The sequence below is a fragment of the Vulpes vulpes genome, chromosome 13 (assembly GCF_048418805.1).
Source record: "Vulpes vulpes isolate BD-2025 chromosome 13, VulVul3, whole genome shotgun sequence".
In the NCBI taxonomy this organism is placed as follows: domain Eukaryota; kingdom Metazoa; phylum Chordata; class Mammalia; order Carnivora; family Canidae; genus Vulpes; species Vulpes vulpes.
In genome coordinates, this window is record NC_132792.1 from 139,628,500 (window position 1) to 139,750,395 (window position 121,896).

A 121,896-nucleotide genomic window follows, 5' to 3' on the forward strand; every position below is an offset into this window, starting at 1 on the left:
CCTTTTCACCTTATGTTAGCCAGATATACACGCATGTACACACATTACCCACCGTCTGTACTTGCTGGGCTCCAGATGCTGCCTTTAGCCGTTTCCAAAAAGCATAATCCATTGAAGAATGAGTATTCTCTCCTCCGGGAGGAGATGCTAAAGAATGTGCCGGAGAGATGTTGCTAAAACCAGCTTCTTTACCTCACACACTTCTATCTTATTGTAAAGAAAGAAAAATTCTGCAGATTCCCGCTCAGTTAAAATTGGGGGAGAAACACTCCAATCACAAGCCTACTTTGCCAATAAAATATTGCAACCTTTATTTAAAATAAAACACAAGTTGGCAAGCCTTGTGAGACAACAGGCAGACAGCATTCCCCTTTCAAGGGCCTCGTTTATTTACATCAAGTTTAACACTGTTAGCAGTTCACAGTCAGACAACAGGGTGAGAGAATTAAATTAGAAAAACAAAACACCTGAAAATATATTACAAGAACAAATACCTGACAACACTGGTAGTGTGACCCATGATTGATGTGTTTTCAGTTAAATCCCATATTGTCTCACTGTGTCCCCTCCTCAGTGCACACCAGGCCTCACCCCGTGTGCACCCACCATGCATACACCTGCAGAGCGTGACCTTTGGTATAAATGTTAAACAAGTTTTAAAGAGTCATATGTTTTAGGGCAAAGTTCTGTCAGCCACCATGAAATGTTCCAACTTGTTTTTGTCAAGCGAGCATAAAACTGGGTTTCTCCACTGATAGTCATTACAGAATCGGATTGCAAAGAGGAAGAGTGTGGGGTCCACCCAGGGGACCGGGGGTTCTGAGGATGCATAAACAGCTCAATCAGCCTGTTCATGGCAAACACACCAAACCAGGGCACAGCTTCTATTCACCACAGGGAAAGATCTGGGTAACTCCTCTTTCACCTACTCCTCTCCTTTCTTAGCACGACAACGGTGTATGTACAAGACGTGGACATAACACATACCCTCTCTACAGATCTGAGATCTGAAGGTTTTCAAACATATGCCCTAAAGAACTCTAAGATGAGTACCTCATTGTCCTTTCTAGTTTCTGAATACTAATTTCTCTGAAGAACAATCACCCTAAATCAAGGTGATTTCTCAAGATCTCAGAAAATTTCTCTCATAACGGAATCCCAAGAACAGTGGCCACAGTGAAAAACGGCTTGTCAAAATGGAGGCAGGCTGGCTTACCTGGCCTTCAGCTACCAGAAACATCTCAGTCTCTTGGCATTCTTGCCACTTTCAACACATGGTATGGTACCTCTGAATTGTAAAGAACAGTATCTGGGATTCACCAGTGAGGACACTAAAGCACTACAGGATCCTGCAATATCTTCTGAATCAAGAATAAATTTATTTGGCATACCTGTGTTACTGTTGTGTTACACAACTGATGAAAACTATCCCTACATGTGAAAATTTTACTAACTAGAAGTCCTATTCTCCAGTTCAAGTGTATGGTGCTTAATTACATGATTTAAAATTCCTATTCTGATAAAATTTTCTAATTCCTTTCTTAAAGCCTGCTAGCACTGGACAATTCACCTCCACCATGTCCTAAAGAATTGACCAGAATGCTCCCAGACCTCAAGTCCTGCATTTATAGCTCAGTAGTCTGGAGTGACGTGCAGGACCCAGAAACTTGCTCCTTTGAGTAAAACAACCAAGAATTTCACAGAACAGACACAGAGGGCACATATGGGGCATGATCTGAGGACAAAGTGGCCTAAGCTTTTGACTTAAAGGAGACGGCCCTTCCTTGAGATGATGTGCAGGTTAGATCAGTTCACATGCCATCTGTGCCCATGGGCTGCTCCAGGGCCATGCTACTGTGTTCAGTATGTGTACTCAACAGTGGGAAAGTTAAAGGATGTAATTCTTCTAAGAGAGGTAAACAATTTCAAATTCGTAATTGTACACAGGAGCAAAGAAATGCTCTTGGAAGGAGGGAAGGGCCAGTTAGAACAGCCTTCCCCCAGCTCACCAATCAGGATGGAGAAAAGTGCAGTCTGTCACACACCGTGTGTGTGGGGAACATCTCAAGCAGGGATTCTCACCGACCAGGGCTTTGAGCCACCGCCACCCACCTACCAGTTCTAGCTCACTCATCATGCAACATCAACCCAGCTTACAAGTCTCTCCTCTGCAACACACACAAAACCCATCTCTGAAGGCACAATCCTCTGAATGACCTAGAATCAAGATGACCTGCTTTAGCCTCCTCACTCAGGGAGAAGCATGCAATCTTCTTACCCTGATTATCACAGGGTGGAGCCTCCCCTAATGTCCTGTCCTATGGATCTAGGATACTGAGTTAGAAATGAAGGAAATATCATCTTATATATGTGTTATCTCAAGAGGAAATGTACACCTCTGGTATGGCATGAGAAACAGCAGCCCCAGAGCAGAAAGTCCTCTTTTTGGACATTGCAGTAAACTTCACATAAGACAGACTTGGAGCCAAGACAGTCATCTGGGTAGATGCTCTGCACAGGAGGCCCATTCCACAGCCCTGAAATCCACCCACGCTTTCCAGTAATACAGGAGGACAGGGAATAGCAGTGAAGTTCTGGCTGGAACAGAGCAGGTAACAGCAATCACTGTTACTGGAGGCACTTGCCAGAAAAAAACCCAAAAAAACAAAAAACAAACCTTGCATTTTTTAAAATTCTGGTAGTTGGAAAACTGGAACTCTCTCCAAAAGATTTAACTATCCTAACTGTTAAAGAGTGGGACAAGCTTTCGAACCAGCCCAAGGCTTCTCCTCTCTGACTAGCAGGGCTATGGCCAGCAAACGGTTTTCTGGGTTGTCAGGCAGAACGTACAGGCATCTGTGGGGCTACCTTTGCCTGCCTTTGTCAGAAGGGCATAAGGTGGAGCTGCCTTTCCTTCTCTTTCCGGCTCCCACACATCCCAATCCAAAGCAGACATTTACAAAAGAACTGAGCTTGACAGAAGCTGAGGCAGAGATATAGACAGCTGGAGGTCTATTAATTCATAAGAAGAAACTTCCATCCAGAGACCCATCTACATAAGAAAACTGGTTGTAATAAATGCTTAGGAAACAGAGATGGATCCCAAACCAAGGTAAAACAAGTTAATGCCAAGCGAGATAAAACCCAAAAATCGTTATGAACAAAAACACAGACAACCCTGTCAGCTCAATGTGATTTCCTGTGGAAGCATAGCCAGACAGTAACAATGACAACAAGAGCTAAAACTGGAAGGGAGAGGTCAGAATGCAGTGTAGCTATAACTCAAAAGTGGCCACCAATGCAATTTACTCTGGGGTATTTTATAATCTAATAGGCAAATTGTGTTTAGCTACTCATTTTAGGAAAAACACGCACATACAGATGATGAATGTCAAGCTCATTTCTAACGGGAGGAAATTTTAGAAAACTAATTCCCAAAGTGCACTGGTTGTATGGCCATCCAATCCCACCTGTCCCCTCCCCACCCAAAAAATCCCAACGAAACCACGCTGGACATCGGTTAAAAAGACACTGTCAACATTAACAGGTAAGAGTCTGCTCCCACCATGTTAGGATGCTAAATGGCTGAACAAGTTGTGGACAAGTGTTCAAGGCTAAGTAGAGGGCTTTAATTCTTCCTGAGTCAAGGTCCCTGGAAGAGCTTCTTTATTCTGGAGTACATATTAGTATTTTTTAATGATCATAATTAAACCAGAAAGTTGGTCCGTAGTTTTCTGAAGTTATTCGGCGCTGAGCTACAATTTTAGCAAAACACTTAACTATACCTGCACATATTCATTTAGCAGTTTCATATTTACAAATGTGGTAAGTCACGGGGGTGATTAGTCAATCAGCATCTAACTGTCTGATCTTCTAAACAGACATTAATAATACAACCTTACAGTTAAATTACATTTGATACTTTCCTCAAAGTGCTTTCATATACATTACCTCATAGCCATTAAAATGATATGAAATAAAGTCATTTTGTTTTTAAGAAAAAGGAATGTAGGACTAGGGTTTTTTAAAACTTAACTTGATATTTCTTTATACAAAGTACAGACCACTGCTGTGTTGCTGAGGTCTGTCCAAAGGAATAACCCCATACATTTTTTTTTTTTTTTATATCACTGAGCTCTACTGAATGCCTGCTTTGCTAGTGTTGCCATTACTCAACATTCAAGGCCCTCGAGGTCAGAGCGCCAGGAGTGTGTGTGTGCTTTAGAAAGTGTGCGGCACTGTGCAGGCTGATTGTCTATCTGAGCCACTTTTTTTTTTTTTTTTTTTTTTGGGCAGTGTCTCACAAGGCAGCAGTAAGGGCAGAAAGACCCCACAACCAGAAAGTCAAGGGACCTGACCTTAGCCTTGACTCTGCCACTAATTAAGATAATGGGCAGGTAACTTCACCATCCTCTCTTCCAATTTCTGAAGCTATGAAGAAAGGGGTTGGGGTACCAATGGTGTTCCGGCAGTGCTGGATGTCTAAAACACTTGGAGGAATTCTTGGAAAATACACTTGCTGAGACTTCACCCCACTGGGAATTCTGATCTGGGATGAGCCAACACATCAGACTTTGTTAAATTCCAGAGATTCTGTTGCACATCCCTGGCTAAGACTCACTAGACTAAGTGTTAATAATAGTAGTAGCACTGAACATGTATGGAGTGCTCATTATGTGCCAGGCACTCGAGCTAAGAATCTAATATACATTATCTCATTTAATCCTTACAACAACCCTGAGGTAGTTACTATTATCATCCCTGTTTTCCAATGTGGAAACTAAGGCTCAGGAAGGTTAAATGACTTGCCTTCTAGACTGGCTTCAGAGTCTCAACTCTTAGTCACCAGCTATACTGTATCCTTTGAAACTCAAAAGCTCCATGACTTTAGTTAACACGGGCTATGCCTTAGCAAAGTCAGCATCTTTTATTAACTGGGCACTATCTTACCAGCCAATTTTCAACTGAATTGTAAGAAAATTCTAATTTAAACCCCAAAATGCAACTGGGAAAGGATCTCTACTCTAATGATATCAATGAACAGAGGTCATTTGGAAAAACACTAAATTTCTTAGGGCCAATCTTTTTTAAGGCTATTATCTCTGAAAATCACAATGGAAGTCTGTAGGAAAATAGACATGCTTTAATTTTACACAAAGCCTTTTATGAAAATACTTCATGTAAAGCACAATCAAGATGTATTTTACACAAAACACTGCATTTTAAGGTAAGAAATAGAAGCTGAAATCATATTACCTGTACATGAAAGGACTCAAGCTGAGACAGCCCACTGTAGGCATATATAACCACTTTAGAAAGTTGTCAACAACTCGTAGAAGGGCTTTTGCTCCTGCTTTGCTTTTAAACTAGCCAGGTCATGCTTTTAATCTTGAGCAGTTTTCTCTGCTGTGAACTCAAACTTTTAAATTTATATAAGGTTACTTTAAAAATCTGGTCTTTTTCAATTAGAAAAAGGAGCAATCTAAATGATACTTTTATAGTGAGTTGACAGTGCCTCTTTCACCTGAACCCTGAGCCTTCAATACTGAAGTCACACAGTTCAAGCATCACGTGGACAGGCTGTGCTACAATAGTTAATGCTGCTCTGGACAGTGTTGAACAAAAGCAATTTATTTCATAACTTAGTGAGCACCTACTGTAGGCAAGACAGAGAGCCAGGTGCTGCCCCTGAGTGAGACACAGTCCCCACCCTCAAAACTGTTCTGCGGTGAGAGAACCAGGGAGCTTACATACACTCAGTAGTGTTCCTCCAAGGCTTATTTTCAGAGCTCTCAAGGAAAGATCCCTTGCTTTAAAAAAAAAAAAAAAAAAATCCCCTGAAAAAAACAACAATTATAATTAATCCCTCAAATTGCATCCCACAATGACGGATAAACTTAAAAAGCAGCATAATATTCTAAAGTTTTAGCTGTCCCTGCCCACCCTTAAAAGGCAAATTGCTAAAACAATTTCAAGTTTATGGAAATGACTGATGAAGGGGAGTGGCAAAGAAGGAGGTTGGGAGGACCATGGGCCGACATCCTGGTTAAAGGGAAGTCTGGTCTTCTTGACCGACCACTCAGGGAAGGTCAGCCAGATTGCTCACTGCCTGTGCTGCATCCTGTAGGTAACCTACAGTCAGGGCTCACCCAAGCCCTGCCAAGCCCAGGACTGTCTCTTCCCTTCTCATCCTCCTCCTGGCCTGCACCTCCTCTGGAGCAGCCACAGCAAGAATCAAGGTTTCCTTTCTTTCTAATGAAAACTCAGTTTCCTCCTCAAAGAGGACAAACTCTGTCCAAAACATAGTTTTGCCTCCTCAGTATTCTAGCCCCGTTAGCATCATCTCAGCAGTTCCACATTTCCATTATCTGCTACTGAGCAAAGAAGAGAATGAAAACCATTGAACGTAACAACGCTGCAGTGAAGTGGCTCTCAAAGGGATAGCTATACACTTATTTGCAAAACACCCTGGAGAAGATGTAGCATTACCTTCCTTTAACAGATTAAGAGATGGGGCTGTGGCTTGACAGTGGAACGATAACAGAGGCAGGAAGAAAACTCACAGGTCACCAGTGTTCAACTCCTATCTTCCTAAGTTAATATTCGTTTGGGAGGAAAAAATAATGTATTTATTCTTTTGTATCAGGTTCTCCTTGGGCAGGTGAGGGGTGGTGGTCATAAAGCTTTAAAAAGAGAATGAAATATTAAGATTAGACCTGATATCAAGAATATTATCTAACTGCCTAGGTTCAGTTCAATATGATCCTAATTAGCTTCCATAACTATAACTAAATAGGAGAAGGCCTAGTTTTCAAAGGCAAAACATATTTGGGGGTTAAGTCATTATGTTTCTAGGGTTTAATCAGTGTTTCCTTGAAATGACCTGCCCCTTCGATTATGCATTCTTCAAAGAGAGGTGAAGTGACAAAATAAATATCAAAGAGTATTCCCAGTATTTACAGACAAGCACAACCATGAGGGGGAAGGGGCTATGTGAAGGGAGAAGAGTAGGTGGGAGTAATTGGGGGCAATTCATCTGAAATTCACGGAAAGTGAAAGAATATTTCTCCTCCTCCCTACCTAGCCTGGGTCTAAGGTGATGAGGGAGGTGAAAAGTACAGAGAAATGGCCATTGGGACCAAATCAGCTTCTCAAGAACACTTAAAGTCACAGACCTCTGGAGCTGGCCAATGGATTCCAAAAAGAGACCTCCTTCCCTGGCATGTTAGCCGATAAAGAGATGCAGAGCTGCTTAATTCCTTGGCCAGTATGTCGGTTTGCAGGGGCACGGCATCAGAAAAGGATTCCCAAGAGAGCCTGTACGTGACCGCTGTTTTCCATATCGACATTGATTAATGCCCTGAATACTGCCAGATATAAAGGAAGATGGCCCGCCCAGCAGAGAGCAGAGAGGAACCACAAAGGAGACCCCTATGCCTACAATTTATAGATGGGCACCAGCGAGCTAAAAACCAATCCCAGTCCACTAGGAAATAACCTATGAGGGGGAGAAATGACTTCTGCTTATCAGTGGAGATGTGAGGAGGAAGTTTCAATCTCCCTGACTACTTCCTAGCATTCTTTACTTCCTGCACCAATTAACATGCCCATGGTAAAAAGGACAGGAGCATGTCCTCGCAGGCTGACCTGCAGCTTCGACTATGGCGGTGAGCTCTGGAGAAACAGCTGCTTTCAATGGCCTCAAAGGAAAGGTCCCCCTCGGTAACATTCCCAGCTTTCCCTTCTTCACTCCCACCCGATTCATTAGGTGAGGTGGCACGTGACCACCGCCAGTACCTCCTGGAGCCCCAAGACAGTCCCCTTCTTGGGGCGCGGAGTGAGCACCCCGGCCAGTCCACAGTCTGCACACAGGCCTGCAGCCTGGCCCAGAGCAGCCCTGTTTACCCACCACACGTCATCCCACGTAAGAACGGATTGGACTGGGTTCTCTGTGACCTGGCAGACACATGTTCCCTGATGTTCCAGGGCAGCTTCCAATCCTGTCCACCACTGCTCTGCCCCCATTTCATTTCCCTGTCCTATGTGTTTTGCTTTTTGTTATTTTTGAGATGAACCTGTAAACGTGAGAACTCAGAGATCTGAGGTACTTCACATAAACACACTCAAGTATCAGTCTTTCATTTTTTGAAAACAAGAACACAGGAAAACAAGCCCCTTTCCCTCTCCCCTCAGAAATGTGAGCATCTTCCCCTGAGGCTCACAGTGGCTACCTCTGCACCACGTCACTGATTTCCTGGACACATGACAATAAGTTATTAAGGACAGGGTTTGCCCCGGACACCCCGGCAGCAGCTGAAGACACCTGCAGCTCCTGCAGGCTGAGTTCCAGTTTGCTCACAGCCTCTCGGAAGGCAAATTTGTTGCGAGTTTGAGGGATGCAGTCCACATAGCCTGAGCAGTAGTCGAGTAGCTGGTGTCCCGTGTCCACCAGCTGGCTGTTGGGCACAGGTTCCGTGATTGCACTGGACAGTAGGTCAGCACATTCCAGCAGGGCCTCTTTGCTGATTTTGTCTGCTGAGATTTTCTCAGCCACCTGTTTGGTTTTTCTCAGAGCCACTTTAGTACCTGCTGTGCCATTAGCCATTTTGGCTGGTGAGATGGAAGATGTGGGCAGAGGCACTTGAGGTGGAGGCATCACTGGCCTCCCAGCTTTCCCACCGATGGGCACTGCCCCCGGAGCTGCCTTCTTCCCTCCTTCCTGTGTTTCTGGCGTGGGCTGTCCTGCAGTCGGGGCAGTGGGCTCTTCCGTGGAGTCTGAGCACATGGACGGATGCTGCAGTAGTCTCATCACTGGGGGTGGGGGTGGGGCACACTTTGGTTTTACCCGTCGGGGTCGGTCCTTGTCTCCAGAGGATGTGACCTGATGCTCAGATAAGAGTTTGAATTTATTGCCCTGAGAGTCTGTGCCAATGAGCTGCACGTCAGCTGGAGTGTGCTTCAGAGTGGGTGAAATAAGGACTGGCACTTTGTGGTTGTGAGTGGTTGGGAGGGCTGCTGCAGCCTTGGCCGGAGAAGACCAGCCTGTCTGCTCGCCATCCTCTGGGACTCCAGCCATGCCAAGTCGTGCTCCACCATTCCTCTCCTTGCTCTTTGGGGCAGCTGCCACTCCAGCCACCCCCACCGCTGGAGAGTCCTTCTCTGTAATGGCTGGGTCCCCAGAGGGGGTTCTGAGAGGAAGAGCCGTGGCTCCTCTGGGCAAAAGTTTGGCTTTTGGTCTCTCCCTGCTTGGAGCAGCACCTTCCTCTGATTTTTTTGGAAGCATATCATTGGCCCTGTCCACATTCTCTTCTGGCTGAGAAGAGGTGGACACTGTCCTTTCCAGCTGGAGTTTGGACCTCTGGCAGTTCCTGGGAAGGGTCATTGCCATCCTATCCTGCTCTGGAAGCCCTGAGGACATGGAAGATGTAGAGTTTGACCTTGGAAAAGGCTTGGAAGTGTCATCACTGGCTGTGGGTTTACCCGCTCGTAAGCCCAGTGTCTTTTTGATTAAACGTGGTGTAAAGAAGCCTGTAATGCCAGACCACCCACCCCCAGCAGTGCCACTGCCCCCACCCCCGCCACCATCGTCATTACAGAGGTTCCTCTGTGCAAAGCTCCCCCCATAGCACTTGGGTGGCACCAGATTCGCCTCTTGCTGGGCAGGAGTGAAAGAGAACCCATCAGCATGCTGTAGAGAAGCAACAGATGAGAAGTTACCCGTGAGTTCATATTTCTTGTGGGGTTGATTCTCCATTTCTCGGAAGGAACTGCTGCGTTTAGGGGGTGTGGGAGCATTTCTCTTTTTCATGAAGGAGCTGAAGAAGCCTCCCTTCCTATCCCTGGTGAAGCATGTCTCTTTGGCATCTTCCAAGAGGCTGCTGGGTGACTTGTCTCTTTGTTTTCGAGGCAGTGCTGGGGACCCACTAGGGGCCTGTGCACCTCTAATGAACCCTGATAAGAAATGGCCAATCAGTAACGTTAAAGACAGTGATTCCATTACACTTGAGTAACTATGGTTAACTATAAGAGTTTTGTTAGTATCTCTTAAATGTCAGGACTCAGAAGAAATTAATAAATATGTTATCATTTTACACCGATGAGTGTTCCAAATACAACATGTGATATAACTGGGAAGAAACAACGTGCTGGCTTTCACCTTGGCTATTGTCTATTCTCTAAAAGCTACAGCACACCCTGACCTCATCTATCAGGCTCAATGAAGCAGTTTTTCCCAGAAACTGTCAAGAGATAACTGTCTGAGATTGGAGAGTTGAGGAAACAGGGCGAGAGGCCAAGTAGTAGAACGGACAGAAGAGATCAGGACTAATGACGCTGGCATCCCAGAACCAAGGACAAGAGCAGGAGCTGGTTTAATGCTGGCCATTCTCTCCTTGGGGAAGACGGACAGCAAAGTGGAAATAAAGGATCAAACCCCAAGGTTCTGGAAACAGTTTAATTCTACCCGCCTAGTGACCCATACCTGGTGCTGAACTGGAAGCAGAATTTTCTGTGGTGTCCTGTGCCCCTTCGATATTCTCCTTGTTCTCCACCTGCTTCTTCAGCGTCCGGGTCTTGGAAGGAAGTATTGGCAGTCGGGGCAGGTATGGAACAACAGATGAGGAGGAGGCAGCTCTCCCAAGTTCCTCAGCTACCTCTGTGAGGAAGATAAAAGGACTGATGAAAAACAATTTCAGGACACAGAAAAGGTTTTATTTTCAGAAAAAGTATACAACAGGAAAAAAAAACTGGAGAAAAGAGTACTAAAATATACAATGGAATCACAGAGTATGTACTCTTTTATGTCTGGCTTCTCTTGCTCAACATTGTGACTGTGGATTCATTCACATTGTTGCATGTGGCAGGGGCTTTCTCTCATGGTATATTGTTCAAAAGTGTGAATATACCAAAATTAATCCATTCCTCTTTTGATGGATACTTAGGTTGTTTTTAGTTTTTGGCTATTGTGAATATGCTGCTAGGAACACCCTGCTACGTGTCTTTTGCTTCAGAATTGTGTGATTGTCTGCTGGGTATATACCTAGGAGCAGGACTGGTGGGTTATAGGGTGCACATAATTCAGCTTTGTTGGATTGTGCCAAACGGTCTCCCAAAATGGCTGGGCCAATCTATACTCCCATTAGCATTGTATAGTAGTTTTGGTTACTCTGCATGCTTGCCAGAGTTTGATATTATCAGGGGTTTTTTTGTTCAATTTTAATTTGAGCCATTCTGGTGTCAGTCTCTATGGCATCTCATTGTTCTATTTTGGATTTCTCTGATGATGAGTAATGTTCAGCATGGTTTCATGTGCTTCCATATCATTTGGATATCCTTGTTTACTGAGTCCTTATTCAAAGGCTGACCAAAGCAGACAGATTTCTGGAGTTATTTTTATTTTTAGATTGTACCTTATACCAAGAAGGAGGGTAGATGCATTTCATTTCATTCAAATGAAGCAAATGAGGCTCCTGAAAAAGTGCTCACCCTTTTGAACATGGCTATGCATTTTGTGGCTTCTACTGGGGCAAAGACATACTTTGCTACTCATTCCTGAACAAAAATTAAATGGAATCAATGAAATTGTGAAATATTGTGTTTATTTTACATTTTTTGGCAACTATTTAAAAAAATCGACTCCTCCACAAGAATGGATATACAGTATATAACCCAAGCACTGTCAGTGAGATTCCTTTCCTACGCTGCTATGTACAGCAGCTGGCAGACACAGACGTAAGCTATAAAGATATGACCTCAAGGATGCTAGTAACTGTGCCCCGTGCCTCTTGGAATATTCTGAGGATGAGATCAATGTCGAAGCAAAAGTGAAGTGATACTGGGTGGGAGTGGCTGTGGGAAGTAGGAAGGCCCAGAGCCCCTTGAGTCTGTGGCTTCTACTGACTCTGAAGTTCACACCATCCCTCCTTTCCCATGGTTTGGTTATGAGCCAATAAATCCTCCTTTTATTGCTTTCGAAAACTTGAGTTAGATTTCTTCCACTCACAACTAATAAATACATCTTTTTAAGGTAGGAACTGTGTCTTATCCCTATGTCTTCAGTATAGTGCTTGCCAAAGATTAAATGCTTAATAAAATTTGGGTTAAATAATTTTAAATTTCTTGCTTAACAATTCTGAATTGCAATTACCTTTAAAAACTGATAATGGCTGATTTTCTAAAAGGACAGAACATTTTTGAAAGAAGCAGAAATATTTAAGCAAGGATTCAACAGAAGTTAAAAGGTGACACAGAAGCATCAGAGAAGTGGAGCCTGTGACTTGTATCATTCCAGCTCTGCTGTGGTAAAGCACAGAGGGGCCGAGACAGGCAGCTGCTCAAACTGGCCCAAAGGTTGATGTGCAGAAGTTTCAGCTAAGCAAAGGACAAGGAAGAAAATACTTTTCATTCAACTTCAGTGTTATACTTTTCCCTTCTTATCTGAAATGATACATTGCTAACAAAAGATGACAAAATTCAACTTGCCTGATTTCCTTTTCTCATATTTTAAAACCTGAACTTAAGTAGTAAGCTCTGTGTTCAATTATGAAGGAGAAATTTGAACAAATATGTGTGAAATTCTGGAGCTATACCAAAGAATCTAATAATAAGCACAAATAACTAAGAATTCGATGTTTTTAACTCTCTAAGAATAGCCTGTCTATATAACAAGTTTACTGTCTGACTTCTGCATGTAATTGTAGAGGCACTGTCATGCCTACGTGCGCCTATAAATTTGTTTTTCAGATACGAAAAGGCTTCTCACTGTTCATAGCTTAACATGCTCATTTTAAACTATTTTCCATGTCAATATATTTAAGAATATCATTTTAAATATTCCATTATATGAACATAATTAGATTCTTAAATTGTTCTTAATTTTTTAATATTAAAAACTACATGCTGATGTAACATCTTTGTAGCTAAATCTTTATTCATACTCTTATTTCAAGATCTATTTCTAGAAATGAAATTTCTGGATATTGCCTTAATGACTTGATTCTGTCTTTGTAGGTATGGTTCAGGGAGGTGGAATAATCTTCATACTCATTTTTTCTTCCCTTCCATATATGGTAAGTGTTGGTGGTTAAAGAACTACCAAACTTCTTCTCTTTATGAAGAGACTGAATTTCTAATTAAAATACAATTTCAATATTAGAAATGAGCAGAGACATAGAGACATTTAAAAATAGCAAAAAAAAAAAAAAAGAAAGAAAGAAAAAGCAAAGCGAGAATAAAGGCCAAGAATTAATTCAATATCCCGAAACAGAGTCACAAACTAGAAGAATCTACTGTTTTTGAAATATTACCACCCCTAACACCACCCAGAACTGGCCACCAGCTGTAAACTACCAGATTCCCACCTTCAGAAATGCTGGAGTCATGAAACATGGTTTCAAAAGCCTGATGTGTTTCAGCAAAAGATGGCCTGTCAGCAGGGCTCCACTTCCAGCCTATGTAACAAAAGAAGAAAATACTGAAAGCTCCTTTCAAAAATTAAATATCCAATGGCACACCTGCAAGCGAGTCCCAAGCATCATGATGGATGCTACTGAAGGAGAGGTACAGCATGTTCACAATGACAGTGAGGCAGATGCTTCTCAGTTCCAGACTTAAAACTGTGATAAACCCACTTCCTAGGGCTGGTCCTTCTATGTAGCCTCAGCTTCTATTTTCTCTACTACGGGGATAAAGAGGGGTGGGGAGATGCTTTATAAAATGGAAAGTTGGGGCGCCTGGGTGGCTCAGCAGTTTGGTGCCTGCCTTTGGCCCAGAGCATGATCCTGGAGTCCCAGGATTGAGTCCCACATCAAGCTCCCTACATGGAGTCTGCTTCTCCCTCTGCCTATGTCTCTGCCTCTGTGTCTCTCGTGAATAAATAAATAAAATCTAAAATAAATAAAATAAAATAAAATGGAAAGTTTTTTTCTACTAGAAAAATGAAAGAAGTAGAACCTGTATTCAAACTCATTCTAACCTTATAATCAGCTAAGTATAATCAGAAGTATAACAGGATATCAGAAAGGAGGAAGTTAGAGTTCACTTTGACAAAAACAGGACGGTAAGGAAAATAACAAGACATATGCTTCAACACAATGCAATCTAATTCACCACTAACCTTCTAGCTTTCTCATCTGTTAAGAAGTCAGATGCTTTTGTTTATTCAAAGTGGTTACTTTCAGGTACTCTCCAGTCTTTAGCAATCATTTTTATCTAGTTGAAAGCAGCCATCTCCAAACCCAGTTTCTTATTAACCTATTAGAATATGCGAGTGGTTTGGGGAAACCACTTATATGCAATATATGGGCCATGGACAACTGTTATTAGAATTCCAATTAAGACTCAATGGTAAAAAAAAATAAAAAAAAAAATAAGACTCAACGGTTTATTATATATGCCAACTGGCTGATCAATGACCCTTTTTTAAAGATTTTATTTATTTATGAGAGAGAGAGAGCACGCACATGAGTACGGGGAGAGGGGTAGAGGGAGAGGGAGAAGCAGATCCCCCACTGAGCAGGAAGCCCTATTCAGGCTCGATCCCAGAATCCTGAGGTCATGACCTGCACTGAAGGCAGCCTGAGCCACCCAAACACACCTGACCAACACTTTATGTGTCATGAGATTGGATTCAATCTAACACTGAGAGGAAAACTGTTTTCTTATTTTGTTAATCACCCTGAATCACTGACTTAACCCTTCAAAATTAAAATACAAAAAAACTCAAAAAACAAAAACAACAACAACAAAAAAACCACTTACATGCTCTCATAAGTTCATAAACCTTAGGGGGGCATCCTTCAGGTTGTTCCATTCGATATCCTTTTTCCAGTAGATCATACACCTGAGACAGGTCAATACCCGGATATGGTGACATTCCATATGTAGCAATTTCCCACAACAGTACCCCGAAAGCTGCATAAGGGATTTAAAAAAAAGAAAAGTTGAATGTTTCTTCTCTGATCTTTTATTTTATACCATTAGGTAACTTTTCTTTCAAATTTTGGATAACATTCACACTGTTACAACATTAGTATACTCTTCTAATTCTTATAGCTGAACTTGTCCTTCTAAGGTATCTGCCAGAAGAATGCTTCAGGCATAACCTCAAGACAGTTTTCTATAAATTTGCCAATTTTTTTTAAAGATTTTTTTTTTTAATCTGAGACAGCAAGTGCATGAGAGCACACACTCACACCAGTGGGGGCAATGGGAGGAAGGGGTGGGGAACAGAGGGAGAGGATGGTTGAATCCCAAGCAGACTGCCCACTGAGCATGGAGCCCAACACAGGGCTTAATCCCATATCACAAGATACCAAGATCACACCCCAAGCCAAAACCAAGAGTCTGATGCTCAATTGACTGAGCTACCCAGGCACCCCATAAATTCCCCAATTTTTATTTGGATTTCCTTTACTGTAGTGAGGGAGAATAAATTATGACCATAGAAAGTCTGGGACATAACCCAACTACTCTTAGAACAATCTATGATCTATTTAATGAATTCCAGTTTTTACATCAGCAAATATTAAAGGAGTCAAAAAGAAATAAACTAATTTAAAATAAAAAAAAAAACATCACACTAGTGGTGCCAGGATGGTTCAGTTGGTTAAGCATCTGCCTTTGGCCCAGATCATGATCCTGGGGTCCTGGGATTGAGGCCTGTATCAGATTCCCTGCTCAGTGGGGAATCTGCTTCTCCCTCTCCCTCTGTGCTCTCCCTCTCTCAAATAAATAAAATCTTTGAAAAAAGAAAAAAAAAAAACAAAGAAAAAAATCACACTAGAAAAGGAAATTTGCTTGACTTTGTCACACATTATTTCTGAGTTTAAGATTTCTGGTAAAAAGTGACTCAGCATCTTACAACTATTTCTGTTGGTCTACAACCCAAATTTCTTTTTTTTTAATTCAGAGGCAGAGAGAGAGAGAGAGAGAGAGAGAGAGAGAGAGAGAGAGGCAGGCAGAGAGGTAGAGACACAGGCAGAGCGAGAAGCAGGGTCCATGCAGGGAGCCCGATGTGGGACTTGATCCCGGGTCTCCAGGATCACACGCCAGGCTGTAGGCGGCGCTAAACCGCTGCGCCACCGGGGCTGCCCCCAAATTTCTATAGACTTGTTCAGTCCATGAGCCCCTGCTAAATCTGCTTTTCATGACAACAGAAACAAGATGAGTTAGTTACAAGGACAAAGTCTAAATGCAATTCCATCATGCTTTCCTTGAAAAGAAGAGGCTACTCTGTGTCACAGTACTCTGGAAACGAGCAATAAAACCTAATATGGAAAACAGGAAGCTTTGCAAAGAGAGGATCAATAAAATTCCAATGCAATCCAAGATCTAGACTGTGAGCCCTTTGAAAGTGGGGACTTTTTTTTTCCACTTTCTTCTTTACACTACTTTCTATGCTAAGTGACTAACACAATGCCTGGCAGATAGTAGGTATTAATAAATTTTTGCTGAATGACTGATAAAGGATGGAGGATAAAGGCAGAGTTTACTGATCACACAAATGAGAAGCTCTAAAGAACTAAAAACATTTATTAAAAACATAAAATGTCAGACAAAGAAAAAGTCCCTTCCAACCTTACCCCAGACGTCAGATTTAATTGAGAAGGTATTGTAGGCAAGACTCTCTGGTGCTGTCCATTTAATAGGAAATTTGGCTCCAGCATGAGCAGTATACGTGTCTCCAGTCATCAATCTACTTAAGCCAAAGTCAGCCACTTTTACCACATGGTTTTCTCCCACTAGGCAGTTACGGGCTGCAAGATCTCTGTGGAAAAGAGAACCCTAATGTGATTCATTCAGATGGTGAGAAAACGACCATGAATGCTCTATTCTTGGTCCTTTGTGCTACAAGTAGAGTTGGTAAGTCCATGCTGACAGATATAGTATTATTTTATGATAACTGCTAACATGGTAAAAAGCCACGAATTATATATCACTTGTAAAATAGTCACCAACAGACAGTTATCTGATACTAGAATAAAAAAGACTTCAGAAAATGGGTTCCTATTTATAAGTACACTGGGACAGGTTGCAGAGGTGAGCAAAAGACGCTTTTCTACAGGGGTTTACTTTAACTTCTTTAATAAGACAGAAAGCTATTGTTAAAATTAAGCCATTAGATGGAGAAAAAGACTCTTGGATATGGCCCAACAAAATAAAAAGCATTCTGTTCTGAGAATTAGCAAAAGCCCCTCATTAATACTTTCACCAGAATACAGCAGATTTATAAGTTGGAAATGGCATCATAGTGGGCAGGTCCTGTGAAAGAGAAAATTGCTTTTCTGAGTCATCTGGAAATTTCCGGGAAGGCTCTCACATTCTTTTCTGTATTTGCACATCAAGCAAGGTTGCTTCATGGTTAGTCATAGGCAATAATCAGGCTTTACGAACCTATGGATGAAATTCTTCTTCTCTAGATATTCCATTGCAGAAGAGATCTGTGTGGCCATGTACAGCAGGACAACTGCAGTCACTTCTTCTCGGCTGCATTCGCGGAGATAATCAAGCAAGTTGCCGTATGGCATGTACTCAGTCACAATGTAAAACGGTGGCTCCAAAGTACACACACCTGATAGTTGAAGAAGAGAGCTTGTTTTATTAGTATATATCCAAAAACTCCCAACCACTTCAATAAGAATAACAGACACATTTTATTTTTTTTTTAATTTTTATTTATTTATGATAGTCACACAGAGAGAGAGAGAGAGAGAGAGAGAGGCAGAGACATAGGCAGAGGGAGAAGCAGGCTCCATGCACCGGGAGCCCGACGTGGGATTCGATCCCAGGTCTCCAGGATCGCGCCCTGGGCCAAAGGCAAGCGCCAAACCACTGCGCCACCCAGGGATCCCATAACAGACACATTTTAAAGTCTAGCTCAGCAGTAATCTTTTCCCTTCTTGCTACCACATTCCCTGAAAATAACACAGCAAAGTTAAGAAAAACGTGGTTTGGTAAGGGAGTCTTGTCTTCTTTGACATCATTCTTTGGAAATCATATGCATCTGAGTATGTGCCTGTTTGGGCAAAAGCATTAATTCCATAAGGGGTCTAGAAAACTGAACTGTCTTGAGTTCTATATGTGCCTGTGATTCCCATCCTCACCAGCACACTAACAATGTTTATCGAAAAGTAACAGCAATTGTATGTATGTTGAAGACTGTGTGAGCCTACCCTGTATCATCCTTTGTAAAAAGACTGTTTTCACAGTCAAGGATTTCAATGATACATGGCAAATTCCTTGTAAAAAATCAACAAGAAACTCTTTCCTTTGGGATAGTTTTGGCTCAATGTGAATACCCAAGGAAACTGGCCCTCCTTTATAAAGGGCAAGGGGTTCAGTCAACACTTTCTTTGTGACCTGAACAGGTGAGAAGCCATTGTATCACAGCACAGCACTTTCTGCTGAGCAAGGTAAACCAGTGTGGTCACAATTTTTATCCGCTTCTTTTCAACTGTTCTTTCTTTAATGTCGTTTTATTTTGTAAAAATATTTTGCGACAGTATTTGGTTTGGTATAATTCTGAGTGATTCTGAACTTGAATTGGGGCAGTTACCACAAGCTGGGCAGTTTTATTTATTGTAATCAATCCAGGCCACTGTTTCCCAGGCAATTTTTATTAAAAGTTTTTTTTTTTTTTAAGATTTTACTTATTTATTCATGAGAGACACAAGAGAGAGAGGCACAGACACAAGCAGAGGGAGAAACAGGCTCCATGCAGGGAGCCTGATGCAGGACTCGATCCTGGGTCTCCAGAATCACACCCTGGGCTGAAGGTGGTGCTAAACTGCTGAGCCACCTCATTAAAAGTTTTAAAAATTAATTTATGTATGTTTGTATATAATCTTAACACCAAACATGGGGCTCAAACTCGAGATGCCAAGGTCAAAAGTTACATGCTCTACTGACTAAGCCAGCCAGGTGTACCATTCTAGGGCAATTTTTGAACACAGAGCCTGCTGATTAAAATAACCACCATTTGCTGAAGTATATTTGTACTTGGAGCTTCCACCATGATGATTCGGAAGCAGCATCTGGAGATGACAGGGCCAGGGAATGCACTTATTGTTCAGGCAAGCTTCCTTACCTAAGAGTTGGACCAGATTAGGATGCTTGATTTCCTTCATCACTGCAGCTTCCTTCAAGAACTCCTCCACTTCCATGGTGTCTTCCTGGAAAGGGGGGGGGGGGAATTAGAGAAAAACAATAAACAAACAAAACAGAAGAGGGACAAACCCCCATTTTAATCATTTGAGTCAATTCACAATCCTAATATTACAGCTTTAAATGGGGCTATCTTTTGAATATTTTAGCAGATTAAGGCAACTTTATCAGAACCTAATAATATGCCCCAGAGACATTCAATTAAGAAAGAAAACATCCCTAAATTTACCCAATTGGAAAATGGAGTGAAAATTAGCAGGGCAAGCAAAATTCAGCCATCATATCCCATCACAAGTGAGGCCTGGGAGAGCTGGATGGATTACTCAGTTCTGAGAGTTTACTTCCCTAGATAGCTCAGCCTTCAAAAGAGGAGACAGAAGAGTTAGCTATTCACACATCTGTCTTCCTGACAAATTCCTTAAGGAGCAATACACATTTGCAAAGCCATGCATATTGTCTCACACTCAAAATATGCTTAAACGCTTGCTGACCAGAACTGATTACTACTCAAAGCCAAAGAGCAGCCCCTTACCCATGATATGCCAGAGCTATGGAGGCACATGGGAGATGTTCAGAGAATGGAAGGACAACTCTGTCATTAGCTACTAGGATACTTAAAGATGACAGCAGTATCAGGAAGATTTCTGTGACTACTAGCAACAAGAAGAAGGGATCTAATCTTAAAGAGACGGGGAGAGTATGAGACAGCTCAAGGACAGGAGAGAGAACCCATGATTCTTGAACACTGCATGAACAATTCCGTCCAGCAGGGGTCATTCTCAAAATAGTTTCTTTTGCTTTTCTAACTTATAATCTGCTCCTAACCTTCCACTAAGACCTACATCAGCAGCCTTCAGAAACATATCTTCCCCACATGTGGGTTTCACAGAGTTGCAGTGAATAATCTGCCCCTGCACTGTCAGCTTTGGCACTAAGGTTTATCACCAATTTGCTGATGTGCTTGGCATCAGTGGGTGGAAAGTGTTCCAAAGTTAAAGAAGGACACACTCATATTTCCAAGTGATTCAGCACAAAAAGAAAAAAAAAAAAAAAAAAAGCCTGGAAACTGTAATTCTCAGCAACTCACCTTCAATGTTTTCACAGCAACCGTAAGGCTGTATTTCTTCCAGACGCCAACATAAACTTCTCCATACTGACCACCCCCAAGTTTGTGCTTCATGGTAATATCTGTTCGTTCCATTTCCCACTTGTCATGGATAGGGGACACACCATAAACTGTGGGCTTATTACACTTGGGTGCTGGGTAATGTAATGTTGTCACCAGCCCATCAGCCACCGTGGAGTGATGGTGCACGAGCTCTGCCAGGGTGCTAAAGCGGCTCTCGGCAGTGACATACACCTGGTGAGAAAGGCAGGAGAGATGCTAAAGCAACTTGAAAAGTCAGAAAAACCTTTTTCAAAGGCCATTATTTCACTGGTCTGAAGATATGAAGATAGGAAGTTATCTTATGGAGGTAAATATAAGAATTAAATGATGAGGAGAGGGGTGCCTGGGTGGCTCAGTGGTTAAGTGTCTGCCTGTGGCTCAGGTCACCATCCCAGGGTCCTGGGATCAAGTCCTACATCCGGTTCCCCAGAGGGAACCTGCTTCTCCTTCTGCCTAGTTTTCTGCCTCTCTCTGTGTCTCTCATGAATAAATAAAATCTTTTTAAAATAAATAAGTAAGTAAGTAAGTGAGAAGGGGAAACACAGAACTTCAGTTTAGTCCTCTTTATATGACTCTTTCCAGACTTCCTAAAGAAGTTCCAGTCTCGGGGGAAAAGCTTCCAAGCTATCATTCTGGATCACCAAGATCACTGGTCTTCAAATACTTTGAAGCAACAAGACTGTGAAACCCAAATACATAAGACAGAGATACAGATCCTAAAGTAGGCAAAGGGAGTGACTTGGCGCCTCTGAAAGGCCATGAAATCCCACCTTAGAATCTTGCATAGAACATAACTTGAGAACCACTAGTTTCCATTTTTTCGGTAGTAAGAAAGTATTGAAGGATCTTATAATTTTTACTTAATTAGGATGTGCTTTTGAGTAGCTAGGCCATTTTTTAAAAAGCCACAGTTTTATTTCAGAGTTGTTAACAAAATAGTATTTAATTTATGACAACTAATTAAAGTATAAAAGATGAGCAGTCTCTGAACCCCATCTCCCAAGGGAGCTAGCTTGCTTATTGTTTCTTAAGAAATCTGTGTGTACACAGAAGAATATGTAACACATGCAGAATTGATCACTTTTACAAGGTGAACTCACCCACATAAACCTCTCCCACATCAAAAATTATAAATAGCTAAGCTATTCACTACTTCAGATAACCACTCTGCTGACTTCTAACACCTTAGATTAGCTTTGCCTGCTTCTGACTTAAACAAATGGAATCATATAATACACACGTTGTGCCTGCTTTCCTCCAACTTTTATTTACTGTGATATAATTCACATACCATAATATCCACCATTTTCAAGCATACAATTCAGTGGCTTTAATACATCCACAAAGTTGTCCAACCATCACCACTATGTAACTCTAGAACATTGCCATCAGCCTACAAAGAAACTCCAAATCATCAGCAGCCATTTCCACTCCCCTCACACCCATCCCCTGACAATCACGAATCCCTTTCAGTCAGCTTTACATGTGTGAGACTCACCTACAACATAGGTCAACACACTTTTCTGCAGAGGGCCAGAGAGGAAATATTTTAGGCTCGTGGCCATAGTGCCTCTGTCATAACTACTCAAAAAAGCTGCTCTAAGAATGAGAAAGCAACCATAGATAATACATAAATGGGTGTGGCTATGTTCAAAAACATTTTATTTATAAAAACAGGCAACTGGGTGGGCCACAGATTTTCCTCAGACCATACAGCAGTACCACATTCATTTTTTTGTTGCTGTATGAGATTCTATTTTATGAATATACCATAATTTATTAATTCATTCTGTTGTTAGATAAGTATTTCTAGTTTGGGGCTATTACAAATAATGCGACTATGAACATTCTGTACATGTCTTCTGTACACATATGCACTCATTTCTCTCGGGTATATAATGAGAAATAGAGCTGCTAAGTCTCTCCTGCATTATCACTTATCTGATTCTATGTGGTTTCATCAAAAGACAATATGTCTGTAGGGTAATGCAAAAGAGAAAGAGAATTAATAATTATTTCCTACTATTGTACCAGCCATTATGTCTTAAGGAAATTATTTCATTTAATCCACAGGACGAGCCAAAAAAGAGGATGATGGCAGCCCGGGTGGCTCAGCGGTTTAGTGCCGCCTTCAGTCTAGGGCGTGATCCTGGAGACCCAGGATCGAGTCCCACGCCAGGCTCCCTGCATGGAGCCTGCTTCTCCCTCTGCCTCTCTCTCTCTCTCTCTGCCTCTGTGTGCGCGTCTCTCATGAATAAATAAAATCTTTAAAAAAATAGGATGAGAAATTGGAAGCTTATGTAAGGACACAAAGTTAGTAAATATAAATGGTGGAGTTACACAGCAAAGCAGGTCTGCTTGCTCCAAAGTCTGTGCTTTCCCCTACTATGCATATCACATAGATGGAAAAAAAAGAACAAATGATTTAATATAAATTTACTGTTGAATAGAACTGACATAAATCTATGCTTCACAATGTATAAAGCAAAACAGCTCCATTCTAACACAACCACTCTACAATGGTTAGTCTTTCCAACATGTACATTGCTAAATGTGTGATTAATCTACTTATATTAACATACATGAATGATCAATCCCAGTCTCAGAAACCAAAATTCTTACTCTGTGAACTTTCTGGTAGAGATTATAATTCTCATAGAGCCAAGGCTTAATTTATCAATTCTGTACAACATATTGGATGTACCTGCATATATCTATGTGCTGATGATGACTAGAACAGCTACCTTAATCAGAAGTTTCCTTCATTCAAATCTATCATTAAACTATTAATGTAATACTGTTTTTAATTTCCATTACCATATTTTTCAAAAGAGCAATCTTTCACATGCCAAACAGCCCAAACTTTACATCAGTGATTATTTCGTTTCATGTCTGACATAAAAACAATATTCTTTAGTCATTCTGAGTATTTTTTCTAAAGAACAGCCAGTCCACACCTAGAGGAGGTGCTGGCCAGTCTTACCTTGCCATCTGTGGTGGTATTGATCCTGTAGTGATACACACGCCCCTCATACCTGAGCGAGATTGACAGCTGCCCGGGGCTGCTCTCACTTTCTCGCACCAGGAAACTGCCATTGATTAGACTGCTGAGCAGATACTCTGCTGCACTGCGCGACACAGGTCCATGGTACCAGGAATGTTTTTCCAAGCTGTTCACTGGGGTGATGTAGTTGCTTGGCACCCAACCTTGTCCATTCTTGGAGCGAACTTCACTCCATTCCCCATTCTGGTTGTAACCAAGGACTCGTAACTTTTCACCTAGCCATAAAGTCATCAGAAAAGAGATATTAAGGGCTTTATCTCAAACAGCAGCCTACTGTCAAACTCAGACCTCAGTGAAAAACAATCAGTAACTTTCATGCCAACATTTAAAAAAAAAAGAAAAGAAAACAAACTTGGCTGCTCATCCTATCCTGACTGATTTCTTTAGCTTGTAAGCTTAAACAAAAGCAGCATAGTCAGAAATAACCTTCTGGCATTTACTAACAGTTTTTACACCAACTAAAAAAATGTCATTAGGAAACTCCACATGTGGCATAGTACAATGGCATACAAAGAAAGAAAGGTTATGGACCCATAACAACAGAGAACACACTGATAGTTGCCAGAGGGGAGAGGGTTGCCAGAGGGCAACCGGCAAAGGGGTGAAGGGGACTGAGAATCCCTTTAGAGAATGAATAAATCATCAGGATAAAATATACAGCATAGGAAACAGTCAATGGTATTGTAATATACTGCAATACAGCATCGCATGGTGACAGACGGTAGCCACACTTGTGGTAAGCACAGCATAATATATAGAGTAAATCACTGTATTATATACCTGAAAGTAATGTAATATCGTATGTCAACTATATATACTTCGGTTAAAAAAAAAAAGACAGAAAGGTTATTCTGGAAAAGTAGAGAGTCTTATCCCTCAAAAAATTTTTCTTTTTTTCTCATAACTGTTTGTCAAGGAATGTATCTTATTTATGGTTCAATGTTAGTAACAATCAAGGATTAGGGATAGTGAAATAAGAAGTTACTTCTAAATTTCAGTTAGCACCATGGCAACAAAATCATCTACGTAAAAAACAAACAAACAAAAAAAGAAAAAAGAAAATAGAAGCACAACCACAGGGCTTTCAGCAATGTTTTCAGTAAGAAAACTGCTTGGGGGGCAGGCAGTTAGAACTCCCAAAGCACATTCCAGGACTCAAGTTTTAACAGTTATAATTTCCCAACTTCCCTCCCATTCCCCATGAATATGAGTCAGTCCTATTCATTCCTCTAAAATTAGTGTGTGGGAAGGGAAGCTGACACTGAAGCTGGAACCCAAGACAAGTTACTCAGAACGTCTTTGCTTGTTATCAACGTCAATGTCCTTGACTTCTCTATTAAAGTTATGAATGTCAACTTTAAACTCCTAATAGACATTTTGCCCCTAAACCTGCAGCTCAAACAAAACAGGAAAGATGAAAGACATACCATTAGTAATAACTAATAATCTAAAGAAATATTATAAGGCCTTAGGCTCTGATCTCTGAGAGATGCAAGCCTTCCTTCAGAGTTCACACCTACGTCCCTGTATCTGCAGAAGAAAAGCAAACCCATTACAAGCACATGGTCCACTAGTTATCAGGCAAAGGCCACTGAGGAAAAGCTCAAAATCATTATTCTGTCAGTCATCGAACTTTTCCAGCAGTCCACAGAAATGTTTACCATAGGATAACTTTATCAGCTCCCACTGTCTCACTATTGACACCTGGATATGAGACGTTTAATGACAAAAACATAGGAGTATTTATTTATAAAACATACATATGTACAGCTGGATAGATAGGAATATGTGTGGTATGGTTGTGGAAATACACCAGTGTGCAGATAAATACACTTCCCTGCAGAGGGAAAAAAAACAAAACTCAGTGCTACCAGAAAAGCTAAATAAAACTTGTTCCTCTAGAGCTTTCTCTACTGTACCACAAGAACTAGAAAAAGTAAAGATCAAGTATATCACTATTGCTTCCTTATAAATAACTGGTAATGGCGGGTCAAAAACCCTAGGTTTTTGTTTTCCTCATTTTTGGAAGTTAGGAGGAGAATTTTCTATTCTGGAAATTTTGAGTCCCATGGGAATTGACTAGTGGAGATGTATACATTGGTCCTACTGACATAGAAATGCTGGGAGAACTCTGTTTTTTAATTCAAGCAAAAAGCAATCTTCAAAGAAGGAACTAAAATAAGTATCCTTATTTTTCAAATATATTTTCTTATCCTTTAAAATAAAATAGCGTTAGTATGACACCATTTTATATCAAAGAAAAAAAAGGGTAGAAAAATCTGGCATTTCGTGGGTTTTAAGACAAACCTCTGTTCGCCAGGAGAGAACAAGAATCCTAGCCCTTGAGCTGCACACTAACAGTTGCCATAACTGGTAACTGAGGCATCAACAGACTTTCTTTATCGATGTTTCCTTGGTAACTGAGTTATCCTGGAAAAAAGTGACATGAAAAGTGTATCTAGGAAAGAATGTTCTGAGTCACTGCTTCACAAAGTTCTCCACTGAAGTATCAGTAAAGGTAAAAGAATGTGTTGTAGCCCAAAGAGACTACTGCAGAGTATAAAATTCTTTGAAGACTTTTGTTTTATCCTAGAACTTTGTGTAAAATTTTCCCTTGATGCATAACACACACACACACACAATCACACTATCATCACTATCCCTCCCCCAAAAAATTGCCCAAAGCCTTCAAGTAACTTGACATTAGGAAATCACACACATTACTTTTTCTGTACCTTTGAAACTTCCCGGCACAGGTACATGTATGTGCCTCACACCTACTCCGGGACACATCTACACCCCAGTTTGAGTTAAGAGTTTCTGATTTTGATTAATGTGGCTGGTTTTAAAAAAACAGATGCATATAAAAATTTTATTAAAGGATAACATTCCCTGAAGGGAGGCCTGTCTTAATTTGGTGTATTCACTCCCATTTAATACCTCATTCTGAACCTTACAAATAAAAGGTATGTGTTTGACAAATTATTTAAATTATGATTTCATTTGGGCAGCTCCGGTGGCTCAGCGGTTTAGCACTGCCTTTGGCCCGGGGCCTGATTCTGGAAACCCGAGATCGAGTCCCACGTCGGGCTCCCTGCATGGAGCCTGCTTCTCCCCTCTGCCTGTGTTTCTGCCTCCCTCTCTCTCTCTCTGTGTCTCTCATTTTTTTTTAATTTTTTTTTAATTTTTTTTTTATTTATGACAGTCACAGAGAGAGAGAGAGAGGCAGAGACACAGGCAGAGGGAGAAGCAGGCTCCATGCACCGGGAGCCCGATGTGGGATTCGATCCCGGGTCTCCAGGATTGCGCCCTGGGCCAAAGGCAGGCGCCAAACCGCTGCGCCACCCAGGGATCCCTGTGTCTCTCATTAATAAAATTTTTTTTTTAATTATGATTTCATTTAAGTTAAATTATAATTATCCTGAAGAGGCACCTGTGGCTCAGTCAGTTAAGCATCTGCCTTTGGCTCAGGTCATGATCCCAGAGTCCTGGGATCAAGACCCAAGAGTCCGAGCTCCCTGCTCAGGAGGGAGTCTGTTTCTCCCCTTGCCCCTCCCCGTCCCTTCATGCTCTGTCTCTCTCACATATATTTAAATAAAATCTTTTTTAAAAATTATCCTGAAATAGGGACACCTGGGTGGCTCAACAGTTGGGCATCTGCCTTCAGCTCAGGGTGTTATTCCGGGATCCAGGACTGGGGTCCACATCGGGCTCCCTTCGGGGGGCCAGCTTCTCCCCCTGCCACAGGCCTGTGTCTGTCTCTGTCTCTCTCTCTCTGTGTCTCTCATGAATAAATAAATCTTTAAATAAAAAATTATCCTGAAATATATTTTTTCCCAGTAGGAGGCTTTCATAGTTTCAAAAGAACAAACTTACTCAGATTAGCAATCCAATTCAAGGACATAATGAGAATGCCCCATGCTTCTTTCTTTCATTCATTCTTTTTAAAGTAATCTCTACAACCCAATGTGCGGCTCAAACTCATAACCCCAAGAGGCACAGACCTCTTTCTCATACAAGTTCCACATTTTCTATCTCTTTGTTCAAGAAACTAATAATGGATTATTTTACTTGGTCATGTTCTTAGAGCTTCCTTTTAAAATAATAAAATAATAGAAAATAAGAAAAATAATAAATATAATAAACTACTACCCTCTTGACATCATTACTACTAGAAATCGTTCCTATTACTCCATTCACTAAGCCATATAAACACAAATGAGAGATTTGTCTTGGCCAGTGCTACTCAAAGCAGGTCCACAACAAGACATGACACTTGTGCTGGAATATGTAATCACTGGACTACTTTCTTCTTGTTGAAGGTCTTGCTAAAAAAGGAATGAAAAAAAGAAAGAGAAAGAAAGAAGAAAGAAAGAAAGAAAGAAAGAAAGAAAGAAAGAAAGAAAGAAAGAAAAGAAAAGAAAAGAAAAAGAGAGAAAAAGAAAGAAAGAAAGAAAGAAAGAAAGAAAGAAAAGAAAAGAAAAGAAAAGAAAAGAAAAGAAAAGAAAAGAAAAGAAAAGAAAAGAAAAGAAAAGAAAAGAAAAAGTCAGCTGAACTAAGTGGGTATACTTAGTGATGTAGTTGGTTTACATACTGGGAACAAGTTCTTTATCTTAACAATGAGAACTGGTAATGAACTATTCTCAGACAGGAAGTCAGCCACAGACAACACTTTGAATAGCACCAGGCACTGGCAACATGACTCATCTCAGCCACAGCTCAATTAGAAGAGATGTACATAGTAAATCTTACCGTCACATAAGATGAATGCTGGCATATTACATGTAGAAGTGAATTCTGAGAATGAGAAAATTATATATATATATACATATATAGACAATATACATATACATACAATTATGTGTATTTATATGTGTTGTGTGTGTGGTGTGGCTGACCAGTATATATATATTATATATATATAATACACACACACCATGTGGCACTTTTTTTAAAGTACTTTATCTCCTCTTACCCTTAATAAGCCGTATAAAGAAGACAAACTAACATTATCCCATACATAGGTATTTTTAAAAAACAAAAACAAAATAAAACAAAAATAATGAACCCTGAAGTATCTGGGCAAAATCACCTAAAATCTCACCTTTAGTGATGCTGAGTGTGTTATCACCACTTGCTACAAAATCATAAAGTGCAACAAAGAGATTAGGGTCACTCTCAGTGGCTCCAAGTAAGTTCTCCTTGGAGCTCCACCTGATGGCTTCGTTCAGTGCCTGGGGTTCAACATCACAACCATAGGGGCGGTGCAAGGCTTCTGAAAGACATAAAAAGAGAAAGGAATTCACAGTAAGTTCAGCAGTTAAAAATTCATTTGAATTCAGTACATACATAGTATTGTAGCTGCTGGCTTGCATATACTGATGGCTCCAGGGTGGAAAAGAACTATATAATATGGAGTCATGAAGAATAAGCAAGTAGCTCTGTCTCCTAAGCATGAGAGAAATCTATTTGTTGAAAATGTGACAAGACAAAGAAAAGATCACAAAATGAGCATTTAGTTGTGATTTATATGCATTCACCAAAATAAGAAATAAACAGAAAAAGCAGTTTCCTCAAAATGGAAAAAAAAATGTCAAAAGAAATAGCAATTCATTTTATAAAACATATAGGCTATTTTGTGGTGGTGGTGGTGGTGGTTTTATAAGTCCTCCCACACTACCCTTCTTCCCTCTCTCCACATAAAACAAACTGTGGAAAAGATAACAGACTTTAAGAAATATGTTTGCATAAATTTAGATCCTCTATTTACATATAGAAAAATTATATAAATAGTGCTTCCAGAAAAAAACAAAAATACAAAAATAATATGTTAACATAAAAATGTTTTGGTTTAATACAAATATTCTTGGCACTCCAAAATACCTTTGTATTATGTCTATAACAGCTTCCAATTGTTAATTGTTTTAAAAGTTTTTACCTTATTTTCTTTTCCTAGGTGGTACATTTTCCTAAGTATCTTAATTGAGAGCTCATTGAAGGCTCTAGAAAATATCACCAACAATAGCCATTTGAGTGACTACCATGTGTAATGGTTGAAGCCTTGTAAAAGACCTGGTTTTTTCCTCAGGCTTTATGGGTTCCTAAATTTAGTCACATTACACAAACAGGTCATCCCTATAAAGATCACCTGCTTCTCATAGCCCAGGTCACTTGCACAAAAAATACACTATGCCTTCAGTAATGATTTTCTCAATAACAGGAACTTTATAGCGGCTATCTGCCACCATCCAACTACTTATTGTGATATAACAACACTTTTCTAATCGTGTCTCTCTCTCCTTCTCCCTCTACTCATTTTTTAACTTAAAATTGACTTTATTATATTTGAAGGAGAAAACCCCTTGAATCTGGGTTTTATTTCTTTTCAAACCCACGCCCTCCTCTCCATCTCTACTGCCAATGCCTCAGATCAGATCCCCACCATCTCTCACCTGGACTACTGCCTCCAGTCTTGTCTCCCTCAAAGCCATCCTCCACACAGCTGGCAAAGTGATCTATTTAAAACAAAAATTTGACCATGTCACTCTTCTTAAGATCCTTCAACAGTTCACCACCAAGCTAAAATCTCTTTAATGGCCTTTAAGGTCTTTTATGATCAGTTCTCTACCTAACTTCTCCAGCATTACCTTTTCCCACTCCACATCTCAAATTCTAAACTTTAACACATACCATGACACTTCCTGCTTCTTTGTGTCTTTGTTCAGGTGACCTGGCTACCTGCAATGTGATCTCATCCCACCCTTCTTTTGACTGGCTCACTTCTACGCATTTTATAACATTCAGTTCCAATGTAACCTCATCTGGGAAACCTCACCTGCTCCCCGCTCCCTGTGTTCTCCAAAGCATTACAATTGCTGCATTTGTACCCTCTATCTTCATCTTTACAATATCCTCTATTGATGTTTATTTCCCAAACCTTACAATGTACTCCTTGGCATATGAACTGTATCTTTTTCCTAGCAAGAATACATAATATGTATTCAATACATGCTGACTGAATGAATGACCAAATTATACAAAAATATAAGTAATGGGAAATAATGAGATGCATTTTAATCTTAAAACAGCATTAACTGGGGATCCCTGGGTGGCTCAGCAGTTTGGCACCTGCCTTTGGCCGGAGACGTGATCCTGGAGACCCAGGATCGAGTCCCACATCAGGCTCCCTGCATGGAGCCCGCTTCTCCCTGTGTGTCTCTCATGAATAAATAAAATCATCAATCAATCAATCAATCAATCAAACAGCATTAACCAATGTTTTAAAAATGGCTTCATGACGGTCTACAGAAATTTCTGTAGTAGGTTAGATGTGTAATTTTCCTAACAGTTTTAGAGTTTACTTCATCACATTTCTTGCTCCTCTTAAAAGGAATTTATTTTTACAATTTCAGAATTAAATTTTGTTCACATTAATAATACTATGACATGTCTGAAGGTATGCCCAGATGTCCTAAAAAGTTAAGGTGAATTAGATATATTGCTCCTTGTTTAAACAGAGTTAACCAATTAGGATTACCAAATAAACAAAATACCATATAATGTGAAATATTATGTGATTATGTTTTTCTTTATTCTAATGAGAAAGTATCCACTCTAGCAGAATTTCCATGGAGCTACAAAATTCCAATCCTTTATTAAAATGAAAAGAACTGCCAAAGAGTATAGAGAATATTTGTAATATTTATTAGGTTCTATACTGAGTATCACATGTTCCTCACTAATAAGTGTTTCTTTCCAGTGATGATGCTAACATTATGACATTTTGTGATTATTACTCTGTTTAATGATTATCAAACAGTTCAAGTACATTTTCTTCCTTTGGGATAGACGTCCCCCTTGTTTGAAGGGTAACAAGAACTTTTGTATTATCAGTGACCAAGTTAGTTCTTGCCTCAGCAGCACATATAGTAAAACTGTAGTGTCAGTGACCAAGTTAGAAATAATAATTAAGCAGACATTGAAGGCAACTCTTAAATCCTAGCAGACCAAAACCAGCAAATACCAGACAATTATACCTTACTTTGTGAAACCCAATATAGAACACTTAAGGTTTACAAAACCAATAATTTTAGTGAACATCTACCATATGTCATCCAGACCTTCAGAATATAAAGATCATAAATCATTAATAACACTACTTGAACTTACTACAAGAAACCACTCTCCGTTCTTTCCCCCAAATCTCCTTCACCGACAGAATTCCCTAACTCAGTTAATGGCAATTCCCTCTTTTTAGCTGCTCAGGCCAAAAACCTTGAAGTTTGAATACAAACTTCTAGCTATTAAATGAATAAATTCTGGGTATCTAACATATAGCACAGTGATTATATTACTACTGTATTATATACTTGAAAGTTATTATATTACTCTTGAGAGCAAATATTAAGTGTTCTCACCACAAAAAAAGAAATAATTATGTGATGTGATGCAGGCGTTTACTAATGCTGTGGTGGTAATCATCATGCAATATGTAAGTATCAAATCAACCACACTGTACATCTTAAACTTACACAATGCTTTATGTCAATTATACCAATAAAGCCAGCCGGGATGGAGCAGGGAGCAGGGGAAGGGAGGGGGCAGATGAAAAACCTCAGAATCACTCAGGACTCCTTTTTTTTGCTTTCACATGCCACAATTAATCCATAAGGAAATCCTATTGGCACTACCTTCAAATATATACCCAGAATCTAATCCATTTCTAACCCCCTCCACCACCACCACCCAATTATCACCCTCATCTCTGTACTGAGTTTCACCACGCTCCTGATTTCCATACTTCTATCCTTCCTTATTCTCTATTCTTAACACACCAACCTTATTCTCTATTCTTTTATTTATTCATGAGAGGCACACAGAGAGAAAGAGGCAGAGGGAGAAGCAGGCTCCATGCAGGGAGCCCGATGTGGGACTCGATCCTGGGTCTCCAAGATCCCCGCTCCGGGCTGAAGGCGGCACTAAACTGTTGGGCACCAGGGCTGCCCACCAGCCAGTTTTTAAAGCGTAAGTCAGATTGTGTTACTCTTCTGCTCCAAACTCTTTGGTGACTCCCTACCTTAGAGTAAAAGGGCAAAAGTCTTACAAAAGCCTGCAAGGCTCTTCACAACTTGTCTTGCCTTTACTTGTCTGTGCTCTTCCCCTAGATTACCTCATTCTGGACACTGGCCTCCCTGCTACTACTTGATTGAACAAGGCAGGTATACTTCTGTCTAAGACATTTACGTGATACTTCACTCAAATGTGAACCCGCTTGGTACAGCATTCTCTGACTATCCTATTTTAAAATACAGCTATTCCTGACAACACTCCCACATCCCCCCATGTCTCCTTCCCTATTTCTCTCCATAGCTCTTATCACAAACAATATAATTTACTTATTATTACATTCATGTATTACTATCTCTCTCCCTCCAACTAAAATATCAATTTTATAAGGACAAGGATTTTTGTCTGCTTTATTCACTGATAAATTCCAAGCACCCAGAACAGTGCATATATATATGAGAATCTCTCAAAAAACATTTGTTAAATAAATGAATTGTGTACTGTTACACTCACATGCTGTACCGCTGTAAGACGACAGAATAAAAAACAAAACTCTAGATCAGAAAAGGTTTCAGAGAAAGCACTTAAATTTTGATGAGCAGGAATTGTGCACTGACGACAGAGTGACAGGCTGTCAACGTGCAAGGACATGTCTACAATATGCAATTCATCTGTACTGGAGACAAGCTCCATCAAGTTCAGAGGAGGTTTGCTAAAAGCAAGTTCAGCTTCTTAAAAACCACATTATTTGAAAAAAGGCGAAAAGCACAATTTGATGTAAACTTTATTTTTTCTAAAGATTTTATTTATCTGACAGAAAAATAGAGCCAGAGAACACAAGCAGGGGGAATGGCAGAAGGAGAGGGAGAAGTACACACCCCAACCCCAACAGGGAGCCTGATGTGGGATTCAATCTCAAGACCCTGAAATCATGACCTGAACCGAAGGCAGACGCTTAACCACTGAGCCACCCAGGCACCCCTTGGTAAACTTTAAAAGATGTATATAGGCCAAATAATACTGTACATTTCTCAAATATACAAAATAACAAATACAGGATAAAAGTAATTTACGAGGCCAAAGTACTAAAAGAACCATGACTTGGAAAATAATATTTTCATTCCCCACTCCCCTTCTTTTCGGTCACGTCAAAGATCTTATTTCCTTCCTTTCTTCTTTTTTCCCACTCATGCTTTTGTTCTCATAGAACTAAGGGTCAATTTCCTGCACAATCTGTCTGCACAGGATATCCACTTAAACACCATCCTATCCGCTAGCACCAAACAAAAGGGAAAATGTTTCAAAGACAAAAAACATCCTAACATTTTCCTGAGGCCAAGTATGAACATGTACTGAATCATAAAGAGTTAAAGAACTAAATGCAAGAAAACAAGCTAAGGAATAAAAGCAAAAAGGGGGGTGGGCTATCGGAAGAGCAAGTAAATGTCACAGTGTTACCCAGTAGGTCTACTTTATGCCACTTTCCTCATCGGCCTAAAACAGGCACATCTGGATGATTCAGATGTACTTTGCTCAAATGCAAGTGTGAAGGCTGGGAATGGCTTTTTTTTTTTTTTTTTTTTAAACAATGTGAGGTGACTACTATGTATTGGGTACTTTAGTGGGTTAATCTTTCATTAATCGCTGTTATTGAGGTAGATCATGGGCTTCAGATAAGACAACAGAAGACTCAATTTTCACTTATGCAATACAGAACCCAGGTAGCAAAAATACGACTATTAAGTAATTTTATTACTTTTTTCCAATAGACTTGTAGAAGACAATAAAAATAAGGCAAAACAAAGCAGTTTGTACAAAGCAAGTGACCAGGATTAAACAAGTTAAAAATCCAGAATAAGACTCAAATTCAGAGATAATTCCTAAATTTAATTTTTAATTTTATTAAAAACCATTGTCACCAACTAGTTGTTCAAAAACTTTTATCAGTTTAATTAGAAATTTGTCAGGTAAGGAACTGGAGAAATAAATATAAAAAATTTTCAGTTAAGGCATTTATTTCCAAGCATTCTAAAAACCTTATCTTGCCAGAATTCTACTTTATCTGATTGCACATTCTCTAAGAAGCTACTACTTTTTAATACTTCTTTTAAGAACTATGTAAGGTGGTTGGATAAATCATTCAACAGTTCTCAATATAGCTTAACTCTTCATATCAGGCCATATACATCTTAATATCACAAAATATTACATATTATTCATTTATTCTTTCTTTCAGTAAGTACTTACTGAGATCCTACTATGAAATACCAGAAAAAAAGCACATAAAACATCACCAGCCAACAATGAAGACAGTAACAGTAGCTGAGAAAACTTTTTTGAAATCTCCACTCACACTTGATTACTGTGATTCTCTCTCCTTCCCCAACCTATCACTTTTGAACCATACCTGTCAAGTTGGGTACAGCAGTTTCTGAGGCTTCATTACTACACAGGCAGCAAAGTGACGATGTGTCCTGATCCCTGCCATAACTATTGGGTGGAAGCAGGACTGTTCCAAGGACCATTCCTCTGCCTTGAAGCACAAAAGTTAAACTGTTCTATGTAGAGGAAGTCTTAGAATTCCACTCCCTGACAAGCAATACCACATGCATGTGGCATTTATTCATGTACTCAGTGGCCAGAGGAAACCAATAGGAGGTTAAGAATTTACAAGTCCCAAAGTGGGTGGAGAGTAACCTACAGGAAAATGTCTAGTAATCAGCAAAGACTGAGTCAGAACGGTTCTTCAGAAGAACCTTTGGGAACGTTTTCAAAAAACAAGTAAAATAAAAACCAACACACATAAGAGTAACAAATAATAAAAATACATAGGGATCAATATATATACATGGGATTTTGTTCCTAAATGGATGATGAAGTAAGCCTGTAGAGAAAAATTCCCTTGGAGAAAACCTGTTTACAATAAAATACCAAATATGCTTTTAAAAGAGGAAACGCCCTAAGGAGACTCATCTTTTGCATCACTTAAATTAGCTCAAGTAACCACAAATCCAAAGTCAAAGAAATAGTTACAATCTGATTCATGAGCACAGAAGCCAGGCAATAAATGCCTTCCACTAACATTTTGGCTCTACAGCTTAATATGGTTTAAAATATGGCATGACTGTGACAACATGGATAGACCTAGAGGGTATCATACTAAGTGAAATAAGTCAGACTGAGAAAGACAAATACCACATGATTTCACTTAAATGTGGGATCTAAAAAACAAAACAAACAAAAAGCAGAAACAGACCCATAAATACAGAGAACTGATGGTTGTCATAGGAGAGAAGGGTAGGGAGATGAGCAAAATGGGTGAAGAGGAGTGGGCAACACAGGTTTCCAGTTGTGGAATAAATAAGTCACAGGGATGAAAAGGTACAGTATAGAGAATACAATCAATGGGATTACGATAGCACTGTGTAGTGGCAGATGATAACTACACTTGTGGGGAGAACAGCATAACATATGTACTTGTCAAATCACTGTTGTACATCTGAAACTGATGCAACATTAGTGTGTCAATTATACTTCAATTTAAAAAATAAATAAAATTGTAGGGGCACCTGGCTGTCTCCATTGAGAAAGCATGTGACTTTTTTTTTTTTTTAAAGATGTATTTATCCATTGGAGAGAGAATGAGAAATAGAGAGCAGGAGCAGGAGGGGCAGAGGGAGAAGGTATCTCAAGCAGACTCCATATTGAGCAGGGAGCTGGACGCAGGGAGCTGAAACCAAGAGTTTGACGCTTAACTGACTGTACCACCCAGACGCCCCAAAAGAGCATGTGATTCTTGGTCTTGGGGTGGTGAGTTTGAGCCCACATTGGATATAGAGATCACTTAAATAAACTTCTAAAAAATTAAAATAAATAAAATTTAAAAAATAAATAGCATGACAGTGTTGAAAACTTCTAAATGTTAAAACTTTTAAAAGCAAAAGCCGGTCCATTTCTGTTAGGAAGGACGTTGGGTTTGAGGAGAATAACTACCATGACTTCAAGTGTTTTGACGAAACCTCAGATGCGAGGCCTTCTGGCCAAACATCTGTGATTTCATATTGTTGGAGCCTTCGCTCTATCCCTGGGTTTTGCAGCATTCTATAAGTTTGCTGTGGCCGAACCAAGAAAGAAGGCATATGCAGATTTCTACAGAAATTATGATTCCATGAAAGATTTTGAGGAGATGAAGAAGGCTGGTATCTGGGCAGCCCCGGTGGCCTAGCGGTTTGGCACCGCCTTCAGCCCGGGGTGTGGTCCTAGAGACCTGGGATCGAGTCCCACATTGGGCCCCCTGCATGGAGCCTGCTTCTCCCTCTGCCTGTGTCTCTGTCATTCTCTCTGTGTCGGTCATAAATAAATAAAAAATCTTAAAAAAAAAAAAAAAAAGAAGGCTGGCATCTTTCTTTCAGAGTGCAAAATGAATGTGGAATATAAAGAATTTCTTTGGGTTGTGTTCCATTGAAGTTTGTCACTGACTGTCCTGTGTTCCTGAACTATGAAACACAAACACTGGGTTATGGAATAGTTTTTCTGTTAGTAAACAACTAAAAATTTTTTTTAAAAAAGCAAAAGCCAAATCTTTAATATATAGGAACAAAGTTAAATAAATGTAAAAATCTGAAAATGAGAGTACTTTATTGAGAATTAAACTAGTAAAATTTGCAAATAATACATTATTTAGTGATATAATCTATAAAAATAACACAAGAATGTTTCTAATTGTACAGTTAAGAACACTCATGGATCAATATTTAACAAGCACTGGGACACCTGGGTAGCTCAGCAGTTGAGTATCTACTTTCAGCTCAGGGCATGATCCCAGGGTCCTGGGCCCCGCAGGGAGCCTGTTTCTCCCTCTGCCTATGTCTCTGTCTCTGTGTCTCTCATGAATGAATAAATAAATAAAATCTTTTTTTAAAATTTAATAAGTACCTACTATGTACCAGCCACTGTGCTAGGTTTCAGGCCGATAAAGGAAACAGAGAAAAAGTATAATATACAAGGACTTCCACAGAGTTGAAACAAAACTATAACGTAACCTTAGAGAAAGAATGTCTCTGACATAGATAATTAACCACTTAAAAATATAAAGCTTATACTTTCAATGAAATTAACCTTTATAAGTCAGTATTGTTAACATCAATAAAGCAAGAGTTAAATGACTAATAGTTATGTCACTTAATGACTCAATGTTTCAAATACCAGGTTAAATTTCTCCTTCCCTCAGTAATCTAAAAAAAAATAAGGAAAAGGAGCTGCATAATCCATATTCTATACAAATCTATATTCCATATCATATAATTTACTATTTAGTCAGTAAATCTGCTCTTCAAATTACCAATAGTTACAACTCAGAAAGCTAGAAAAACTTGGTTGAAAAAAAAAAAAGCTAGAAAAATTAAGACAGGACAAAAGTATAGTATAAAGAAAATGAATACTTTTGTGATTCTATGCTGCTTTTACCTATCTAACCAACTGAATAGCTTTTAAACATTTTAAAGAAAAAATGAAAAAGAATGCATGCAAAAATAATAACCAAAAAATGATATATGAAACCCAAGATTAAACTCAACAAAACTATTAGACATGTTCTCATTTTTAAAATTCTCTGTTTTCAGTTTATAAAAGTGACACATGATTATAGAAAATTTGGGAACTATATATAAATAGACAACAACACATACCCATTTCTACAGCTCCACTTGTTAAATTATTAAAATAATATTGATACCTTTGCATTTGGCCCTTTTAATCTGCATGTTTCATTCATTCAGCCAATATTTCTTGAGTGGTTACTATTTGCAAAGCACTTCACTAGGCAGGAAATATCAGGGGTTAGGCAAGAAATAAAGTCCGTAAGAAATGAAGATAGTGGGGTTAGGCAAGAAATAAAGTCCATAAGAAATGAAGATAGTGGGGGAGGAATTTCACTACTTTAAAGAAGGTGATGATGGGTGCCTAGGTGGCTCAGTTGGTTAAGTGCCTGCTTTTGGCTCAGGTCATAACCCTAGCACGCTAGGCTACCTGCTCATGGGGGAGTCTGCTTCTCCCTCTCCTTCTGTTCCTCCTCCAGCTCATGCGCGCATGTGCATGCTCTCTCATAAATAAAATCTTAAAAAAAAGAAAAAAAAAAAAAGAAGGTGACACTTAAGCAAATGCCAAAAACAAAAGAATCTAAGCAGGGATAATGCAGCCAGTGCAAAATCCTGAAAGCAGGAAAAAACCTACTTGCTATGCGGAAGAAATGAAAAGTGTGGCTGTAATTGAGAAAGTCAGAAGAAGAGCATGAAAAGAAGTTAGTAAGATAGAAGCAGCCATATGGCCAGATCAAACACATAAGGATTCTTTTCCAAGGACAATGGAAATCCTATGAATAGTTTCAAGCATGGAGGTCATATATTCTGTCTCCCATTTTATAAAAGACCACTCTGGCTACCGGGTTAAAAAAAATGGATTTGATAAGAAACAAAATTAGAGATAGGCAAATATGTAGCAGTTCAGGAATGGGCTCCAGTTGGCTTGGATGGTGTCATGAAGACAAAGTAGAAGAACTTAAAAATCCAAATTCCAAAATGGAATTGATAGGCTTTACATATTACTTGGATATAAGAAGAGACAGGGTAAAACTAAAGAATGGCTGCCAAGTCACAGGCTTGAGCAAATGGGCAGATGGCCATGTAAATTACTCAAAAGCAATAACAGTATAAATCAAAAGTTCCACTAGACAAGTAAATTTGAGGGAGATAATTAAACACCATGATATATAATTTTGAACCTCAGAGAAGATCCTGGGCTACAGACATCAAAGTATAGATGATATCTAAAACCATGAATCTAGGAGCATCTGGGCGGTTCAGTAGTTGAGTATCTGCCTTTGGCTCAGGGTATGATCCCAGGGTCCTGGGATTGAGCCTGGGATTGAGTCCTGCATCAGACTCCCAGCAGGGAGCCTGCTTCTTCCTCTGCCTATGTCTCTCTCATGAATAAATATATAAAATCTTAAAAAATAAAACCATTAATTTAGGTGAGATCATTTAGGAAGAGACAGACGTGCAGGATCATGCTTATAGGGGAACAATGATTTGAATACTGTGGATTTCTCACTTGAAACCATAAAGGTTAGAAAGAAGTGAAAAAACATTATTATCTTAAGTGCTTAGAGAAAAACTGTCAATTCAAAATTCTTTGTCCACAGAAAATATCCTTTAGAAATGAAGATAAAATAAAGACATTTTCATTTGAAGGGAGGAACGTGCTGCCAGTAGACCTGCTTTAAAAGTATTCAATTCAGACACAATGGAAATTATACCAGAAGTAAATTTTGGGTCATTAGAAATAAAGAAAGAAAAATAAAGATGGTAAATAGACTATTCTTCTCTTTAAGTTCTTAATATAGGATGGTTGGAAGCATACAGTGTAGCATCATCTGTAGGGACCTTTCAATGCATGTAGATATAATATATGACAATTATAACATAGGGAAAAGAAAAATCTATATGATGGTAAGGTTCCCATATTTCACTTGAGGCAGCAAAATATGGATTCAAAGTAGTGTGAAAAGTTCAATATGTATATTAAAATCCCTACAGCAACCACAGGAAAAACCACAGAGATATGGTCAGAAGCAACAGATAAGTGAATATGGAGTACTAAAAAGGCATGTTAATAATCCAAGAGAAAACAGGAAAGGGGAAAGAAATAACAAAAAAATAAAATACAGACCTAAAACCAAACATCAATGACTAACGTTAAATGAAAATGGTCAAAATATAATTATAAGGTGGTTTATCATAATAGATATGTATATTCCAACTAGAGGCTATCTAAAAGAAACTCACTTCAAATACAAACATAGAAGCAGGTTAAAAATAAAAGGATGAAAATATGTGTCCACACAAAAACCTGTATATGAACCTTCACAGAATTATTCATCACAGCCAAAAGTGGAAACAACCAAAATATTACTGAATGGATAAATAAAACGGAAATACTAATATATAACATACATGAACCTTGAAAACACATGCCAAGTAAAAGAAGCCAGTCAAAATGAACACATGTTGTGTGATTCCATTTAGATGAAAGGTGTAGAACCGGTAAATCCAGATACAAAAAGTAAATTAGTGGTAGCCGAGGGTCAGGATGTGGGGAGGAATATGGAATGATTGCCAATGGCTAGGGGGTTTCTTTTTGGGGTGATGAAAATATTCTAAGAGTATATTGTATTGATGATTGAAGAACTCTGAATATACTAAAACCACTGAATCATACACTTTATTTTGATCCATTTAATTTTTTAAAAAAAGGAAAGAAATCATGACCAAAAAGATAGTAGTTAACCCCCATCCCACCCCCAAAGCTCTAACCAGTCACATAAGCATCACCCACTTTCCACTAGGTGCCTGGCATTCAGCTGGTGGCACACTCTGCCCCACTGGACCGACCTGAAAGCACTGGGGCAACAGGTGCCAGTATTCACACTCAGCAGGTTAGTCAAATCAGACAAACTGGTGGGCTAAAATTCAGAAGTTCTCTCCAGGTTTTCTGCCCATCGGCTGAGCACATACAAACTATCGTAAGCCTATAAAATTTAAGGGAGATGGGAAGGGTATAAAAGCAGGAAGTTGGTGGGAGAAAAGAAACTACAGGTCACTCAAGCTTTCTCCTTGGCTAGTGCCTCTGGATATAGACTTTGAGAGACCAGGAGAGGTAAGCTCCAGATTGCTTGCTTGCTTGAAGATTTTATTTATTTATTCATGAGAGACGGGGGGGGGGGGGGGGGGGGGGGGGCGCAGACACACGGGCAGAAGGAGAAGCAGGCTCCTGTGGAACTCAATCCCAGTACCCTGGGATCACAAACTGAGCCACAGGCAGGCACTCAACTGCTAAGCCACCGAGGCATCCCTGGGCTCCAGATTTCTTATAGAAGAAAAAAATCCTTTAAGAAGGAGCTAAGACATGCCATGCAAAATAATTCTTCCTACAGAGGGCACAGGAGACAGGGCAGCTGACTCTCCCATCTAGGAGACAGGAGAGCGGTGAAGAAGTTCTTATAGTACCATGAAGTAAGACAAAAGGCAGGGGGAGAATATTGAGGTTCTGGCCAAATATGAGACTGGTACACACACAGTTAAAGATTAAAAAGCCATCAGGCACTCTCAAAGCCGAATCCTGCCTGCAAACACTGGCTATATAGAGTGCTGCAGAAGATTCTTGCTGTGAACCAAGTCAAGTTAGTTGCCTGGCTAGAGGTGGTGGGGAGGGATAAATGTTTTTATTTTCAAAGGGATGAGGTAGGAAGAGCAGCCATGATTAGTAAAAAGAGACCTGCACGAAGCAGAAAATATTTAGAGAGTATTTTATTTTATTTTATTTTTAAATTTTTATTTATTTACTATAGTCACAGAGAGAGAGAGAGAGAGAGAGAGAGAGGCAGAGACACAGGCAGAGGGAGAAGCAGGCTCCATGCACTGGGAGCCCCATGTGGGATTCGATCCCGGTCTCCGGGATCGCGCCCTGGGCCAAAGGCAGGCGCCAAACTGTTGCGCCACCCAGGGATCCCTAGAGAGCATTTTAATATGTATTTTCATATATATATTTAAAGTTAAGAGAAAACTAATTCAAGCCATGCCCTGTGCAAAAAAAAAGGGGGAGGAGTGAAAAAGACAATTTTTTGGAAAGATTTTATTTATTCATGAGAGACACAGAGAGAGACAGAGACATAGGCAGAGGGAGAAGCAGGCTCCCTGCCAGGAGCCTGATGCAGGACTCCATCCAGGACCCTGGGATCATGCCCTGAGCCGAAGGCAGATCCTCAACCACTGAGCCACTCAGGCATCTCATAAAAGACAAATTTAAAATGAGACCTCTGTCTGGTGCTCGTCTCATCTATCACAGCTTGTTACTTTTATTTTGGAAGAGGAGATATAAAAGTTTCTTTCCATCACTCAGAGGGCAAGTGTAGCCACTTATAAAAGCAGAATGACAGGGACAGACTAGGAGAGTCAGAGGTGAAAAGGAAGAGCAGGAAAGGAATTTTCAAAAATAAAATTAAGGTGACTGTTCCAGAAGGGTGCGGTGAAGGGGACATGGTGGACCAAAGTCTGTTAGTCAAATAATGTTTCAACTTTTAAATTATTCTCTATTCTGTTTTGTTGGGTGTTTTGTTTGTTCAAGTCTAAGATCTTTGTTAACAAGCACCAACAGGAAATATAGGATCCTTTCCCTCCTCTGGCCTGCCTCCACCGAAGCCACCACAATCGCCTGGTTGGCTGGATGCTAGAAGAGTCCTGTGTGTGTGTGGACCCAGGATGAAGGGCAGCCTCCTCCTCTGATGGCTGGGCTTGTGAACAGTGCAGTATCTTTTGGCTTTCCACATCTCTAAAATGTTTTACAACCTTACTAACACTGAATGAAGCTAGGGTTTCTCTGTTCAGTCATTGATTATTTCCACTTCTGAAACATACTGTAAGTTTATGAGCAAGATGTCTGCATGGTTGGGCTTTCCACTGGAAGAGGAACATTTTAAAGCCAGCATTTTGGACTGGTAGTCAAAGGCTACCACCTCATCCTGCAGCCGCTTCTCCTGGCACGTCCAGCACAACACGTGGCTCCCAACACAGAACTACTTGCCTGGAGGAGCTGCTTGTCTTGGGAGAGCAGCCACAGCTGGCCTGAGTCCTACACTTTAAATGGGTTAATTTTATATGTCAATTTATATCTCCATAAAGCATTAAAAACGTTATGCTGTGTGGAAAAGGCCAGATTTAAAGTCTACATATTGCATGATTCCTTTCACATGAAATACCCACAAGAACATGTGTATAGAGACAGAAAGCAAAATGAGTGGTTACCTGGGATGGGTAGGAATGCCAACTGACTATAAAATAGCACAGGAACTTTTTGGGTGATGGAAATGCTCTAAAACTAGACTATGGTGAGAGTTACACAACTATGTATATTGTTACAAATCACTGAATTGTACATCTTTTAAAACTTAAATTTTATGAAATGTAAACTATAGCTCAATAAAGCAGTTTTTTTTTAAAGCACAAAAGGCAATAAACAAAAAGCAAATTCAGACTTTTGTTCTCTGAAAGATATCATTAGGACAATCAAAAGATAAGCTATAGACAGGAGAAAATATTTGCAAATTTTATATCTGGCAAAGGATATATATCCAGAAGATATCAAGAACTCTCAAACTCAGTAGTATGAAAACAAACCACCCAATTTAAAAATGGACAAAGATGGGGATCCCTGGGTGGCTCAGCGGTTTAGCGCCTGCCTTCGGCACAGGGCATGATCCTGGAGTCCTGGGATGGAGCCTGCTTCTCCCTCTGCCTGTGTCTCTGCCTCTCTCTATGTATCTCTCATGAATAAATAAATAAGATCTTAAAAAAAAATGGACAAAACTCTCTGCACCAAAATTAATACAAGAATGACCAATAAGATACTCAACATCAGCAACCATTAAAGAAATGCAAATTAAAACCACAATGAGATACCACTATACATGTATTAGAGTGATGAACCTAAAAATACTAAGAATACCAAGTGCTTACTACAGATGCAAACCAACTGGAACTCTCATAAATTGGTGGGTGGAATGCCATATAGTATAGCCACTCTAGAAAGCAATTTGGCAATTTCTTATAAAACGTCACTTATAGGATCCAGCAATACCACTATTGCAAGTAAGTGTCCTGGAGAAATGAAAACTTCCATTTAAGCAAATACCTGTACATGAATGCTTATGGCAGCTCTATTCCCAACTGTCTCTAACTGGAAATAATCTAAGTGTTCTTCAGTGGATGGATGAACAAACTGTAGTATATCCATACAATGGAATACTACTCAGCAATAACAAAGGAATGAATTACCGATACACACAATAACCCGAACGGACCTCAAAGGCATTATGCTGAGCTTCCCAAAGAAGCCGTTATTGAAAACATATATTTCCCAAAAGACAAAACCATTGTGGTTCCCAGGGGTCAGGAGTAGGGAAGGTGTAACTAAAAAAGTGAGCACAATGGGCTTCTGGGAGAAATGATGACTATTCTGTATCCTGACAGTGGTGGGGGTTACACAAATCTATGCATGGGCTAAAATTCATAGAACTGCATATGCCCAAAAGAGCTGATTTTACTGTATGTTAGTTTAAAAAATAAAAAATGTTAAAGTTTAGGATCCAGTACTAAGCCCTAAGGAACATCTACATTAGGGGAGCAAAGAGAAAGAAGTCAGCAAAGGAGATTAAGAATAGTTGGCAAGGAAGGAAGAGAAAACACCTAAGGCTGAGAAGGGGGGTCTGTATGTGGAAGGAGGGAAGGATCGACAGCATTAACTACAGCTGACGTGTTAATAAATGAGTATATAAGCGTATTCATTGCTTTTGTAAACTATGTATCAAGAACTTTCCCATATTCTTAAAAATCTTCAAAAGCCTTCTTTCTAATGGTTATATATATTTCATCTTGCAGAGGTACCACCACTTCTAATAACACTTATGCGTACCAAATTACAAATCACCTAGTAATAACACTTATGTGCACTTTGTGTCCCTCCCAATTCTTCTCTGATTAACATGATCTCAGAACAAATTTTCAAGTCAAAGGACACTTTCTAGACTCATGATACATACTTCCAAACCACTTTCCAAAAAGTTTTACCATTTTATACTCAGTGACATATAAATGTTTACTTCATCGTCTCTATGTATCTTTTTTATAATTTCAAAAGCAAACAACAGTAACTTGTTTAAATTCACAATTCACTTTCCATTTCTTTTGCTAACTACATAGCAATTTATTCCTCATGACATAAAGCATTTTCTCATTGCTTTTGCTGTTTGTGTTTCCTACTTTGTAAGTTGTTAGAGGCACATACAGTAAATCAATATCAACAAATGGGAAATATAACCTCCAGTGGCACTCTTACTTCTAGATATGACAAAAAGTTCTGATCCTTCTCTATGTAGGCCCTCGATTTCAAACACCTCACAACTGGAGCTGTCATTTTTATAACAGCATGTATTCTTGGAGTGAATGGCCATCTCAGATGAACTATCCCCACAACAGACCACCTATCCCTTTTTCCTACCAGCATGAAACAGCATTATAGAATCCAATGCACAGAAAAGTACTTCTAAGACAGGGGTCTTTCAGTTAACATTTTGGGATCAAACAGTAGACCTTAAAATATATTCAATTCCATTATTATTGAGATGCAGAAACAAAGCTAGTGTCAGAACCAGATGGTCTCAAGGATGGCAGCTGCCATAGTCCTGCCTGCTATTAACCCTCGCTACTCAACCTCCCAACACAGCAGCTATTAAGTCTAAGAAAGCAGAGCACCAATTCCATATCATCTACTTCACTCTTCGTTTTCACCTCCTTACCTTTCTCCTTTGTGAACTCAAGGCTTTAGGAACAAAAACTGGTCTCTCATTACAAAAAACAATCTCAATGTTAAGGTTTTTTAGACTTTTTTTTTTTTTAATCAAAGGACTCAGGCTCTGTATTAAGCAGCCCTTGCTCTGCCATTCAAAAGGTGAGGTGTCAAGTTGAAGAAATTATTTACAATATCTGAGTGTACAATTTTCATTTGTAAAACAGGAAGGAAATGGTAAGTACTTTTTATGGAATCCTTAAATGAGATTAAGCATATAAAATGCTTAGGGGAAAATCTGACACCATTACTTAAAACTTTAATTCTTTCAGTAGTCTAAAAGGGGTGCCTTCCTACCTGGAAAATACATCTATTAAAAGATAAGAATAAATGTGTTGGGCTCAAGTTAGAAGATCTGCATGGATAACAAGAAGTCTGAAGTACAGAAATAAAAATAAGCAACTCTAAATTTTTGCAAAAGTAACTCTCTTTAGATCAGTTAGGAATAGTAGTTATAATCTCCCTAGCTCTCATACAATCTCACATTTGAGTATTATCACAAAAAGTCACAAAAATCAAAATGCTATTTTAATCAGGACCATGCTTACCCTCCTCGTCTATTCAAATCCTGTATAATCTTTCAAAGTGTAGCTAAAGTTCCTAGATTCTCCCTGAACTCGACCTCTCTGACCATTTCTGATTAAGTAATCTTTGCCTTTGCCTAGAACAGCAACTGTCACACCACATTGGGACATCTTCTATAGTGTATTTACTATAATTTATTGCTTCCTTTTTTGTGTGTCTCTTTCCCTCCAATAAGATTAAGTTTCTACATGTATAGAACCATTATGTTTCTCTACCCAATGAAACCCAGCAAAGCGCTTTACTAATAAATGACTGGTAAAAAGGATTAACTCATTCAAAAAATTCAGTGTGAGACTTCTTGTAACAAAAATAAAACCTATTTAGCAGCATCTTTTCCCTTTCTCTACACTAGCATTTCCCAAACTTTATTTTCATTTACCACTACTCTAAGGACTAAAATTACATTTAACTTAATAATTCAACTTAATTCAATTTCTCCCCATAACACAAAGTATAAAAACTAAAAGGATAAGATTTTGCAAGGTAGCACTGAGCTTTGGAGGGTCACAAACCACAGTAAATACCTAAGTTATTATCACCCCTGTTGAGAACGCATGCTCTATACTTAACCAAATCCTCTAAACAGGACTCATTTGTTCCTGTTAGAGTAGGAGCTTTCTCTAATTACAAAACCATAGATGTCAACATACTTTGGACTCAAAGTTTTCCGTTACAGAGGAAGGAAGAGCACCTTTTTCTAAGCAGGGGTTAAAAACATGAACAGGGCAGCCCGGGTGGCTCAGCAGTTTAACACCACCTTCAGTCCCGGGTGTGGTCCTGGAGTCCTGGGATCGAGTCCCGCATCGGGCTTCCTGCATGGGGCCTGCTTCTCCCTCTGCCTGTGTCTCTGACTCTCTCTTTCTGTCTCTCATGAATAAATAAATAAAATCTTTAAAAAAAAAACAAAAAACAAAAAACCGGCAACCCTGGTGGCACAGAGGTTTAGTGCCACCTGCAGCCCAGGGCGTGATCCTGGAGACCCGGGATCAAGTCCCACATCAGGCTCCCTGCATGAAGCCTGCTTCTCCCTCTGCCTGTGTCTCTGCCTCTCTGTCTCTGTGTGTGTGTGTGTGTGTGTGTCTCTCATGAATAATTAAATAAAATCTTAAAAAAAAAAAAAAACCCATGAACACACACACACAATATAAACCAAGGCAGAGAAAAGGCTTTGAGTATTTTAAGTTTTACAAGACCAGACCAAGACACGTTGGAACCTCGGTAGGCTAATAATTAGTACATCTTCAAAACAACATTCTTTAAATATGTGTTCAACATTTACTTAGCAAGAAGCCTGAAATTTGTGCTAAGGGAGAAGGGAAAACAGAAAGGAAGAAGTGGTCCTGAATAATTCATCTCTGGCCCTAAACTCAGGAGTCCCTGACTCAGCAAAAGACCCTGCGACTAACCAGAATTACCCACCTCAGCAGGCACTTTCCCATGCCCATTGGTGGTCTCAGGCTCTAGCCCAAACAGTTTAGGAAAATATTCCCCAATACCACAGATAATACTCCTTATGAGAGGATTTTTAGAAGACAATTTCTTCTCCCTGTTACACTTCCAGAGAACCTTTAGAAATCGACACTGGAGAGGAGCCCAGCTGGCCCATTCCTTAATCCAGTTCAGTGATTTTGCTGCATGAGAAACGTGGCCTGATTAAAAGAGAAGCTTGGAAATATATGTACGTCTTAGTCAAGTAATGTGAGATATTTGTGAGGCAAATGACAGACAACCTTGACATCCAAACAAAAGAATTCAGACTGTATTGGGATACAATAGGTTATCACTGTAGACTCTTGAGAAGTAGTAACACACTGTGCTATTTAGAGAAGACTGCTTTAGGACACCTGAGTGGTTCAGTCAGTCAGCCTTCTGGTTCTTGATTTCAGGGTCCTGACTTCAAGCCCTGCATTGGGCTTCACGCTGGGCATGGAGCCTATTGTGGGGGGTGGGGGAAGGAAAATCTGGGGCGCCTAGGTGGCTCAGTCAGTTAAAACATCCAACTCTTGGTTTCAGCTCAGGTCATGATCTCATGGGATTGAACCCAATGTCAGGCTCTGTACTCAGCGAGGAGTCTGCCTGAAGATGCTCTCCCTCTGCCCCTCCCCCCACACACACACACATGCACTGTCTCTCTCTCTAAAGCAAAAAAATACATCTTTAAAAAAAATAAAGAAGACTGGTCTATAATGCTTCTAATGGACCCCCTGCAGATAGAACAATTATCTAAAAGTTTGCTGCAGAAAACTAAGCAGGGATGATAAGGGCCTGTTTGTGAAATGGACAATGATAGATTTAAGAAATCTCTTGAAGAAGGGAGTAACAGAGGATATAGAAAAGGAAACTAATAAATCTCTCTCTAGTTTGGAACAAAAGGAATATAAAGTAACATCCAGATTTCAAAGACAGAGTTATAAGACTAGAATATAAATGAAGTATATCCCAATGGACATTAAGAGTTGTCAACACGGTTCAACATTTTATACAAAAGACAAAGGAAAGTAGTAGTATTCCATCAAGACATTTTTTTATCAACTAAAAAAGTGGCAATAATCACAAAGTTTTGTATTCAGTTGACAAAATACTCTAATTCAAAATCACTTATTTCTGGATGGTACTAGATAACAGAAACATCTATCCTCATTTTTCTTTCCTTCTTCCATGCATCCTCTCTAGGTGAAATCATTCACATCCATTACTTTTATTTATAAACTCGAGGCTATCAGCTCCTGTATTAGTTTTCTGTGGTTGCTATTAACAAACTGCCACAAATTGTTTGACTTAAAAAACAGAAACACATTCACTCAGAATTCTGGAGGCCAGAAGTCAGAAACTGGTATCACTGGGACAAAATGAAGGTGCTGACAAGGCATCAGCTCCCTTTAAAGGCTCTAGGGGAGAATCCATCGCTTGCCTCTTCTAGTTCATGGTTGCTACCAGCATCCCTTGGCTTGTGGCCACATCACTCCAATCTTTAAGACCAGCATCTTCAGATCTTTCTGCTCCACTGTCACATCATCATCTCCTCTGCATGTGAAACCTCCCTCTGTCTCCCTCTTATAGAGATACTGATTACATTTAGGGCTCATTTGGATAATGCAAGATAATCTCTCCATCTATAAAGACATCTCCCCTCCCCACTTTTTTGCAATGTAACATTTACAGATTCCACGGATCAGGGCATGGGTATCTTTTGGGAGGGCACTCTTCAGCCTATCACAGCTCTCAAATCTCACCAACCCCAAATCACTCTCTTGACCAACTGACTCCTATAGCCTATGGCTAAGTATACTTAGATATCCTAAAAGAACCAAAAACCCATTTTGTTCCTACTTCTGCGTTTTCAGCTTAGCATGTGTGCATGCATGTGTGTTCTGGTTGTTGTTAATGGCATACCCATTCACCCAGGTATCCAATCCAGAAACCTCATCATCATTCTAGAATCCTCTTTCTTCCCTAATTCCCTCCAACACTATTATCCTATGGACTCCAGCTCCCAAATCTCTCAAATCTGTGTACTCTACTCCCTTACCACTGTCCTCATTTATGCCCTATTTCCTTGCCTGCATGGCTATAACATTCATCTACTGATCTTCTTGACTTTAGTTTCATTCTGCTCCAATGTAATATCCACATTGCCTCTAAACTGCTATTTTGAAAGGGCAAGACCACTTCGAGTTACGTTCCTACTTAAAACCTTTAAGAGTTTGAGGGGTGCCTGGGTGGCATAGTTAGTTGAGCATCAGACTCTTGGTTTCGGCTCAGGTCATGATCTCAAAGTCCTAAGATCGAGTCCCCTGTCAGGCTCCATGGCAGAGTCTGCTTGAGTTTCTCTCTCCCTCTGCCCCTCTTCACCTCTGCTCATGCGTATGTGCATCCTCTCTCCAATAAAAAAAAAAAAATCTTTGGGACGCCTGGGTGGTTCAGTGGTTGAGCATCTATCTACCTTTGGCTCAAATCATGATCCCAGGGTCCTGGGATCAAGTCCCACATCCAGCTCCCTGCAGGGAGTCTGCTTCTCCCTCTGCCTATGTCTCTGCCTCTCTGTGTTTTCTCTCTCATGAATAAACAAATAAAATCTTAAAAAAAATAATAAATCTTGGGGGATCTCTGGGTGGTGCAGCAGTTTGGCGCCTGCCTTTGGCCCAGGGCGCGATCCTGGAGACCCGGGATCGAATCCCACGTCGGGCTCCCGGTGCATGGAGCCTGCTTCTCCCTCTGCCTATGTCTCTGCCTCTCTCTCTCTCTGTGTGACTATCATAAATAAATAAAAATTTTAAAAAATAAATAAATCTTTAAACACACACACACACCTTTAAAGGTTTGGGCTCTCTACCGCACAGAGTTAAATTCCAAATTCCTCAGCATGGCATGAGAAAGATCTGCCATGATCCGGCACTTAACCTTTCCAGCCTCTCCTACCTCTCCTCTCACCAGTCTTTCTTGTATCTTATGTTCATCCATGCACAGCTCTACCAAAAGTTCTCTGAATATGTCCATTTGTTCAATCTACAAATTCTTTCCTTCTACATTCTCCCTTTCCAGTTACCTAGTGAACTCACTGAACACAACTCATATTTCTTCTCTTCGGTTTTTCAAAGTATTTTCCCTCACACCTAAAATAAAGTTTCTAACTCTACACTGCATCACAGTCACACAGATTTTTCTAATTATTTGTTATTAGTTATTATTAGTTATTATTCTATTAGTTATTTGGGGAGGAAACCCTGCACAGCACAGAAAAATACACAGTACTATTATTTACAATGTGTGACTCCAGCTTCACCCTATGTATGGATAGGGATTACATTTTACACTTACCTGTCTTCCTAGAACATGTATTCAATAAATATTTGTTGACATGCCACGCCACTTTTTCTTAATTATAGAAACAATACCTGCCCGTTTTTAGAAACTAAAAGAAAAATGAAGGGGGTGGAGTAAAAAATAAATAAAAATAAAAGAAAGATGAAGACAATTAACAGCACCCATGAGGGGCACATGAATGGCCCAGTGGTTGAACATCTGCCTTCGGCTCAGGTCATGATCCCGGGGTCCTGGGATAGAGTCCTGCATCAGGCTCCTCAAGGGGAACCTGCTTCTCCCTCAGCCTATGTCTCTGCCTTTCTATGTCTCTCATGATTAAATAACTTCTTTTAAAAATAAATAAAATCAGCCATGATCTCATTACCCAGAAATAATTACTGATAACATTTGCCATACATTTTAATCCAGTCTTTTCCTTATCTTGTTCTTCAAGATGTTTCCTAATACATACTCTTAGGGCAATTTTAGCCTTAAGGCTAAAATTAAAACATAACCTACCAATTCCTGTAATTTAAGATTTGGAACTTGGCAAAAGAAGGAACTCAGTGCATAGATTTGTTTGGGAAATGAGCAAATTTGATTTATTTCATTTAGATTTCTGTTCTAGTTATTCAGATCCCTAAGATTCAAGATCTATAGAAGTGATATGGTTTCAAGGAATTTCAAAGCAAACTCCATCACTAGGTAGCTATTTTTTATACATTTATAAAACATAAACAATTTAAATTTTCAAGGATGAACAAAATGTAAAATAAAACACAAGATATAATCCACTCCTGAAGTATTTTACCCATTTTGTGGCCAAAACACCAACTACCCAAAAGTATAAACAGTCCTTACATGTTGTCAAAATGCAAAGTTTTCAAAGTGTTTCAGAGATTTATTCTAATGAGCTTATAATTTTAGTTTTAAGTGGCATACTTAATTATGCACTGGTCTTTATGAAAGAGAAGTTGAAGGCTCCCTAGATCTTGCATTTCCTCACAAAGCTGAATCAGAAGTGTAGCTTTCAATTCAACTCTCAAGGAAACAAAGGACTTGTTATAATTTATTATATTTGAGATGCTGAGTAAGCCACATTTTCCCCATCTGCATTTTCCTTGTGTTTCTTATTAGAAGATAGGGTCTTTTCACACAGCTAGAGACAAAATCTATAAATTGGTCCTAATTGTAGTTCTTCAACGGGGTCTGAAGCCAAAACTCTTCCTAACAGGAAGTGTTATCCTGCCTTGTGTAGTTCCACCTGCAGACGTCATTCTTGAAAGAGGATCTTGTATGAAGAGAGTGATATAATGTGGGAATTAGGAATCCTTGTGTCCTAAGAGTATCTCTTCAATATTATCTCCCTAATAGCATCTACTTCTCGTCATTTCTCACATCATCATTTTCCTCTTTCTGAAGGCATAGTCGTCTTGAGATAATATTAGGATATATGCATTTGGGAGTCACCGAGCCACAGTCAGATCAGACTATAAAAAAATAAAAAATAAAAAAAAATAAAAAGATCAGACTATAAACAGCTGTTTGCATTCAACAATATGATCATTAATTTTTCTCTGTATTAATCACTTTATCTTGCACATAGTAGGCCCTCAAGTATTTTTAAATTAATGTGCACAAATGTCTACCATCACGAAGTTTTCTTTTCATTTATTTATTTATTCATTCGTTCATTCATTCATTCATGACAGACTCAGAGAGAGAGAGAGAGGCAGAGACACAGGCAGAGGGAGAAGCAGGCTGCATGCAGGGAGCCTGACGTGGGTTTCGATCCTGGGTCTCCAGGACCACATCCTGGGCCAAAGGCAGCGCTAAACCGCTGGGCCACCGGGGCTGCCCACGAAGTTTTCATGCAAATTAAAAGTGACTCAAAGCAATCCTAGTCCTCTACAGTAGGATTGTAATGACAGCTACCATTTATGCAGTACATACATACCAAGCACTTTACACGCCTTTTTTTTTTTAAAGATTTTATTTATTCATTCATGAGAGACACAGAGAGAGAGAGAGAGAGAGAGGCAGAGACAGGCAGAGGGAGAAGCAGTCTCCCTGCAGGGAGTCCGACATGGGACTCGATCCCAGGACCCAGGATCACACCCTGAGCCAAAGGCAGACACTCAACCACTGAGCCACCTGCACTTTACACACTTTAATTGATGTATTATAATTTATAATATCATTACCTACAGCTCTGAAAGACAAGCATTATTATCACCAACATATAAATTCTCAGAAATGTTAGGTAACTTATTCAAGTTCCAGAGGTGGTGAAGCCAGTGTACAAAATCCTTGCACTTGTCTAACTCCAAACCCCATGCTCCTTTCACAATTTCAGGATGCCTCCTTCATTCAATAGAGAGTGATATAAAAACTGGAATACCTGGAGAAGGTATCTTTCCCTGGAGAAGAATTTCAGAACAGCCAGACTCCCCAAGTGAATTGACTTTGATTCCTCTTTCCATATTTAAGAATGACATTTAAGAATCACACCAGAGAGTAATAAGAATGATAAACACAAAAAAAATAAAAATAAAAATAAAAAAATAAAAAAAAAGAATGATAAACACATGCTTACCATCTAGTCCATTCTATCACAGAAAACTGGACATCTCTGCCATTTATTCCTGGCAGAATAATCACAAATTTTTCCAGAATTAATGCATAATGACTCAGGGAAGAGTTCTAAATATTTGTTATAGGTCATGCCAGAATCCCAAATGCAACAAAAACAGAACCTCTTCTCTCAGGAACTGAACAACTTTCACCTCTTCTTTGAACAATCTTATTTAGACCAAAATAGAATAGATGGTGTCTTTTCTTTTGATTTGTCCTCAAAGACAGGAAGAGCCGAACAAAAGTCTTCCCTTAATGTATGGCTCATCTCACAACACACACAAAATATGTGTATGTGGGTATTCATTAGGAAATAATTCTTATAGTTCTTAAGGTTCTCTAACCTTATCCTTTAGGACACCTGTCACTGACCTGCAGAGAACTTAGTAACTTAACAATCCTTTCATATAATGCTTAAAAAAAAATAAATAAAAATTAAAACACTGGTTTTTCCTGTATCAGATCCGTGGAGCTAATCTTCTAATATGTCTGAAGAGATGTCTATGTGCATATACTACACTCCCTATACTTGGCTCCTGGCTGCAAGCTATTTCCTGCTGAGCTCAGGTATTTCCAATTGCCTTAACTAAGAAACAAAGACCTTATTCATGACCCTTATTTCAGCAGCTACTAGTTGTCCAAAGCAACAGAATCCTCCCTATAGTATGAGCATTAGAGCTAAGAAGAAAAACACCATCATTCAGCAAAATTCTTTGGGGTTAATGCTTATATTAATATATACTTTTTGTTCAAATAATCTATAAAAAAAACATGCTCAGAATTCAATCCCTGTGATTTCATTGCAAACTATCTCCAGCTTAAAACAAGACTACCATTAAAATTACAAAATTATTGAAAAATTTTAATACACCTTTGTTAATAAAGCTCTCCATTTAAGTTACTTTTATTTGGGTATCTGTCAGCATCAAACTGTGAATCCCTAGTACTCTAAGTACTACAAATACTGTGTATTCACATGACTATGAACAATTACTCACAGTAAAGCTATTATCACTGGCTTCCTTTATCATGCGAGGTAAAAACCATAGGGCAGCAGAAAACTCTGCATTAACATTAATACAACTACCCAAAGTCTTCCCAGACCACTAGTGCAAATATTAGGTGAGAGCTACAGAGACCTTAAGAAAGAAAGAAAATGAATACTTTAGAGGTATCTAAAGATAAAAATACAGAATCCTTAAGAGCAGGAGCCAGCGAAGTTTCTTCACCAAGATAGCTGGGCCCAGGGCAGCCTGGGTGGCTCAGCAGTTTAGTGCTGCCTTCGGCTCAGGGCCTGATCCTGGAGACTCGGGATCAAGTCCCAAGTCAGGCTACCTGCATGGAGTCTGCTTCTCCCTCTGCCTGTGTCTCTGCGTGTGTGTGTGTGTGTGTGTGTGTCTCATGAATAAATAAAATCTTAAAAAAAAAAAAAAAAGAAAAGATAGCTGGGCCCAGGTCAAGAAAGGAGTGGCTTTGTGTATTCAAACTATCGCAAAAAGTATGACTAATTTCCATTCTCCTTTTCAGTTTTGCTAGATTTCCACTGATTCTATCCTGATGATAGAAGGGCAGAATATGGTGCTCAATAACATCTACAGGACAGACCAAGAAAGAATGTAAATTAGACATCAAAATTCTTCCTAAACGGTAAGCAAGATTGTGAGGAAAAGGAATAAGAGATAGGTATAATAATAAGAGGCAGGGAGTGGGAGGTTGGGGGAAGCAACATTATACTAACGCCATAGGAACAAAACTTAAAGTCTGGATTTTTGAGCACCATACCATCTAGTAGGGAATAGAAGACAGGAACAGAAAATTAGAATCTAACAGTTTTTGAGTACTTGCTTATATAAGCCAGGGAATTCATCTATATTATCACTAATTCTCCTCTTAACACTGATATGATAGAAAGATACTATTATCCCATTTCTCAGATGAATGGCTATGTGCTATAACGTACAATTTTGTGAGGTTTTTTTTAAAGATTTATTTATTTATTGAGAAAAAGAATACATACATGCATGCTTGTAAGCAAGGGAAGGGGCAAAGGAAAAGGGAGAGAAAATCTCAAGAAGAGCTCAGTCTCACAACCTTGAAATGATGACCTGAGCCAAAATCAAGAGTTGGACACTTAACCACTAGAGCCACCCAGGCACCCCTACAGAGAGACAATTTGGAATAAGTTCTGAAATTCTGCCTCTAGCACTTATGAACCTTGAAACTATGGGTAATTAATAACTAAAAATAAATTCACCCTATTATCAGCAAGGCACAAAAGAACCGTAAGAGTCTTGCAAAAGCATATGTGCCTTATTAAACATCCTCCTATGCCAGGGATCACTTGCCTTGTGCTGCCAAAGCCAAAATGTTTTAAAGGTCCCCATAATTGCCTGAGTATTTGGCTTTCTGCACTCATGAAGTGAAACTGACCTCTGATCTACCGCTAGAAATGGGTGAGTAAAATAAAGCCTCTTCCATGACTGGGGCACAGAGGGTAGAGAACAATTTTAAGAAAAGATAAAGCCAGACAAAGATATCACAAGAAAAAAAATACAGACCAATATCCCTTATAAACACAGATGCAAACTAAAATCCTCAATAAATCACTAGGAAACCAAATCCAGGAGTATATTAAAAGAAATATTCACCATGCCATGTGGGATATATCCCAGGAATACAAGGTTGGTTCAACACACAAAACTCAATCAATGTAATACATTAATCTAATAAAATAAAGGAAAAAAAGTATATGATTTCTCAATATAACTCCTTATTATGTGGGGAAAAAAAATTTTTAAGCATGCATACCTGATTTAGATATGTAATTTCTAGGCTTTTTAAAGAGATGTTTAAAAGGGATGCTTTGCAGAACTCTTCCTAATTGTGTTTAACAAAAATATATAATAATATCATCTCTCAATTACTGAGTACCTAATACATGAAATTTGATTAACCACAACCACCCTGCAAGGCAGCCGTTCCAGGGAGTATGAACAGGCAGGCAATACACAGTAGTTAAGCACAAACTCTGCAGCCAGTCTCTGGGTGTGAATCCTAGTTGTACCACTTACTGTGTGACCTTCACCAAGTTAACCTATCTGTGCCTCAGTTTCTTCATCCAAAATATATAAAAGTACTATTTCTCTAAAAATGAGATAAAAATTAAATACTGATTGTATGTAAGGACCATAAAACAGTGTCTGATATGAACAGCTATATAAAATGTTAGTGAAGATAAAATAGAAGAAATATACACCAAAACCTATCTTCAAACCTTAACAATAAAGTTTATGCCTTTTCTAATTAACAGACTGCATGGGATGCTTGGACGAAAACTGATTTCAATTTAATGCAGATAATATGCACACTCTAATTACAGATAGTCACTTTAATCTGGAATCCTTAGAATTTTATATAAAAGAACAATTAATTTTCCAGTTCACAGAGAGGATCTATGTTAACCCCTTCCTTCATCACAAGATAAGGCATGGTAAAACAGTCACAGAGCACATACAGATTAACACATCTTGCTGGTGAAGGAGTGGTAAGCAGTCCTAGAAAAGACCTGGCTCAAATATACTGATGGTAGCTTCATAAATTACCAGTAACAGATGTTTATAATGGAATTTCTGGTGCAGGTGATATCTTGATTTTCTGACCATGAATTTAAGACTAATCTGTCTTAGAAAGAGCTAGAAAACAGAGGGAACTGTGCCTATCCCTTCTAACTTTTCTGTTTGTGGTTGCTTTTATCACAGATTATCATTACCCTATAGCCTTCCTGAAAATCTGATTAAAAGCTGTAGGTAGCTACACTTTTTATATTTGTCTAACACAGAATAACATAGAACTATATTAATCTCTTAAGTAATCTGGATTGATGTAATGTGTTTAAATGTAGGCTTCTCTGGGCAGCCCGGGTGGCTCAGTGGTTTAAGCACCTGCCTTTGGCACAGGGTGTGATCCTGGAGTCTGGGGATCAAGTCCCACGTCGGGCTCCCTGCATGGAGCCTTCTTCTCCCTCTGCCTGTGTCTCTGCCTCTGTCTCTGCCTTTCTCTCTCCTCTTTGTCTATCATGAATAAATAAAAAAAATCTTAAAAAAAAAAATGTAGGCTTCTCTGAAGTTGCTTGTATTGATAAAAAATCTTTTCTTATACTCTACCTCCTGCACTGCTCCCATGTATCAAAACATTACTTAAATAGAATATGAGGCTTTGAAAAATCTATCAGTATATATCTAATTACCATATCAGTATATATCTAACTGGTACAAATCTAATTATCAAATTCTCATAGTAACTATCAGGTAAAGAACTTAACCAAGATTATACAGATTTGCTCCAATTTCCTTCATCTTCTCCATATTCTATATTTTATGATAAAAATTCATCTTTGAAAGATAATACTGAGACACGGGTCAGTATTTTGAAAATACTTAGATACAGGGCACCTCAATGGCTCAGTCACTTAAGTGTCCGACTCTTAATTTCAGCTCTGATCTTGATCTCAGGGTCATGAGATCAAGCCCTGTTAGGATTCTCTCTCTCCCTCTACCCCCGCCCCCACACATACTTTCTCTCAAGAAATAAACAAAAATTAAAAAACAAAGTACTTAAATACATTTTTATTTTATTTTTTTAAAATATGTTATTTATTTATTTATTCATAGAGACAGAGAGAGAGAGAGAGAGAGAGAGAGAGAGAGGGAGAGACACAGGCAGAGGGAGAAGCAGGCTCTATGCAGGGAGCCTGACGTGGGACTTGATCCCGGGTCTCCAGGATCACACCTCGGGCTGCAGGCGGCACTAAACCGCTGCGCCACTGGAGCTGCCCTTAAATACATTTTTAAAAAGATTTTATTTATTCATGAGAGACACAGAGAGAGAGAGAGGCAGAGAGACAGGCAGAGGGAGAAGCAAGTTTCATGCTGGAAGCCTGATGTGGGACTCGATCCCAGGACTCTGGGATCACATCTTGAGCTGAAGGCAGATGCTCAACCACCGAGCCACCCAGGCGTCCCTAAGTACATTTTTAATAAGAAAAATTCTCACCTTATATGATAACTTACAATTTTAATGTAATCATTCAATCCAGGGTTTCTCAACCACAACACTACTGACATTTGGACCCGATAAATCTTTGTTTTGGGGAGCTGTCCTATGCATTGTAGAATATTTAGCAGCATCCCTGGTCTCTATCCACTAAACATCAGGAGCAGCCTATCCCCAGTTGTGACAACCAAAAATGTCTCCAAGGGTCATCTAAAGTCTCTTGGAAGGCAGCTTGAGAACTATTGATTTTATCTTTATGATATACAAAGCTTTGACAAAAGTAATAATTGAGTGGTATACAAACCCAAGTTTTCAGACTTTGAAGACAAGGCTCCCTCCTCTACAACACATCTGCTTCCCTTCATATGGTCCTAACTCATAAGCCACAGTAAAGAAAACATGTGAAAGTGTGATACTACTCCATACAAACATGTACAACTGAAATAAACTCAAAACATTTTTACAACAGGTGATGCATTCTCATCCCTCTCTACCTTCTCAACTACTGGTGGCTTCCCACTGAACTGATTTTCACAACCCGCAACTGGAAAACTAATGTCCAAGGCATTAAAGTGAGCCAATATGTTGTATTAGTGTTCTAATGTGTTTTACAAAGTTTTTCAACATTAAGAGACAGTGTAATAAGGTGTTCTAATTAATCCAAGTCATACCTAGATGATTGAATCTTCTCAGGTTTTGTTGCTTTGTCAACAAAAACCCAAACTGAATGATTCCCTAAGAGTGGGTTCTGCAACTTATACATACACAAGAATTACCTGAAGGACCTGTTGGAAAACGCAGATTACAGGACATCACTCTCAGTTTCTGACTCAGTTGGCCTAGAGTGGGACCCAAAAATAGGCATTTCCAATCTCACCCAGAAGCAATATTGATGCTAATGTTCTACAAATCAAACTTCCAAACCATAGCCCAGAACTTTCTTAGAAATGGGGATAAGGAGATAGGTGAAATAGGGTAAAGAGGATTAAGAATACACTTATTATGATGAGCATCGAGTAATATTCATAACTGTTGAAATCACTGTGTTGTACACCTGAAACTAATTTAACACTATGTGTTAATTATACTGGAATTAAAAAAAAAAAAAGAAATGGGGATAATGAGTCATAAACAGAATATTTTATAAAGAGGAAGATTATGATAATCTACATAACCCACCCCATATTAAGAGTTAATATACTTTAAGATTTATTTATTTTAGAGAGAGAGCAGGGGGAGAAGTAGAAGGAGAGAGAATCTTAACAGGGCTCAATCTCATGATCCTGAGCTAAAACCAAGAATGGATCACTTAACCAACTGAGGGACCCAGGGGCCCCAAGAGTTAATATATTTTTAAATACGTATTTCAAGACTTAAAATTAAATGAATCATGCATATATATATATATATATATATATGTATATATATGTGTTTGATAAATTTGATAAATAATGAATATTTATCATGTGCCACACTGTTTGGGATAACATGCTAAGTCAGTATTTCCCAAAGTGAGTTCCATAAAAGTAGGTTAAGTAGTTGTCGTAGGCCAAGTATTTCCATAGTTAAATAAGATTAGGAACTGTTAAATAAAAGTAGTTCTATAACAAAATCTAACTTCTTAGAGCCAATAATATACTCATGCTCATAGTAGCCCTTCAAAAAGCAGCTACATCATATAGCATATCCCAGATGTCTTTTCACTGAGCATTTCAAAACCCTAGCATTCTAGAGAATGCACTCTAAGATGTGGAGGGAAAGAAAGGTTTAGATACAGCTATGTGTCAAGCACTTCATGTACATCAATTAAAATTTTCTAATTTTCATAAAAATCCTGTCAGGTAAATAATATGTCCAAGATCACAAGGTGATTTACAGAGTAACCCACATTTAATACCCAGCTGATGGTCTATCTCCAAAGTCCTGTGACACTATCTTTTAATAAGAAAATAAGTAATGGGAACAAAGAAACATTACTTACGGAGGATATATAAAGGCCAAACAAAAATGGGTAGAGACATTAAGAAAACACACAAAACAACAACAGGCAAAACTCTTTACTGAAGAGGTTATATGAATAACAAATAGGCATATGAAAAGATGCTGAACTGTAGCCATTAAGGAAAAGCAAATTAAAACCACGAAACAACACTATGTGCCTATTAAAATAGATAATATAAAAAACACTGACAGTTATCAAGTGCTGATGAGGATGCTGACCAACTAGAACTCTCATACTTTGCCAGGAAGAACATAAAATGATATAGCCACTCTGGAAAACAGTTTGGCAGTTTCCCATTAAGTAAAACATATATTTACCACATGACCCAGCAATCCCACTGGTGGGTATTTATTTACCCCAGAGAAATGAGAACTTATATTCACAAAAACCCATACAGAAATGTTTATGGCAGAGGTGCCTGGGTGGCTCAGTCAGTTGGGCATCTATCTGCCTTCGGCTTGGGTCATGATCCTGGGATCATGGGATCAAGCCCTGCACTGGGCTGGGCTCCCTGCTCAGTGGAGAGCCAGCTTCTCCCTCTCCCTCTGCTGCTACTCCTCCTGCTTGTGCTCTGTCAAAAAAATAAATAAAATCTTAAAAAAAAAAAAAAAAGAAATGTTTATAGCAGAGCTGTTTATAACTGCCCTAAACTGCAAACAACCTAAATGTCCTTCTATAATAGGTGAGTGGTACATCCACACAATGGAACACAAGCAGCAATAAAAAAGGAATGAATGGAACTATTGACCCACACAGCAACTTAGATGAGTCTCAAAGATAGTATGCTGAATTTCCAATAGAAGCCAGTGTCAAGACATTACATGCTGCATGGTTCTTTTTAAGTGACATTCTGGAAAAGACAAAACTATAGTGACAGAGAACAGATCAGCAGTTGCCAGAATTACGAGGTGGTGAGAAGATGAGACTACAGAGGGAATGCACAACAAAGTTTTTTTGGGATGATGTAATTGCTCTGCTGACTGTGGGGTTAAACAAATCTACAGAGGTTAAAATTCATAGAACTATACAAACAAAAAGTCAATTTCATCACGTAATTTTAAAAATAGAGAAAAAAGGCAAAAAATAGGTTAAAGCACATTTCACACCAGTTACATGAGAAAAATCAAAACCATGTCATAAATACCACATGCGCAAAATACTATAATTTAGCAATACCTACAGATGAGAATTTGCGACTTAGGAACTTAAAATTTCCATACCTATTTTTAGATATAAATATCCTTCTCTTCAGAATCGTGACAGAAGTTTAGAGGAAAGATCCTTCCTAAACACATGAAATTTGTGGAATTTAGCATTCCAAGATCTTTGCATCTTAGCAGAGACACATCATTGCTTAGGTTGTTATGGCAAAAGATAATGAAATATCTGAGGGATGAAAGGAATGTGCCAATCCTCTTTCCCTCGTGGAATTCCCAAAGTCAATGTAGCTGGCACCTGGTACAATGACTTCAATGCAAGCTCAGAGCTGACATTCCTAGGGAGGGACTCTCAAATAAACCTAGATCATTCCTAAAGATCTACAATACAATCCTCTGTAATCCAAGCAGTCAGCTGTTTGAGACTATAGAAGTATGTAACAACTGCTTTTACACACACACACACACACACACACACACACATTTTCTGTGCATGGAATGTTTATGAATGTGTCTGTGCACCCAGAAAGTGGTACACCAATCCATAGGAAATACTGAAATGCCAACTCTGAATAATTAATACATTGATTATTGAAATATTTATTAAACATCCACTTTGTACCAAGCACATTAACAAGCACTGGGAGGCTCAGTAGCTGAACTCTTGCCTTTGGCTCAGGTCACAATCCTGGCATCCTGGGATCAAGTCCTGCATCAGGCTTCCTGCAGAGCCTGCTTTTCCCTTTGCCTATATATATCTGCTTCTCTATGTCTCTCATGAATAAATAAGCAAAATCTTAAAAAAAAAAAAAAAAGTACCAGCAATATATCAACAAAGTGGAAAGATGAAATCTGGCTCTCGCATATCACCTCCAGGCAAGTCTTCTGTGTCAACCATCTGAAGCAGGTAAAGTGAATGAACATCAAGACATTCCAAGTAAAGTACGATTAATAATAAACTGGATAATATATTTTATAAACTGGGGTCGGGGGGGGGGGGACAACACCATAGTGTAGCTCAAGGGTTTGAGTGGGTGGAGGGGGCATGTGCATGAAATGAAGTGCTAAGAAAATTAAAGTAGGAAAGTAAGCAAGGACCAGATCTTAAAGAACCTTGAATGCCACACCAAGAAATTCTGATTTGTTGGCAGTAAAAAGTCATTAAAGAGCTGTAACAATTTCAAGAGTTTTTCTTTCAAACAGGTGATTTGAATTTTCTGTATTATGGAGGAAGAGAAAAATGGTTAAATCAAGGAAATAAAAAACACACAATACACACTAGGTCTGAGATAACAGTATTTCTCTAGCTCCAATAAAATAATATATTCACATACTAACTCTTTTCCCAAGGAATTAAAACAATGAACATCCTGCATAGTATTAACAATTGGCATCTGTATTAAACATTACTATTTACAAAGCATTTTAAATATACATTGTTAATATTCACTTTCATAACATTAAAGACTGATGACATATATTAATTGAAAAATTGCCCTTGTTCTAATATTTAAATTATATATAAATAAGAAGATGTGATCAATGTACTTGTTGGCTGAAAACAGCTGGAATTAGTTCTCTAAGGCTTAACAACACATTTTTCCAGCCCTAATTCCACTCCCTTAGTTTAGGCCACCTTCATTCCTCAACTGGCTTCCTACAATGGTCTCCTCACTGGTCTCTCAGATTCTGGTTTCTCTAACAACATTCCACTATGCATAAACAGCCAAGAGGATTTTTTTTTTTCCTTGAGCACAAAAAAATCTGATCACATCACTACTCTGTTTAAAACATTCCAATGACTTCCCTACTGCATTCAAGTTAAAGTCTAATCTCTCACATGGCATAAAAGGCTCTTTTTCAGTGATCAAGGCCTTACTCTCCAGCTCATTGTCTCTCTCTCTCTCTCTCTCTCTCTCTTTTTTTTTTTTTTTAAGATTTTATTTATTTGTTCATGAGAGACACAGGGAGAGAGGCAAAGACATAGGCAGAGGGAGACTCCAGGATCACGCCCTGGGCCAAAGGCAGGCACTCAACTGCTGAGCCCCCAGGCATCCTGGCCTATTCTCTTTTTGATAAACACCTGGCCTCTTATCCTATGCTTTGGACGTACTCAATTCTCTAGTTTCCCACTCAATTCTCTAGTTTCCCAAACTCTTTCTTATTTTGGCAAATATTATTCCCTCAGCCCCAAATATTTTCTGCCTATTGTCCCCACTGCCACTCTGCCTAACTCCTACTGCTTCAGACCTCAGATATCTACTTCTACTAAACAGTATCCACATATAGAAGAAAAAAATATCTCTTTAAAAGATGCACAAAATTAAAAATAAAGATGCACAAAATAAGTTAGATTATTGTTCCCAATTTTTCAGTTCCTCACTGTTACAGAATTATACATGCATACATTTGGCCAAAATACTTTGCTGTTACCTACCAGCAGAATGGGCAAAGTGTATTTCCCTTCCCCACTGATGTTGGGCTTAGTCATGTGACTTTCTCTGCCTGACAGTGTGGATGGTGTGCCAATTTTGAACTGGGGCTTTAACAGGCTCCATATATGTTTTTATCTCACCCTTCTTGTGCTCCCACTATTTCCAGGAGATGACTGTGAGACACACAGAGCAGACCTGTGAGCGTGCAGCCAAATGTAGCTGGACGTAGGCAAGCTCAACTGGGATCAACCAAATCCCAGCTGACCCAGAGACTCAAGAGGGGGGAAAAAAAGAAAGAAAGAAAAAAATGCTGTTTTAAGCTACTGAGATTCAGATAATCTATTACTCCATTACATAGCATTTCTGCAGCAATGGCTCATAATACAGCATTTCCAATAAAATTTTACTTTTAATTATGAAAATATATTCTTATATTGTCTTGGTTATGTACTAAGTTAAAATCCTAAATCAATCATAAACATTTTTAAACAGAGATACTAAAAAGAAAATCTAATTTCAATTTATATACCTATCTTAGTTGCAGAGAATTATGATGTGGTATTTGGGTAGTCAAAATACATTAGGGTAAACTTCTATGAGAGAAGTGGAATAGAAATATAAATCCACAGGAAAAAAAGAGTAACTTACAACTTTCAGCTATTAAAAAGAGAGCCTGTCCATCTAATTTGTAAAATGGATTACAGAAATGATGAGTCACTAAAGTATTTAGATTCCTAGATGCATTTTTTAAATGAGGTCATTTGTAACACACCAAAAATTACATAATCTGCAATTATTTAAACTTATGATGAAAGTCGTTTCTGGGGATCCCTGGGTGGCGCAGTGGTTTGGCGCTTGCCTTTGGCCCAGGGCGCGATCCTGGAGACCCGGGATCGAATCCCACATCGGGCTCCCGGTGCATGGAGCCTGCTTCTCCCTCTGCCTATGTCTCTGCCTCTCTCTCTCTCTCTCTCTGTGACTATCATAAATAAATAAAAATTAAAAAAAAATTAAAAAAAAAAAAATGAAAGTCGTTTCTGTTATCATCCAAAAAACATGTGCAAGAGAGTAGATAGCTATCTTCTTTCTCTTGGTGTACAGTTCTATAAATTTTAATATACACAAAAATTTATGTAGTCAATATCTGTTTGTAGAAGATACAGGACAATCATCCCCCTCATGATGTCCCTTCACAGTCACATCCTCTTCTCACCTAGTTTTTTTTTTTTTTTTAAGATTTTATTTATTTACTCATGAGAGACACAGAGAGAGAGAGAGAAAGAAAGAGAGAGAGAGAGAGGCAGAGACACAGGCAGAGGGAGAAGCAGGCCCAATGCAGGGAGCCCAATGTGGGACTCGATCCCGGGTCTCCAGGATCACGCCCTGGGCGGAAGGTGGTGCTAAACCACTGAGCTACCAGGGTTGCCCTCACCTAGATCTTTTAGAAGTTCTTTTAGGAAATATGTGAACAATAAAGTTTGAAGAACACTGCTACACAACACTAACTAGCATGACTTAGTAGCTCAGTTACAGAGGCTTCAAATTTTTTAGCCAAATTCGTTTGTTCACTAGTATCAATACAGAATATCCAATAATAATATATTCAAGTCAATCAATCTTGAGTTGATTAATATACTCATTAATAGTCCACTGCAGTCAAGATTTAAAGTTTCTCCACAATACTCATAGAGAATGATACAGACTATTTTCATCTGGAAACTAGTCTTATCTTTAACTAGATCTGCTTGTATATACTGGACAGTATTAAAAGATCTCTGAGGGACAGCCTGGGTGGCTCAGCGGTTTAGCGCCGCCTTCAGCCCAGGGCCTGATCCTGGAGACCCAGGATCGAGTCCCGCGTCAGGCTTCCTGCATGGAGCCTGTTTATCCCTCTGGCCTATGTCTCTGCCTTTCTTTCTCTCTCTCTCTCTCTGTGTCTCTCATGAATAAATAAATAAAATCTTAAAAAAAAATTTTTAAAAAAATATCTGAGTTAGAATTATCTTCCATTTCTGCTTGACTTAATTTTACAGAAGTTGAGACTTAGATAAATATCACTTCTAAAGAGCAAATGAAAAAAAAATTAAAAAAAAAATAAATAAATAAAATAAATAAATAAAGAGCAAATGAAAATCATAGAAGTATAATATAAACAAGAATAAACTCTTTTGCACACAGGGTTTCAACCAGTCTTTCTCAAAACATCAAGCATACCACCACTAGTAGAGACATCAAAAGTTAAAACCAAGCAGGAGCTCCTGGGTGGCTCAGTCAGTTAAGCACTGGACTCTTGATTTTGGCTCAGGTCAAGCTCTCAGTCCTAAGATTGAGTCCCATGCCTTGGGCATCACGCTCAGCGTTGAGTCTGTGTGGGATTCTCTCTCTCCCTGCCCCTCCCCCTCCTGCATGCTTGCTCACTCTCTGTGTCACCCACTCTCAAACTAAATAAATAAAACTAAATAAAATCTTTTTTAAAAAGTCAAAACCAAAGGACTTCAAACAATTAAGAAAACTATAAGCAGATGAAGTCAAATATACGACATACCTTAAAGTAGTTCTTACTGAATTACTTAAGAACACTTTTTCATTTTTTAGATTTTATTTATATACATAAATATATATGTGTCTCTCATGAGAGACACAAAGAGAGAGGCAGAGACACAGGCAGAGGGAGAACCAGGCTCCTAGAGGGGAGCCTGATGCAGGACTCGATCCCAGGACCCTAGGATCATACCCTGAATCGAAGGCAGACGCTCAACCACTGAACCACCCAGGCATCCCAAGAACACTGTTTTAACTCAAACTAACTCCATAAAACAAAAACCTGGTAATAACAAAGAATTAAATGGAAAGTGGGAACTTAATAATCTCTTATTAGTATTAATACAAACAGAAATGCTCATTCAGTCAAAAAATTCTGAACTGACTCTGCTCAAGAGACTATAGTTCTGATACACTATGACTGATGACTATGTTTACTGGCCATACTGATAATTTTACTAACTTAATTATACACCACATTTTGGACTCCATTTACAACAAGGTTCTATACTGTTAGATACTGTGAGAGAAAGATGAAAGATATGGAGACAACTCTCAAGGGGCTTCATGTCTGAATTGGAGATTTACTTAGAATAAGTTCATTTTATACTTATGAAATAAACATGTACTTAACTATGCTACCTCTAACTACAATGAAATAGAAATACAATTCTGTAAGGAGCTATATGAAACTTCAGAGAATGAGCTTTTATGTTTATGTTTTCCTATGCCCAGAAAAGTCCTGCATAATTTATTTCTAATTTCTAAAAAAGAATAAATACCTAAGTACCATTGATCACAAATGTCCCTTACTGATGCTATTTTCCAAGAACAAAATCCCAGCAGAGACTTTTCTCCTCACTAAAACTGATCATAGAATTAGACCTCAAAAGAATTCATGACAAAGTGAAAAAGCAAATCAATTTACCTCAAAAATAATAAATAACAGGTAATCAGTATTTTCAAATAGCAGACTAGAATTAAAAATTGATATATGCTACACTTCCAAGATAAGGTAACTCCTTAATCTTATCCTACAGAAGATAGTAAAGTAGGCCTTGACAGGCAGATACCCTCCTTTCCTGACCTCTCTTCCTATTTCCCAAGGACTTTAACTGCTCCTGATAGATACTCTTACTACTCTGTATGCACACATATATGAATGCACATACAGACTGCCCCAAGTCAGTCTTTTTCTATCTAAAGAGCTGAAGTTATTTTATCTTCATTTTTTGTTTGTTTAAAGTAAGCTCCAATGCTTACTCACAACCCTGAGATCAAGACCTGAGCTGAGAGTCAGATGCTCAACAGACTGAACCACCCAGGCGCTCTTATTTTATCTTCTATTGGAGGGTAGTAATAGGAAGAAGAGAGTGGATTCCACTTATTTTAATTTTAATAAAGATCTAAGGGGGGGGGGCGGTGGGTGCCTGGGTGGCTCAGTCAGTTAAGCATCAGCCTTCAGTTCAGCTCAGGATCAAGCCCAGCTGCTCCCTCTGCTTGTATCCTCTGTCAAATAAGTAAATAAAATCTTTATTTAAAAATAAACAAATAAAGATCTAAAGGTGCTTACTCCTCCAAGCAAGGTCTTCAGATTGTACTCTGGAGCCTTAGATTTTAATCTATGAAATTTGAAGATAACTTGGTAAGTAACATCTACAAGAATAATGGTACTGAATCCCACCAACCACCCAACCACTCCACCCCACCCCAGCCCTGCCAGCCACTATAATAATATTTACATCTTAGTAGGTTAAGCAGTTAAAAATAAAAGAAATTTCCCCAAAGAAAGAACTTTGATCGTTAATAAGTAGGCAGAGAGACACTGCCGGTGTTCCTCAAATCACACCATAAAGCTTATTCTATCCCTTTTAGACATATACATGGGTTAGTTCTGTTTTAACTCTGGCCATATAGCAAGCAAATCTCCACTGAAGATACCAAATTAAAGGGGTCAAATATCTACCCAGAATATTATGAGGAAATTTGCAGTGTAAAATATGGATATAACAAGCTCCATCTGGACATTTTTAGAAGAAAAGTTTTAGTTTAAGAAAAATTTCCATATGCATTCTTCCAAAACCATTAAATATTTTGGAAGCATGTTCTAGAAAAAGCTGATTTAATTAGAGTAATGAACAACAAATTTTATTTTTAATTTTTTTTATTTATTTATGATAGTCACAGAGAGAGAGAGAGAGAGAGAGGCAAAGACATAGGCAGAGGGAGAAGCAGGCTCCATGCACCGGGAGCCCGACGTGGGATTCGATCCCGGGTCTCCAGGATTGCGCCCTGGGCCAAAGGCAGGCACTAAACCGCTGCACCACCCAGGGATCCCAACAACAAATTTTAAAGCTACAAAAGGCTTTATTGGCTTTTTAGAAATAATAACCTCTTCCTTTGTGCAAATTGAAGAATGAAGGTAGAAAACTTACAGATCAGAGATTTGAGATACTTATTAATCCCATTCAATATATCATTAAATAATTATATCAATTATTAAATATATCACTGACAAATCTTATCTGAGTATTAATTCAAATAAACTGAAAAAAGAAGAAAAAAACTGAAAAAAGAATGACATTAGAATACTAACTGAATATGGAACTATATAAATGCAAAACAAAAATTTTTTTTAAAAAGGATAAATTACAATGACACTGTCAAAAAAAAAAAAAAACAAAACCCGGAAGCGTGATATTGTTACTTGCAAGAAAAAAGTTTCAAATATACTGGCAAATCAGCATTTTTATTACAGTTTTCCCATATCATTGTGTGTATGTTCATATCAAATTTTATGTGAAGAAAAAAATTTGCATTTTGTATATATCGGACCTATGTATATGTCCTAAAAGCAGCTGTAGAGCATCCTTCTTTCACCCCATCAAGTTCTGTTCCTTTGTTTCCCTCTGACTTTCTGTCCCCCTCCCCTGCATGCCCTGGCAACATATGATGCCCCCCTCTCCTACCTTCTCACTTTAAATCAGCAATAAGGAGCTTACCCTACCACTATACTTACGATAGATGAAATGCAAAGCCTTTCTAGTACTATAGGTCCTCTTTAATACTGCTCACTGAAATTTCCACATCTGTATATACACTTGAAAATTAGTCTGAAATACTTTATAGGTATATATATATGAATATTATTTCATTCAGTCCACAGTGTAGTCTTAAAACTTTCTACAACTTTATACCCTCAACTTTTCTACTGATTCTAAGAAAAGAGAGAGAGAGAGAGAGAGAGAGAGAGAGAGAGAGAGAGGAGAGAAAGAAAGGCTTAGAAATATAAAAAAAAAGAGAGATTATCCTGTCATCCTCTTAGTGTCTTTACCTTTTTCTATTCCCTGTGAAATTTCTTAGAGCACTTATTACCTCAGGAAGAGGAGAAAAGATAGGAGATGGGGTTTGTTTGTTTTGATTTTTGGCAAAGACTGGCAAAGTAGGAAACAGAGCAGCAAGAAAGTCAGGGATGCCAAAGCCAGAGACAGAAAATCAAGGACAGAATGTTAGTCCAAGCTGAAAAATGTCCAGCTAGCTCCTCTACCCTATTCCCTGGACCCATGAATTGACTTTCTGTCCCCTGTCCAACTCAGAAAACCCATCAATAGTCACTTGGAGCTGATAGAGACCAGACTTCTACTCCTAAGACTGTTTCACAATAGTAGAAAGCTTAATAAATATTTATTTTGTGGCGTATTTAGAATATTAGGACAGACAAGTGTGAAGCTACCCAAAAGAAATAAATTAGCTATTTGAGGAGTGGGGTAAGAACAGGAGGAACTACTCTCCTTAAATGGATGTCCTTAAGGAATAAACATCTAGCTCTTAATTTTAGTCTCCCAGCAGACAGATATCCTAGGAAGTTTTACTACTGTCTGGCATGCCACTGTCTTGTAAGTCCAATAAATGGGAATGTGAGCTCATGCCCGAGGCAGTAACACATAAACGCTGATGAAAGGGAATGATGAAGCAAATTAACACAGGAGATCACAGCTAGACAAATTCCTACCACAGTCTCTACAATCAAAAGAAGTTACAACAAATTAATCAAAATCAATTATCACTCCTTCTAAAATTATATGCATAAAAGAATTTTTAAGTTCTTTTTTTTTTTTTAATTTTTTTTTAATTTTTTATTTATTTATGATAGTCACAGAGAGAGAGAGAGAGAGGCAGAAACACAGGCGGAAGGAGAAGCAGGCTCCATGCACCGGGAGCCTGATGTGGGATTCGATCCCGGGTCTCCAGGATCGCGCCCTGGGCCAAAGGCAGGCGCCAAACCGCTGCGCCACCCAGGGATCCCGAATTTTTAAGTTCTAAGAGTATTCCACTTGGGAGATAAAGGCAAGTATCTGGAAGAGTCAAGTGCTATTCAGGAAAACAAAGTAATAAGCCTGTTACTAAACCAGCCAGTTTTAATACTTTATTGTTGTTATATTTTCTTATCCTAAGAAAAATACAGCAGGTGAGCATTTTTTTTTAGAAGTAAAACTGATTTTGAAGAACCAAGCTTAGGAGTAAGTATGCCAACAGAAAAAAATAAGCTAATTTCATACCCTAGCCCAGGGGAAGAGAAGAACTAGTAAGGAGGCTTCTGTTCAAGAAGAAAAGGATTAAAAACACTGAAAGAGATTAAAAACTAATCAAACCAACAAACAAAAACACTGTAAGAAGACTGAGCCCTGGATGCAAGCTGTGCTGCCACACTAAGCATCTTGATTATTCCAAAGATGCCCTGAGATCCAACCCAACCCTTCTGGCTTCTGCCAAAGAAGCACGGTTAACAGCCAAGTCAAGTTCCAAGAATAGTCATGACATACCATCCCCTTCTAACTACAATTATCCTCAGGGAGACTGTCAGTCTTGGGAACTATAATGTCCTGGGACTAAAGGCACAATCCACTGAAACCCAAATAAACAGAATAAGAAACCTTACCTTTAATAGCAATTAATTCATTTAATTTAGTAGCAATTACTTTGTGTAATTTATTGGGGATGGTGAGAATAGGCTAAAACTATTACTTCTTTCACAAATCTTATTTTAAGGGCTACCTGGAAAACATTAAGTGCTAAAATCTACTTTTAAAATACTTAAATTAGGGGGATCCCTGGGTGGTGCAGCGGTTTGGCACCTGCCTTTGGCCCAGGGCGCGATCCTGGAGACCTGGGATCGAATCCCACGTCGGGCTCCCGGTGCATGGAGCCTGCTTCTCCCTCTGCCTGTGTCTCTGCTTCTCTCTCTCTCTGTGTGTGACTATCATAAATAAATAAAAAAAAAAATTTAAAAAAAAATTAAAATAAAATAAAATACTTAAATTAGGGGGCAGCCCCAGTGGCGCAGCGGCTTGCCGCCTGCAGCCCGGGGTCTGATCTGGAGACCCGGGATCGAGTCCCACGTCGGGCTCCCTGCATGGAGCCTGCTTCTCTCTCTGCCTCTTTCTCTCTATGAATAAATAAATAAAATCTTGAAATGAAATGAAATGAAATGAAATGAAATGAAATGAAATGAAATGAAATGAAATAAAATAAAATAAAATAAAATAAAATAAAATACTTAAATTGGGATGCCTGGGTGGCTCAGTGGTTGAGTGCCTGCTTTCGGGCCAGGGCGTGGTCCTGGGGTCCCAGGATCAAGTCCTACATCAGACTCCTGATGGAGGCTCCCTAGCCTGCTTCTCCTTCTGCCAATGTCTCTGTTTCTCTGTGTCTCTCAGGAATAAATAAAAATCTAAAAAAAATTTTTTTAATTTTAAAAAATAAAAGATTTAAATATAAAAGGTAGCTCTTTCACTGCAAAGTTGAGGTAGACTGTCATATATTAACAGGTTACATAATCAGTTCAAAATTGGCTTTGGGGCCCCTGGGTGGCACAGTCAGTAATTAAGCATCTGCCTTCAGCTCAGGTCAGGATCTCAGGATCCTGGGATCAAGCCCCACATCGGGCTCCCTGCTCAGTGGGGTCTGCTTCTCCAGAATTCCCCCTGCTCATGCTCTCTCTCACTCACATTCTTTCTCTTTCTCTCTCAAATAAATAAATAATTTTTTTTAAGTGGCTTTTATTCAGGGAAGAAGGACTACACATAGTGTTCTCCCAGTTCAGGCATCAGTAGCCAAGGGGAAAATTTCTACTAAAACTTCTTTTCTGGGCAGCCCAGGTGGCTCAGCGGTTTAGCACCTGCCTTCGGTCCAGGGTGTAATCCTGGAGACCCAGGATCAAGTCCCGCGTCAGGCTCCCTGCATGGAGCCTGCTTGTCCCTCTGCCTGTGTCTCTGCCTTTCTCTCTGTGTCTCTCATGAACAAATAAATAAAATCTTAAAAAAAAAAAAAAAACTTCTTTTCTATAACCCATTATACCTACTAGGGCATTGTGGCCTTCTCACAGGATGCCTGTAACACAAGATCCTAGACCTCTGGCCTCCCTACTTGTTGCACCTACATTATATTCTGGTATATAATTCAGGTGCTATGCAAATATATTTACCTATATACCCTCATCATATAATTACACTGAAAGAAATAAAATTTTGGCAATGAAAGGTTCAAGTTCCAACATGCCAAAATTCTACTGAAAGCATCAACTGTATTAACAAGCTTATACTGACTTAAGTTCTCCTCATATGTCAACTAAATATACTTCTATTTCAAAATTTCCTTTTCTTATTATGAGAACTACTCTTCATTCAGGTTTTAAATTTGCAGTTATCCTTAATTCCAGTCTCACCTTTAGTTCAAGCTTTCATTAAACATTTAGAGATAATTATCTTTATGCAAATGATGCTATACTCTTAAAAATAACCTTTCTTATAAGTATTATTCTAAATATATATTATGTAACATCTATACATATTTATATATGTAAATTATAATTACATATGTTATATAAATAGAATACATATTTTTATATATATCACTAATATAGAATAGTGGATAGCAAAGCTTTTTGTAACATGAATTGTGCAAAAATAAATTTTTTGCCCAAGTTATAGTTTTTATATCCACAAAGTACAAATTAATAAAAGCTATGATATTTCAATGAAGATGTACCTGGAAAAGTCTTCAATAAACTTTTTGAAGTGGGTCGTACATAATGGAATAAAAATTAAAAAGTATTTGGAGACTTGAATACACTTGTATCACCAGACATTTAAAGGTTCTGCTTCCCACTATATAGTCAAATTGCTCATTAAAAACAGGGGAAGGAAGGACTAAAGAACTGCAAATGGTGATTCATTACAGCATCATAGAATTTGAGACACTTTTTTGATTAAAAAAGTACAACTTCGGGAACCCTCTTACACTGTTGGTGGGAATGTGAACTGGTGCAGCCACTCTGGAAAACTGTGTGGAGGTTCCTCAAAGAGTTAAAAATAGACCTGCCCTACGACCCAGCAATTGCACTGCTGGGGATTTACCCCAAAGATACAGATGCAATGAAACGTCAGGACACCTGCACCCCGATGTTTCTAGCAGCAATGGCCACAATAGCCAAACTGTGGAAGGAGCCTCGGTGTCCATCGAAAGATGAATGGATAAAGAAGATGTGGTGTATGTATACAATGGAATATTACTCAGCAATTAGAAACGACAAATACCCACCATTTGCTTCAACGTGGATGGAACTGGAGGGTATTATGCTGAGTGAAATAAATCAATCGGAGAAGGACAAACAGTGTATGTTCTCATTCATTTGGGGAATATAAATAATAGTGAAAGGGAATATAAAGGAAGGGAAAAGAAATGTTGGGAAATATCAGGAAGGGAGACAGAACATAAAGACTCCTAACTCGGGGAAACGAACTAGGGGTGGTGGAAGGGGAGGAGGGCGGGTGTTGGAGGGGAATGGGTGACGGGCACTGAGTCGGACACTTGACGGGATGAGCACTGGGTGTTTTTCTGTATGTTGGTAAATTGAACACCAATAAAAATTAATTTTAAAAAAAAGTACAACTTCAAGATATATATATATATAGTTTCACTCTCTCCAGAAATACTTCTGGACCATCTACTATGTGCCAGGCACAGCATATTTAGGGAACTGCATGTATTTTAGTATGGCTGGAACCTAGAGAGCATGTATGAGACTAGGCAGGCCCCAGATGATGAAAGCCATGGACAATGCTCTGCTAAGGCATTTATTTAGACATCATCCTTAAGATGGTAAGAAATGAATGAAAACTTAAGAAAGTAACAAGATAAGAGCCATCTCACTCAGACTTAGGTTTTCCTATATATTCTCTCTGAAGAGCTGGCATGAAGGCTCCAGAGTGAAGGAAGAAAAGAGGAGATACAACCCACATTTCACAGCTACTATAGGAGGGAGCATCAGCTGCCAACGTCTACCACTTCTCTACCCTCCTGTTCTGTCAAGAGACTCCATTCTAGTGAGGTGAAAGGCTTTAGTATCAATAGCAGGTAGGAGATAGAAAAGTGGTAACAGATAGGAAAGGGGAGTTTCTCTGGCCAAAGTGCATTTAAGGGTCATCCATAGGAAGCTACTCCTATTTTAAACAGAATATTATATGAACAAAATATATATAATCTAAAATGTATTAAAACATTAACTGAGAAGATGAGGAGTTTGATGTCATGTGTATTTTACCACAATTAAAAACAACTTTTTAGAAAAAAAATGTGAAATTTGGGCATCCTATTTTTATACTGTCAAACATTAAAAGTGGTAAATATAAGTTCATATTATATTTAATTACAATTCTTTCATTCTTCCTTCACAGTTAAAGAATTCTTCAAAGTCTACTCCCAAACACAAAGCTATGTACAAGAACACAAAGAAAAAGCATATTTACTATACTACTTGGGGACAGAAGACAATCATACCCCAAGCAGACATTATCCAATAGCCAGCTATCCTTTCTAAGAGACTTGTAATGGTGCAAATTGCCACCATAAAGAATGTACATGGATTTGGGCAGACACATTTGACAGCACAGCTGTCTGTCCAGGCATGCTGCTGAAAGAATAGTACATTCCTACTTGTCCTGCCCCCCACCCACCTTAAGTCTCCTTACAAAAGGAATTTTAAACAAAACTGTCATATTTAAGCCTCGTGTGTGTGTTTGTGTTTTCAATAAGACCAATTAGGTAATAACAGAAGCAATGAACTATTTAACATCACTCTTACCCCAAAGTTAGTCTCTGAAGATTACTGAAGAACAAAATAATTTTGTTCATGTACATTTATTTAAAAAGTCTTGATTTGAGATTGCCCTTTAGTTTCAAAGGGAAGGTAATAAGTCACTAACTTTCAGAAAATTGATACAGTAGAGAAGTGCATATTGATAATCAGAGTAATAGAGTATGAAGCCTAGCTTTGTGACCTTGGGGCAACTGTCCAACCTCTCTGAGCTTCAGTTTTTTTCATCTATAAAACATAAAAAAATGATGCTTACACTATTTACATCACAGAGTTGCTTTAAGATCAAAGAACTAAATGTAACTCTACCTCAGCCGCACACTACAATGCACCATTCTCAATAATTTCAATTTCATGCAACCTCTTTTGAATAGATCTTCTATTCTACTAGCTCATTCTTTCTCATACATGAACTCCTACCATCATTTGATCCCAGCAGAACCTCATACCCACCAACTCAACAATTTTTTCACTCTCCCTCACCCCTGGGAAGTCCCCTCTTCTCTCCTTACCCAGTTTCAATTCCATGATGCACCATCATGATCACTCACTCCTCTCTCACTTGAACATATTCACTATGTAAAACCACAATCCTGCTTAAATTCAATTCTCTGTCTGTTCCCCTACCACTAAAGGAGAGTGCTGAAGCAAAAAAAGCACACAGGTTAACTAGCCTTTTAACTCATGAACTTTAACCTCAAATGAGCCCTGATTCTGCCTGATAATCATACTCTATTTCTTTTTTTTTTTTAAGATTTTATTTATTTATTCATGAGAGACACACAGAGAGAGAGAGAGAGAGAGAGAGAGAGGCAGAGACACAGGCAGAGGGAGAAGCAGGCTCCATGCAGGGAGCCTGATGCAGGATTCAATCCCGGGACTCCAGGATCAGGCCCCGGGCCAAAGGCAGGCACTAAACCGGTGAGCCACCCAGGGATCCCCATACTCTATTGCCTAAGCCCATTCACTCTCCCACTTCTCTGAACACTTACATGCTCTCTCCTCTCTTCTCAAACTCCTAGTACCTTCTTCTGTGCCCTTTCTCACCCTCAGCTGATGACTTGTTTAGAAAATTAAAGCAGTTAGAAGAGGATTTCCAGGAATTATCATCACATCCACCCACAGTATCAGCATCTACCTGTACCCATATGCTCTGTCTTCCTTCTCGTCCTAATAAACAAACTATGTGTTCTTTTCTCTATCTAACCCCTTCCCTCGTGCACAAGCTCATCCCTACCATCAACTCAGCAATTCTTCTCTCCTGTATCATCAGCTTCTTTCCTTCCCTTCTCCCCCTCTCTACCACATCACTTCTATGACCTTACAAAATACATATGAAAATGCGGTAACTCCTATCACAAAAACCGTATGAGCAGAAACGCTGCCAGGTTGAACTTACAAGAGACACAACGCAAAATGAAAACAGGCCTTAGCATCTCTGAGCAGGAAACAAGCTAAAAAAAATAAAATAACCCTGCTGCAAACATAGACTTCCTTTATAGAAGACTGAAGAGGACTGAACAAAGGAAGCTAATAAGTGTTACATAACTTTTACGAGGTCATACAACTAAATAAGCAGCAGAATTGGGATATGAACTCAGAAAGTCTACATTGTTTGTTTTCCAGGCTTTAATTCACTTTATATAAAACTGTGTGGGGACAGCTGGGTGGCTCAGCAGTTGAACGTCTGCCTTTGGCTCAGGGCGTGATCCTGGAGTTCCAGTATCAAGTCCTGCATGGGGCTCTCTGCATGGAGCCTGCTTTTCCCTCTACCTATATCTCTGCCTTTTCTCTGTGTCTCTCGTGAATAAATAAATAATTAAATAAATCTTATAAAATTGTGGTGGCCACAGTTGGGAGTCTGGGTCCTCTGCATCCAGAGTCAGGTGTGAGTCTTTACAAGATGGTCAGTGAATCCCTCATAGGGAGACTTGGTGAACAGTCTCTTTCCAGAGGTGAAGGGTGAGACAGCTATAGGTCTTGGAAATGGTATCCAAAGCAGCATTGGCAAAGTTGCCAAGGGTGGCAGTACAGCCCCTGGCCGAGGTATAGAAATTATCAATACCAGCAATCAGGAGCTTCTTGGGCATAGGAGCTAAGACAATGCCAATGCCTCTGGGAACAGGAATGAGGCACACAAGCACAGAGCCACAGTGGCAGGTCACCTCACCTGGGACAGTGTAGGGCTTGCTGATCTTGTTCCCTGGTAGCCTCGCTGCATGGGGACGATGGAAGGCTTGGCCAGGATGACGACCTCATGGATGGCAGTGAGTATCTTCTTGGAGCACTTAACACCCAGGCTGATGTGTAAATCGTACTCTCCGATGGCAACAAATGCCTAGAATCTGGTCTATTAGGCAGCTCGCATGGGTCTGCTTCTGCACAATAATCCTCAAAAGCTCATCCTTGGAGGAATGCACCCAGGAAGAGTCCATGATCTCAAATTCCCTGATGGGCTGGGAGAAGAGATCTCCTCCAGGGGCTTTTTAAAATATTTTATTTATTTATTGAGAGAGAGAGAGAGAGAAGCAGAGCACAGGCAGAGGAAGAAGCTGGCCCCATGTAGGGAGCCCGAAGTGGGACTTGATCCCAGGTCTCCAGGATCACACCCCAGGCTGCAGGCGGCACTAAACCACTGCACCACCGGGGCTGCCCCTCCTCCAGGGACTTAAACTTCATGTCCTTGACCAGGCAGCCAAGATTTGTGACTGGGATCTACTCCTTATCGTGGCCAATGCCTCGGCCCTGGCCCACCCACAGCTGCAACTCCACACCCTGGATATGCCTCCACCTCCCAACATCATCACCCCTCGCCCCCCTTCTCCAAGTCTTCTAGCAGCATCAGCATAATCCGCAGTTTGGTGTTTTCTCAGAGAAGAGAAAGTCTACATTCTTAAGACATATTATCTCATTAAACTTTTACAATGCTATGACTTAAGTGCTAGTATATTCCCATTTTACAAATGGGGAAACTGAAGTAGCTAGATACGGTGATTTAATACATATCCACAAGAAAAAAAAGGATTTAATAACTACACTACATTCAGAATTGAGGTAAAACTTTAAAAAGATCACAAAATATACACAAGACATATACTGCATTTACAATCATGTTAAGTATGCTTTTACAAGAAAATTTCCTACATCAAAATTTATTGATTTTTAACAGCCTCGTTACCTCAAAGCTTTGGAAACTGTAAATATTTTATTAGGAATTAATAAAATTTGTTTCTACAAATCTTAAAATTTGACTTGCCAAATAATCATAACAACAATATTTTAAGGATAAAGTTATTTTAAATTTAAAAGTTAAAGGCATTTTCTCTAATTTAAACTATTAAGCAAATTAAAATGGTTCTAAAACTATCCTTAGCTATATGTTAAAATCAAGTGTCCCAAAGATTTTTACCAGAAAAATCATGATGATCTATTTCCAGTTATTTCTACCTCAAAAAAAGTAGCAATGAATGCCCTAAAATATTCCATAAATTAAATATCCTATAAAGACAAACTGATCCTTCTTACTATAATTAGTAAGGTTAGGGGCACCTGCATGGCTCAGTGGTTGAGCATCTGCCTTCTGCTTAGGTAGCAGTCCCGGAGTCCTGGGATCAAGTCCCATATCAGGCTCCCAGCAGGGAGCCTGCTTCTCCCTCTGCTTCTCTGTGTCTCTCGTGAGTAAATAAAATCTTTAAAAATAAACAAAATAAAATCATTAGGGTTCTAGAAGCTTTTAACAGATAAATTTCTACTTATACTTTGGATATTTAACTCTTCTAAATAAATTTAACTACGTAAAATACTAATTCAAATCAAAATAAATAAGAAGGCAATAAACAATCATAAAGCTGGCAATCAAGACTGAAAGTTTACATAACGTATTCCTACAAATTACAGGTCAACTTTCACTTGGAGGAGGATAATCACAAGACTGTTATCTTCTTAGCAATTTAGTAACAAAATTCCTGTCTTTGTTAATATTCAACTGAAAAAGTCAAAACACTGTAACAAAACAAACATAAGGCACAACATTGTAGAAGAGCACTGAATTGGAAGTCAGAAGACCTAAATTCTAATCTTTCCCCCATCATAACTGGATATGAGAATTTACCACTGTGTTTCTACTTCTCCAATCGGTAAAACTAAGGGGTAGGGGAAGAGATAACTCTAAGGTTATTTTGAGCTCAAAAACTTTATGATCCTATGAGCCAAACTGAGGTATATATTGTTTTCATATTTTAGGAACTCCAGACAAGCAGATCAAATTAATAGAAACTAAGAGTAAATAAATTATTGATGCCCTTCTAGTATATAACTACAATTATGTTGTTATGCATAAATTGTGCAAGATAGGTTTAGTATTCATTTTCAGAGTTCTTTTCAAGTATGTACATTAAGTAATTTTAACACATTCTCTAAATTTGACTGGATCCAGGAATTCCTTATTTAAAAGTTTTCCTAAACTCTCAGTATGCTAAGCTTTGCCTTTAACTTTCATTTTCTATTCCTCTTCTCTTTCTAGCACTATTTATATGAAAGTATGCTTCACAGTGACCATTTTGCTTATCTATGTCCTACACCTTTACCACACCTGGTTTTTATGATCTTTTATCCATGATTTCACTTTTCATTTTAAAAGTGTGCACACGTGTACAAATGCAAGAGGATGGGAGAGGGGTAAGAGAGAGGGTGAGAGAGAATCTCAAGGAGGCTCCACACCCAGCACAGAAGTGAGGCTCAATGTCACGACCCTGAGATTATAACCCTCAGATCATGACCTGAGCCAAGATGAAGAGTGAAGTCATCTGAGCCACCCAAGCAGTCCTATTTTTTATGCAAAGTGCCTCTATTCCAAAAAAGAAAAAAAAAAAAAGTGCCTCTGTTGACCCAGTTAAATTTTTTTTTTTAAGATTTTATTTATTCATGAGAGATCACAGAGAGAGAGGCAGAGACACAGGCAGAGGGAGAAGAAGAGGGGCTTCCCCACGCAGAGCCCAATGTGGGACTTGATCCCAGGACCCCGGGATCACGACCTGAGCCAAAGGAAGACACTCAACCACTGAGCCACCCAGGAGCCTGACCCAGTTAGATATTAAGAGTTCTGAGGGCAGCCCGGGTGGCTCAGCAGTTTAGCGCTGCCTTCAGCCCGGGGCATGATCCTGGGGACCTGGGATCGAGTCCTGCGTCTGGCTCCCTGCATGGAGGCTGCTTCTCCCTCTGCCTGTGTCTCTGCCTCTCTCTCTCTTTCCTTTCTGTGTATTCTCATGAATAAATTTTAAAAATCCAAAAACAAAAAAAAGATTCTGAGATCCTCAAATTTCAGATTTCCTACGATGCAATATGATAGCAGGTTTGCTAGCAAATTCAGACATATTATTCAGTCATTCAAAAGTTTAAATATTTTATGTTGGCATTTTTATATTCTATTTGTTTTCATCACTAGCAACCTCCTTGCTTAAAGTCAGAATTCTTTGACTTCAAAGAATTCTGACTTTTAAATACTTTTTAGCATATTGACACATGCTGGAGAAACCAAAGCAGTTTTAAATTCAAAATGTCACCTAGTAAAAGTAGATAGGAAAAAATAGCACCCAATATTTAATTTGTCAAAACTGCCACTCAGCCTTTTTTTGGAAGGCCTAAGAAAAAAAAAATTATTGCACGCTGTAACTATAAAAGGTATTGAAGATTTTCTTTTGGAATCTTACCACATTTCTTCAAGATCCAACTGATACTTAGGGGATCTATACAAAGTTAAATGATTATAGAGTTTAACTATAATTCCTAAAATTACCATTTAAAAATATAAATACTTATTATGAATTCACTTTTATATCATACCCCTTTCTTCATACTCCTTTCTTCAAATGCCAGAGAGAAATGACACCTAACTAGATTTGATAAAACCCACTCTAGCAGAACACCTGGGTGGCTTAGCAGTTGAGCCTCTTCTTCAGCTTAAGGCGTGATCCTGGGTCCAGGGATCAAGCCCGGCTTCGGGCTCCCTACAAGGAGCCTGCTTCTCCCTCTGCCTGTGTCTGCCTCTCTCTTTGTGTCTCTCATGAATAAATAAATAAAATCTTAAAAACAAAACAAAACAACAACAACAACAAAAAAAACCACTGTATCTAGTACAATGCTACATATTCTATGGCTACTTTAGATTCATTATGTATCTCTCTTCTTTCATCCTTGTTTATTCTCCACAAAGCAGTCAGACTAAACCTTTTAAATATAACCCCCATGGCCCAAGATTCCCATCCTACTCAGAAAAAAGTTCTAATTCCTTATGATGGTATGCAAGCCTTCTATAAACTGGTCCTCAGCAGTCTCCCTCATCCCATATGCAACTTTTACCTTCTTTCTCCTACAGATTATCTCCCAACAATCTCCCACCAAGTCAGTCCTCCTCTACCACTCCAGAGGGATACCTCTGCCTTGAAAATATTCTCTAAAACTTTGTCCTCGATGGTCCTCTCCCTGGAATACTTTTCTCCTGAAAACCCTAAAGTCTCATTCCTTCAGATCGTTCAATTCTCTGGGGAGGTGCTGTTTTGAATAGGGTGCTCAGAGAAAGCCTCTGGCTGGTAGAGTGACCACAAGCTTTCTCTGAGCAATCCAAAACAGCACCTCTTCTATGGGTCTAATCCTCTTACCCAGCTTTATTTTTCTCCCAGAACTCATCACCACATGAAGTAGTAAATAAATAAAGGTCTAGTTCCTGTCTCCCCCAACTACAATGTAATCTCCACAAAAGCAGAGAGTTTCATTTGTCCAATAACATACTCCTAGAGACAAGAAAGTGCCTAGGAAGTGCTCAATAACTGTTAAATAAATGAAAATTTGAAATGCCTGACTCTAGAAGCCATGCTGTCAACTTTAATTATTCATGCATACTAAAGAAGTTCTTTAAATAATAATGTTAAAACTGTTATTTAAACTAGCAATGTTGCTTGCCTCTAAGGAAGAAAACTGGATGGCTGAAGTCAGAGAGATGTAGGGCAAATAAATGTATACCTCTTAAATCTTTAACTGTATTAATGTATTAATACTATATTAAAGGCAGCCCCGGGAGCCCAGCGGTTTGGCGCAGCCTTCAGCCCAGGGTGTGATCCTGGAGACCCGGAATCAAGTCCCACGTCAGGCTCCCTGCATGGAGCCTGCTTCTCCCTCTGCCTGTGTCTCTGCCTCTCTCTCTCTCTCATGAATAAATAAAATCTTTAAAAAAAAATACTATATTAATGTGATAACTTCATTAACTGTATAACTGTATTAATATATTAAATTTTGAGCTATACTAACGTGCTTTTTCTTAATTTTAATAAAATTTTAAAATTTAATAGTAATATTGTTGCTTGACTTATGTAAAACACTCCAGTCCTGCATTTTCAAGATATGGAACGCTAATGGAAAAATATGACATTCTTTACGTTGTTCTGGGATGTTTTCATAAGATTCTTTAGGAATTTCTCAGACTACAAGAAGTTATTCATTCCTTCTTTAATGCTCCCTTAGTCTTATATTAACTAGCAGTCACCTTATCACTAGGAAGTTGTTAGCTGTGTTCACTAGTTCACTAGAAAAACAGGCAAAGTATGAAAATGCCTTTACTAATTATAGGGTTGTGTGCCAAAGATATTGTTATCAGAAACTTTGTCACTAAAGACAGTAAGAACAAAGAATAATTTCAGGACAGGCTCTAGGATATCAGGAACTTAAAGTCCTAGCTCTGGTAATGGGATTGGGTGGGAAAAATGTTCTAAAAGGAGAAGTGAGAGCAGCTATTGTCACTTCCCATTATCCCTTATCACAGCTAAAATCCCCTAGTTAGCCAGAAAGTCCCTCCCAATTCTCTTGAAAACAGTGCTCCTCTCAACAGGATGTGAAGGACACATGAAGGAAGTTACTTTGCAAAGAGGAAACCCTGCAGGATAGAAACTCCTTCAAGGACCAATACTAGACTTAATGGTCTTCCCAGTACTTTCTACTTGTATTATATCACAAAGTACGAGAATTATAAAACCAGCTTGGAAAGAATAAGCACTAATTTTAGCCAGCTATAAGGTAATAGACTATTGTACTTAATTTTCAAATTCAGATAATGCTGCATACTTTTCCAACTCTTGTATATCGATATTAGGTATCGATATACAGTATGAGTATGAGTATGACAAACATAATCTTTCTGTATTTAATCACTTTATATATATATATATATATATATATATTCCCCCAACATTTAAATAATCTCTATTATTATTAAAAAAACATGACTTCCCCCCTCGAATTCCTAAGAAACAATCTACGCAGTATTACATGAAAGATGGGACCATTAATTACTCCCTAAACTGAAATTAGAGAAAAGAATTTGACAATCATTGGAATCTGTCATATAAAAATTAAGTTCAACTATACTTTAAATAAATAAAGTTTAGACCTAAACAAAAGCACCATAAATGGTCTTTTGTTTCTTTTCTTTGAAAAGAAAAAAAAAAGGGGGGATCCCTGGGTGGCTCAGTGGTTTAGTGCCTGCCTTCGACCCAGGGCGTGATGCTGGAGACCCGGGATCGAGTCCAATGTCGGGCTCCCTGCATGGAGCCTGCTTCTCCCTCTGCCTGTGTCTCTGCCTGTCTGTGTGTGTGTGTGTGTGTGTGTGTGTGTGTGTCTCATGACACAGATAAATAAAAAAATCTTTAAAAAAAAATAAAAGAAAAAAACATACTTTATTGCAAACATAAAAACAAAAGAGCAACTGTTACACTCTGGACATTATGCCTTTTCTCTATAGCCAAAATAAAACATAACATGAACCAGTCATAATTCATTTATTGATGACTCTGTATACAACAGAGAGCTTATTAACTAGACTCAGTAGTTTTAGACCTAGTCATGAAAAATGGCTCATAGGACTATTTTGGCTCTCACTATACCACAGGTATGATGTAGAACAAGCATCAAGGTCATGCCAGTCAATCTATCCAGAAGCACAACCAAAGAGCCTAAATATCCCAACACTCTCCATTTTGCCAGGGAAACAGAGATCAAACAAAAAACATAGTATCAGAATGTTAAATATAATGCTTCTATCCAACACTGTTATTTCTTTTTTTTTTTTTTTTAAGATTTTATTTATTCACGAGAGACACAGAGGGAGGGAGAGAGAGAAAGAAAGGCAGAGACACAGGCAGAAGCAGGCTCCATGCAGGAAACCCGATGTGGGACTTGATCCTGAGACTCTGGGATCACACCCTGAGCCAAAGGCAGATGCTCAACCGCTGAGCCACCCAGGCATTCCCAACACAGTTATTTCTATAATATCCTGTGAAATTATCACCCAAACTCTAATTTAAAAAAACTGAATAATTTCTTCACTGCCTTTATTACCAATGGACAATAAATACACTTGTTCTTATCCCAGAATGCCTTTCCATTTCCTAAATCCATGCTGTCACAATGGCACAGAATTTCACCCATTTGTTGTATTTATAAGTAGCAGAAATCAAGTGAATTGAGGAGTTAAATCAGACAAGTCACTTAACCTAAACATATGTGTGTAGACACAGAAAAGTCAAGTACATGCTATACAGAAAACTCAATCATATAATAAACAAAATTTTAAAAATGAATAAATCTAGAAAAAATAAAGAATTTCTGGTTAACTGAAGTACTTTCTGAAACATTAAGTCTTGAACCTTTTCCTAATTCAAGACTAAAATTTTTGAGACTAAATTTCCTGAAACTTTACTGTTTTAAAAATAGAACTCAATTTTTAATGTATTTTTGAAAGCATTAAGTAATGTGTCTTCTTAAATTACCAGAAAGAAATCAAGATAATACTAAACTGTTGAATACCTTTAATAGCAGCATGAATAGCAGCACAGAACAGTCCTGTGTTCTGTGTATCTAAAGTCTTATTTCATTTTTCTAAGGTAAATGTTTAAAAGAACACACATGATATAATGGAGAAAATGTTAACAAACTCAAACTAAATATCAGCTTTCCTGCCTTTCCAAGGAAAAGCACAACTTAGAAAATAAATGAGAACCCTTACCTTCCTGTACTAAGAAACAAAATAGTTTTTCCAAAGCGCCCAAAGAAATAAGTTTAAGGCACTACCATCAGAAAAAAGAACAAAACAAAAAAAACAAAAAACACTGGCCAACAAATCACACTGAATTCCATACTTTAATAATGAAGCAAATCCCATTATTTCATTTATATGTGGAGACTAAAATAGTCAAACTCAGAAACAGAGAGTAGAATGATGGTTGTGCTGTGGAGAGGAAGAGAATGAGGTGCTGGTCAAAGAGTACAAAGTTTCAGTTATGCAAAATGAATAAATTCTAGACAACTACTGTCCAACATGGTGACTACAGTTAATGTGTTATATACTTGAAATTTGCTGAGATGGGGCACCTGGGTGGCTCAGTGGTTGAACATCTGCCTTTGGCTCAGGATGGAGTCCCGCATCAAGTTCCCGGCAGGGAACCTGCCTCTCCTTCTGCCTATGTCTCCTGCTTCTCTCTATGTGTCTCTCATGAATAAATAAATAGAATCTTAAAAAAAAAGAAAGAAAAGAAAGAAAGGAAGAAATTTGCTGAGAGGCTGAGAGTAGATCTTAAAAGTTCTTACCAAAAAAAAAAAAAAAAAGTTCTTACCATACCAAAAAAGAAAGAAATAGAAATGTTGATTAGCTTGTTTACTTTGCTATACATATATCTATATACCTATCAACATATCATGTATTGTTAGCATACATCAAAATATAAACATGCACCCTGATGGTTTTTTTTTAGATTTTATTTATGTATGTATGTATGTATGTATGTATGTATGTATTTATTTAAGAGAGAGAGAGAGCGCGCGCACAAAAGCCAGCAGGAGCAGGACAGGGGGAAGGGGCAGAGGGAGAGGGAGAAGCAGGCTCACCACTGAGCAGGGAGCTGGAGGTAGGGCTCAATCCCAGGACCAAGATCATGACCTGAGCCAAAGGCAGACACTTAACTGACTGAGCCACACAGGGGCCCACAACTTGATGTTCTAGTCAAATGTACACAATTTCTGTTTGTTAATTATACCTTTAAAAAGTAGAAAAAAATGCTGCAAATTATTCCACAGATGACTATTATCGTCCAATAGCCCAAACCAGACCTAAAAGTGTTTTCCATGTAAACAAACAGGAAAGTAGTAACTTTATTAAGCAGGAGACAATTTTAAAAACTATATATAGTAGCAACTGGATTTTCTAAGTACTGGAGTATCCCCTAGTGGACTGGTAAGGAACAGGTGTTTTTGCTTATTAAGTTAAAATTTGTTAAGCCTCTGATCATAACAAATTCACTAAAATACTAACTCAAAAAGTATATATTCTTCCAATCTCCTTTAGCCATTTATTCATAATATAATTTAAAACAAAGTTATTTTGGAAATTACTCCTATCACCTCACTGATCTAAATGTCAACAATCAAATTATGAATATTAAGTATAGTGCTTCCTAAAGAGCCAGAGGGTGCCAGAAATGAATCAGAGAAACTATGAAAGAGGTTTGAAAATTATTCTTTTAGATACTATAAAGCCAAGCTCAAAGAGGTATCTGTATATCTTATGTTCACAGCAGCATTATTCACAACAGTCAAGATGTGGAAGCAACCCAATGGTCCATTGATAAATATGGTATACGTATACAATGAAATATAATTTAGCTTTAAAAAGGAAATTTTGAGGGACGCCTGGGTGGCTCAACGGTTGAGCATCTGCCTTCGGCTCAGGGCATGATCCCACGGTCCTGGGATCGAGTTCCACATCGGGTTCCCTGCATGGAGTCTGCTTCTCCCTCTGCCTATATCTCTGCCTGCCTCTCTCTCTGTCTCTCTCATGAATAAATAAATAAAATCTTAAAAAAAAAAAAGGGTAATTTTGATACATGCTACAATATGGAGGAATCTTGAAGACCTCATATTAAATGAAATAAGCCAATCACAAATGGATAAATACTGTATAATTACACTTATATGAGGTACTTAGTGTAGTCAAATTCATAGAGACACAAAGTAAAACAGTAGTTGCAGGAGAGTCCAGGAGAAGGGGCAATGGGGAGCTATTTTGTTTAATAAGTATAAGAGTTTCAGTTTGTAAGATGAAAAGAGTTCTGGGGATGGTGGTGATGTTTACACAATGTAAATTATGCCACTCAACTGTATATTTTTAAATGATTAAAATAGTAAATTTTATATTACATGTATTTTACTACAATTTTTTTAAAAGGCCAGATATTGGGACACCTGGGTGGCTCAGCAGCATGATCCAAGTTCAGGGATCAAGTCCCACATCAGGATCCCTTTGAAGAGCCTGCTTCTCCCTCTGCTATGGTTCTGCCTCTCTCTGTCTCTCATGAATAAATAAATAAAATCTTTAAAAAAATAAAAATTTACAAAATAAATGAAGGCCAGATATTTTTTTGAAGGCCAGATATTTTAAAGAGAATCAAAAAGAACTTTATAGAAATGAAAAATATAGTAACTAAAATTAGAAGTTAAATGGATAGATCAGCAGATCAGACCAGCTAAAGTCCATTCTAAAGAAATACACAAAATGTAGCACAGTGATAGAAATGAAAACATGGAACGGCAGTTAAGCAACATGAGGACAAAACAAAAAGTCCAACATATATCTAAACAATGTTTAAGAAAAGAGTACAGAAAATGGGGAAGAGGCAATATTTGAAAATATAATTGCTGAGACTTTTCCAGAATTGAAGTTTTAGGAAGCACAAATAATCACTAGGAGGGGGATCCCTGGGTGGCGCAGCGGTTTAGCGCCTGCCTTTGGCCCAGGGCGCGATCCTGGAGACCCAGGTCTCCAGGATCGAATCCCACATCGGGCTCCCAGTGCATGGAGCCTGCTTCTCCCTCTGCCTATGTCTCTGCCTCTCTCTCTTTCTCTGTGTGTGACTATCATAAATAAATAAAAATTAAAAGAAAAAAAATTATCACTAGGAGGATTAACAGTAAGAAATCTACACCTAGTTATCTGTGGTGAAAATGCAAGAAATTAAAGACAAAAATTTGATTTGTAAAACCATTGCATAGAAATGACAGACTGTCTCTAGGAAAGAGAACACTGACAGTTCACTTCTCAATAGCAATAATGGAACTCAGGGGATAATAAAATAATATATTGAAAGGGCTGAACACTGAATCAGATATACTTCACAGCTGTACAATATAGCCTACTTTGAGGGCTCCTCCAGCCCCACAAAAAGAAAATAAACTCTCGTCATCATGTTATAATGAACTACAGATCTTCCTCAACTTACAATGGGGTTACAGCCCAACAAATCCATCATAAGAGGAAATACTTTAAGATGAAAATGCACTTAAAACACTTAACCTACTGAACATTACAGCTTAGCCTAGCCTACCTTAAACATGCTCGGAACACTTACATTAGCCTACAGTTTGGAAAAATCATCCAACACAGAGCCTATCTTATAATAAAGTGTTGAACAGACAGCTCATGTAATTTATGGAATACTGTACTGAAAGTGAAAAATATTCTGGTTGTATGGGTACAGAATGGTTTTAAGTATCAATTGTTTACCCTTGTGATCACATCACTGACAGAACTCTGTGGCTCGGCTCATTGCCACTGCCCAGCATCACAAAGTATCATACTGCATATCAAATTCAAAATGTGCAGTATGGTCTCTACTGAATGGTACCACTTTCACATCATGGTGAAGTTGAAAAATCCTAAATCAAATTATCATAAGTCAGGGACCATCTGTAACTCTTCACCTGATGTCCATATCCAAATCACAGAGAGGTTGTTTTTTCTTCAGAATACATTTGCTTGGTTAAGAAGGAACACTAGGAACACTTTTTTTTTTTTTTTTTTTAAATATTCTAGAGGTGGGATCCCTGGGTGGCGCAGCGGTTTAGCGCCTGCCTTTGGCCCAGGGTGCGATCCTGGAGACCCAGGATCGAATCCCACGTCAGGCTCCCTGCAATGGAGCCTGCTTCTCTCTCTGCCTGTGTCTCTGCCTCTCTCTCTCTGTGTGACAATCATTAATAAATAAATAAAATCTTTTAATAAATAAATAAATATTCTAGAGGTGATTTTATATACACTCCTGGTTAAGGAAGGAAGGAAGGAAGGAGAAGGGAAAGAAGAAAAGGAGGAGGAGGGGATCCCTGGGTGGTTCAGCAGTTTGGCACCTGCCTTTGGCCCGGGGCGTGATCCTGGAGTCCCGGGATCGAGTCCCGCATCAGGCTCCCAGCATGGAGCCTGCTTCTCCCTCTGCCTGTGTCTCTGCCTCTCTCTCTCTCTCTCTGTGTCTATCATAAATAAATGAAGCTTTAAAAAAAAAAAAAAGAAAAGGAGGAGGAGGAAATACAAAACAAATGAAACAAAGTATTAACAAATGGGGAATCTGGGCAAAGAGTAAATAAGAGTTCTTAATGTTTTCCTTGCAACTCTTCTATAATCTTGAAACTTTAAAAATAAGTTATTTTAAAAATAAATAAATAAGTTATTTTAAAAATTTTTTTTAAATAAGCTCTATGCCCACCGGTATGGGGCTTGAACCAACAACAACCCTGAGGGTAGTAGTACCCTCTACTCTGAGGGTAAACTCTCCTGCTCTACCAACTGAGCAGCCAGGCACCCCTAAAAGTTATTTAAAAAAAAACACATATACACACCAGGATTATACAATTCTGTTTTAAAATGTCACTATATTTCTAAACACTGATTCTAAATATTCTAATAAGGTAATATACCCTTAAATTAATCCAAATTGTCCATTACCTGGAATAATTCATGATAAGAGAACAGAGGTTAGAGGTGTTTAGTCAGTTATTAAATCATCCTAACACACAGCTGTCAACTAACTCATGACAAGCTCACCATAAAAGATATGGAAAACATTCATAAAGTTTGTGTCTCCCACCTCCTTCTTGATTTTGTAACTTATGATATTCTGTTCTTTTTTTTCGAGTTTTTATTTCAATTGCAGTTAGTTAACATACAGCGTTATATTAGTTTCAGGTGTACAGCAATTTACAGCAATTTAATAGTTCCATACATCACCCTGTGCTCATCACCCAAAATTCTTAATTCTTAAAATATTTGTAGCTCTTAAGAATACATATATATTTTTAAAGATTTTATTTATTCATGAGAGACAGAGACAGAAACAGAGAGAGAGAGAGAGAGAGAGAGAGGCAGAGACACAAGCAGAGGGAGAAGCAGGCTCCTTGCAGGGAGCCCGATGTGGGACTTGATCCCAGGTCTCCAGGATCAGGCCCCAGGCCAAAGGCAGACACTAAACCACTGAGCCACCTGGGCTTCCCAGAAAAATGGAATTTTAAATGTATCTCTAAAGTTACCCAGCGGAACTTTTCCTAGTTTATTTTAAGAGCTATGACTATATATACATATATACACACACACACACATATGTGTGTGTGTGTGTGTGTGTGTGTGTGTGTGTGTATATATATATATATATATATATATATATATATATAAAATAACATATATTTTTGGGCACCCCGTGTGGCTCAGCGGTTTAGTGCCGCCTTCGGCCCAGGGATCCTGAAAGACCTGGGATCGAGTCCCGCGTCAGGCTCCCTGCATGGAGCCTGCTTCTCCCTCTGCTTGTGTCTCTGCCTCTCTCTCTCTCTGTCTCTCAAGAATAAATAAATAAAATCTTTAAAAAAATAAATAAAATTCCATTTTCTAAAACTTAATGTTCTAAACTTTAAACTTCTAAATATCTAAAGCTTCCTCTTCTTTACTCACTAACCTTCCTACACAACCTCACATCAAACCAATAAAGAGAAATATAAACTTCTCCAATCTCTCCACATCTTGAGCAGAAAAAGACTAGTAACAATTTTTCAGTCTTTATATATGTAAGATGTAATGGCAGAAGCTTTACATACATTTTTTTATTTAATTCTCAAATCACCCTATACACGAGGTATTATCCTCATTTTATAATGAGGAAATAAAAGAAATGCAATCACAGGTAAACCAGAATTCTAACCCAAATCTGCCTAGTTCCAAAACCCTGTACTTCTACATCATAGTGTTTTGAATCACATTTGTGTCATGTTCAGTTCTCCTTGCAGAATAACATAGTTCTATAAATTACAGAACCTTAGCAGGTAGCCTGACACCAAGATCCACTTTCACAAAAATAGAACCTTAGGCAGAAGTTTCTCAGTCACAAATTAAGAACTTTTTTCCCTTTCTTACAGACCCCAAACTTATTTTTAGTTTCATTTGTTCTATTCCCCTATCTAGGCATAACTTAAACCAAAAACTATCATCTACCTATTTGGATACTTCTGTCTCTAGAGGCTTTACATGAATGAGCACAGTGACCCCAGTTATAAACTAACCTGATCTACTGTTGTGTTGAGAAGGGTCCCATTACACCCTTAGCTTTTGATGATTCACTAGGCAGACTCAGAGGACACACAGTCACACTCATTATTAAAGCAAAAGGAAACAAAGGAAAAGCAGCAAAAAAGAAAAGGCATATGGGGTAAAGAATAAACAAACAAAAGGTTCCAAGAGTCTTTTCCCAGGGGAATCACACAGATACATGTAACCCCTCCAGAAATGAATTATAACGTGTAAAATACTGTCTACAGGGTAAGCTCTTTCGAGATTCAGCAAGGTTTTTCTTAGGGACTGGTCAGGTAGGTACCCTCTACTTATCACATACCAAAATTCTAGACTCCTAGATGGAAAGCAGGTGTTTCACATAAACCATATTGTTTGTACAAACAGCTTAGGCACAGTGAGCCACTCTTCTGAGTTCTGGGAATGATGGAAACCCTCTTAAAATCCAAGTTCCCAAACATCAGCCAAGAGTCAAACTTGTGGGGTACCTGGGTGGCTCAGTCAGTTAAGCGTCTGCCTTTGGCTGAGGTCATGATCCCAGGTCCCTGGGACTGTGCCACATGTCAGGCTTCTGGCTGAGCCAGACTCCCTGCTCAGCCATCCAGGGATCCCCCGCTTTCTTCTTCAAAGAAATTAAACAACGCATGACATTTAAAAGGAATAGAATATAACCTTGCTGTCCTCCTCCACATTTTATTTTCAAAAGAGTTAATGCCTCAGACTAAGTATGTTCTGTTCAAAGGATCATATAAAAAATTATAACAGGAATATTTTACTCCAGCTTAAAAAAAGGAAAAGATTTTAAATATACGCATACAAGTTTGTACTTAGTTTTTGATTATATCAGCAAACTGAACAATGCTGAACTATAAGTGAATTAATGATTGATCTATATCCTGCAATAATTGCTGAAATGTCTTCTACTTGTTTCCCTACAATCTCCTCCACTAATGTACATCCTGTCCTTAAATAAACTTAATATGAGCTCAGCAGAATGAAGAATTCTGAAGCCTTCAAGAAACTTTATCTGAGGAAACAGGAATAACAATAAAAAACTTTAAGACAGGGACGCCTGGGTGGCTCAGCAGTTGAGCGCCTGCCTTCGGGCGTGATCCTGGAGTCACGGGACTGAGTCCCACATCAGTCCCACATCGGGCTCCCTGCATGGAACCTGCTTCTACCTCTGCCTATCTCTCCTGTGTCTCTGATGAATAAATAAATAAAATCTTAAAAAAAAAAAAAAACTTTAAGACACAAAGTATGGATATTAAATAGTGTGAGAAGTAAATACAGAAGTCCTAAAGAGAAGCCCCTAAAAACTCTTTCTCCTTTAAGATTTATGAATACAGATTTATAACTGTTGACCCTTGATCCACATGGAATTGAAACACATGGGCACACTTAGACATGGATTCTTTCAATAAATACAGTACAGTACTATAGATGTATTTTCCTTAGGACTTTAATTTTTTGAGTATAGTTGACACACAATGTTACATTAGTTTCAAGTGTACAACTCTATACATTAAGCTATGCTCACCCTCACCATAGTGTAGCTACCACCTATCACGTAACACCATTGACTACGTTGTCTATGCTATGCCTTTTATTCCAGTGACTTATCCTGTAACTGGGAGCCTGCACTCCCACTCCCATTCACCCATTCTGCCCATCCTCCCATGTTCCCTAGACTCTAGAAACCATCAGTTAATTCTCTGTATTTATAGGTCTGATTCTCTTTATTTCTTATTTTGGTTTTTAAATTCCACACTGGGGGGTCCCTGGGTGGCTCAACGGTTTGGCGCCTGCCTTTGGCCCAGGGCGTGATAGTAGAGTCCCGGGATCGAGTCCCGCATCGGGCTCCCGGCATGGAGCCTGCTTCTCCCTCTGCCTGTGTCTCTGCCTCTCTCTCTCTATGTCTATCATGAATAAATGAATAAGTCATAAATAAATAAATAAATAAATAAATAAACAAACAAACAAACAAATAAATAAATAAATTCCTGCTGAAATGAAATCATGATAATTATCTTTCTCAATCTCACTTATTTCACACAGCATAATACCCTTTAGGTCCATCCATGTTATCACAAATGGCAAGATATCATCCTTTTAATGGCTGCATAATATTCCATTTTGTACCTAAACCACATCTTCCTTACCCCATTGGTCTATTATGACATTTAGGTTGCTTCCATACCTTGGCTATTATAAATAATATGGTTTTCTTAATATTTTCTCTACTTTACTGTAAGTATACATTATATAGTACATGTAGGGCAGCCCCAGTGGCTCAGAGGCTTAGTGCTGCCTTCAGCCCAGGGTGTGATCCTGGAGACCCGGGATCGAGTCCCACATCAGGCTCCCTGCATGGAGCCTGCTTCTCCCTCTGCCTGTGTCTCTGCCCCCACCCCTCTCTCTTTCATGAATAAATAAATAAAAACTTAAAAAATATATATATATATATAACACACAAAATATGTATTAATTGACTATGTTATTAGTAATGCTTTTGGTCAACAGTAAGCTATTAATAAATTTTTGAGAAGTCAAAAGTTACACTTAGATTTTTAACTGCAGGGGGATTAGTACCCTTAGCCCCAAAATGGTTCAAGGATCAAGTGTAAGTGAAAAAAAGCAACAAAAAAATTGCATGTATGTTTTATATACATTTTGGTTAACAATACAAATTATATGCATAAAAGAGGGTTTCAAAGGATACATACCAAAACTTTAATGGTTGTTGTCTCCAAATAGGAAGGTGGGTTTTGGGGTTTGTTTTGTTTTTACTTTTTTAAATTTTTTCCCCCATAATGAAATACATGCTTTTGTAATAAAAAAAAATTTTCCCTTTCCTTTAAATAAAGCAAAGAGTAGTAAATTAGCTTTTTTTCTTTTTTCTAATTTAAAAGATGAAGCAAGGAATTTATAATTTTTTTTAAAGATTTTATTTATTTGAGAGAGAAGGTGTGCACAAGTCAGGGGGAGCAGAGGGAGAGGCAAGGGTAAAGAGTCTCAAGCAGAATCCAAGCTAAGTGAGGAGCCCAATACGGCGCTCAATCACAAGAGATCGATGACCTGAGACAAAACCAAGAGTTGAACACTTAACCAACTGAGCCACCCAGGTGCCCCACAAGGGATTTATATTTAATAAACATGTTATACTTGGACAAATAATAATATAAAATATAAATATATTACACTTGGTCATTCTTCTGCTGGCTTTATAAGCTGTCCCTTAAAACTCAGTCAAAAATAAAACTAACCCTCCAGGAAAGATCTTCAGTGAGAAACCAATTATTATGCACCATCACATTCCCTGTTAGTATAAACTGCCTTCTTACTGAGGTCCTCGAGGTAACTTTTTAAAATAATTGTTTCACTTCTACTATTTACCCAAAGATCATCCTCTTCAAAGTAAACAGTTTTTCTTTTTTTTTCTTAAGATTTTATTTATTCATTTGAGACAGAAGATATTGAGAGAACATGAGCAGGGGGAGGGGCAGACGGAGAGGGAGAAGTAGACACCCCACTGAGCAGGAAGCCCAACGTGAGGCTCAATCCCAGGACCCCAGAATCATGACCTGAGCCAAAGACAGGTGCTTAACCATGTGAACCACCAAGGTGCTCTCAAAGTAAACAATTTTCTATGTTCATTGCAAATAACAAAAAACATTTATATTGTTTTTTAGAAAGCTATATACAACCCCATGTGTTAAAAGTAGCATCCTGGTATACTAGAAAGCATATTCCAGCTCTGGCTGTGCCATCTATCATACATCATTTAATTTAGTATGAATAGGATATAAGAGGATCCTTTTGCGGTAGGTTGTGTTAACATTTCTCTTTGAAAGAAATTCAAATAATATAGACGTATGTAGAGTTAAAAGTGGAAGTTCTCTTTACATATCCATTCCTACCACCCAGCAAGGAGCCTAAGAAAATACTAATAGGATGTCTTGTGTGTGTATATGTGTTGTTGTTGTTTTTTTTAAACAGACAGCTAATTGACCTGTTTCATTCATAGCTGTAAGGATCAAGAAGAATCTCCTCTGAATCTAATAGATTCTGAACATCTCTCAGAGATTCTAGTTTGAGGGGCACCCAGATGCCCCTTAACTGTCTGCCATCAGCTCAGGTCATGATCTCAGGGTCCTGGAATCAAGCCTTGTGTCAGGTTCCCTGCTGAGCAGGGAGCCTGCTTCTCCCTCTCCCTCCTGCTTGTGCTCTCTCTCATTACCTCCCCTTCTCTCTCTCAAGTAAATAAATAAAATCTTGGTGGGGCGGGGGGGTGGGAGGATATTCTAGAGTTTGAACTCAACATAGTTACTACAGAAATTAGGGCTTTCTAAGGGCAGGGGTTAGAGTGTTACATATAACACAAACAGTTACTCAATATTTAGCAAACCGTAAAGCGAACTATAGAAGTCTAGCTGCCCTTCCAGACCCATGGCAAAACTCCACCTTCCCCATCCCCTTGACAAGATTTAAGGCCATACAACTTGCTCTGGCCAATGAAATAGAAGAAGAAATGATAGGAGTGTCTGGGTAGCTTAGTCAGTTAAGTGTCTGACTTTTCATCTCAGCTCAGGTCTGGATCTCAAGGTCATGAGCTCGAACCCTGCATTGGGCTCCATACTGGGCATGTAGCCTACATTAAAAAAAAAATTTTTTTTAATAGGTTATATATGTCTCTTCCAACTTTTTTTTTTTTTTTTTAATTCATGAGAGACACAGAGGGAGGCAGAGACTCAGGCAGAAGGAGAAGCAGGCTCCTTACAGAGCCCAATGCGGGACTCGATCCCAGGACCCCGGGGTCATGACCTGAGCCAAAGGCAGATGCCCAACATCTGAGCCACCCAGGTGCTCCTCTTCCAACTTTTAAAGTTTCTACTAGTACTTGGTTCCTCATTCTCTTCTTCCTTCCAATGCCATCTGCCAGCATTCCAGAAAGATAGGTGAAGACTATCAGTCTGGATTCCTGGTTACAAAAGGTGAGCATAACCCCTCTCCCACCTCTCACCAAGCCCCTCCACCAACACACAATGATACACACTGAACAGAGTTTGAACTAAAAGTTTGAGTGACAAACTTTTGACTTGTTATTCCACTAAGATGGTGGAAGGAGATGCTATTGTTACCAAACCATAACCTAGTCTACCCTAACCAGACAGACCAACTGATTCTAACTTTAATGTAAAAAAACAAAACAAAACAAAACAAAACAAAAAAAAAAAAAAAAACAGGCAAGCAAGAATAGCCAGGAAGGGGCGTCAGGGAGTCTCAGTTGGTAGAGCATCTGCCTTTGGCTCGGGTTGTGATCCCAAGGTTCTGGGATCGAGTCCCGCATCGAACTCCCTGCTCCATGGGGAGTCTGCTTCTCCCTCTCCCTCCTGCATATGCTCTCTCTCACTCTCTCAAATAAATAAAATCTTAAAAAAAAAAAAAAAAAAAGAAGAAGAAGAAGAATAGCTAGGAATATTCTGAAAATGAAGAACTAGCTCTACTGGACAGTAGCAACAATAAACTAATACAACAACTATAAAACTATATGGTGAATACTGTTCTAAGCACTTTATATAAATGAACTCATTTAATCCTCATAACAACCTAATTAGATAGGTATTATCATCATCTCCAACTTACAAATAAGGACACTAAATTATAGGGATGTTAAGTAACCTGGCAAAGATCACACAGCTACGGAAGTGGTAAAGGCAAGATTTTAAAGGCAGTTTAGCACAAGTCTACATTCTTAACCACCATGCTATGCTGCACATTATAAAAAGTACCAAAATCAGGGGGCATCTGGGTGGCTCAGTCAGTTGAATGTCCAACTCTTGGTTTGGGCTCAGGTCATGATTTCAAGGTCACGATATCAAGCCCCACATAGAGCTCCACACTTGGTGCAGAGTCTGCTTCAGATTCTTTCTCCCTCTACCTCTCCCTTCGCCCCTCTCTGCTCACGCATGCACTCTCGCTCTCAAATAAATAAATACAATCTTAAAAAAAAAAAAAAAGTACCAATATTAAAACAGTGTGATACTGGCACATAATTAGGCAAATCATTAGAACAGAAAATCCAAAACTAGAATTAAACATATATATGATTTTAGTATTAAAAAAGGTGAATAAAAGATAGTTTATTCAATTAATGATTATGAAACTCATATCCTTTCTTATCAGCAAGTCCAATTAAAGGCATTTATCCAATAGCTACACTAACATGTTTGAAATGAAACACAAGGTTTTTCACTGCAGCACTGTTTGAAAACAACCTAATTATAGAATTCATCCCTACAATGAAATGCTATGCATTCACTAAAAAAAAGAAAAAGGGAAGTTCTTTACTTACTAACATGGAAGAGTCTCCAAGATAAATTAACTGGGAAAAAAAAGCAAGGAGCAAAACAGTGCATATGCTTCCACTGGTCTTAAACAAAAGGAGTGGGGAGATACACAGACATACACATATACTATTATCTCTGGAAGTATACACAAGAAAGTGGTGAGTGGATTCCCAAATTTTGAGTGGTCAGGGGAAAGGAAGTGGCAGAGACGCTTCTGCACCATGAACTTTAAACCATGAAACGTACTGACCGTTTAGCAAAGAGACAAATAATTTAAAAGAGAAAGACTGAGCCATTTAGCAGCAAAGATTAATGCCAAAAGAATATATTGAGAGTTTTCATGATAAAGAGAAGCTCAACAGCCATTACACTCCATATACAAGCTAAAACGGAGAAAACCAGCTGGAAGAAAAGGAAACCGAACAGATGTACACAGCAAAAAAAGATGCCAAAACCTTGCAGCCTCTGAAAGAGAAAGATGGAGTCTGCAGCCTTAATTTCTAATTGCTTCCCAGCTCCAGTTTCCATGAGGCCCAGCTGCACAGTGATTCCCATCTATGCAGTGTACCCACACACAACACTCCCTTCTACCACCTTCTGGAGTTAGCATCACTGATTTGCCATTCCTTTTTTTTTCTTACAGCCCCTAGCTAGCTTTTCTATCTATATGAATGAGAAAATACTTTAGGATGATTTCCAAGTGCCCTTTGTAGAGACGAAAGATTATGATTTACTTAAGTGCTGGAAATAACTAATCAGAATGCTGATAACTGTATCAAAGCAGAATAAAACTACACATTATTATACTTACCTTACATATCCAGCACTGAAATCCGGTAATTAAACGTAAGCACAGAACAAGCCTAAGTACAATATACACTCCTTTGTATAAAGGCCTCAACATTACCATAGTTGTCTTTTTTTTTTTTTACAGATAAATTTATTTTTTTTTAATTATTTATGATAGTCACAGAGAGAGAGAGAGGCAGTGACATAGGCAGAGGGAGAAGCAGGCTCCATGCACCGGGAGCCCGACATGGGATTCAATCCCGGGTCTCCAGGATCGCGCCCTGGGCCAAAGGCAGGCGCTAAACGGCTGCGCCACCCAGGGATCCCCCATAGTTGTCATTTAAATGCATTGAGAACTTTTAAAAACATATTAACCAATAAAAATGTCATCTATTTTTTTAAGCTGCTTTTCTGTCACTTTCTTCTACTGCTCTGCTACTTTTCTATCACTCTTTGAGCACTTTTATCATTCACCATGTACTCTGGGAATTTTACACATAATAATTAATTTTCACAACTCTGTAAAGTAGGTACTATTAGCATGACTATCTTACAGAGAAAGAAATACACAGAAAATAAGTAATTTTTCCAGAAATACATAATTTCCAAGGTCTCTTAGGGTTCTGAATTTTTCATACCTGTGTCAAGCTACCAAAATCATAAACGTAATCCAAGCTTTAAACCCACATGGTCTAACACCAGAATCCTTGCTGTTAACAGCATGCTTAAAAATGGTTGCAGCTCTGACTGATGTTTACAGTCGAAAGCATTCAAATAGGGAACCCAAATGCTTGGAGAATTTCAAGTGTAAAAAAATCTGTTTACATCAAGATCAGAGGGCAAAAACAGTCATTCTTGGTAGATCAGAATATATATTTTTAAAGGAATATTTTCCTGCTAATAGTAATTATCTGGCTTTCTTTTATTAGTATTTCTTTCAAATTTAATTCTAAAAAATATCTGGGGAAGGCATAAAAATAATACATGAAGGTTAGTCCCAAAATGAAAAGTAGTATTTATGGGACGCCTGGATGGCTCGCAGTGAAGCGTCTGCCTTAGGCTCAGGGCATGATCCCGGAGATCTGGGATCAAGTCCCACATCGGGCTCCCTGCATGGAGCCTGCTTCTCCCTCTGCCTATGTCTCTGCCTCTCTCTATGTGTCTCTCATGAATAAATAAAATCCTTTTTTTTTTAAAAAAAGTAGTATTTAGTAATCCTTATTAAAGTGAATTTATACGTGTTATATTTTCTTTTTTCTTTTACTGCATTATAATGAAAGCTTTAGGAAGACAGTGGAGCATCACTGGAGGCTATCTCCCCACACAGGTGCAACAGATAATTGGAAAAACCACAAAACCTAAGCCAAGCTCTGCTTCCTACTAATTCTGTGGATTTTTTTTTCTTTTTTTTTTAAAGAATACGAGATTTCTGGGACATCTGGGTGGCTCAGCGGTTGAGCGTCTGCCTTCGGCCCAGGGCGTGATCTTGGAGTCTCAGGTCGGGCTTTCCTGCATGAAGCCTGCTTCTCCCTCTGCCTCTCTCTCTGTGTGTGTCTTTCATGAATAAATAAATAAAGTATTAAAAAAAAAAAAAAGAATACAGGATTTCTAAGGTCTTGCTCAGCTCTAAATTTTTATACCTATGTCTGTCTGATTACCAAAATCATAAATTTTAGATTAAAACAATCAATACCCCGGGACTCCTGGGTGACTCAGCTGCGCAGCATCTGCCTTCGGCTCAGGGCATTATCCTGGAGTCCCAAGGATCGAGTCCCACATCATGCTCCCTGCATAGATCCTGCTTCTCCCTGCCTATGTCTCTGTCTCTCTGTCTCTCTCTGTCTCTCATGAATAAATAAATAAAATCCTAAAAAAAAAAAAAAAGTCAACACCCTGAGGCACCTGGGTAGCTCAGCTGGTTGAGCATCATCAGACTCTTGATTTTGGCTCAGGTCATGATATCAAGGTTGAGATCAAGCCTCAAGTCAGCTCCACACTCAATGGAGAGAACCTTTGAGATTCGCTCTCTCCCTCTCTCTCTCCCCACCATGTATATGCCCACGTAGGAGCCCACTCTCAAAAAATAAATCTTAAAAAAAAAAAAAAAAAAAAAAAAAAAAAAAAACTTCACACATATAAACACACTCTTAGGGAAAAGAAAAATTAAGAGACTGAGAAATTTAGAGATTCAGAGAAATGGCCAAAAATGGCAAGATCTACAACTCCAGCTCAAGTTTTTTTTTAAAAAAGATTAATTTATTTGGTGGGGGGGCATGCAAGCATGCACATAGTTGGGAGGGGCAGAGGAAGAAAGAGAGAGAGAATCTCAAGCAGACTCCCTGCTGAGCAAGGAGCTGACTGACCCAGGGCTCAATCTCCTAACCCTGAGATCATGACCTAAGCTGAAATCAAGAGTTGGGGCACTTCACTGACTAAGCCACACAAGCGCCCCTCCAGTTGAAGATTTTAATAAAAACCATGCTGGGCGCCTGGTGGTTCAGCCGGTTAAGTGTCTGCCTGGGGCTCAGGTCATGATTCCAGGGTCCTGGAATTGAGTTCTGGCATTGGGCTCCTTACTCAGTGGGGAGTCTGCTTTCTCCCTCTGCTCCTCCCCCCTGCTCCATGCTTGCTCACTCTCTCTAAATAAAACCCTTTTTTAAAAAAGCCATGCTAGTGCCAAATACTTTAAATGAGAAAATATATATATATTTTTTAAGTTTATTTATTTATAATCTCTACACCCAAGGTGGGGCTCAAACTCATGACCCCGAGATCAAGAGTCACATGCTCTACTGACTGAGCCAGCCAGATGCCCTGAAGGGGAAAAAAATCCTTTTTTTTTTTTTTAATCTTTTTAAAGTAGGCTCCACACCCAGCTTGGAACCCAACACATGCTTTGAACTCATGACCCTGATATCAAGACCTGAGCTGAAATCAAGAAGTAGATGCTTAATTGACTGAGCCACCCAAGCACCCTTAAAAAGACATACCTAAAAAAAATGAAAAACAGCACTCAATTTATAGTTGCTACAAAAAAAACCTGAAAATTTTTAATCAGATGTTTTGAGTACCTACATACGTCACAATGGCTCTCCTGAAGTCCTTCTCATACATGATATGCCCACAGCAGTCAAATACATTCTAGGTCAGTGGTTCTCAACCAGGGGTAATTCTACCCCCAGGAAGATAGTAGCAATATCTACAGACATTTTTTAGTTTTCATAATTAGGTGAATGCTACTGACATTTAGTTATTAAGGGCCAGAGATGCTGCTAAACATCTACAATGCACAGGACAGTCCCCACAACAGCAACAACAAAAAAATCCAGCCCAAAATGTCAATATTATGGAGACTGAGAAACCCGGTTATAGGTGATCTGACCACCAATCACAATGACTGTCCTGGGAGCTTGGACCTGAGAAATGAAATGAAAATTTACTATAAACCATCCTTTGATTGTAGAGATTTTTACAAATTGGCAAGCATGATATGAATTGAATGTCTAAGAGGGAAGAGTAAAACGAATAAATAGCCAAAAGGAAAAACAGAAAATAAATATTGCCTGAGTTTCTAGCAGCCATTCACTTTCTGTTTCTGGGCCAGCCTACCTACATTCCTGTCGTTGAGCATCTACTGTCCTCATATAAATTTTCTATAGATTACATATCTGGAGTTGGTCTCTACTACTGTTAGCCAAGAGTCCTATTCACACATATCACCCACAGAAAACTGCTAAGGTAGAAGACTCGACTACAGTAGAGTATATAATAGTTTAACACTATTAAATCAGAAACAAATAGTAAACTAAATAAAAAATAAATTTGGTGAAATTTTATAATAATGAAAGCCAATGGTGAGATATAGAAACAAATCAATGAATACTAATCTATAAATATATGGATATCAGAGGAAAAAGATTAGAAAAATAATGTGAAAACCAGAAAAAAGTCAAAACTTCCTAGACAACCAAAATGCAAAGATCTTATGTAAAGATTCAAAATAATCCTTTAAGATAGACTTCTCAAAGATCTACCTATCAAATTCTTGAGCTTTAAGAGGAAGAATTTTATACAACAGTACAAAAAATTCTATCCAAAAATGGGCAGAGGAAATTAACAGGCATTTTCCCAAAAACAAAGAGCCAAAAAGTACATGAAAAGGTGCTGAAAAATCACTAATCAGGAAAAAGCAAACCAAAACCACAAATGAGATACCACCTCACACCTATTAGAATAGCTATAATCAAAAAGATAAGATAATCAGTGTTATCAACCTTGTTTTTTGTTGGGGGGAATATAAACTGGTATAGCCACTATGGAAAATAGTACGGAGGTTCTTCAAAAATTTTTTAAAAATACAACTATCATATGATCCAGCAATCCCACTTCTAGGTTTATATTCAAAGGCAATAAAAATAGGATTTCAAAGAGATATCTGCATTCTCATGCTCACTAGGCATTTTTCACAATAACCAAGAAATGGACACAATTTATATGTCCCTCAGCAGATGAATGCATAAGGAAAATGTGATATACACATACAGTGAAATATTATTCAGCCATGAGAAAGAAGGAAATTCTGCCATTTGCTACAACTTGGATGCAACCTGAGGTCATTGGGGATCCCTGGGTGGCTCAGCGATTTAGCGCCTGCCTTTGGCCCACGGCATGATCCTGGAGTCTCGGGATCAAGTCCCACGTCAGGCTCCCTGTATGGAGCCTGCTTCTCCCTCTGCCTGTGTCTCTGCCTCTCTCTGTGTGTGTCTCTCATGAATAAATAAAGAAAATCTTAAAAAAAAAAAAAAAAGGAACTTGAGGTCATTATGCTAAGTGAAGTCAGAGAAGGACAAATACTGTATGGTATTTGTGCAATCACAAATACAAATCACATGTGCAAAAATTGTATGCCTCTATTCTAGGTACTCACCACCAATAATGACATTTCTTTATGCAAAATGTGGAGAAATAATTTCTCTACTTGCCCCACTAAAATATACCAGTGAGGGGCACCTGGGCGGCACAGTTAAGCCTCTGACTCTTGTTTCAACTCAGGTTATGATCTCATAGGGGTCTGGGATTGAGCCCCATGTTGGGCTCTGCACTCAGCCCAGAGTCTGTTTCAGATTATTTGTCCCTCTCCCTCTGCCTCTCCCTGCTTGCATGCTCTCTTTAATAAAGATTTAATAAAATCTTTTAGGAAACTGAGTGGGGAAAAAGTAGAGAGGAAGACAAACCATGAGAGACTCCTAACTCTGGGAAACAAAGAGTTGTAGAAGGGGAGGGGGGAAAAGGGGTGGGGTAGCTGTGTAATGGATACTAAGGAGGCACATGATGAGATGAGCACTGGGTGTTCTACTATATGTTGGCAAATTGAATTTAAACAAAGTATTTGGGGGAATCCCTGGGTGGCGCAGTGGTTTGGCGCCTGCCTTTGGCCCGGGGCGCAATCCTGGAGATCCGGGATCGAATCCCACCATCAGGCTCCCGGTGCATGGAGCCTGCTTCTCCCTCTGCCTGTGTCTCTGCCTCTCTCTCTCTCTGTGACTATCATAAATAAATTTAAAAATTTTAAAAAAATAAACAAAGTATTTGGGCAGCCCCGGTGGCTCAGCAGTTTAGCCCAGGGCCTGATCCTGGAGACCCAGGATGGAGTCCCACATCAGGCTCCATGCATGGAGCCTGCTTCTCCCTCTGCCTGTGTCTCTGCCTCTCTCTCTCTCCCTCTCCCTGTCTCTCTCATGAATAAATAAAATCTTTTTTAAAAATTAAGTATTTTTAAATATTCATAGAACTGTAAGACAGTGAATCATAACGTAAACTATGAACATTAGTTAATATTTATTCCAAAAAATCTTTTTAAAAAAATATACCAGTGAATTTCTCTAGATATAACATGTATGTACATATACACATTTCTACTTTATATATATATACTTTAGACATGCATACTATAAATATATACATTTCAGATATTTTATAGAAAATAGACAAAATTGGGGCGCATGGGTGGCTCAGCGGTTTAGCACCGCCTTGGGCCCAGGGTGTGATCTTAGAGACCCGGGATCGAGTCCAGTGTCAGGCTCCCTGCATGGAGTCTGCTTCTCCCCCTGCCTGTGTGTGTCTCTCTCTCTACTCTCTCTGTCTCTCATAAATAAATAAATAAAATCTTAAAAAGAAAAAAAGAGAGAGGGAGACAAACAGATGGGTGATACGAATTGTGCCTGTTAGTACTGCTACTTTAGGAAAAGGTTTTCTTAGTAATTATCTAGAACTACAAAATGCTAAGAGGCAATCTTCAGTCCTAACTCAATATTGTTATTTTAATTTGCTGGAATTAGCACAGAGAGAGGAACATGTTAACAAATTATATATATACATACTGTATATTATATGAAGCCATAGTCATTTTCTTTGACCTTGGTTTCTAAACCCTCCCACTCCTTGGAAAGGAAACCAGGGAATATAAATTGCCTGGGCCTGCTGAGCTTTGTGTTCTGTTGGATCAAAACCCCATTCTGGCAGAGTTTACCACAGAGAAGCCAGCAGTACCATCAACAGAGATTCAGCACATTTACAGCATAAAGCAAAGGGGCAGAGGGAAAGCTTAATAGATTCCTATGTTTTTAGCAACCAAAATGAAATCTGCCACAGTATTATATTTAATGTGTATCAACCTATGCATTTGAGAGAAAGTTCAAGCAAAAACAATACTGAGAAATTTTTCTAACTAGTGTAATGATCATAAATTTACATACAAAAATTATGCACTCAACCCCCCAAAAAATGAAATTGTTAACCAGGGTATTATAAAATATCACACTTCCGTATAAGAAGACACACACACCAAGTTTTGTAGTTGTTTCATTAGGATGTTCACCAGTATCTATTTAGGAAGCATCATTCTCTTAGACAGCAGTTCTCTATTACAACTAAAAAATTCTCTTAGAGGGTTTAGAATAAGCAATTACCACAGAATCAATGAGTTAAAAAACAGAAAGTACTCGAGTATTAAGCTAAATTTTTCTCTTAATTCTGTCCTATTACATACAAAAGGGGAAAAAAAGTCTTATAAATTGCACATTACAACAATAAACTAAATATATCACTTTAAGTGGCTACATGGGTTGACATACCAGGTTATGGGGGCACCTGAGTGGCTCAGTGGTTGAGTGTCTCTGCCTTTGGCTCAGGTCATGATCCTGGGGGGTCCTGAGATCAAGTCACACATCAAGCTCCCAGGAGGGAGCCTCTCTCTCTCTGCCTATGTCTCTGCCTCTTTCTCTGTGTATCTCATGAATAAATAAATAAAATAAAATAAATACCTGGGACGAATGAGCGGCTCAGCGATTGAGCGCCTGCCTTTGGCCCAGGGCATGATCCTGGAATCCCGGGATCAAGTCCCATATCAGGCTCCCTGCATGAAGCCTGCTTCTCTCTCTGCCTGTGTCTCACATAAATAAATAAATAAAATCTTAAAAAAAAAAAAATATATATATATATATATGTTTGAAGTACTTCATTTTTAACGTCAACATTCTTTAAGATAATATTCCCCTAAAAGTATTTCTTTTGACTCAAAACAAATACCCTAGCATATAAGCTTCTACCTGTGGATATTGTATACATCTGGGTCTATATCTGGATATAGAGAAAAAAATAGTTACCAACAGTTTTATCAGTAAAATTATTACTAATCAGACATCTTGTCATTTAAAATGTTTTTCACCAACGATGACTGGTATATGACTATATAAATATATAAAAAGATGTAGAATAAGTAAGGAAAAGTTGTTCCACAATTACTCAAGAACATCCTATGTGGCAGATACTATATGTGAAGGATACAAAGAATTAATTCTTACAACATAGTATCTTAGAACCTAAGAGTCATTTACACACATATTTATGCAATTGACATGATATTGTCAGTAGTTTTCTTTTTTTTTTTGTCAGTAGTTTTCTAAAGACCTTTTACTAATGTAGCTTAATAAAACTGCTATAAATATTAGAGAATATATATGGCTAATATTTTATACTAATTTCCACATTCATAGAGAAACATGTCTTAGTGCATTCACCCTCTTACATACTATCGCTGATATCTGTTAAATCTTCTTACTAAAAAGCCAAGAGAAGAGTTGTAATCTAGGGGATCCCTGGGTGGCGCAGCGGTTTGGCGCCTTTGGCCCAGGGCGCGATCCTAGAGACCCGGGATCGAATCCCACATTGGGCTCCCGGTGCATGGAGCCTGCTTCTCCCTCTGCCTGTGTCTCTGCCTCTCTCTCTCTCTGTGTGACTATCATAAATAAATAAAAATTAAAAAAAAAAAAAAGAGTTGTAATCTATAAGAGGGAGAAAATATAAAACTACAGAAATATAAAAGACATGTATTTATATATTAATAAAAATTCTAGATTAAGTTATATAAAATATAAAATTTTAAGTATGGAATATTAGTAACACTAAACCAAGAATTTAGGATCATAGTTCAACATTACTGAGATTCCAAATAGCATCACAAGTGTCTGCTGCTCCCTTTGTTATGAGACCATAGTATCTGAGTCTCAATCCACAGCCACAGAGTATACAGATGTAACTCTGGCCTATCATTCCAATAACCTCATCTTCAGTCTCAAGAGATTTTTTAAAAACCTAAAACTCTCTGCACATACACACTCACACACATATATGTACGTGTACACATCCTCCAAAAGGCCCAACATACACCAAAAATATAGAATTACAAATAGGTATCCCAATTTCTTTGGTCTCTTATCTCTTTCAGTCGGCAAGAAGGGTTTTATGGGTTTACCTGACAAAACAGATAGTAAGTACTTAGAGCATGCCTGGCACACAGCACTCAATAGGTGGCAATTATTTCTTCACCATTTCCTCTGGGAACTGAGGCCCATCCTAAATCTGTCAGCAGAACCCTGTGTCCTACCTCCTTTTTCTCTGATACTCCAGAGTCTTTCAAAAGTGTATCTCTCAACAGACCTCCAAACATATCAACTTTCAGTGATTAAAAAAAGTTGAGGGATCCCTGGGTGGCTCAGTGGTTTAGCACCTGCCTTCGGCCCAGGGCATGATCCTGGAGTCCTGGAATCGAGTCCCGCATCAGGCTCTCTGCGTAGAGCCCGCTTCTCCCTCCACCTGTGTCTCTCATAAATAAATAAATAAAATCTTTTTTAAAAAAAGTTGAGGCCAAAGCACAAAGACACCTCTTCTCCACCAAAAGATGGTGTAAGACAGTGGACACTTGCATGTGGACACATTTGACTTGGAACAAACGGACTTTTGAGCCAGTTTTAAATAGAACAGAGTCAATACATTATGTTTTTTGACACCAAGACAATCTTTGAATAACCTTGATCCATTACTCTTCTTAATCTCACATTACTCAAAGTGTTCTCACAGGTCTCACAGTGTTCTCACAGTGTGGCCCACAACCAGCAGCATCAGTAACACCTGGAAATTTGTCAGAAATGCAAATTCTTAAACCCCACCTCAGACCTGAATCAGAACCACTAGAGATGGGACCCAGCAATCTGTGTTTGAGATTGCACTAAAGTTTGAGAACTATTCTATATAATCTGGTGAAGAATCTATAGTGAAACTCCAAATTTACCTATTCCAGAAGAAATATGTTAATATGGATAAGGTTAACATTCTCAAGTATTTTGAAATCTCCTCTATGTAATATCTGACAAAAAGCCCATCTGATTCACAAAATCAATATAAAGTCCTACTAAAACATGCTTTTTAAAAAGAAATTTTTATAATCAAAGGTAAAAATAATACAGGGAGGCACAAAAAAATAATACAAGGAGGTCTCAAAGGACATTAGATAACGAAGTTATATCATCAAAAGTCATTAAATATTAACCAGAAAACAAATGTGCCAGCTTAGAATTGAGGTCTGTACCTGAATGTTACATTTGCATTGGCCTGTGTTTTTGGTTCACCTTCTATGAAGAAAAAACATTCCTTTTTTTTTTTTTAATTTTTATTTATTTACAATAGTCACAGAGAGAGAGAGAGAGAGAGGCAGAGACATAGGCAGAGGGAGAAGCAGGCTCCATGCACCGGGAGCCCGACGTGGGATTCAATCCCAGGTCTCCAGGATCACGCCCTGGGCCAAAGGCAGGCGCTAAACCGCTGTGCCACCCAGGGATCCCAAGAAAAAACATTCCTATGAAGAGAGTGAGTGAAAAAGATTCATGGACTGTGTGGCCTCTGACTGACAGCCCCAAAGAAAATCATTCTAAGAAGATAACATTTAAAACAGTAATTCAGGACAGCCCGGGAGGCTCAGCAGTTTAGCGCCGCCTTCAGCCCAGGGCGTGATCCTGGAGACCCGGGATGAAGTCCCACGTCGAGTTCCCTGCAAGAAGCCTGCTTCTCCCTCTGGCTGTGTCTCTGCCTCTGTGTCTCTCACAAAAAAATAAATAAATAAATAAATAAATAAATAAATAAATAAATAAATAAATAAATAAATAATAAAATAAAATAAAATAAATAAAGAAAAGAAAGAAAGAAACAGTAATTCAAAAATATATATGCACCCCTATGTTTACTGCAGCATTATTTATAATAGCCAAATATATGGAAGCCCAAGTGTCTATCCATAGATGAATAAATATGTGGTATTCATACATATACACACACACAGACTAGACTATTAGCCATAAAAAAAGATGAGATCTTGCCATTTGCGACAACATGGGTGGATTCAGAAGGTATTATGCTAGGTGGATTAAGTCACAGAGAAAAACAAATATGATATGATTTCACTTACATATGGAATCTAAAAATCAAACATATGAATGAACAAAAAGCAGAATCAGACCCATAAAGATAGCTGATGAGAGAACCGACAGCTACCAGAGCAGAGGGAAGCAGGGGGTGGGATAAGCAAAACGGGTGAAGGGGAACGGGAGATATAGGCTTCCAGTTATAGAGTGAATAAGTCACAGAATAAAAAGCACAGTATAGGGAATATATTCACTGGTCCCATAATAGTGCTATATGGTGACAGATGGTAGTACACTTATGAGCATAGCATAACGTATAAAATTATTGAAACCACTATGTTGTACACCTGAAACTAACATAACATTGTGTGTCAACTACAATTCCAATTGGAAGAAAAGAAAAAGATTAACAGGGGATGCCTGGACGGCTCAGGGCGTGATCCCAGGGTTATGGGCTCAGGTCCTGCACTGGGCTCCCTGTGAGAAGCCTGCTACTCCCTCTGTTTATGTCTCTGCCTCTCTGTGTCTCTCGTGAATAAATAAAATCCTAAAAGAAAAAGAGAGTAACATTTACTTTCAGAGAAAGTAAGACCTTGGGGATCCCTGGGTAGCTCAGTGGTTTGGCGCCTGCCTTTGGCCCAGGGCGTGATCCTGGAGTCCCGGGATCGAGTCCCGCGTCGGGCTCCCAGCATGGAGCCTGCTTCTCCCTCTGCCTGTGTCTCTACCCCTCTCTCTCTCTATCATGAATGAATGAATGAATGAATGAATGAATGAATGAATGAATAAATCTTAAAAAAGAAAAAGAAAGTAAGACCTAATGTTATTTCAGGTTCCCAAAATATCCCTACTTTTTTGATGCTTTCTGAAAGTTCTTTAACAATCAAGAGTCACTTAAGACAAAAAAAAAGACTTAGAGAAAATAGAGACTTAAAATATAAGTCTACACTTAGCATGCCCTCAAGATGACAATAGCAGTGTTTTAGTTTATAAAACATGTTCATATACAACTGGTATAATCTCTACAACTGTCTCAAGATAAATAACTGCTACTTACATAATTTTATGAGCCTAGGAGTTGTAAACTCTTTACCAATATCAGACAGAAAACAAGATTTCAGTCTAATTCTAATTCTAGGGGCACCTGGGTGGCTCAGTGGTTGAGCATCTGCCTTTGGCTCAGGTCATGATCCTGGGGTCCTGGGATCGAGTCCCACATTGGGCTCTCCATAGGGAGCCTGCTTCTCCCTCTACCTATGTCTCTGCTTCTCTGTGTCTCTCATGAACGAATGAATGAATGAATACTTTTAAGATTTTATTTATTCATGAGAGACACACAGTTATATATCTGTAACTTCTGCAGATTTGTAGGTTAATAAAAATGTAACAACTTATTTCTTTTTAAAAGTTTAGCTTCTCATAAGAACCAATGACTACATTGGAGTACCTGGCTGGCTCAGTCAATAGAGCATGCAACTATTGACTTCAAGCCCCACACTGGGTGTAGAGATTACTTAAAAAAAAAAAAAAAGACTTAGTAACCACTATACTAGGCCATAGCCTAGTATAAACTTAAAATTCTTTTGTAACAGCCTTCCTATTCTTTTCTACAATATCATTTTCAACCTGGGATGTCTACATCTTTCATTCAGCAAAAATTAAAACATCAAGTATAGATCCAGAGTAAGCAAATAAATCACTCCACTTAAAATGATGAGTTTAAGGGAATATTTTATTATTCAAAACTTCCCAATTTAAGGTTAATCTTTTTTAAAGATTTTATTTATTTATTCATGAGAGACACACAGAGAGGCAGAGACATAGGCAGAAGACGAAGCAGGCTCCATGCAGGGAGCCTGATATGGGACTCCATCCTGAGATCCCAGGATGATGCCCTGAGCCAAAGGCAGATGGCCCAACCATCAAGCCACCCAGGTGTCCCATTTTAAGGTTAATTTTTAATAGTATTTTCAGCAAATGAGAAAAGTTGAAATCACTCAATTATTGCAATGTCTGACATAATTAAAAACAAGAAAGTATCCAACCCTAGATTACTAGTCACAGAACATCAGCTCACTAAAATGGTTTAATAGCTGAGCTCAGGGATCCCTGGGTGGCGCAGCGGTTTGGCGCCTGCCTTTGGCCCAGGGCGCGATCCTGGAGACCCGGGATCGAATCCCACATCGGGCTCCCGGTGCATGGAGCCTGCTTCTCCCTCCGCCTGAGTCTCTGCCTCTCTCTCTCTCTCTCTCTCTCTGTGACTATCATAAATAAATAAATTTAAAAAATATATAAAAAAAAAAAAATAGCTGAGCTCAGAAAAGTCATATAGCTCTGACCCCCTTCATATCAAAACCAGCCCTATTATATTTATTCCTTTTAAATTATTTTCACAAAAATCACTTTTGGCAAGGCAGACTATTACAACTTACCATATATGAATAATAAAAAATACCGTTTCTTTCTACTGAAGAAAAATCATGGACTCTGATAAGCCATTTCTATAAATCTGTACATTTTTACTGATTAACTACAGGCTGTGATCAATTAACTATAAACACCACTGCACTCGGACCAGTCTACAGATTAACTACAAATAATTTTTGATCTACATTTAAACCTACATATAGGGATCCCTGGGTGGCGCAGTGGTTTGGCTCCTGCCTTTGGCCCAGGGCGCGATCCTGGGGACCCGGGATCGAATCCCACGTCAGGCTCCCGGTGCATGGAGCCTGCTTCTCCCTCTGCCTATGTCTCTGCCTCTCTCTCTCACTGTGTGCCTATCATAAATAAAAAATTAAAAAATAAAAAAATAAAAATAAATAAACCTACATATAAACTGAAAAGCCTGCCAGATCTAATAATTTTTTAACACTTTATTTATTCATGAGAAACACATAGAGAGGCAGAGACATAAGCAGAGGGAGTAGCAGGCGCTGCACGGGGAGCCCAATGCCGGACTCAATCCCAGGACCCCAGGATCATGACCTGAGCCAAAGGCAGATGCTCAACCACTGAGCTACCCAGGTGCCTCAGAGATCTAATAATTTCACATATGAAATTATGTACTAATACTTCAAGACAGCTATTTGTACACTAGTTCCAAGATCAGATTTTTTGTGTAAATATCAAATGATAGGTTCAGGAGCTTTTGAATCTGATTCATTTATTTTCAATTCAGAATCTACAACAGTTTGGTTTTTTTCAAGATTTTATTTAGTTAGTTGAGTAAAGTGAGCAAGACAGAGAACCCACGCACAGGGAGAGAAGCAGACTCCTCCCTGAGCAGGGAGCCACATTCAGGGTTGATCCCAGGACTCGGTCACAACCTGAGCTGAATGCCGACGCTCAACTGACTGAGCCACCCAAGTGCCCCTCTATCACGTTTTTCTTTTTTTTTTTTTTAATTTTTATTTATTTATGATAGTCAGAGAGAGAGAGAGAGGCAGAGACACAGGCAGAGGGAGAAGCAGGCTCCATGCACCAGGAGCCCGACGTGGGATTCGATCCCGGGTCTCCAGGATCGTGCCCTGGGCCAAAGGCAGGTGCTAAACCGCTGCGCCACCCAGGCATCCCTATCACGTTTTTCTAAGCAATTCTCAACTAGGAGCAATTCTGCTAAATGTCCTGGGGGAAGGGGGGATGTCTGGAAACATTTCTGATTGTCACAACTGGAGGGAAGGGTTGCCAGGAAGGCGTGCTACTGGCATCTAGTGAGGCCAGGATGCTGCTCAACATCTTACAAAACACAGGAAAACCTCCCACAATAAGGAACCATCCACCCCGAAATGTCAATATTGCTGAAGCTGATAAACCCTAGACCACAGAAAAGTTTATAAACACGGGATCCCTGGGTGGCTCAGCGGTTTAGCACCTGCCTTCCGCCCAGGGCGTGATCCTGGAGACCCAAGATCAAGTCCCACGTCGGGCTCCCTGCTTGGAGCCTCCTTCTCCCTCTGCCTGTGTCTCTGTCTCTCTCTGTCTCTCATGAATAAATAAAATCTTTAAAAAAAAAAAAAGTTTATAAACACTCATCTGTCTAGAAACAGTATTCACTTCATCTTTGTTTACTGTATTACTATTTGCTAATGACAGTCTTTTCGTACTAGACTTCGGCAACAAACTTATCCTATCCCTGTCCTTTCAATCAGCTTCTAACTCCCAAACTTGTCGATAATCATTATCTCAGCCAATTTTAAAATCTCATAGTCTTTGACACACCTCTATTTTTATAATAATACTGGTAGTAATAACAGCAGCTAACACATATTAGCTCTTACTATGTGTCTGTCAGGCACTAAAAGTACCTTCCGTATATTAACTAATTTAATCTAGGTACTGGGGATCCCTGGGTGGCTCAGCGGTTTCGCGCCTGCCTTTGGCCCAGGGCACAATCCTGGAGTCCCGGGATCGAGTCCCGTGTCGGGCTCCCAGCATGGAGCCTGTTTCTCCCTCTGCCTGTGTCTCTGCCTCTCTCTCTCTCTCTCTCTCTCTCTACCATAAATAAATAAAAATAAATCTTTAAAAAAAATTTAATCTAGGTACTATTATTATTAGGTGCTCTTATCCCCATTTTACCAATGGAGAATACAAGGCATAAAAAGGTTAAATAACTTGCCTAGGGTCACACAAACAGTTAAGCCAGTTTTCAAACCCACACACAATGGCCCCAGAGTTCATGCCCTTAATATTCCAAAGCAATCTCTATTCTTTCATCTTCTATACTGAATCACGAAGTCCTTTAAGTTCTACAAGGACAGGGTCTCTTATGTTTAAAGCAATATTCCCAAAGCTCAGTTACATAATAGGTACTCAAAAAACTTCTGTTTATTGGATGAATGAAATATCTCTCGAACTTTCCCATCCTATTTCCTTTCCCTCCATTTAAAGCCAGTCTTTCAGCATTTCATACTTGGGTTTGTTAATATATTCTATGAATTAGCCAATCGGGTAAACTGATATAAAATCCTCTGCCACATTTTCCATCACCCATGCCCAGTTAAGCATATCTAAAGCTTTCTTGCCACTGCTTCAATTAGAATAATAAAATCTTAAGAGTCAGAAAGTACCTTTGGGATCAACCAGTCCAGTATTTTGCGGATAAACCCAAAGATGGCAAGTAACTAAATCTCGCAGCCAAGTAGAGCTAGGACCAGAACTTGATTCTTGCAATTTTTCCTCTAGGATTCACTCCTGGAAGACTTGCTTCACTCCCAACAGATGTCTCCTCACTATCCCATCAGCAAATCATGTTAATTCCCATTGTTCATGCTCAAGTTGTTTCTCCTGCCCAGCCTGCCTTCTTTTCCTTTTTCCAGAGATTCAAAACCTATCCACCCTTCAAAATCTCTTCTCATTCCATTCTTCATGATATTCCTCCTTCTCTGAAAAGTCTGTCTTCAGTAAGATCCTGGAGGAAGAGAATCACTGTCGCCTACTGGGCCAAGTTTGATGTACACTAGCGCTTCCCACAAAACTAGGCTAACTTGGATGATCTTCCTTGAAAACTTATCATCCATTCTTTCCTCTAGTGCTTTAGAAAGTAATTTTAATAAAGACTAACTCACATATAGCACCTTCATAAAATGTTCAAATATCTGGAAGAGAAGCTCACTCACATCTTTAATAGTACACATGTAACACCTGAAAGGCCCCAAATCACTTCTCCATTTAGAAACAACTCAGCATATTCACAAAGTCCAAACCCAGAGCTCTCGGATACAACTCAGCCAAAAGCCACAGTTCCTTGGGTTCATCTCTTTCTTTGCATACTACCATCTATCATTACTTCCTCCAAAACTCCATTTCTAACAAATAATTCACACTTCTTTTTCTTCCTCTTCTTCTCTACATTGTGTATTATAGAACCGTGTCTCTTTTATCCTTTATTACTTAGTGAAAACTCCAGTTTGCTACCACTCATCCAACCTCAACTACCCAGTCCTCTTTATATATTAAGTCACATCTACCCCTTCAGCCTAAAGTCCCATGGTATTCCAACCCCATGAAGGTCAATTTTGGTTTTCCCCCTTCTCCACTCTTCCTTCCTCTAGAAAAGTGGTCTCAAAAGTGGTGTGGGTGCAGCTCAGATAGTGCGAAAGGATCCACTGGGCTGCAGGGAAAAAAATATATATTAGAACTCTCGTTACTTATTTTTTTCATCTTACCCTTTCTTAAATTCTATTTGTGTGCATTCACAAGTTACATAACGTACTGGTAGAGCAGAACAACTACATATATAATTAACAGATAAGGAATTCTTGGAGTACGCCGCTCTTTTACTGATAAAAGGGTATGATCAAAAGAGTTCGGAGACAATCATTCTAAAAATACCTCGATAATAAGACCAAAGTAATAGGTTCCAGACTGCAGAGGATTTGTGTACACATGCACAGACTGTAGGAAGAAAACTCTTGTTCATATCCAAAGTCCTAACCATGCCCACCAACCTCTAACCCCTGCCAGCTTCTCAGAATTGAGTCCTACTCAAGAGCTCAGAACAGAGGACAGTCTGGCAAAGCCTTTCAATTCCAGTTGGGGGGGGGGGGGGTGGAATCTCAAAAGCGCTGAGATACTACCTTTATCTTTGCCATATTAGAGTATTTGTGGTCACTGCTCTCTATTCTGACACTGCTCATAGTCTGACTTTATATGTGTGTATACTTTATACGCCGGTGGCTCCTGAGATGCAGTTCCTATTTCCAAATCCCTGGAGGCACAACCCCATTCCCCTCGCAGACGACCGGGTCACACGAACACCCACTGGACGGAGCTCACACCTCCCAGCATCCTTGCCTCCCCTGGGGATACTATCCTCCGGCCTCCCCGAGCCACACAGTCCGTCCCCGGGGAGAGGACAGTCCCTCCGCCGTCCCCGAGCCCACTGCTCTTTCCTTCTCCGCCCCCGGGAGCTGCCAGCCAGGCTGGAGACGGGAGGGGGGAGGGGTGTGACTCGACTCCCGTGACTGGCCCAGATGGCAGCGGATTCCGCCCCCACTCTCAGGCACCCCGCCACCCCGACCCCCCAGGGCCCCCGTCCGCTTCCCACCCCGCCCCAGCCCACCCCGGCCTCCCGCGCGCCCTCACGCCGCTCCCACACACACTCACCATGCTGGGCGAAGACATTGAAGCCGGCCTCCGCGGTGCGCCCCGCCAGGTCCCGCCTGCGGCCGGAGGGCCTGGCCACACTGCCGACCCGGATGCCGCGGGGCTGCGGCTGCTGAAGCCCCGGAGCCTCCCCGACGCGGCCCACCTGCTGCCCCATCCCTGCGCTCGCGTACTCCCGCGCCCCCCGCCGACCCCAGGTCACATTCCTCCTCGGCTCCGGCCTCGGGCTCCCGGCGCTGCTCCGGCCTCTCCCTCCCAGTCCAGGCCCCGGCCCCGAGCGCTCGGCCGCCGGCGGCTCCGCACGCGGACTCCTCGCAGCAGGCGCCGCGCTGCCTCTGGGCGACTCACAGACGCTCCCCCTGCCTCCTCCTCCCGCGGCTCCGCGCCCCCAACGCCGCCGCCGCCGCCGCCGCCATCTTTAAACCACCGAGCGCTGGGAGAGCGTGGGACAGAGCGTCTCCCGCCCCGCCCCGCCCCCTCCCCTCCCGGCCAGTCACCTCCGCTACTCCGAGGGAGGAATTCCCGGAGGCCCCGCCCCCGGCCCCGCCCCCGGCCCCGCCTCCTCGCCGGGGGTCCCCCTCGCGCCCACCTCGACCGCGCCGCCTCCTCCACGCCCTCGGGTCTTTCGGTTCCTCCCGCCCTTCGCGCCCCCCGGGCCTGCGGGGTCTGGATTCGTCTCCGCGACCCCTCCCACGTCCGGCTCTCCGTGCCGCCTGTCGGAGGTGCACGGCCGAAAGCCTTCCCGGTCCCACCTCCACCTGTCAAGCGCCCCAGGTGCACAGCAGGCACAGTTGGGACAGGAAAGCGCAAGGCGTTTGCTGCTCGCCATCCAGGTGAGCATCCCTGAAACGCCCGGGAGGATGCTTTTCAGCACCGTTCTCAGCAGGCCTAGTCTGAGATTCTACAAAATGTACATGAGGGTCGTACAAAAAAGGTACGTTATTTCATTGTGATTTTTTGAGACCCTTTCATGATGTTACATTGTCCTCGCCTCCGTTGTCTGCACTCTGCAGCCTCATTGGAGAGACACTTACGGCCCAATTCCTCGTATTACCGTGAATTCCTTTTGAACTCCTTTACCGTCTAACCACGTGTTCTGTTACCCTTACAGTGCTCGACAGTAAAGCTGATGGTGCCGCTGGTGTGCTTCATATACCGTGCCCGTGGTCTGGTCTTCCTTTGATGACAAAGGAGAAAAAGAAAATTTCTCTTTGACCCTGTTTCTAAGTCAGAACTGACTCATCATTAATTTATTTTGTCCCAAGAGAGTGACTCAAGCAGCAGTGTTTGGATACATGCAAACACATGTGTATGCACAAATATTTCACAAATCATTGCCCCACTGCACACGCTTGCATCTTAACGTTGATCCAGTTTTTTAAATTCTCAAAGAACTTGGTAACTATCTTCTTACTATTCCTTTCACTTCCTTATTTACTTAATACAAAGTATCTGTTATTACAGGTTCCACACAGAAAATATGCTTAAAGTTAAAGCAGACAGGATAGGAGACATTTCAAAGAAGCAACAAAACATTCACTAGGAAGATAGGTTTAGGGGGGAAAGGCGGATGCAGCTCTCCTTTACACACCTTTCATAGAACCAGGATGACCTTAAAAAAAAAAAGAACCAGGATGACCTTAGATGGACCATCCATTGACATTGATACTATCAGAGCACTATGGAATTATTCCATTGTGATCCAGGGTAACCCCAAATAACTGAAATTGCCCCTCCCCCAAATGGTAACAGAAACACTGTGCTTTAGCACTAGATAGAATATGAATTTTCCATTTGGATCAAAGCTTTCCTGTGTTTAAAGTATTTTGTTTCCTTTTAATTCCCGAAGCATTTGCAACTACTGGGGAAAAAAATCAATTACGAGGGATAAAGGTTATCATAGAGGTAGAACTTGGTGTATTGTTTGGTTTTTATTATCTGAGAGAATACTAATTTAAGCATAGCAGTCTGGCTTCTCTGCTAATTCATGCATGGTACATAATAGATGAGTATAGTACAGTGGCTAAGGGCAGGGATTCTGAAGCCAGACTGAGCTCAAAACTGGGCTCTGATACTTATTAGGTAAATACTTAACCTTATCCATGAGGTGATGATGATGACAATAATACCTACCTTATAGAGCTGTTGTTAAAAGTAAACTGGTTAACAGAAAGCACTTAAAACAGCATTTGGCATTTAGTAAGTGTCAGATAGCATTTACTACTAGTACTCAAAAAAATAGTGTTATCAGAAGTCCATCAGATTTTCCAAGCCACATTTTTTCAAGTGGTGTAGCTTAAATTATGGAACAAATGTTACAGTATTTATTCGGGTGAGGCTCCCTCCACCACTTGCCACCAGCTAACAACAAAAACACCAACCAATAAAAACACATGGAATCATATTGCCTTATTAGTCATCCCTATGTGATTATGCATATGTGGACTATTATATAATACCTTTGTTTTGCATGTGAAGATTTTTCTACCATTGATTCTTAAGATCGTATCTCAACTGCAACAAATATCTTTCAGGTGGAGACTTAAGATATGCATTATCTTGTAGATATTTTCCATTCTTTCATTTTCATTTATTTAAAAGATTTTACTTATTTGAGAGAGAGCCAGAGAGATCACAGAGGGAGAGGCAGAGGGAGAAGTAGACTTGCTGCCGAGCAGAGAGCCTGACGTGGGGCTCTATCCCAGAACCCTGAGATAGTGACCTGAGCTGAAGGCAGATGCCCAACTGACAGAGCCATCCAGGCACCCCCATTCTTTCATTTTCAAAGTGAAATGGGAACTTTAAGAATGGGGGATGGTGACATACTAAGGAGAAATCTATTTCATTAGGTGTGGGAAATGATTTCATCTCAATGTAAGCAAAGGATTGATTTAAAACAAGGATTACGGGATCCCTGGGTGGCACAGCGTTTGGCGCCTGCCTTTGGCCCAGGGCGCCATCCTGGAGACCCGGGATCGAATCCCACATCGGGCTCCCGGTGCATGGAGCCTGCTTCTCCCTCTGCCTGTGTCTCTGCCTCTCTCTCTCTCACTGTGTGCCTATCATAAATAAATTTAAAAAAAATTTAAAACAAGGATTACATTTAAATAAATTTCACAAAGTGAAATGGGAACTTTAAGAATGGGGGATGGTGACATACTAAGGAGAAATCTATTTCATTAGGTGTGGGAAATGATTTCATCTCAATGTAAGGAAAGGATTGATTTAAAACAAGGATTACATTTAAAACAACTAAAACATTTAAAGGATCCCAAGTAGTACCATCTCCAACTGAACTGAGGGCAACTGTGAGCTCCAGGCAGGGGCAGAAACCAGGTGAAAAGAAGTAGCTTGGATGGTGCAAAGTAGTTCAGGGGTGATTTCAGCCAACTGATAGCCAGGGACTGGCATGAGAGATCACACAGACCCATCACCAACGTTAACAAAGCAACGTTGAAGGCACAGATGCTTATCATCTTTACCTTCCCTGTTATAGGAGCAACAACACTATTTCCAGAAGCAAGGGACTTGTGAGCAATGCCTCACTGATCCCTGTCTTTACCAGTCTGCATTTCCAGGCTATTGCCACATTCTTACATTGTCTTTTCCTATCTGCTTTTTTCTCTACATGTGAATGAACAGTGTTCTTTTAGACTCAGCTCACCTCAGCTGCATTCTGCTGCTGTAAGCCTTTCCTTCCTACTAGCTTCCTTTCCTTTCCTTCCGAGTAACTCACTAACACAAAAATATTTCTTCTGCTCATCACTTTGACGACAATGTTTCCCCTCCCCTATTATGTACAATGTCCAAATTTTTCACCTGTTTCAAAAATTATTTTCCAGGACCCCCTGGATTATAATTGCTTGATATATGTCATCCTTTGTTCCTCAAATCTCCACCTCTCCTATGGCAGGCATATGTGTTTTATCCAATTAGCCTGTTTCATGATGTCTTCTTTCTTAGCTATGACTTTTGCAATAATCATATACTCCGCAATATGGTTCCCAAGTGACTCCTCTTACAGTACTCAGGATTCTGCTCAGATCCGGTCTTCTTCATAAGAGAATCTCAGACTCATCCACAGACCCTTAACAGTTTCCCTGGATTCTACTCAGTACCTAAAACAAGCACAGCTGGTAAGAACTCTTTGCCTTAATATTTGATTACCTCCTTCTAAGGTAATTGGAGGAGAGGTGGTACTGCAA

General features: G+C 39.3%; 1 protein-coding gene and 2 pseudogenes across 6 annotated transcripts; 1 reads left to right on the forward strand and 2 right to left on the reverse strand.

Annotated features, from left to right (window-relative positions):
- Positions 1-4,192: 4,192 nt before the first annotated feature.
- ABL2 (ABL proto-oncogene 2, non-receptor tyrosine kinase) lies at positions 4,193-117,989 on the reverse strand. Of its 6 annotated transcripts, none has more exons than XM_072733118.1 (13): positions 117,692-117,989; positions 29,846-29,908; positions 28,498-28,668; positions 23,313-23,608; positions 20,249-20,521; positions 19,085-19,169; positions 17,392-17,569; positions 16,581-16,765; positions 14,758-14,910; positions 13,359-13,448; positions 10,481-10,654; positions 9,718-9,951; positions 4,193-9,408 (listed from the first exon to the last, which is right to left on the reverse strand). In XM_072733118.1, exons 1-13 carry the CDS (start codon positions 117,846-117,848, stop codon positions 8,228-8,230), a joined length of 3,240 nt encoding a protein of 1,079 aa, XP_072589219.1. In that variant the 5' UTR covers positions 117,849-117,989; the 3' UTR covers positions 4,193-8,227. The 6 variants fall into 6 exon arrangements, with proteins under 6 accessions (XP_072589219.1, XP_025857007.1, XP_072589220.1 ...); XM_026001222.2 differs by lacking the exon at positions 117,692-117,989 and adding an exon at positions 34,867-36,518; XM_072733119.1 differs by lacking the exon at positions 29,846-29,908.
- Positions 36,439-36,699, forward strand: LOC112921724 (cytochrome c oxidase subunit 6C-like; annotated as a pseudogene).
- LOC112921723 (small ribosomal subunit protein uS5 pseudogene) lies at positions 78,097-102,947 on the reverse strand (annotated as a pseudogene).
- Positions 117,990-121,896: the final 3,907 nt, after the last annotated feature.

What these genes read in the sequence shown, in the direction of transcription:
- ABL2 (XM_072733116.1), bottom strand. Translation starts at nt 117,848, where the DNA reads ATGGGGCAGCAGGTGGGCCGCGTCGGGGAGGCTCCGGGGCTTCAGCAG. An exon ending in ATACCACCACAGATGGCAAG is followed by an intron (nt 20,522 to 23,312) that starts GTAAGACTGGCC and finishes CTTTCTCACCAG; the next exon opens with GTGTATGTCACTGCCGAGAG. An exon ending in AAGAAGAATTTCATCCATAG is followed by an intron (nt 16,766 to 17,391) that starts GTTCGTAAAGCC and finishes TCTTTTCCACAG; the next exon opens with AGATCTTGCAGCCCGTAACT.